This window comes from Notamacropus eugenii, chromosome 4, assembly GCF_028372415.1.
Source record: "Notamacropus eugenii isolate mMacEug1 chromosome 4, mMacEug1.pri_v2, whole genome shotgun sequence".
In the NCBI taxonomy this organism is placed as follows: Eukaryota; Metazoa; Chordata; class Mammalia; order Diprotodontia; family Macropodidae; genus Notamacropus; species Notamacropus eugenii.
The window spans coordinates 357830591-357974769 of record NC_092875.1 but is presented as its reverse complement, the minus strand read 5'-3'; the positions used below and the strand labels follow the sequence as shown (position 1 = coordinate 357974769).

The following is a 144179-nucleotide window of genomic DNA, read 5'->3' as shown; positions in this document are numbered from 1 at the left end:
ACAACAAATCATAGAAACTATCAATAACTTCACTGAAGAAAATGAAAATGATGAGACAACCTATCAGAACTTATGAGATGCTGCAAAAACAGTTCTTAGGGGAAGTTTTATATCTTGGAATACTTACATGAATAAAATAGAAAAAGAGGTGATCAATGAATTGGGCATGCAACTAAAAAAAACTCGAAAAAGAGCAAATTGAAAATCCCCAGTTAAATACCAAATTAGAAATACTGAAAACCAAAGGAGAGATTAATGAAATTGAAATTAAGAAAACTATTGAATTTATAAATGAAACTAAGAGCTGGTTTCATAAAAAAAAGCAATAAAATTAATAAATAAAACTAGGAGCTGGTTTCATAAAAAAAAAGCAAAAAAAAATTTGATGAAAAAAGAAGAAGAAAACCAAATTCCTAGTATCAAAAATGAAAAGGGTGAATTCACCTCCAATGAAGAGGAAATTAAAACAATAATTAGAAATTATTTTGCCCAACTGTATGCCCATATATTTGTCAATTTGTTGGATGAATACTTATGAAAATATAAATTGCCCAGATTAATAGAAAAGGAAGTAAAATACTTAACCCCCATCTCAGAAGAAGAAATTGAAGAGGCCATCAATGAACTCCCTAGGAAAAAATCTCCAAGGCTAGATTGATTCACAATGAATTCTATCAAAAATTTTAAAAAATTATTAATTATTATTATTAAATTTTTATTATTTTATTATTATTTTTATAATATAATTATATGTGTGTATATTATTATAATTATATGTAAATATATAATTATAATATAATAAAACAATAATTTTATTGTTATTAAAACATTGTTAATTCCAATGCTGTATAGACTATTTGGGAAAATTACCAAAGAAGGAGTCCTATCAAATTCTTTTTATGATAAAAAATATTGTGTTGATACCTAAACTGGGAAGAGCCAAAACAGAGAGAGAATGTAATAGATCAATTTCCTTAATGAATATAGATGCAAAAAATTTAAATAAGATTTTAGCAAAAAGATTACAGCAATTTATCGTGAGAATAATACATTTTGATCAGGTAGGATTTATATCAGGAATGCAGGGCTGGTTTAATATCAAGAAAGCTGTAAGCATTATTGATCATATCAACCGCAAAACCAACAGAAACCATGTGATTATTTCAATAGATGCCAAAAAGCTTTTGACAAAATACAACACCCACTTCTATTGAAAACACTGGAGAGCATAGGAATAAATGGAACTTTCCTCAAAGTAAGTAGTATCTACCTAAAACCATCATCAAGCAAAAAATATGTAATGTGGATAAGGTAGATGCATTTCCAGTAAGATCTTGGGTGAAACAAGGATGTCTATTATCACCACTGTTATTCAATATGATACTAGAAATGTTAGCTTTAACAATAAGAGAAGAAAAAAATAGGAATTGAATAGGTAAAAAAGAAACTAAGTTATCACTCTTTGCAGATGATATGATGATATAATTACAGAATTCTAGAGAATCAAGTAAAAAATTACTTGGAATAATAACCAACTTTAGCAAAGTTGCAGGATACAAAATAAACCAACATAACTCATCTGCATTTCTACATATTACTAACAAAGCACAGCAGCAAGAGATAGAAAGACAAATCCAATTTAAAGTTACTGTAAACACTATGAAATATTTGGAAGTCTACCTGCCAAAACAAACCCAGGACTATATGAACAAAACACTTTTTGCACAAATAAAATCAGACCTAAATAATTGGAAAAACATCATTTGTTCATGGAGAGACTGAGCTAATATAATAAAAGTGATAATTCTACCTAAATTAATTTATTAATTTATTCAGTGCTATACCAAACAATCTACCAGGAAATTATTTTCTAGAGCTAGAAAAAATAGCATCAGAATTCATCTGGAAGAACACAAGGTCCAGAATATCAAAGGAATTAATGAAAAGAAATGCTAGGGAATGTGGCCTAGTCATACCAGATCTTAAATTGTATTATACAACAGCAATCATCAAAACCACGTGGTACTGGCCAAGAAATAGAGGGGTAGATCAGTGGAATAGGTTAGGTATGCAAGACACAGTAATCAATGACTATAGCAGTCTACTGTGACAAACCCAAGGACCACAGCTTCTAGGATAAGAACTCACTGTTGGACAAAAACCGCTGGGAAAACTGGAAAACAGTGTGGCGGAAACTTGGCATAGATCAACACCTGCCACTGTATACCAAAATAAAGTCCAAATAGGTACAAAATTTAAATATAAAGGCTGATACTATAAACAAACGAGGGGAGCAAGGAATAGTTTATTTGCCAGATTTATGTAGAATGGAGGAATTTATGACCAAACAAGAGATGGAGAACATTATGAAATACAAAATGATAACTTTGATTTCATGAAATTGAAAAGTTTTTGCACAAGCAAAGCCAGTGCAACCAAGATGAGGAGGAAAGCAGAAAACTGGGAAAGAATTTTTGCAACTAGTGTATGTGACAAAGGCCTCCCTCATTTCTTTTTTTAAATTTTTAAAATTTTTTTTATTATTTTATTTGTTTTCAGTGTTCTCATCTGTAAAATATATAGAGAATTAGTCAAATTTACAAGAATAGAAGTCATTCCCCATTTGATAAATGGTCAAAGGATATGGATAGGAAATTTTCAGAGGAAAAAATTAAAGATATTACAGTCATATTCATATAGTAATATAAAAAAATGATTTGAGAGATGCAAATCAAAACAACTGGGAGGTACCACATCACACCTATCAGATTGGCTAATACGACAAAACAGGAAAATGATAAATGTTGGAGAAGATGTAGGAGAGTTGGAACACTAATTCATTGTTGATAGAACTGTGAGCTGATCTAACCATGCTGGAGGGCAATTTGGAATTATGACCAAAGGGCTATAAAAATGTACATATCCTTTGACCCTGCAATACCACTTTTAGGGCTGTATCCCAAAGAAACCATAAAAATGGAGAAAGGTACCACATATACAAAAAATATTCTTCACAGCTCTTTTTGTGGTGGCCAATAACTGCAAACTGAAGAGGAAGCCCATCAATTGGGGAATGGCTGAACAGGTTATGGTATATGAATGTAATGGAATACTATTGTGCTATAAGAAATGAAGAACAGTCAGACTTCAAAAAAAACTTGGAAAGATTTATATGAACTGATGTTGAGTGAAATGAGCAGAGTCAGGAGAACATTATACACAGTAACAGTGTGTGAGGACTGCTTTTAATAGACTTAGTCCACAACAATGCAAGGACCTAACACACTTCTAAGGGACTCATAATGCAAAATGCCATCCACATCCAGCAAAAGAACTAGAATTAGAATGCAGAATGAAACAAACTCTTTTTCTCTTTTGTTATGTTTTGTTTTGCTTTTCTCACTATTTCTCCCATTTATTTTAATTCTTCTATGCAACATGACTAATGTGAAAATGTGTTTATTAGGATTGTATGTTTAGAGCCCATGTAAAATTGCATGCCATCTTGGGGAGGAAGGTAGAAAGGAAGGGAGAAAATTTGACACTTCTGGAAGTGATTGTTTAGAACTGAAAACAAATAAACTGATAAATTTTTGGGAAAAAGAAATAATTAAATAAAATTCTTCTGAAGCATTAGAACAAAGGGGGAATGCAGAAATAGGAAAAAAAATCCATCGATCACCACTTGAAAGAGATTCTTTGAGGAAAACTCAGAGAAATATTATAGTCAAATTCTGAAACCCCCAGATCAAGGATAAAATATTAAGAGCAACAAGAAAAAAATAAACATAACAGTGTCACAGTTAAACTCATACAAGACCTAACAGCAGAGACAGTAAAGGACCACAGGTTTCGGAACATTACAAATGGAAGAGCAAAAGAAGTGTGGTTTTGGCTGAAAATATCATACCCAGCAAAATTAAGCATAATTCTGAATGGAAAAAAGACATTTGATCAACTGTTAGACTTCCAGGACTTTGTTATAAACAAAACAAAACAAACAAACAAATAAAATACTGATCTTAATAGAGGATTTGACATACAAGATCTAAGAGAAATGTAAGGTACATACTAAGGATTCATTACTAGGGATCCAATAAGTACAAAACACTTACCTTTTATGTATATAAAATGTAAAATATAGGTTTAAGATTGTCATTCGCAATTGGGTAGTTTGTAAGAAAGATTGGAGTAGACATTAGTATGATATGACTTTAAATAGGAAAACTGTCTGGGAAGACTTCAAAAGGAGTAATTATCTTACACAAATGAGGTGTGAGAGGAGAAACCAACACAGAGCAACTACATGGTATATGTTGGGAATGAATTCAAATCATACATATCTAGAAGAGTATAAAAGTTTTCTAAATTAAGAAGAAATAAAAAACAGTAAAGAGAAAGGGGGGGAGAGGATAAGGAGTGGATCTTTAGAGGGGATGGTGAGGGGATGGTTGAAAGGGGGTTATAGAAAAGTGTTTAGATTTATGGGAATATGAGGATAGGGGTGGGGGACATGTAGGCTAAATAATAAGAAAGCAAGGCAGTGGGTAGAAGCAAACTGGAGGAGTCAGGAAGTATTGGATATAAGAGATAGGCACAAACATAAAAACAAAGATCAGGTGCAGAATTTGATGCCAAATAGCAATTGCAGTTTACATTCAGTTCTAATCTACCACAATTACTCTAATAGGGAAACATATCTTACATTAAATTAGTTTAAAGATAAACCTTAATCAAGTTAAATCACCTCTGGTTTTAAAATCACAAATTATGCCATTCAAAATGTTAATTTACACAGGCTGATTAGATGTCAACACTTCTAAACCCTGATGTTAGCAATTTGACTTATTTTTAAAGATTCCTGGTAACATTTTTCTCATTCCTATAAACCTTTTCATTAGTCTCATTTAAATCACTTAAAGTTAAATCTGTTCTTTCCTGGTCACCAACTGTCACAATAGAAATCAAGGTAAACCGAAGTAATAAAGTTCTGAGAATGTTCCTTTTATGGTCAGCATTTGCCAATAAAGGACATTGAGTTAGGAATGATAGAATTTTTAATAAGGATTAACAACATGACAACAAAAATCTGGAGCAACATAAGTATGTCTTCTGATATCCAACCAGTGAGAAGGTGGGATAAATGTCATCTCAACTCCTCCCCATTACATCATTGGAACATCAGATCTATCATCTTGTGATGGGATTAATGTATAGACAATGGAAGTTGCTAACAGAGTTGAAATTGATGAGAGTGACTTCCTGGCAAGTTTCTTCAGGATGTACTTGGAATGTGAAATCTCAAGGGTGGAGATACAAGTCTCAAGAACAGAATCAATCATTACTCAAAAGACTTGAGCTTCCCTGAATACACTTGGCTGGGGTAGAATATTTAATCTATGCTGAAATGATAAAGTTTTATAGTTTCAGGGAGAATATGAGTGATTAAAAACACTGCAAATTTTCCCGAATTCAATCCGTCCTGATCTCTTCCTCTATTCATTTTTTTAAAGTTCATTATTTATCTGCAGTATCTATCCAATATCTCCTGATAGACCAGCTTTATGGTTTGAAAAAACTAAGTGTATTTTATACTCCTTGTATTCTTATCCATTTAGATTTTCTTGGGTGAATAGCAAGATAGTCTTTTGAGTGATTATGGACTTCGTTTAATAGGCTTTTCAGTGAACTTTGGCTTGATTCACTGTTGTTTACAAATAGGAGCATCTGGAGGACCTTAGTATCCACAGGGAAATTTTTCTTCCATTTAGACCCTGTATTGGAAATCTTCTATGACAGTGACAAATACCATTGGAAACATATTTTCCTGTTTTATGTATTAATAAGATTAATGATATTAGCAATAATTTCTGTTGCTTCTTTCATGAAATCTCATAAATTTTTAAGTGTATGCCTGGGAATTCATACTTTTTTGAGAGATTTCAAAATGCTAATTTGCTGTATACCAAAAACAATTTTAAAAAAGATAATTAGTAAGTACAGTGGGATTATGTTTTCTCTGCATCTTTAAGTTTTCATATGCCTTTGAATATCTTATGTGATACAGAATATAATTTATTTAACCTACATGATTTTCCCCTTCTTATGACTTCATATAGATATTAAAAATAAAATATTGCATATAAACATAAAATGTTATGTCAACATTTTATTTTTAGAGATAAGAAAGGACTCATATGGATTACTAGTTATTGATCACCCTTCTAGTGTAAATAGCATTATTTTCCTCCTCTCTCTACGTATTTGGGTGCTTTTTTAGCCTTGGCTTCCATATTGTACTCTTTGTCAAAGGAACTCAAGTGTTTGCTGGCTTGATGAATTTTCTTGATTCTGTTGATCTCTTTGTTGTGGTGATTGATTCCATGGGTTAAATACATGGATTTCTTAGGAAATAGTGAAGTAGCATAGATATAGACCTAGGAGTTTTCAGACTCATTTTTTCAGTATATTCATTTTGAAGATGAAGAAACTGATGCTAAACTAGGTTAAATGACTTAAGTAATATGACATTATTACATTACAGAGGCAGAGTTTAAAATTAAGTTCTCTGACTACAAATCCAAAAATCCTTCTATTGTATCTCTCTCTCTGTGTATATGTTTCCCATGTTTTTCATTCAGTTTGTTGAAATTGACAAGACTGAAATTTTCTTCCTTTTTTATTATATGTACCTCTCTCATTATTTCTTCTAATGTATTACTGATTTTGATCTTTGTGCTAATAAGTCAGTGTTTATAGACAGTTGGTTTAGAAGTGATATCAAAATCAGTAACCCTATATTTCTTGACTTTAAACCTGGTCAATTTCAGTGTGTGTATGTGTACACATTATGTTATTGGATGCCTGCTATGTCCTGAGTCTTCAATCCTTCAAGACTCAAAATGTCTGTGAGAATCATGGGAAGATGCTGGAGTGAGAGATGGGACATGTTTCCTCCATATCACCTCAAATAAACAAGAAATACAGCAAAAATGCAGCAAAAGTACCGGTGACAAAAAGAGGAAAATTTAAAGAACCCTCTATAAAACAGTGCTTACAGAAAAAAAAAATTTGAGGATCATTTCACTTTCTATTATCCCTTATGCTTCTAATCTTAGCAAGATTCTGTCCTTTTCCTCTCCACTTACCATCACACAGCTGTAGGCATTGAATTTCAAAGTTGATTCCATGACCTTATGTCAGCAATCTCTGTTCCTTACGTCTATGAATAAGATCAGGTAGGGCTTCCTGGGGCTCAAGGTTGAGCAAAATGTATGACTATATAAAGTATAGCCAAGGAGGAGAAGACTATGGGACAGAAAAGAGCCCAGAAATGGATTTCTCATTACAACATAATAGGGTACAAGAGAGAAAAGGCAATGAGAAGAGAGATTGATTAAAAGAAGCAAAAGCAACTCATTTGCAAAGACTTCTGAAAGCTTACCCTCAGTGGTGTCCCAGATGATCTTTGCAAACACAACCCTTTTGAAGTTTGGGAGTTTGATTTCAGCTATTTCTTGCACCCTGCCTGGAGGCATAATGGTTCAATAGATCAAGTCAAATAAATGTCAGAAATTAGATATCTCAATTTCATAAGAGAATAAGAAAAAAAGAGATATTCTTTAAAATACTAGATTCCCTGAAAATGCAAAGTATAGAATTACAGTAACAAAATGTAGAAACAGAAGAAATGTTTATTAAACAAAATAAAGACAAGATTGGAAGAATAACTTTACAAAGCAAAAGTAATGAACTTAAAATTATGATGCAAAGAGATATTATAAAAAGCATCTGTCTTCAAGAAAGTTATCATAAATAAAAATCCTTGAGTAACAAAATCAGGAAATCATGATGGAAAACAGTCTTGATACATTGGAGGTAAACAACAAAGTACAGATGGAAAGAATCTCTAGGACACAAGAAAGCAAAAACATCAGCAACAACAGCAAACTTCTGAAGTTTGAATTAATTAAAATGTAATATAGTTAAACTTCAAGATTACAATATCTAACAACAAATTTTGAAAGCAATGAGAGGGAGGAATTTTTACATTTCACGAACAATTAAAAAGATAGCAAAGGATTATTCCTTGTTTACAAAAAATGAAAAAAGAACTAGGATATGATATTCTTAAAGGCAAAAATTTGTTTACTCCCCAAAATAAAACTTGAAAAATTGAGTTTAAATGTCAGAGAGAAAAATTAGAAATTCAGCATGGGGAAAAAGTTTGAAACATCTCTTCAAAAGAACCTTGAATTGAGAGGGTATTCAATTTGCAAATTGACTAACATATGAAGGTTAACCATGCTCAGAGAACAAGGAAAGATTAGGAAGTGATGAAATACCTGTTTTCATGTGACTAACATTAGACAAGGCTGTGAATGTGGTATAGATAAATTTTTGTTTTATTATTATTTTTTACTTCCTGATTTCTCATTAGCCTCCATTTGCTCCATTCTAATTTTTAACAAATTATTTTCTTCAGTGAGCTTCTAGACATCTTTTTCCATTTGACCCATTCTACTTTTTAAGGCAGTTTTTTCCTCATTGACTTTTTGGTCCTCTTTTGCCATGTGTTAGTCTAATTTTATTTTTTTATTTTTATTTTTTATTTATTTATTTGACATTCATTTTAACAAAATTTTGCGTTCCAAATTTTCTCCCCTTTAATCCCCTCCCCCCCCAAACACCAAGCATTCTAATTGCCCCTATGACCAATCTGCTCTCTCTTCTATCATCCCTCTCTGCCCTTGTCTCCATCTTCTCTTTTGTCCTGTAGGGCCAGATAACTTTCTGTACCCCTTTACCTGTATTTCTTATTTCCTAGTGGCAAGAACATTACTCGACAGTTGTTCCTAACACTTTGAGTTCCAACTTCTTTACCTCCCTCCCTCCCCAGCCCTTCCCTTTGGAGGGCAAGCAGTTCAATATAGGCCAAATCTGTGTAGTTTTGCAAATGACTTCCATAATAGTTGTGTTGTATAAGACTAACTATAATTCCCTCCATCCTATCCTGTCCCCCATTACTTCTATTCTCTTTTGATCCTGTCCCTCCCCATGAGTGTCAAGCTCAAATTGCTCCCTCCTCCCCATGCCCTCCCTTCCATCACCCTCCCCACCCTGCTTATCCCCTTATCCCCCACTTTCTTGTATTGTAAGTTAGGTTTTCATACCAAAATGAGTGTGCATTTTATTCTTTCCTTTAGTGGAATGTGATGGGAGTAAACTTCATGTTTTTGTCTCACCTCTCCTCTTTATCCCTCCACTAATAAGTCTTTTGCTTGCCTCTTTTATGAGATATAATTTGCCCCATTCCATTTCTCCCTTTCTCCTCCCAATATATTTCTCTCTCACTGCTTGATTTCATTTTTTTAAGATATGATCCCATCCTCTTCAATTCACTCTGTGCACTCTGTCTCTATGTATGTGTGCATGTGTGCATGTGTGTGTGTGTATAATCCCACCCAGTACCCAGATACTGAAAAGTTTCAAGAGTTACAAATATTGTCTTTCCATGTAGGAATGTAAACAGTTCAACTTTAGTAAGTCCCTTATGACTTCTCTTTGCTGTTCACCTTTTCATGGTTCTCTTCATTCTTGTGTTTGAAAGTCAAATTTTCTTTTCAGCTCTGGTCTTTTCATCAAAAATGCTTGAAAGTCCTCTATTTCATTGAAAGACCAATTTTTCCCCTGAAGTATTATACTCAGTTTTGCTGGGTAGGTGATTCTTGGTTTTAGTCCTAGTTCCTTTGACTTCTGGAATATCTTATTCCACACCCTTCGATCCCTTAATGTAGAAGCTGCTAGATCTTGTGTTCTCCTGATTGTATTTCCACAATACTTGAATTGTTTCTTTCTAACTGCTTGCAATATTTTCTCCTTGACCTGGGAACTCTGGAATTTGGCCACAATGTTCTTAGGAGTTTCTCTTTTTGGATGCCTTTCAGGAGGTGATCTGTGGATTCCTTGAATACTTATTTTGCCCTCTGGTTCTAGAATCTCAGGGCAGTTTTCCTTGATAATTTCATGAAAGATGATGTCTAGGCTCTTTTTCTCATCATGGCTTTCAGGTAGTCCCATAATTTTTAAATTGTCTCTCCTGGATTTATTTTCCAGGTCAGTTGTTTTTCCAATGAGATATTTCACATTATCTTCCATTTTTTCATTCTTTTGGTTTTGTTTTGTGATTTCTTGCTTTCTCATAAAGTTATTGGTCTCCATCTGTTCCATTCTAATTTTGAAAGAACTATTTTCTTCAGTGAGCTTTTGAATCTCCTTTTCCATTTGGCTAATTCTGCTTTTGAAAGCATTCTTGTCCTCATTGGCTTTTTGAACCTCTTTTGCCAACTGAGTTAGCATATTTTTCAAAGGGCTATTTTCTTCAGCATTTTTTTGGGTCTCCTTTAGCAAGGTGCTGACCTGCTGTTCATGCTTTGACTGCATGTCTCTCATTTCTCTTCCCAGCCTTTCCTCCACTTCTCTAACTTGATTTTCAAAATTCTTTTTGAGCTCTTCCATGGCCTGATCCCATTGGGTGGGCTGGGACACAGAAGCCTTGATTTCTGTGTCTTTGCCTGATGGTAAGCATTGTTCTTCCTCATCAGAAAGGAAGGGAGGAAATGCCTGTTCACCAAGAAAGTAACATTCTATAGTCTTATTTCTTTTCCCTTTCCTGGGCATTTTCCCAGCCAATGACTTGACCTCTGAATATTCTCTTCACACCCACTTCACCTCCTGATCCTCCCAGCCAGCGCTTGGGGTCTGAGATTCAAATGCTGCTTCCCAGACTCAGGGCTTTTGGTGGGGGCAGGGCTGCTATTCATTGTGAGATTAAGTTCAGGTGCTCAGATGGGGGCAGGGCCGCCTCTTGGGCTCAGTTCCCTCCGGGGCTTTATGCAGAGACCTTCAAAAATGGATTCAGGCTCCTGCCTGCTTGGGGAGCCCTGGTCTGCCGCTGCCTCCCAAGGGGACCTGAGTTATGGGGCTCCCCACTCCCCTCTCGACCTGCCAAAGAGACCCTCTCACCGACCCCCGTCACCTATGGGTAGAGGGACCTGCACAGCCGTTGGAGATCCTGTCCCTGAAGCCCGCTCGGATCTGCTCCTCTTGATGCCGCGGGTGTGGCAGGGCTGTACTCGGCTCCCAGTCCCGGCACCCAGTCCGCGGCGCAAAGGACCTTTTGCAAGAAGTTTACAGGTCCCTCTGGAACCAAAATCTCCTTCACTCCACTGTTCTGTGGCCTCTACTGCTCCAGAATTCACCATAAGTTCCTTTTTACAGATGTTCTGTGGGTTGTGGGTTCGGAGCTATGTGTATGTGCGTCTTTCTACTCCGCCATCTTGGCTCTGCCTGCCTAGTCTAATTTTAAAGGTGTTATTTTCTTCAGTACTTTTTCATGATTTTCTTGCATGACTCATTTCTCTTCCCAATTTTTCCTCTACATCTCTTACTTGATTTTCAAAATCCTTTTTGAGCTCTTCCACAGCCTGAGACCAATTCATATTTTTTTTTGAGACTTTGGATGCAGAAGCTTTGACTTTGTTGTCTTATTCTAGTTGTATGTTTTGACCTTCCTTGTCACCAATGATATTAAGAAAATACCTTTTCACTGAAAAAGTAAGAATCTATAGTCTGGTGGGGTTTTTTTTTCTGTTTACTCATTTTCCCAGCCAATTACTAGACTTTTGAGCTCTTTGTTAAGTAGAGGGCTCCAGAAGTGGCTGCCACACTCCTATAGTTGTGGTTGGACTGGGGCTGGACCACACACCCCTCTTACCCAGGTGAGGGACCTTTCCTACTGACTTTTAAAGCTCTCTTTGGCATTTGTGGGTTGGGAAATTTGGAAACTACCATAACTGTCAGTGATTCAGTGCCCTATGGCCTGCTCCAGCCCCATCTGTGCCTGCTCCACTCCTAGCCCAGTGTGATAGTCCCTTCCTGTCGACCTTCCAGATTGTCTTGAAATTTGCTTCAGTCTCTCATGTTGTGGCTTCTACTGCTCTAGAATTTGTTTAGAGCCATTTTTCACAGGTATTTTAAGGCTTTTGGGGGAGAGCTCAAGCAGGTCCCTGATTCTATTCCCCCATCTTGGCTCTACCTCCTTTTTTACTTCCTTAAATAAGCTTGTACCTCTTCTGACACATTGAATAAACAAAGAATCAGTGGACATTTTTTCCTAGAATTGCTTACTCTGCATCTCTCCATAGACATCTGCCCAGGTTACTCTTACTTTTTCATACTCATTATTTCTTATGAAAGAATATTAGTCAATCACATTCAAGCTGCATGAAACAGTAATTTAAGGTTAATAGTGGGAGGGTCGGAAGAGTTAAAGATCTTCCCTGCTCATTAATAGGCCTCAATACCTTTTGTTCATTGCTACTGAGGCACTGGGTGAGAGGTTCGTGCCCTCTGACTCTGAAAAGTGTGTAAATACTTTGAGGTGAGGTTTTACATTGGGGCTTAGTTTTTACAAGAAGGTTTGTGTGCCAGATAAGAATCTGGAAAGCTGCTAAGGAGCCCCCCTGATTTCTCTCTCTGGTAACTATGCATGTATTGCTTATGGCCAGACAATTGGAAGCCCTGTCTGTTGACCTTTATTTCTCTGTTTGTATTTTCTCTGAAGTTCCTGGTGCTGACTTTTTCCCCTGAACTAAGTGAATAATATATATGCAGATTGTTGATCCCTCAAAAGTTGCTTTTCTTTTTGAAAAGCAGGTCTAAGTACTTGAGCTGCAGGCCCTTCTGTGTGTGTTGTGGTCTTTGCTGTTACACTGCATGATTTATTTAGCCGTTTCTACTCATCACAATATCCTGATATTTTTGGTATGGAAACTTGTGCAATTAGTCAGATTGGATTGCTTTTAATTACTCATCCTATGGTTTGTCTCATTTTCATACTTCTTAAAACATTGTGCTAATTTTGTTCTTTGGTCTAACAAGTTGGTGGTCTGACTTTTCAAGGATCACTGATTTAATAATGATTCCTCCCTCAATGATAAATCATTCCCTGTTTATTATTTTACATTCATTGTATCTTACATTGTTTTCTCACATATTCCTTCCCATTCATACATTTTCCCTCCTTTGCTTTGAAATTAACATGTATCAGAGTATATGATGTTTTATGTAGATGGGCTTCTGAAATTCTTTGTAGAATATTTATTTTATGCATTGAAGTTGAGAACCCATCCTGACCCTTTCAGCTTTTAACAAAAACAACACAGGCCACAATTTGAAATTTATAACACATAAAATTAGATGCAACAATAACCTAAATATTTCTAGCTTGATCAGCAAACATATTTATAGTGGTTTTTTTTTTTAAATTTGCTTGCAATAGTTTACCACAAAATTCCCCTTGGAGCCATTGTTAGAAACTCAGCAGAGCTAAAAAGTACTATGCTTGGATAGGGTCCCCACAGTAGAGCATTTCTTACATTTTTCCAATTCCCCACTTACAGTTCTTGGAATTTTGCTTCTCTCTTCTTTTTTGTTTGGTCTTTAGAGGGCTACACTTCAGGTGCAGCTGTTGTTGTCAAAGACATGATGTACTGTAGTCTCAAAATGCCTTAAAGATCAGGTTCTATAAAATAAATGGATATTCTCCTTTATCAGTTTCTGTAATTCCATATGTAGGATTTATTTAAAACCAGAGAAAATAACATTTTTTTTTAAAGCACAATTCCAGGATCCTATTCTCATTTACTCCCAGGAAGTCTGCATTCCTTCTTTAAGAAAGCACGGTCATTTAGGGGTATATATTATATGGGGCGTGGGATGGAGCACAGAGAGGGGGAAACTAAGAGTAATGGAATAGTCAAGAGGTCTGTGTTCTAGTCTTAGATTTGGCGCTAACTTAATATCTCCATTAAGCTGACATCACTGGGTTTCAGCCTGATAGAGTTCCAGAATGTCAGAGCTGAAATCAAGAACCTTAGCAATTATCTGGTCTAACAGCCTCAATTTATAGATGAGAGATCTGAGGTCCAGAAATGCAAAGTGTTTTGTCATATAGAAGTAGGCAAGAGAATCAGGATTCAAATCCAGGTCTTCTGATGAAAAGTCTTACTTTTTGTTCATCACATTTGCTTTCCTTTTTCTCCTCCATAACATGGAGAAGGGGGAAAGGGTTGTTAGATGTTCTCTGAGGTCCATTCCAGTCATAATATTTTTATGAATAACTATTTCGTGGGAATATATTATACATTTTTTATGTTCTGCTAACAGCATCCAGCTTTTCATCCAGTTCCATTTACTAGTCTCAGTAATGGAAGCATAGTGCCCAGGCCTTTGAGAAGTAAATTCATTATTCCAAAATAGACATCCTTTTGTTCAATTTAATTAGCAGCTAATTCCAATGAGGAAATATTTTGAAAGGAAAGCAAAACTGTGGTCTTTGCATAACTTGATAAAGTTTAAAAGAAGAGAACTGCAGAAAACGCTCAGAAATGCTGCCAGGTGGCTCAAGGAAGCCAATCTCCATGCTCCTACACTTGTCATAATCCTCACAGAAACGTTGGGATTTGGAGTTAATTGGAAAATGGCCTCCTGAGCTTAAAATCACATCCAGTAAAGAACACATGCTTTGGTCACCAAAAGTACAATTATAACCTGTGTGTGGAGAGAGAGAGAGAGAGAGAGAGAGAGAGAGAGAGAGAGAGAGAGAGAGAGAGACAGAGAGACAGAGAGAGACAGAGACAGAGAGAGAGAGAGAGAGAGAGAGGGACAGAGAGAGACAGAGAGAGGGACAGAGAGAGAGAGACGGACAGAGAGAGAGAGGGACAGAGAGAGAGAGAGAGAGAGGGACAGAGAGGGACAGAGAGAGAGAGAGACAGAGAGAGAGAGAGAGGGACAGAGAGAGAGAGAGGGACAGAGAGAGAGAGAGGGACAGAGAGAGAGAGAGACGGACAGAGAGAGAGAGAGGGACAGAGAGAGAGAGACAGAGAGAGAGAGAGAGAGAGAGAGAGAGAGAGAGAGAGAAAGTTCAGTGAAGAAGAAGGTAAAATGTCAGAGGAGTAAAGAGAGGAAGGGGGGAGGAAGAGAAGGAGAGAGAAGGGGAGAGAGAGATGAAGAGAGGAAGGAAGGAGAGATCACAAGATGGAGTAGTGAGAACTGTGGCCATTAGTTGCATATATGAAACTTTGAAAAGCTCCAAGATTTCCTACTCACTCTTAAATATTGAACATCACGAATGCTTATGAATTACTTTAAACTGAAAATTTTGAAAAAAGTTAAATCACTATTTTTATATAACATTTAGTTTCTACATTTCCTTGGTAGAAGGGAAGCTGAAAGTAATCTTACTATAGACAGTACAGAATCATCAATTTGGCATCCAGCTGTGTTAATTGCTCCTATGAGATGTTGTCATACTTTGTTCCTTTAGTCAACACTTGAGGAGACTTGGAGCCTGATGAGGCTGAGCCCTGGGGATTATAATGATCCTTGAAGCTCAGCAGTCCTTCTATATATAATATATTACCCTGGGCTCCTCTGCCTGAAAGCCAGGTGTATTACATTTCACTCCTCCCCCAGGGTTGTTTGGCACCCTTAAGGAGATTTGGGAGGGTATAGGTTCTCTGCAAATGGGAGGATATTTTTCCCCAAGAGCAGGATACCCCAGTTCCCCATATGCTGACAGTCTGATTAATTTTTAAAATTTATTTCATTTTCAATTTAAAAAACAAAATAAGCATTTCTATAGCACTAACAGTCTAATTAACTCTGAAGAAATATTTAAATCAAAAAGTATAATTATAAAAACATAAAATTACTCCCCCAACACCTGGGAGGTTTAATCCTCTTCTCCAAACCACTTCAGTTTTTGGGAAGGAGAAGCTTAGTTTCATAGCTTCACTCCGTCCCTATAGAGCACGTTACTACATCCAAGTCCAAAATCGTCCCTGAGGTTGCTCCCTGAGCCCTGTGGCTTTTCAGGGCTTCCATGCAGCTTGCTAGCTATACTCTCTTTCATGCAAACCTAAGGAGGACAAACAGCATAGATCAGAAATAAACATTCCTAAGTTCATTTCTCAGAATAGAGAGTCAAAGCGAGGGAAGGAAGGAAAAGAAAGTCTGTCTTCTCATGTTATTCCTGCTATGGATGAACTGATATCTTTATCCTCTGAATACAGAAGATAATAATGGCCAAAAAGAGCACAGTAGAAAGAATGTGAATTGTCAATTTTAAATATGCAAACAGTCTGTCAAAAGAGGTTACCCCCATCCATATGATACAGAGCAAGAGGCTTCCGTAGGTAATCTAGACATGCTCCAAATGCCCCCTCAAAAATGCCTCCACGTTCGGTGAACTGGGTGTAATCAAATAAGCCTGAGTTAACCTCCAAAAGTCCAGGAGTTGAATTTTTAATATATTTTTGTAAGTAAGGTGGATTTTAGTGTGTGTAATTTGTGTGGATTTTTGCTATATTTTGAGAGTTTAGTTTCCCAGGATCCATGGCCATAACAGTCTCTATTTCCCAGGCTCATGACTCCACCACACTTATGCAGCATTACGTACTGATAAATGACATAAACATTTGTGCTTAAAATTGTAAATATCTACTATAACTGAATAGTGAGATATAACAATGAGATAATGTCAATTTTTGAGGCTATTGCTGGCAATATGCCTTCTTGGTCTGTTTATAGTCCTATAGTCCTATAAAGCAAGGGACTGGCCAGTGAGCAGGGAACCCATTTGGGATTTAGGTAACATACCTACCTCAACAGGCACCCACAGAGGCTTGAGGGGATTTAGGGGAATGCACAAGGTGGAATGCTATGTCTGTCTTGATTGACCTATTGAGCTATAGAGGTAGTTGCTTCTCCTTCTTGTTGCCCCCTGCAAGAAGCATGATTAGAGAAGGCTGTAGGAACTGATGCTCCCATTATCAACACACCATTTTGAGAAGAATAGATTATAATACAATAAGACAATTAACCCCTCTGAAGCCATCTTTCTGTTCTTCCTGTCTGACCAAATCAAGAATGAACCTGTTAGAGTCTCAAGCCCAAAAAATCTAGTGTCTCCCATGTGTTATTGTCTAACAATTGTGTACAGTGTCTAGTACTCTGTGAGCACTTAATGTATTTTTTAATAGTAAAAAGGTAGAATATGGATGCTTGTTTGGTTTGTCCCTAAAGTAAGGGATTGAGAGCAATTGTTAGAAATTGCTGAGGTAGCTACAGGTTTGAAAGAGAACAATTCCTAACAATTATTGCCATCCAAAAGGAAAGTATACTGATTATGTTTTGGGTGTCTGGTATAAGAGAGAGTCCAGATCAGATGCAGTGTGCATCTAATGTCCTTGGAGGGACCTGACCCCTTTGAGAATGAATCTATGGAGCATAAGATCCCATAGAAGGACAGAAACGCAGATGTTATCTAGTCCATCCTACCTGACCAGAAATCCCATCAAAAATTTGGGAAAATCAGGGAAAATCTCTGTGAAAATTATCTCTAAAACTGATCCACTTTTTCAATGATTACCTGAAAAAATTAGAAATCAAATTGCATAAACACAAAACACTTTGTCAACTTCAAATTGTTACATAAGAGCAAGCTATTAGCATTATTATTAATATTAGTACTATACTTGGGAGCTCTGGGCATCATTAGTCTACTTCCCTCCCTCATCCCATTTATACCAAAGTAGAATTCCATGACTTTTTCAAACCCACAGTCTCCTGTGTTGGCAAAGAAGGGCAGGAGAACTAACCTAAATCAAATTATATCTCTGAGCAATTACAAGCATAGCTTGAAGACACTGTAAGTTTGGTTCCAATAAAGGAAATATTGTAATAAAGCAAATCACATGAATTTTTTTTGGTTCTAAGTTCATATATAAAAGTTATGCACTATATTATGTATCTATATTAAAAAGCACTTTATTGTTTAAAGATGTTATCACATGAGCTTTCACTGAGTTGTAATCTTTTTGCTGATGAAGGATTCTGCCTGGATGTTGATGGTTGCTGACCACTCACAGTGCTGGTTGCTGAAGGCTGGGGTGGCTGAGGCAATTTCTTAAAAAAAAAAAAAAAGACAACTATGAAGTTCGCCCCATCAATTGACTCATCCTTTCACGCGAATACTTACAGGTCTCTGTATGGATATTAATTGGACTAATTTCAATATTATTGTGTCTCTGGGAACATGGAAGCCAGAGGAGAGGGAAAGAGATGGGGAACAGCCAGTCAGAGGAGCAATCAGAACCCACAACATTTTTCTATGAAGTTCACTGTCTTACATGGGTACAGTTCATGACGATCCAAAACAATTACAATAGTTATATCAAAGATCGCTGATCACATATCACCATAAGAAATGTAATAACAATGAAAAGGCTTGAAGTATTGTGAGAATTGCCAAAATGTGACACAAAGACATGATGTAGGCACACGCTCTTAGAAAAATAACGCTAATGCTCTTGCCCAACAGAGTCACCACAAACCTTCAATTTGTAAAAAATTCAATGTCTGAAAAATTCAATAAAGTTTAATACAATAGAATGAGGTATGCTTGTACGTACAATGGAAGTTAACTGGTCTCCTTTGCATCATCCCAGCGTTACTTAGGAATGTTGCTATATTTAGTGACAATTGGAAATAATGATAGAGATTATGAGTAGAGATTTGTCTGTAACGCTGTGTTTCTTCTATTTTGAAAACCCTGAAGTACTATTTTATAATACCATATGCTCATTGACTTTGAATGTCTCAAAGTATGGATGTATTAACTGAACTGGAAGCTGAATTTACTCCCTTTCAAAGTGAGAGAAACACAGTTGGCTGTGTCAGCTTTGGCCTGTCATCTCTCCTCTTTCCATTGGTTGTTCTCTGCCCTTGAATGGCCCTATGCGTAATCAATCCTCAGTCTGAGGCTAACTAAGGATGTTGGGTCAGAGAACTTGAAGGATGAATTATATCCTGAGCATGTTCCCTAATGGACAGGACAATTCCAAAACAACTCATTACCAACAAGTCCATTAAGTGAGATATTAAAGAAGTATTTCAAATTATTAACTGCATTTAATATCAGTATAAAACTTATTAACTTGGAAAATCCATCCCTATGAGAGTCATCATAAAATCAGTCCACCATTATGAGTCATTTTAAAGCCAAGAAAAATCTGGCCATAAATTATGCTATATAATTTTTTAAGTGAGTGTTGCATACTCATTAAGAAATCAATGAATTCAGTTGAAAATAACAGTCTAGTCTCTTCTGTTCAGTAAAGTTTTCATTTCTATTCAGTGAAATACTTCTACTGTCCCTGGAAATAAGTATATTCTATAGTCTTTCCCTTGAGTCCTTCATGTTTAGTCTCTGGTCAAAGAATGAAATAATAGTCTTTCTTAGTCAGATTGATTTATGATACTGAAGTACTGATATCCCTTCAGGCTAAGAATGTTAAAAAACACATGGGATTTGCCTACATCACAGGAGTTTGAATGCATTCCTCTAGTTAGAGACTGGGCCTAGGAAGAAAAGAAAAGAGAATTTCTTCCAGTCTCAAATAATAATTTTTTTCTGAATGATTTTTTGGGGGCAATTCTTCAAAGCCAGGATATAGTGTTTTTGAATTTTCCCGTAAAATATCATAGATTATTATATCAGAGATTAAAACTGGGAGTTATTGGAGAGATTATCTAGTCCAACTCTTTTATTCTAGAGATGAAAAAACTAAGGTCAAGAGAGGTTAAGAGAACATGTGGATGGTAAAGAGATAATATTCAAACCCAGGTCCTATAATTATAAAGTAAGCATCTTTTCCACTATATCGGGAGCTTTGGCTCAGCAATACCAGTACTTGACATGTATTCCTAGAAGATCAAAGACTGACGGAAAGGTCCCATACATAATGAATGCTTAATAGATAATTCAATAGGTATTAATCAGCAAAGACAGAGGGAAAAATTTTGTATTATATATCCATGTAAAATACATGGGACATTTTCTGCTATTTATTTAGGCTGTTTCTATATTCATGGGACAAACACAACACTTTTTGTAGTAGCAAAGAACCAGAAAGAAGGTGGGTGTCATTATTTGAGAGACTGGCTGAAAAAATTGTGGTACACAAATGGAATGGAATATTTTTGTAGCATAAGAAATCATAAATATGAAGAATTCAGAGAAACTTAGGAAGAGTTGTATGAATTGGTCAAGAGGAAAGCAAATAGAACCAGGAAAACAATTTATACAACATCCACAATAATGTAAAAGAAAAAACATTGAAAGGCTTTAGTACACTGATCAGTACAGTGATCAATCAAGACTTTAGAGGATAGAGATTTTAGTATGCCTTGCTCTTTCCAATAAAGACATGATGAATTATAGTCCAGAATTGAGCACAATAGACACAACCATTTTATTAGCTCATTTAATTGACAGTACTTATTTGTGACAAGGATGGGAGGGAGGGGAAAGTGACAATGATGTAAAAAAAGAAGTTAAAAAAAAAAAACATGAATGAAATTATCCAAAGAAACTAGTGCAGGTGAAAGAATGCTAGATTTGGAGTCAGTAAATGCATTTTCATATTCTTACTTTACGACTCTTTTCCTAAATGATCACATAATTTTGAAAAATCCTTAATATTAAAATAATTCTCCTGCAATTTCAAACGCGATCAAAGAAATTAAACAAGGGAAACAAGAGCATTTCCCTGTATCTTCTAATTTTTTATCAGCAACCTAGCTCTTCTTTCTCTCAACCCAGGGCTCTCTCTACTGCCTCACTTTACATCTAGATACAGATTCTTTCTCTCAAGAGATCAGTGGGATACTAACTTACCTGGCAGGACCCTCAAGGCAAGAACAGCTTGGGGGATGAGGAAACAGAATGTGGTATAAAGAAAAGAGGAATAAATATAGAATTAGGTTAGTGGTTCTCAACCTTGTTGAGTACAAGGAGAGTTAAAAGAAATTACAGGTCCCCTGTTCCCTCTCACTCCGCCACAATAATAGTTTTACTGTTACTATCTGTTGACAGGGAAAATACAAGCTAATAAAAAGATGACCTAAATTCTGTAAAGTTTTTAAATGCATATATATATATTTAAATGACAATAGTTCTTACCACAAGTATATTTAAAGAGTGTACTAGGAGTACCCAGGCATATCGAAAACAGTATGGGTTATTTTGCATCTCATTCTTTAAGTTTGAATTTTGAAAGTAAAATGTAGCTATTAAATAGAAATGTTTTGCTGAGTTTTGTTTTCTTTAGTTTCATGAATGCAAATAATGCCCTTTAAGATTCTTAAATAAATATTCTCAAAGTTATAAAAAAAAGAAAATTCTATAGAGACATATACTTCAACTATACTGCATATGTCCAAGGTCCCTATTGAGTATTTGAAATCTTTGTTATTATTGTTGTCCAGAGCAGTGATTGCATTGGTGTAGGAAGCTTCTAGTAAGGAAATTCCCTCTGTCAATGCAGATTTGCAAATATTTCTAACTTAGAGTCTTTAAAGAACTGTCTGGGAGCACTGAAAGTGTCTTGTTCTGGGTTACAGAACTAGAAGCAATCGGAGGCAGGACTAGAATCCAGGTCTTCCCAGTCCATACCAAGACACATTCTCTACTATCTACTGTAGCACACTGCCTGTCACATTTGAAACACAGTTTATATAGATATGATGTGGATACAAACTGTGCCCTTAAGGTCAGTAAGGGCCACTTTCCCAGGTTCTTGGAGTGGCTTCGATGCTCATTCTATAGCCCATCTTGTAACTTAAGAGTATCCTAATGCCCTTTCCCCCTTATCTTGAAATACCATGCAACTTGTACAAAAAGAATTGCTTTTGTCCCCCTTTTACTGTGTTCCCTATCCTGTCATTCATCTTCCTCATCATGTGTCATGACTTTTCATTATCTTGTAAGCAACCACCTTCCTCACCTTGTTTTTACTTATCCTGTCCCTGGATCTCAAAACACCATTAGAAACCCTCAAAGTTACATCATCATCCTATAGTCTGTTCAACTTTCTGTCTATATAAATGTGGTTCTTTTCCTATATCAGTGCCTTTGTTTAGCTTCTTGCTAAATCTCAAGCCTGTTGCTTTTGCTTCAATAAAGCTCCCACTGACTAAAGAGAAGGTCTAAGTGAATTCTTTCAAATCTGAACCAACTCTCCCAACTCTGACCTCGACATATATATAAATATGTGTGTTTGTATATACATACATATGTACATATACATACATGTATCTACATACACTTGTATGTATGTATATAGAGAGAAAGATTAGAACGAGAGAGAGTCAGAGACAGAGAGAGAATGTGTGATACAAGCCTGGGGTACATCTTCATTCTTTTTGTTAAGTTGTGTCCAACTCTTCATGAACTGATTGGAGGTTTTCTTGGCAAAGACACTAGAATAGTTGTAGTTTCTTCTCCAGCTCATTTTATAGATGAGCAAACTCAGGCAAACAGGGTTTCTTCTTCTAGTAAGGCTTAATTCAAACTCAAGTCTCCTTGATTCCAGGCATGGAATGTTATCCACTGTACCACTAAAACACCTACCTGCACTATGCATTTTTATACAGTTGCTTTTAAGGATGAAGAGAATTGATGCTTCTTGCCAGAGTGCAAGTGGAATTAACAAAAGCCAGAGAGAGAAAAGACCTTTCATTCCTGCTTCCAGCTTCAAGAGAGAACACAAGAGCTTACAGGCTCTCTTTAGGAAAGAGAGGAAAGACTTTGGGAAGCAGCAGAGACATATCAAGGTAACGCCTCTGAATCATGAACTTGCTCTTCAGCTTGTCTCCCTTGAGACTTTAGAGCATCTTTCCTTTGGATGAGATCAGGAACTTTCTATCTCTCACCTAGATGAGCTGAGTTACTTTGCTCCCACTGGGAGAGCTCATTCACGCTGTATTTTCTGTTTTATTCTAATTATATAATCTCTCTACTTTCTGTTTGCTCTCTGTGTGCAAGATTAGCTCTTTGTGCTGAGTCAGTCTGGGTTACTCCATTTTAAAATCTTGTTTAAAACTTTGAGTATGTGGCAGCTAGCATAAAATGGTCAGGTTGTGAATGCTTCCTAATCCTATCTCCTCATGATTATAATCAAAATACCACTACTATTATATGGAAATTGCTTACTCCAGCCCATAAACAATGGTGTACCTCTTGAATGGAGGCTGACCCATCCCATACTTACTTCTTGGTATGCTGAATAAATTCCTTTTAACTTTCTCTTCCTGAGTATGCCTAATTAATCAGGGCAAAGACTGAACAAAGATTTTTTTTTCCTTAACTATTCAAGAGGTGCCCTTCACCCAGTGACTATCACTGGGCAAGCTTGCTCCGTTGCACAGTTGGCACTCAGATCTTTGTTAAATCCACATTCAGTGTGGATTTGATGGAGTATAGGCTCTGGAAACCCCTTTGTAATTTCCTTGAATTTCCCCACTTGGTCTGGCATTTGCTTGAGGCCATAAGCTTTTCATTATTGCTATGTCCAAATCTTTGTTACCTTTGGATTTCCTTTGGCTACTTCCCACCCTTGGTTCTATCAAAATCCCATTCTCTTAGTTCCTGGCATCTGACCTCTAATCACCCCATTCCCATCAAAATCTTCCCTAGATTCCACCTCTAGTCAACTCAGGCTACTGGGCACTCCCATCAAGACCTGCCCTAGATGCCTTCCCCTCCAAATATCCCAGATTATGTGGCCACCCTTAGATCTCTACCTCAGTTTTTCTGTATGTAAGATTCATCTTGTTTCCATGAATGGACTCAGAGTCATTCTGATCTACTTGTAGACAAGTGTCACAAATGCTCAGATTCTATCTAACCTGCTTACATTAGCAGTGCTAAGGCTCACATTCATTCTGGCCCACTGGCATTAGCCATACAAATGCTCAGATTCCTTAAGTCTACCCAATATGGAAGATCTTTAATAAACTCTGTTTTCCTTTGGCTGAAAGAAGGCTTGGGTTGAATTCATTAGGGAAGGACTCAATGTGTTGCTAGTTTGGAGTCCCAGTGCCCCACCTCAACAGATTCACCTATTAGTCAGTCAGCCATGAAGTAATCAGAGAAATTAACTCCCTAAATTCAGAAAGGATAGGGAGAAATAGGTCCCAAGCCCAATGAATTCTTTCTCATTTTTATGAAGAAAAGGAGCAGTGCACATGGGCATGGCACAGGGCAGTTGGTAATGTCTGATCTTTGCCCAATATTAGATGGTCAAAGAATGGAACAGCAAGGTGATGCATGCATCAATATGGGATCAGCACAAAGTGATACTCCTGCCTCATTAAACAAGCTGTTAAAAGTTTAGGATTAGAGAAAATTGACAATGAAGATTGAGTGATAGAGCTTAGTTCCAACTGGACTTAGTACTAGAGATTTATAATTGTGTGAGACAAATTTGGCCAAATGAATAAAAGAATTTTGATTATTGTCAGCTACACATGGTAAAAATCAGGCTTGGACTAGAACCAAAGAAAAATGGATTATGATGCTGTTGGGTAGAACTTTGAAAACTGTCCTGAGACTGGCCCTCATTATGATGTCCATACAATTCAGATTTCCCAAAAAACAAAGACCACTGCACTCCTAAGAAACTATTTTTGTTGGCAATGATCAGTGAAAAATGAAGGAAATAACAATTCTGGCAGGCCCCAGGAAGGGGGGCAATAATGCAGGCAGAAGGCATCAAGCGATGGGGCTTCTACTTCAGAAGTTCCCTAGCAAACACAAGGTCTTTTTACTTTGGAGAACTTTGGAGGGGAGCACCTAGTGTCCCATAACATCTGAGGTGAGACAGCCCAGAAAGGAAAAATAGAAGGCTTGGAAAGACTAATGAAGCCTCAAAACAGCTCTCCCAGCAGTATGAATATGGGCTCTATAATGCCTGTACTAACTGATTAAAATATGCTAGAGCTTCCCTTATTCACAGGGGAACAACTAGTCAATCAGGAGGACTTCTGAAGGCCAGGGCTGCTTGACATATCAATGATCCTTTGCAAGTAAATTCTAGCTGAACTTGGAGATGCCTGCCACTGCTGAACCCAGTTTTGACCATCTCAGAGAGAATAGCACACATCTAGGTTCCTAACTTATCTAAAGAGTGGCAAATATCTTGCTTTCTGATTTGTTGTGTTTGTAGATGTCATTTCCCTGGACTCCCCAGTCCTCCAACATCCCAATCTATTGTATAGAAATACAAAGGAGAACCCTTAACCCTCCACTTAGTCATGAATATCTCAAATGGGTATAAATACTCACCCTTTCCCACTCCCCTTTGAACAGTTGAGAATTCATCTCTCTGACCCAGCTTGCAGCTTTTCAGACAATAAATGCAATTATAATCTTTGTTATCTGTGATTAACCTCTGGATCATTCCAGGTTCCCCTTTTTAGACCTGGGGTTTCTTCCATTTTAGCAGTTAGTAAGGGATTTTTATTTGAACAGCAGAGCCTTACTCTCACTCATTTTCTAATTAGATATTCAGTAGAAAATAAGGAAGAAAACTGAGATTCTCTCTCTCTGCCTTCATATCACTGGCAAAGTTGAAGACTGCAGAGATAAAGACAGACAAGAAAAAGGAGGAAATCTTTTTTCTGGTTTGTAGAAATTTATGACATTATAAAAAAAACTTCTTAGTGAAAGGCCTGTTAATCTTGGACAGACCATATTCTATCATGCTATAATACTTACCAAATAGAAACCTTAGAAATAGATTTGTAGCATTACAGAGGCAAAGAATAGTATATAGAACTTCTGTCCTTGAAGGATCATTGGTTGGGGTGTATCCCAATCCTTAGAGCCTCATGTGCTCCTCAGGTGGAGGTTGGGAATGTGAGACTGCCACATGGAGCTCCTCCCCCACCTTTGCCCTGCTTCCTATAATCCCAGTCTCCTGAACTTTCAAACAATCTGTACCCTATTAGGGATAATGGGGATTGATAATTTGCAATGACCAAAGGAGGGAGATGGTCAGAAACTAGAAGCATTTCTTGATGCTTACCCCCTGAAGATTTCTGAGTCTTAGAACTATAAAGAGTAAAAAGGCTCCTCAGGGAAAGGTGAGAAATGCACTTTATCCAGCCTAAAGTAGCTACTGGACATTTTGTCAATGCCTAACCCTCCTTGTTTGAGGTCAGTTATTTGTGCTGAGTCAGTCTGGGTGGCTCCATTTTAAAATCTTGTTTAAAACTTTGCATATGTGCAAGATGACAGAGTAGAAGGATGGATCTGTAGAAGCTCTCCCCCCACAGCCCATAAAATACCTGTAAAAAATGGCTCTAAACAAATTCTATAGCAGCAGAAGCCACAAAATGAAAGACTGAAAAGAGATTTCCAGCCCAAGGCAACCTGGAAGACTGACAGGAAAGGTCTATTGTACAGGGCTCAGAGGGGAGCACAACCCAGCCTTGGCAGCTTGGTGCTCCATGGATAGGACCAGAGCAGGCTTCAAGGCATGGAATCATGGGCAGCAGCTGCGATTCTCATATTTCTCACTCCACAAATGCTAAAGACAAAGGTCAATGAGGAAGCTCTTTCACCTGGATGAGAAAGGAGCATGGTCCTGCACTTGCCCCAGCCCCAGGTGGCCCCAGGCAGTGGCAGCATCCATTTTTGGAGCCCTTGGCCTAAAGACCTTAGGGGAATTGAGCAGATGATCTGAATCTCAGCCCTGAGTAGCAGTCCTGCAGTAAGAAAGAGCACTGGCTGACAGAGCTGGAGGCAGTTGTGGGGAGAAGGAATCCCACTACTCACAGATCATGGGCAGAAAAGTTTTTGGTTGCTCCCAGACCAGAGTGCAGGCCAGGAGAGGAGTAAACTCCTCTCCCTTGATTGTGCCACTTTGGAGGAACTGAAAACTTGCAGGTACCTAGAATATACCCTCCTCTTGACAAAGGTCTCAAAAGTCAAGCAACTGCCTGGGAAAATATCCCAAAATGGGAAAAACAATAAGACTATAGAAGGTGACTTTCTTGGTGAACAGGTATTGTCTTCCATTCTGTTGGATGGGGAAGAACAATGTATATCATCAGAGAAACACATACATGTCAAAGCTTCTGCATCCAAAACCTCCAAAATAAACATCCAATGGCCTCAGGCCATGGAAGAGCTCAGAAAAGGTTTTGAAAATTAAGTAAGAAAGGTGGAATAAAAATTGGGAAGACAAATGAGAGTGATGCAAGAAAATCACGAAAAGTGTGTCAATACCTTGTTAAAGGAGACCCAAAAAATGCTGAAGAAAATAATCCCTTTAAAAATAAACTAACTCAAATGGCAAAGGAGGTCCAAAAAGCCAATGAGGAGAAGAGTGCTTTAAAAAGCAGAATTAGCCAAATGGAAAAAGAGGTTCAAAACTCACTGAAGAAAATAGTTCTTTAAAAATTAGAATGGAGCAGATGGAAGCTAATGACTTTATGAGAAATCAAGAAATTATAAAACAAAACTGAAAGAATGAAAAAATAGAAGGCATTGTGAAATATCTCATTGGAAAAACAACTGACCTGGAAAACAGATCCAGGAGAGACAATTTAAAAATATGGGTCTACCAGAAAGCCATGATCAAAAAAAGAGTCTAGACATCATTTTTCATGAAATTATCAAAGAAAACTGCCCTGATATTCTAGAACCAGAGGGTAAAATAAATATTGAAAGAATCCACCAATCACCTCTTGAAAGACAAACAAAAATAGAATCTCTTAGGAATATTGTAGCCAAATTCCAGAGTTATTAGGTCAAGGAGAAAATATTGTAAGCAGCTAGAAAGAAACAATTTGAATATTGTGGAAATACAATCAGGATAACACAAGATCTAGCAACTTCTACATGAAGGGATCAAAATGTTTGGAATATGATATTCCAGAAGTCAAAGGAACTGGGATTAAAACCAAGAATCACCCACCCAGCAAAACTGAGTATAATACTTCAGGGGAAAAAAATGGCCATTCAATGAAACAGAGGGTTTTCAAGCATTCTTCATGAAAAGACCACAGCTGAATAGAAAATTTGCCTTTCAAACACAAAATCAAGAGAAGCATGAAAAGCTAAACAGGAAAGAGAAATCATAAGGGACTTATTAAAGTTGAACTGTTTATATTCCTACATGGAAAGATAATATTTGTAAGTATTGAGACATTGCTCAGTATTTGGAGGGATTATACACATATATTTATATAGACAGAGGGCACAGGGTGAATTGAATAGAAAGGGATGACATCTAAAAAATAAAATTAAGGGATGAGAGAGGAATATACTGGGAGGAGAAAGGGAGAAATGAAATGGGACAAATTATCTCTCATAAAAAAAGCAGCAAAAAGCTTTTTCAAGGGAGAGGAAAAGGGGGGAGGTGAGAGGCAAAAAGTGAAGTTTATTCTCATCCCATTTGGCTTAAGGAGGGAACAACATTTACACTAGGTTTGGTATGAAAATCTATCTTACACTACAGGAATGTAGAGGAGAAGGGGATAAGTGGGGTGAGGTGATGATTGAAGTGAGGAGTGTTGAAATCATGCCATGAAAGGATTAGCTGAAGGAGCTAGGTGTGTGCTCAGTTTGGAGAAGAGAAAATTCAGGGGAAACTTCATAAGACTAGGGAATGAACTTGTGGTTTTATGGGTAAGGAATTCTCAGGTAAGGAAACTCCCTCTACATTATAGTTTGGTATCTTTTCTGCAATTTGAGGTCTTGAAGATTACCTAGAACTATGGAAGCTCTAGGTGATTTGCTCAGGTACATAAAGTTGGTATATGTTAGACAAGTAGAAGTATGCATAGAATAATTTTGCGCATCTGTATTTATGTCTAAAAGTAGCTACCTCTGGGGTGGGGTGGGGGAAAGAAGGAGAAAAAAGGTGGGAGCAGTTCCATGATAACTTTATTTTATATTTAAAAAGAGTAGCAAGTTGTACATAATAGATTTGCAGTTTCATATAAAATCATCTTTTTCATGATACTATGTTATGGAAATGCTTGTTTTATTCCATAAATTAAAAATCATTTTTTAAATGGGGATTTGAATTCAGGTTTCCTACTCTCCTCATTGGCTTCAAAGACTGGCTTATTCCTTAATTTTATAGGGCTATACCAGGACTAATGGGGAGAAGTTGAAATAACTTCTATATATAATGGACACTACTAAATATTTGGTGAATTGAAGAAGCAGATTTGGGTTTGATATGAGGAAATACGACAATTATGACTGTCCCCAAATGGGGAGGAATAGTTTGGGAAGTGATGGTGTACTGAGTGTGGGACCACTTGTTTATTTCAAGGTAGAAAAAGTTCCATTGAAAGTATGAATCCAGATGTCCTTGAGGTCATTTCCAACTCTGAGATTCAGTGATTCTATAAAGAACAAAGACCTGATGTTTAGTGCTAATTTGAGCTCTTCTGCCCCTTTGCAATACTTTGTGACTAAATTCTGTCCCCCTTGTTCCTTGCTCATGCCCTAATGATGCACAGTTTCTCATATATTTGGATTCTAGTTTCAATCGTGTTAGCTTTGCTAAGTTAGATTACAGCCTCTTAGCCTTATCTATGAAATAGGCATTTTCCCAGAGGATTGTCCTCAAAGGATCAATTGAGATAATACATTTAAAGCTCTTGTAACTGTAAAATGCTTTATAAATGTAAACATCGGACATCACTATTCCTTGTTAGCTGAAGCCCAGACCAATTGCTGCCAAAATTTCTGTAAATACAGTTCCGCCTAAAGTGGTTTTTCCTTGACAGGACTACCTGGAGTTGCTTGGTGGACTCATCAAGTTACAATGCATAATGTCTACCTTGCCATATAGAAGTGGTTCACATATTTCTATTTAAATGATCATCACTATAGCAACAGTTTTTAATTATTTGATAAGACTGATTGTTTATGCTAGACCATTATATTAAAAACTAATTTAATCATGTTAAATTAAGTTTAAAAAAAGCTATTTGAGCTTTAAAATAGCATATAACAAAATAAAGACATGAGTTTGAAGATCATTTTGTGCCCTTGTGCAGTAACCGCAGTAAAAAATTACATTAAAAACTGTTCAGTTGTGTTCAAAATGTGCTAACATTTTTCATTAGGAAAGATGTTTTTCCCTCCCACCCTTAAAAACAGTCTTTAAAAAATAAGTTCCGTCGTCAGGAACCCAGGTGTAAAAACTACCTGAATGTATGCTTTGTAAAGATGTGCTTTTTAATGCCAATGACCCATTCATTAGAAAGGAGGGGGAAGCCTAGGGCAAGGCAGAGAGGAGAACAATTACAATCTCCCAGGTAATGGTATTCTCAGTAAAAATCATCACATGGCTTAGATGAAAAAACTTTTGAGGAGATGAGCTTCAGCAGCATGCTCTTTTCTTTGTAGTTTCTGTTATGAACAGGGAGAGGAAATATTGAGATTGAAGAGAGTGTTGAAAAATACCAATTGGGGAGCAAAAAGCCATCTAGGGATTCCTAAGGTCTCTTTTAGCCCTAAAAGTATTGCCCTATGACATTAAATGGATTCACAGTCAAAGAGAAAGTTATTTCATCTACAGCATCTATTCTTCCTTCTTCCCTCTCTCCCTCCTTTCCTTCCTTCCTTTCTTCCTTCTTTGCTTCCTTCCTCCCTTCCTCCCTCCCTCCCTCCCTTTTTACCTTCCTTCCTTCCTTCCTTCCTTCCTTCTTTCCTTCCTTCCTTCCTTCCTTCCTTCCTTCCTTCCTTCCTTCCTTCCTTCCTTCCTTCCTTCCTTCCTTCCTTCCTTCCTCCCTTCTTTCCTTCCTTCCTTCCTTCGCAGACACACACACATATAAACATAAAGTATACTAGCTACATAAGCATGCCAGCTGTTTCCTTGACCTGCATTTATCTCTAACTCCTCACTTTTGAAGAATTATAGAATTTTTAAACCAAAAGGCACCACAGAGTTCATTGAATCTATTCTACACACAATTGAAACCCAGAAAGGTTAAATCATTGGCCTAAGGTCACATAGTTAGTTAGTAGTAGAGCCAGGGCTTTATGCTCTCTGACCATTAAGATCCTGTTTATGTTTTCTTTGTAATGCAGACCTAAGGAGACAGTGCTAGCAAGTTGGATCAAAGAGGCTTATTTTTGTATTTGGGTCTGAGTGTATATTTTCAGGTGACTTGGCTATTGTCATCCCAAGCAAGCTCAGACGTTCTACCCAGATTCTCTTGTCAGTATGGATCATAATGCATAGATGCAGAGCTAGAAAAGACTTCAGAGGCCATCAAGTAAAACCGTCTCGTTTTACAGATGACTAAAATGAGACATAGAGAGCTAATAAAGATGCAAGGCAGAATTTTAGCCTACCTCTTCCTGTAGCCAAGTCCAGTGCTCTGTCTCCTATGTCATGCAAATAGACTTATGTGCCTGGAATTGTGTGAAACTAGAGAAGCCCATTGATCAGAAAAAAGGAAGAGATTAGCAGATATGCACTGTCTTCCTTCTCACACCTACTCTCTAAAGTCAAGGTAAATCTTTTGCCTGAATTAAGTAGTGATGTCAACGTATCTGTCTTCTTGGTGCTGGGAAAGATTCAGCAGGTCCTGCTTCTGTTGATGTCAGACTGGATTTTCTAGAGAGAATAAAATAAAGAAACAGTAAACAAACAAAAAGTATAGACTGGGCCAGGTGTATTTTTGTCAGTAAAGTAGAAAGCTGGGGGTCCTCAGGGCACACAAATACATCGCAACAAGGAATAGTGGGGAATGTTTTCATTTTCTCAGAGTATTTTTCTTTGACTTGCAAAGGACTGCTTCAAAGTATTTGATATCCTGTGTATTGTCAGCTGTAGAAAGGATAAAGATCCATAGCCCCCTCTTTTAAGACATGTTCTTCTTATCTTTTTCAGTTAAGCATGGCAGTATGGCTTTGGTCTAAAGTCTTTGTTTCTCTATCATTCCCGTGGGGGAGGAAAGCTGCTGCTCTCCCATATGTCAGTGTTCAATAGATATCCCATTGAATCAGGGACTCCAGTGCTCAGCTTATACTCCATGGAAGCCATCAATAAGAAGAAAGTCCACATGTACTCCCCAAATTTTATAGCAGCACTTTTTATGCTAAGAATTGGGGAGGGGAAATGGAGATAGGGAATTTCTAAATAAATTGTGGTACATGAATGTAATGTATTATTACTGTGCCGTAAGATATATTGTGTGTGATGAATACAGAGAAGCATGGGGAGACCTATATGAACTGATGCAGGGTGAAGTAAGTTTTGCCAAGAAAACATATACAGTAACTACAACAATATAAATGGAAAGAACACACAAAAAAGGAACTGTAACAAAATTATAAACATGTTACAGGACTAGAATGGAAAGATATGAGAGGTCACTTTTAACCTATCCCTTTGTGGCAGTGGGAGGTCCGCAGGTGTTAAGCATTACACATATTTTTGTACTTTTTGAATGTGTTGATCAATTGTGCTTATTTTACCCCCTCTCTAAAAAAAGTACTATTTGTTTTATGAGATGGCTTTCTGGGATGGGAGGAGAAGGGGTAACTATGGAATATTTGGCATAACTAAGATGATGTAAGAAACAAAAAAATAATAAAAATCCTATTAAAATAGATACTTCCATCTCATGAATTCTAGCTCTATCTAGAGATATTTCATCCTAGAGACATCATGGTATAATGGAAAAGAGTGCTGGCTTCTGAGTCAGAGGACATGGGCTCAAATGGAGATTTATTCCCTACATAACCTTGGGCAAGTTCCTTAACTTCTCTGGAACGTAATTTCCTTGTCTGTAAAATGATGGGATTGAACTAAATGACCTCTGAAATATTTTCCAGCTCTAAATTTTTGATCCTATGAACTTACCATGGGGTAAAGATATCTGTAATTAAATACATGCATAAAGTGAAGTAGTTGAAGGTGCTTGACTCAGTCTCATCTTAGCAGACCTTGGATCTTCTACTTTTCTTGGAAAATTTATCCTTTGAAGCTTCACTGAGAAGTGTATATTATGGGATGCTAGTGACTATCAGTTACATTTCTGTATTGTGGCTTGTTGGAGTGAGTGATGGTCTTGGAATCAAGTGGTCTGCAGTTCAATTCCTGCTTCAGACTTTTATTAGCAGAATGGCCATGGGAAAATTACTTAACATCTCAAACCCTAGTTTTCTTCCTCTGTAAAATTAGGAATGTAATAATACACTTATTTCATCAAATCGCTTTCAAGAATGTACTTTACAAATTTGGATTTGGGAGACTCAAAGAAACATGGGAAGATTTATATGAACTGATGCAACAAACCAATAAACAAGCATTTATTAAGTTCCTGACACAAGGTAATGTATTAGACATGGAGATACAAAGTCCAATAAAAAAGAGCTCCTGTTCTCAATCAAATTATAGTTTCAAGGGTGAGAGAATGTGTGCGTTTATAGGTATGTGAAACACCTACAAAACAATTCATCTTCTTTTGGTAGAAAGGGAGGGAACTTAAATGGATGTTATCAGATGTAGTCACTGAGTTGGTTGGTTATATTTAAATTTTGTTACAAGCTATGATTCAATAGGGGTGGAAACATGTGTGTGTGTATGTGTGCGCACGTGTGTAAAGGAATGACTGGTGTGAAGAACAAAAGAAATTAATAAAACTTTCTTTTTAAATAAAGTGCTCTAAAATCCTACAGTCGTGAAAACTTACAATAACATGTTTTGTGACATAATTAACTTTGTTTTACATGAATGTAATTGGATCCCACTTTATGAATATTCTTTGATCCTAGTATGAGCTGTGGGGACCACCCAGAAATTCTGACAAGGGGAAATATGGACATGATTCACCTAGGAACAGAGGAAGCTATATACAGTTATACAGATATCGTTGTTCCCTGTTTCTTCTGCCCTTAAAGAAAATTTTGGCTAGATATTCATTAGCAGAAATGTCACCTATGGGCACTTAGTTCTTATTACTACAGCCTAATATATGAGTGGCAAAGGTGAAGGTTCAATAGAACCTAGAAACTTTCAGAAATAGATATAGAGATAAGATGAAGGTATGGTGAGGCCAAGACAGAAAAGGATGTACCGGAACTAGTTCCACCTGGATCTAGAGAGCTGATTACTAAATTTTCAGTGTGAGCATTTGCACTTGGAATGTTAACAAACAGTACAAATCAGGGCTCGAATTTTTGTTTTGTTGATTGCCTAGAATGAAAAAAGTGATGAAAATAATGTTAATAATGCAGATTAAACCTAAATGTATGTCATATGTTTTCATAGAACAAGTTGCTAAACATTTACCAGCACAACCCTGAAAGCAGACCACTGAACGGAGGCAGAGAGCTGTAGAGCAGGACTTTGGAGTCTCAGCAGCTGGTGAGATCATTTTCTGGGATCAGGTCTACTCTGGGGATTTTCTGCTCTTTTTTTCTTATTTACAAAGTCACTTCTCAACAGAGGGTATTCGTTCCCTTGATTTTTTTCCAAGGATCCTATAGGATCTTTTCCAAGATTCCTATAGGCTGGGAGGAAATTTAGATGAATAATTGGATGAAATACTCTGAGAAGTAAGGGCTTGACACTTGACCTGTCATTTTACTTATCTATACTTCAGTCAACCATGTGGCCACATGCCTGTGGTATATCAATGGAGAGGTTTGAGATTTCCATACTTTTAATATGTTAGGGCAAAATAATATCTTTTGTTATTATTCCTGGATTAGTGTAGAATTTGGATCAGTGTCTACCAGGAACAAGGAAATTTAAGGCTAGAAAGAAGGAGAAATAGGGTAAGAATTTGAATGTTGAGTGCCTTCAGATAAGCAATAATGATACTGCAGCCTTTGAGAAAGCAAGTGAAGTAGGACGAGATCCACACAATGAAAGCAAGTGCTGAGTGTCAATCTCTTGCTAGTTAATAAATTACGTGCTGTGGCTTCAGTTTTTCTGCTGACTTGCAGAAAACTGGACACAAGAAACCTAGGGGTTACTCTTGGTACTTCAAGCACCTTTTGTATCACCTGGGATGATCCCCAAGTTCACAGGAGCTTACTCCATTATTACATAAATACAAAGCTGTGGGAACCTGAGCACAGTAAATGTGAACATCCTACCACTCCACTCCTCTAAAAAGGATTATACTTAAGTAAGATGGCTTATGGGAGTGATTTGATAAAAGAATTGATAAAGAGTTGATCAAAAGAATTGATAAAAGAGTGCAGAAGAGTTTCTTAGTCCTTTGCTTTTCCTCCTTTGGCCTTCTCACAATAATTGTTGCCCTTCATGCTCGAGGAGGATCAAAATGACATCACTATGTCAGGGTCAATGTACATTACTTCTGACTGGGGCAGATCAGACCAATATGAACTTAGAAGGCTCTACCACAGATCAGGCATAAATAGTTTGTATGCATATGTGGAGTGGAGATGTCTCTAAATTTGTGCATCTCACGTTTCTTTTGAGTTAGTGCAATTCCGCTTTGCTCATATAACATAATACATTCCTTGACATGGGTCCATTGTGCTGGATGGTCCTGTGTCATTTTCTCTTATGGTATCATAATTGATTCCAGAATTCTTCAGAAAATCCTTGAAAGTGTCCTTATATCCTTTCTTCTGAACATCTGTCTGGTGTGAGTTCTCTGTAAATAGTCTTTTAGGCAGGTGTATGTTTGGCATTTGAACAACATAGCCAACCTATCAAAGCTGTGTGTTCTGAATGCTTGGCAGATCAGCTTGAGAAAGGCTCTAAGTATCTAGTACTTTGTCTTCCCTGATAATCTTCAGAATTTTCCTAAGACAATTCAAATGGCAGTAATTCAGTTTCCTGGCATGGCACTGATAAACTGTCCAGTTTTCACAGGCATACAACAATGAGGTTAGCATAACAGCTCTGTAGACCTTCAGTTTGGTAGTCAGTCTATTACCTCTTTTCTCCCATGCTTTTCTTTGCAGCCTCCCAAACACTGAGCTAGCTCTGGCAATGTGTGCATCAGTCTTATCTATGTTTATATCTATGGAAAGCATTCTGCCAAAGTAAATGAACTTATTCACAGTATTCAAAATTTTTCCATTCGCTGTAACTGATGGTTCCAAGTATCGATGGTCTGGTTCTGGCTAGTGGAGAACCTTTATTTTCTTGGTGTTAATTGTCAGGCCAAATTAGCACAAGTCGTGGAGAATCTATATATACTCTTTTGAATCTCAGGCCAAGAGGCTGCACTGAGTATACAATCATCTGTGAACAAAAGTCAAGCATGAACTTTCCTTCTACTTTAGTCTTGACTTGTTGCCATCAGTGAAGTAGCTGACTTTGACGCCATTTTTGTCCTCGTTGAAGGCATCTGACATAACTGAAAACATCATGCTAAAAAACACGGGAACAAGCCCACAACCATGTTTCACTCCATCAGAGACTGGAAAAGGGCCAGAGCATCATTCATTATCTGGAAGCTGGGCAAGCATACTATCATGAAACTGGCATACAATACTGATAAACTTCTCCAGACAACAAATTTTGTCATGATTTTCTACTAGTCCTTACAACTGACGATATCAAAGACCTTGGTAAACTAAGGTTGTGTACAGACCTCTGTTCTACCCCTGACATTTCTCCAGGAGTTGTCAGATAGCAAACACCATATGAACTGTTCCTCTGGCATTTCTGATGTCACACTGGCTCTTGGGTAGATCATTATCTTCCAGGTGAAGGACTAAACTATTAAGGAGGACTCTGGAAAGAATCTTGCCAACAACAACTAAGAGAGAGACCCCTCTGTGATTGTCACTGGACAACTTATTTCCTTTTCCTTTTCAGAGATGGACGATGAAGGCATTCTTGAACTCCTGGGGGATAACCTCCTCATCCCATAAAACCTGGAAGATTTCTGTCAGCTTTTTTATGAGCAATAAACCCCTGCCTTGTAAATCTCAGTTGGAATAGAATCAGCACCAGGCATTTTGCCACATGATAAGAGCCTAACAACATTCAAAACCTCTTCTTCAGTTGAAAGTTCAGCTACAAACGGATTGATTTCTATGTGAGGTATGTAGTCAGTGGCTTCACCATTGGTTGATGACAGTCTGTTGAGAATACTATGGAAGTGTTTAGCCCATCACTCCAGGATAATGTCCTTATAACTAATCAGTGGGCTTCCATCAGTGCTAAGTAGATGAGATGCACAATGGGTCTTTGCCCCATAAATAGCCTTGAAGGCATCATAAAAGCACTTTGGATTGCTACTATCAGCATAAAACTCAATATTATGTGCCCTCTTACTGAGCAAAGAATCCTGAATTTCTTTAAGTTTTACTTGCACTTTATTTTTAATAGAGTTAAATGCTACTTTTTTAGACACAAATGAAATATCCTCCTGGTAAACACTGTGTAATTCCTGATTGTTTTTTAACAGTTTTTGAATTTCCTCATCATTTTTATCATACAAATCTTGATGTTTATAAGTGTTCTGGCTCAGATGAGTAAATGTGATGCTATGCACCAAATCTCTGAAAGCTGCCCATTCCTTTTCTTTTTCACCATTGTCAATTATGTGTTGACACAGCTTTCCCTCCAAGTTAGCAACAAACTGTTCAAGCATGGAGAGGCTCTCTAATCTGTTAACATTAAGTCTTCTGGTAGTTATCTTGCCTTGGGACCTGCACCACACATGGCCTTTTTCACTCTCATATCCTTTTCACATCTTTATATACTCTCATATCCATATTTCATATCATATTCTTACAATGCCATAGCTTTTTAAATGCCAATGTTTTGCTCCAAAAATACGTCCACAAAGTTTTATTGCATTTAAGAACACAGAAGACAGTGATTGGTAATGAGGAGATCATGAGATGCTCAAGTCTTTAGCAGTAAGTGATCACTGCTATTGCTGTTTCTAACTCCTTTTCTCCCAAAGACCCCTCTGCCATGTCTGATAGTCTGTGCCTACTCTGGCAATAGTCACTAAGAATTATTACAAATTTGTCATCTTTCAAAACATTGATAATGATTGGCTCCAGGTCTTTATATTTTTTTCTTTGATCTCCTCAGGGTTCATCATTGTGGGGGCATACACATGATGATAGTGCTTTCCTGTAAGTAGCAGTCACATTGCTGTGAGCCTGTCATTCACTCCTTTTGGAAGGCATGTAAGCTTGTTGACTACATTTGTTTTGATTGTGAAACCTACATCATCTTCACAGGATTCCCCATCACTGAAGCCACTCTGACTTCAGTAAGCTGGCCTTCATTTGCCAGCCTTGCTTCACTCAGTGCTACTCCTTGGATGAATACTTTTGCAACAATAGCAGTTGATTTTTCAGTTCTATTGGATTTCTTGTTGTCCATAAATGAGGGCACATTCCATGTATCAACGTTGAGTGGAATCATTTTTACAACAGGTTTTGTATATTTGTGTGTACGTGTGTGTGTGTGTATGTGTGCTCATGTGTTTCAAACAAAGGGTAGGCTCCCTGCCTGCCATGGTAAACAGGTCAGCATAAGGTTAGGTGAAACAGATAATTTTTAGAGTGTCTTCTCTAGCCCCTTCCTCACTCCAGTACATGAGTTGTGTGGTCCTTGAAAAGGTTGCTTCGACACCAAAGGGCTACTGAATACCACCGCTGCTTCAATCCCATGAGAAGATGACCCTATTCCCTAGGCTACCTATGGGCAGAGTTGTGACTACAGCTCCCAGTATATCTATACCTGCTGCTTTGTTACTTGCCCATTTCCACAAGGACTTTAAAATAGGTAAAAAAGGTATAATGTAAAATGATATAATAGTAAAATGTATAAAGGTGTTTTTGTTTTTTTTGTTTTTTTTTTTTGCTTTAAGTGAGGCAGAGTTTCATGAAGTTGTCAAGACAACTGGCAATGGTTGGGATACAGTGGATGACCTCAGTGTCTTTTATGTCTAACCAAGCTCTATTACTCCATAGTACTTGCTTCCATTGCCTTCACAGCCCATTGGAACAAACTATTCACAGATGCCTATTTGGGTGGAGAAGTCTTCACATTTTGGGGGTAGACACCCCCTAACTCACCAATGGGTTTGAGGTGTCTTGGTTATCTTCACCCTGCTTTATCCCATCTGATGAAATACTTTGCTCAATGTGGCTGCTGTGTGTGCAGCAGCTTCTTGGAGTCTCCGGTGACCATTGGGTGGCAGGTGGATACCAAAGGTAGAAAGTAGATCTGAAAAAAGGCTCAGCAACCTTCACACCAAATTAGTCTTCCCTAAACACCTGTGTACCCCAGTTTTCCCATAATGGTCAATTGATAAAACATTTCCCTCTTGTTTATGAATCCTCATTATTTTATAACCATTGATAATCTTAAAGTAGAATTTAAAAAGCAGAAGATAAGTGTTCACTGAAGGAGGCAGAGCTCAGCAATAGGAGTTTAAAAAGTTCCCCCACCCCACTCAATCTAATGACTATTCACTGGCTTTCTCCCAGATCAAATGAGATAATAATTATAGAATGGTTAGCACAATGACTGGCACATACTATATAAATGTAGAACTATATAAAAGCTAGATATTATTACTTTTATTATTGATTAAATTTCCTCACACCAGGCCAGGCTTGACAGCTTTGAGGAGGAAATGGGAAGGTATACAAAGGGAAATGAAGTCTCAGCAAGATAGTCTTCAGACTCCGGATGAATGATTCCCCAATGGTCTGGACCACTTGGATGCACACATTAGTATATCTCAGACATTCAGGATCCCGACAAATAGTTTCACTGAGGCATCTCAGCTACTCCATGATCAGAATGCCTCAAGAGATCAATCTGATTCATTTCTAGTTGCTAAGTTCACAGGGAGGAAGATACCAATTGTCTGGGCAACTAGGAGGACAGAGGTTTCTAGAAATTGAGGAAAGGATCTGTTGTAGAAAAAGAGCAGGACAAAAGACAACATAGTAAGAGAAAATAGGACTGTAATCTAGACAACCTGTTGGACAGAAAAAGATCAGTTAGTAAAAGCTATTTTTTTCTTTCTGGACTATAACATAAAACAATGTTTTGATAGCATTAAAAATATATATTCCCATAAATAATGAACATTTCTTCACATTTATTCAAAGTATGAACCAGAATATAGAAGTAGTAAAGGTAGATATGTAATTATGCTTTTCTATAGGGATGAAAGTTTATTTTATTTCCAAATAAAGTATAATGAACACTGAACTATCCATTATCTCTCCAAGTGGAACAGAATTATTTTTTTTTGCTCTATTATTTTTCACATTTTAGAGGTGAAAGGGGATGAGAGTGAAGCAAAAGACAAGTGGATTTATCATGAAGTTTTACAGCAGAATCATTTAAAGGTAAATTATAAAACTCAGAGACATAAATAAAAATTTTGCTTCTGAGTCAAAGGGGTTTTGAAGTGAAACTCATCTAATGTGTAGTAGCCAGGGGAATGAAGCACACTATGGAATACTGAGAGGCTTTAATGCTATTGAAGAATTAGCCTACAATGAGGAAATTGAAGGCTGAAACAGGCAGTGGGCAAAAGATGTTGCCAACTGAAGGAGAAAGAACTGGGGAAGTTGGGGTTGACATCTTCCATGTTGTATTGCCTGAGGCCAAAGTACCAGTTGCCAGTTGCCTCACCTTAGTGAAACAGCCATAGTTTCAGCTCTACTAAAACCTTTATATTGTTGTAATTCAATGTCATTCTATGCTTCAGGATTTTATTCAACTTTATGTTTTTCTTTAATTCTCTAGTAAAATTTCTTAACCCCCATCTTATTTTAGTTGAATTTCAAGGAAAGTGGGCTTCTCTTGTCTCCTGGAGCAATAGACAAGGTTTGCTTGGTACTTAGAGAAAACTGATGGAAGTGAAGAATCTCTCTCTACATCAGAAGAGAGAAAGGAGAATCTTCCTTCATATTATAAGTTTTATGATTCACTTGTTTGGATGCTTAGTGATGACAGCTGTTTCTGAGAGCTTCAAAGGGGCTTTCTTCTTCACATTTATCACCATCAATATTGATTTAATTCTATATTCTCAAAAAATACAAGAAACATTATTTCTGAAGAAGCTGTACATTCAATTACTCGCCTTACTTTAGGTAGTAAAATGTTTCCCCATTCTAAAAATTAAAAAACCATTCTCTTTTATTTCCTATGTAATGGAGATAGAAATGAATTCTCCATTAAAGTAGAGAAGTGCAGACTACATGCCAGCTTTTGTAAATAAATGCTGCGGTGGTGATTATCTATTGTGACCCTCCAATGTTCTTTGTAATTAAAAGAAAAATATCTGGGTTTAGGTCATCAAGAGGAAATGACTGGTAGAAAACATGTGAACATAGAGGGTCAAAGAAAATGTTAGCTCTCTGATCAAGAAGGAATTTAATTATATGACAGTGAACTGAAAAAAACTAATGGGGTTGTTAAGGGAAAATGCAAGCTTCTTTCCTCATTGAAGATAATAAAGTAATTAGTCAAAATGGGAACCAAACCATTAGGCAACAGGGGAAAAATTTCTATCACATGGATTGGGGAATTAAATGCTCAGTCCCTACTAATAATAACAGTATCTTGCGTCTAACTCCATATACATCACCCTGATAATGTACCCCAAGGTGTTCAGCTAGATCTGATTTTTATTTCGCTGTTTCTGGTAAATTATGATATACTAAAGCTAAATAGGCCTTAGCAGAACCCATAGGAATGCTTATTCTAGCACAGTGTTAAAAATTTACCCCCTGATGTCTCCTCTGAAATAGCCTACACCTCATGTTATTGACTAGAAAATGGATTTTTGACAACTCAAGTGAAGAAATCTAATCCACATAACCTCAGAGAAGTAAAGGAGTTAGGGAGAAATTTGAGAGTAACTGAGGGGAAGAAATATATCCTTTACAAAGAGCAGACTACTAACAAGTGTAATGACATTCTGTTGCTGTTTTGTAGGCTGTAGAACAAAAGTTGACTTGTAAGTAACCTTGGTAAAGAGGAAGAAAGACATGGTGCTAATTTTTGAATGTCTCCATGAGCGTCAATTTGTTCATAGAAAGGAGGTGTAGCAACAAATAAATAAGTTAAAAACGATCTCTTCATGTTATTTCTCAGTATTTGACCACATGGCTGGTCCTATCCACAGTTAACAACAGTATTTATTTAGAGCTTATTGAATGCCAGTTATTGTGCTAAGTGCTATTATCTCATTTGATCCTTATAACAGTCCTGTAAGGTAGGCTATTAATTACTCCCATTTCACAGTTGAGGAAACTGAGGCAGACAGAGGTTAAATGACTTGCTCAGCTAATAAGTGCTTGAGGCTGAATTTTTACTCTGGTCTTTTTAACTTTATCCTCTACATCACCTAGCTGAGTTAGATGTTGAAGGGTTTAAAAAGATGGAAGACAGGTCTTGGATCACATACTGTGGTAAAGAAAATAATACATAATACATATATGACTAGACTAGACATATATTACTAGAAAGTAAAATGTAAGCACACAAGAGGCACAAAGAATTGTTGGTTTTTAGAGGAGACTCACTTTTTGCTGGAGAATGTGTGGAGATTAAGGAAGACCTTAAATGCCTTAACATGAAGTAATTGATCAGATTATTGGGTCAAACACCTAATAGGTACCAATTCAGTACTGTCTAATCCAATCCAATATAATGTAATAAGTGTTTATCAAATGTCTACTCCGTGCAAGAGATCTTTATGCTCCAGCTTCTTCCATGGCAGAGCTTAATAGTCAGCAACATCTGCACTTCCTGACAGAGCTGGTAATTCTACTCATTCAATTACCTAAGGACTTTCCTTGCTACTTCCCAGAGACTTCTCCCTGCCTTGTCATGGGTATAGCTCACCTATAGTCTAGCATATTGACTCTCCATGTCTCTATATCTTATATCTATCTCTATCTCTGTTTGTCTGTGTCTACTTATCTGTACATAGACCTCTTAAAATCTAAACATACAGATATATATTTTACATTAACCTATAAGGAGATAGGTATGTAGAGAGACATATATGTGCACATGTTTGAGTTTGCCTATTTATCAACACAGAAGTTGTAGATTAGATTTATGTTTGTAGTTTGTTTTCATAAGTAACCCTGATGAGCACAGACTGATTCAAAAATAGACCTTGGAAGAATATGTAAAACCATATAAAAAGGTATTCTCCCCACATCACTACCACCCAGTAAATATAATCATCTTAACGAAAAACTATAGGGAGAAGCCTTGAGCATGCGAAATGACTGCAATTCATTTACATAACGTTAAATAGCAAACGCATGCTAGAAGGAAGAAGCTCTCTATTAAATAATGGTAGTAAGAGATCCACAAGCAAATGATCATGAGAGAACAACAACGGTTTACATTTTATTTGCTTGTCATCTGAAATGAAAGAAAAGGTTGGAGGGAAAGTCTTAAATTAGGCTTGTTTTTCTGAGCGATAGAGGTTGAAAATTAGAGCGTGCATAAAATCTAAAGAGATGAAGTATAAAAGGTTAGAGACTCTCTAAATTAATCAGGGCCTAGATCTGGACAGCATATGGCACAGTCAGAATTGCTGAGGGTAGCGGGGATAGAAATTAGAAGAGCTATTAGAGATAGCCAGAAGTTCATTCTTTTCATACAAAATCACCAAGGACTGAAAAATGGTGGCTTAACATATTACCACTTTTCTCCAAAGGCCATGGGATGAGCTGTAAAGCTTCAATCGCATGAGATATGAGGAAAATTGAGTGTATTTGTTTTTGTTTTGCTTAAATGTATGTTCTTTAAGAACCCCATGTTAAAAGACAGATGATAAACAAAAGGAAAAATCTTAAGTGTTCAGATTACAACATAAATGGGGGTAAGGTTTGCGACAAGGACTTCTTTGTAGAACGTTAATTCCAAGATGTAGTGGATTTCTGCTAAACATGACGGGTTAATTTGAGTTCTTTCAGCATAACTAAAAGAGTTGGAAAATAAGATGGTTGGTCCCATATTCTTATGTGATACCTTTACATGAATAGAGTGCTAAATGTGGAGTTAAAAATTTCTAAATAAAATCTAATCTCTGACACTAGCTGCATGACCCTGGGCAAGTTGCTTTATTTCTGTCTGCCTCAGTTTTCTTATGTGTAAAATGGGGATGATAATGGCAATTATCTTCCAGAGTTGTTGTAAGGATAACACTAGATAATTGGAAAGTGCTTTGCAAACCTTACAGCCCTATGTAAAGTCTAGTTAATATTATTTATTATTATCATAATCAGGATGAAAGGAAAGAAATAGTATAAAAATGGCTAATTGGTCTCTGACTAGAAGGTATTGAAAAAGATGTATCTTTTGAAAAAAATTAGTACAATGTACTTAGGGGTGTTTATATATGGAAGATAAGTCATTTGTTTATTTTTATTATATCACTTAATGACTAAAGGATAGAAGGCCAAGCCAATCTGGAGTGCCCAGTCTCTTCCCATTTATGGTAGGAATTGGGCTGAAGTAAGGGTTTATTCACATGCCCAATTCATCCTCCTGGAGATAAGCGAGGATGAAAACTGTCCCATCAGTTCTGTAGATAATGTGTCACCATGCTGGTAATTAACAGCCTGGGTTTTACGCTATATAAAAGAGGTAAAGCCTAGACCTGTAAAGTAAGGTACCATTGCACACAGATCAGTAGCGTAGGAATTATAATAAATTGACAATCCACAGAGTTTTGGAGCAATTCCTCTATTCTCAAGTCACTTAACATCTATGTGTATCTCAATTTCTTTATCTTCAAAGAGAATGCTAATTACTCTCCTGCTTGTCTCACATAATTGCTGAGTACCAATGGAGAGAACGCATTTGGAAAGCTTTGTAGACTTTGAAACCCAAACTAGTGTAAGATAGTATTACTCATTCCTACTTGATCATACTTTGATCATACTTCCTATGTCTTCCTTCTACTCATCCAAAGTCATTTAGTACCCGCTGAAGTCATTCCTCTGTCATAAAGTCTTCCTCCTTACACTAAAGTTTTGTATTAGATAGGTCTCCTCACTTAGATTGCTGATTTCTTAAGCAAAGGTGAGATGACAGCTTTGGCACCTACATCAAGCTCGGTAAATATTTGTTTCCATAAATTAAATTTCCTCTTTGGCCTCAGTTTCCTTAGCAATGCAATGGAACAATTGCACTGAAAAAATGTTAAAGTCCCACTGATCTCTAAAATTTCATGCCCTTTGGTCCCATGGAATATTCTAAGTAACTAGAACTATATCACAACAGGTACTGTATTTATAGATTTATAGATTATTTTCTTTATTCATTTCTTCAAAAGATCAGCAATAAAGACAATATAGAATAGTTGTTAGAGAGATGGATTTGGAAAATAAAGTTTGGAGTTTGAGTCTGTCCATTTATTAGCTACCTGACCCTGGATTAGTCCCTGAACTTCTCCCATTTCCTCATATACAAAACAAGGATAGCAGTAGCTCCTACTTCGTGGAGTTGTTGAGGAACAAATAAAATTTTCATATGTGTGTATATGTGTATGCAAATTTTAACACACAATGATTGTATTATGATTATTAATAATAATTATTGTTATTATTTCCTCTATATGGGTCGTTCTTCCACTTCCACAAATGGCAAACTCTCTGTGCAGCTTTGATGAGCTGTAGTGGCCAAAAACAAAATCTTCCCTTACCAATCAGCCTGCTGGTGCCAAGTCTCCCTGAACTTAGGGAGCCTGTCCCTCAAAAGAGAACCACATATGTCTCCATGACCAGCCTGGGCTTTGACTTTTTTCAACATGTTTTTTCAACATTTCAAAGCCCAGGTGGGACCCACTGATATAGTTTTTGAGGTCCCATGGTCAGCTCCATGACATGATGAAGCATCAGAATAAAATCATTTTAATAATAATAACTATTATTAGTCTATCCTAAAAGCCAATACTAGAATATAAAAGCTGACACTACATGACTCATAGGAAGACAGGCAAGCAGGCATTTGGGGAATAAGATTTCTGTCCCCTCAGATGTAAGTATGGGTAGAGAGGAACAAATGAGATAGCTTAAGTAGACTAAAAGTTTATTCTTGAAGAAAGTTTTTCTCTAGATATATAATAGGGCACTTGGGTGAGAATTGAGTTGTCCCTGTTAATGTTCTTTAGTTTTCTTCACACATTCCAGTTCAAGTTCACATGTCTGTGAGGCATTTTAAAATTTACTTAACCAATAAATAATTTAGAATTAAAAAAAAAAATGTGGAATCAAATTTCCCCAAAGGAAAGACATGAAGTGAACATGAAAATGATCAGTGAGTTTTAGATGTCAGTCATAACTAAAAAGAAAAGAAAAAACCCTTGAGATGACTCTCCATTAGCATCTAAAGGATATTAGGCAGCCTTGAAGATTTGTAAGGAAAACCTATTCCAGTCAAACCACTTCTTTCCCCCATCCATAATCACCAAAGCAGTGAAAGGAGGACAAGGAAAAGATATGACACATTTGTATTCCACTAAAATAAAGAACGTTTCATAACTTGAAGCATTCATTCAAATTGGTGTGGATGGCAAGCTTGTTACATGGATCAAAAGCCAATGGAAGGATCATAAAAAAAGTGCAACGATGCTTGACAACAGGGTCAGAACATGTGGAGTGACTGCCACTGTGCCCGGTGAAATATTTGGTTCTGTTTAGCTCCTTACAGATTAATCAGGGGTGAAAAGTAACACACTGAACAAAGAATATACCACAAATGGGAAGATTGTGACTTGAAGAGGAAGGAAATATAGGTTATACCAATGAAGGAACCTGCTTCAACTTTCCCAATTATGTGAGCTTGGAAGGTCCAAGGTATACTACAATGAATTAGGAAAGCCATTTGACTGGCAACCAGACACCTGGATTCCAAACTGAGCTTTGCAATTCTGACTTGGTCTTTTTGAAAGTTACTTAAATTCTCTTGGTTTCAGTTTCCTCGTTTGTAAAATGAAGGGTATCTGACTAGATAATTTCAAAAAAACCATTAAACACAAATATTCTATGGAATCATGAATCCGTGGGTAATTCAATGAAGCCACCTAAAAGAATGAGACTTCCAGGCAATAAGAGGAGAGTGCCAACCTTTGCAGTGAATTTAGTAGCTTAGTTGATTGAGTTCAAAAAATATTACTATGATAGGAACTGGGGTGGGGGATGGCATTAATGAAATAGTCCTTGCCCTTAAGATGCTTATGTTTTAATTGGGAGCGGGGATAGCATACATTAAGTACATATCAATATCAATATAAATCAATACAACGTAATTTGGGGAAAGCATTGCCAACTGCAGGGTAGGGGTGGAGGATCAGGAAGGAGCTTGTGTAGAAGGTTGGCTTCCTCTCGGCTGAGTGTTGGAAAAGGAACAAATTAACAAAGAAGGAAAGGCTAGAGGTGGGGAGGGAGAATATTTCAGCCCTGGGGAATAGCCTTTGGAAAGACATGGAGGCAGGAGATAGGCTATATGGAGAACAGCAAATAGTCCAGTTTGTTTGGAACATAGAATGCAGTGAAAGAGAATTTTGTGAAATAAGTCTGGAAAGATAGGCTGAATCCAGATTGTGAAAGGCTTAAATGTCAAAGAGACTAATAACAGTTTAGCTATTGAGCTGCAAAATTATTACAGTCAAGCTATTAGCCATCTGGAGACCTACCCTAGCAGATCCTTTAAATTGTGTAGGTCATGATTTCCAGGTTGGCCTTAGATAAACCGGCATAATAGAGGGAGTTTCCTTCTTTACCTCCTAGGACTTCTCCCACCCTCCCTCAGATTCATCTCCAGTTCTAAACCACTCCTTATCTGGGTGTCTGGTTCTATGCCTATCAAGGCGTTAAGCTGTTAAACTCCCAAGGCTGAGCTCTCTCCTTAGTTACTATCACGCCTTGTTTACTGTTTACAAGGTACTCAAAGACAGAGAACCTTTCAAACTTTGGAAATCATAGAATCTTGGAGATAATGGCACTTAAGAAGTCATTAAAGCTATGATAAGAGGTGTTTCTTAATTCACCCTTAAATACCAGAATTTAGATTCCTCCCCAACCTCCTCAGGCTGACTGAAGACAATTGTGAATAATCCCAGAATTCCTCTAGATATTACAGGACATTGTATCCTCTTAAAGGAACCCTGAAGAAGTGAATGTATTGCCTCATTAAAAGAAAGAAACTATTTCAGCCTTACTAACTTAAAAAACAAAACTGCAATTCCCTCATCTGTGTATCGGACTTTAGACTGGTATAAAGAAACATCAATTAATCAATGAACTTTTATTGAGCACCTATTATGTGCCAGGCACTGTGATAAGCACTGTACATAAAGTGTTCTTTACCCTGCCAGAACGCTGGGGAAGGGAGAGGATCTTCAAGCTCCCTTCCAGACCCTAATTCCAGACTTTACTTATATTGTGGGATGGACTTTCTGCACCCTTTTTAGATGGAAAAATTCCCCATATTAGGTTTAGCAATAAGCAAAACTGTGATAGATATAGAATGGTCATGACCCTTACCCTGCCTCACATTTGTGTACCTCTAGTTTCTCTCCCAGTGCTTCTTCCTCCAAACCTTCTTTCCAAAAATGGATCTAATGAACTAACTCCACAAAGATATGATTTTAATTTGCCTGACCTGCCTGGAATATTTACGTTTAACATGAAAATCACTAATGGGAGGATAATACTATATACGAAGAAATAAATTTTTATTTGTGGGGGTTTTAAACATTGCGAATACTAAGAAGGGAGAGATACCTTAGGATATCTAAGGGGAATAGGATATTAGAACCCTTCAAATCACTTTCTGGAAATCATAATCAGCTCTATATTCCTAAGGCCAATTCTTCCTAAAGCTTATCTCTTATACCTTTCAAAAGTTCACATTACTAGAACCTGTAGTGACATTAGCTAGGATTCCACTTTTCTGCTAAGAATGAAATAAGAAGGTGGATGGTGAAAGGCCAATGTATTATGCACAGGGGGTAATGGTGTAGAACGTTTCAATAATAAACATCTAGACACTTAAATTTTAATACAATCTGAAGGGAGTCTCTCAAACTTCTATAGATTCATTATTATTTCCAAGAAAGGTCTAAAGCAGGGAATAGGAGAAAAAAAACAATGGAAATAGCTGCTGGTATCCCATTCAGTGACTTTGATGTCAATCTGTCAATGTAGATTTAGTCAAATTAGGAAAGCCAAGGTAGGGAAAAGTGACATTCTCTTTATCTCCCATTTGTGTTGGAAAGAGAAAAGCGTGAGGGGCATGTGTATTTGGGGGTTAGGCCTCTAGTCGCTTAGTGCCAAGAAAAAGGAGAGGATGGCGCTTTTTCAGTTCACTATCCACCCCTTGCATTATATATTCCCTACCTGGGAGGGAGTTGTGGTTGCTGAGACTGTCAATTATAGTCTTCAGAGATGACTTATGCTTCTGAGGAAAACAATTGTGCCTGGAGGGCAGAGCACCACCAGACAAAATGTGGCACAAGATGAGAGCCAGTAGAGAGAACATGAATTAAGCAAGCAAACTTTATTGAAGAGAGATACTCACAAAATGAAGAGACAGTCGGGGAAAACAGATGAAAGGCTGTCTGTTGAAATCCCAGATGGACTTAGGGACCAACACGGGGGAAGCATGTGGGGTTTTACAGGGTTCTTATTTGGATCAAACAGGACCAGATATTGGGGGCAGGGAGTGGAGAACTACAGCCTGTAGGGTGTAGGTCTTGTATTAGCACTGGTGCTGACTCATGCTGGTGCTGGGGGAACCATCTGGGGAACTGATATTCAAACTTTCATCCAGCTGGAAAAGGTAACAGCAAAAAGCTGTTCCTGCAGATCTCCTTCTGCCAGGATGCCTCAGGGATTTTGGAGCTTCTCTTGGTCTTATCTATTTATCGGTTTGAGGAGACTTTAATTCCTTACTCAGTCATCATTAACATAAAAAGGGAAAATCTTGGATGTAAGCCATAGAAGCACAGGTAATTTCTTTTAGCAAAGGAAGTAAAAGGAAAAGCCAGTCCTGAATCAGAATCGATGTCCCAGCACCAGGAGATGCTTAGTCGTCCTGTCTCCTATCTTTAGGTTTGAGTTCAGCTAAAATTCTGACCCAGAACATTTCCATGCTAAATTGCAAAGAATCAGAACCTGTTCTTTGTGACCATCAACGGTCTCAGTTCTGGAGTTGCTCCTCTCCTGAGCAGAATCCCAGCTTTTGACCCCACAACTGAAGTTTCAGGACCTGCTCTTTTCAAGCATTGCATCTCCTATGATTATGTGCTTCTTCTGTGAAATAAAACTGCTGTTCTGCTGGTGAGATGTAGTGAAATTCCCATTTTAGTCTGCTTCTCTCTGCTATTAGTGCTCCTAATAGTGAATTGTCTCTCTTTAGTCTCATATGACCATTGATCTAGAGGTAGAAGAATCCTTAAAGGTAATAGATTCCAACCTCCATATTTTGCAGATGGGAAACTGAGGTTCAGAGGGATGTGACTTGTTCAAGATCACACAGCTATTAAGTCCCTCTGGTAGGTCTTCTTGCCTCCAGGGAAAAAACTTTATGCTGCTATGGAGTATGCTACGTTTTGTCTATGTTCAGTCTATGTTCAGGACATAGAGAGTTCCTTGAGATCAGGGACTGTCTTTTACCTTTCTTCAGATTCCCAGTACTTAGCAAAATGCCTGACATGTAGTAGGTGCTTAATACATGCTTATTGCTGGACTAAGCAATCTTCTATTTATAAACATCTGTTTTCTGAAAGATTTCTGAAAGTACACATGAATAGCTCTTGCAGTCTTTGGCTTTTTCCTACTAACACTTTGTTTGGTATCCATAGAAGCTGAAGAGAAGAGTTTTGGATGCCCTCCCTACCCTACTTCCAGCTGGCAGAATTCCTATTCCATTCTATCTCCATGAAATTCCAGTGCCATACTGAGCTCACCTCAATACCAGAAGATGCCAGTGGTGAATTTCTTTACCCCCTTCTCATTCTCCATTGGACAAAAGCAAGAGAAGAAGAGAAGGAGAAACCCTGATTGAGTGAGAATAAAGTTATTGGTTACTACTGTTCTGTTTGTAGTTTGTAATGCATTTTTCAAGAGAAATGATGCTTTAAAAGGTGGGAACATTGACTTTGACTTAAAAAGGTCTTTGTAGAATGAATTGGAAACCCAACCACCGTTTACAACATCATTTCTATGGAAAAATGAAGTCCTACTTCCAAGCAGTTTACAAAAGTACTTTTGAATTACAATCCATCTATAATTTGAGGACTCTCTGAATTTCATTCCTACTAAGTTACAGGTCTCCTGGACCATGGGTTTTTTTTCTGACAACTGTAGAAATACTTATATCTAGACCCTCCCACAAAATACAATAGAGCATTTTACCTTTCATTTTATTTCAGAACCAGTTAAGAAAATTTAATTCTCATTATATTCTTTGCCAATTAGTTCATAGTGTTAATAACCAGCACAGTTGGATTTTATTGTTTTTCTTCTAACATCCCCAGGGCCTCATTTTCTAATTTACTTCCAGGTAGTGATTTAGTTGTGCAGGAAAGTAGAGGCTGTTTATAATAGAGTTTGCCCTCTCTACTCCTTTCCCTTGATCTGCCAGGTTGATCACTTTGTCATAGAAGGAAATTAGTTGTGATTGACAGATTTATTCTTTCCAAAGCCCTGTTGGTCTTCTGCTGACTATTCTGCTTTCTGTAGGTGCTTAAAAATTGATTTTTGGATGATAGATTTCACTGCTTTCCTAGGTATAGAATTTAAATGGATGGAGCCTATACTTTACTTCATTGCCTCTCCACTCTCTTTTCAATGAAGGGCATGAAGTTTGTCCCCACCAAGACTTTGTATAATTCACAGCTCCTTCATGGTGCTTCAAATGTAGTTGATAGTGACTTTCTAGTTATTTCAAGTACCACAATTTTCAAGAGACTCTTATATGGACCACAAACTTAAAAGAGTCTTACATGGTCTATTGAAGTTTGACAACAGAAGTGAGATGTTTCCTTGTGATACGTGTCTGAGCAAGAGCGATAACTTTGTACGTGATTATGGTGACACCTAATCAGGTTATACTCATGTTCACTTATGAATGTGTATTCCTGGCAGGCAATGTCTGTAAGGAGAAGCCATCTGGGTCAACTGTGACTGCCTCCATTTGGCTCTATTCAACATATCAAGCCAGGAATACACAGAATCTATGAATTACAGCTTAGTTTCATACTTAAATGAAGTAAAACTTCCATGAAAACAATATGTAACCATTTAACAGAGCATTTTTTTGTTTACCTTTCTGAAGTTGAAGCCTTTCTATTCAGGAGACTCACTGGGGACCCTCCCAGTTAACCAGCTCTTCACCCTAGATGCTATTTCCAACTTCGTACTCTGTATCAACCCCCACTCCCCATATCTAATTATCGGCCAACTCCTACCATTTCCATGTTCGTAAATTCTCTCATAAACTCACATTTTTCTTCCCTAATGGTGACACCACCCTAGTGCAGGTCCTTATTACTGCACATTTGGACAACTGCAATAGCCTCTGGACTATTCTCCCTGCTCAGGTCTCTCACCACTCTATTTCATCCTTCCCTCAGCTGTCAAACTGATCTTTCCAAATTATAGGTCTGCCTATGTCACCCCCATCACCACTCTTTTTCATTTCCAGTGGTTCCCTTCTTGCCTCTAGAATCAAATAATTAAACCTGTGTTGGGCATTCAAAGTCCTTCATAACCTTCCTCCCCTACAACTTTCCAGTCTTCTTATATTTTGCACTCCTCTCTTAACCTCCCACAAACTCTGCAGTCCAATGACACCGACCTTGCTGCTCCATGAGCAAGACATTCTATCAGCTGACTCCTGGCATTTTTGTTGGTTGTCTACCATGCCTGAAATGTCATCCCTTCTCATCTTTGCCTTCTGACTTCCCAGGCTTCCTTCAGGTCCTAGCTAACATTTCTCCTTCTGGAAGGAGCTTTTTCTGATCCCCTTTAATTCTAGTGCCTTCTTTCCATTGATTATCATAGATTATCTCCAATTTATCTTGTTTTGCATAGTTGTTTACAAATTGTTTCCGTCATTCAACCATGTACTCCTTGAGAACAGGAACTGCTTTTTACCTTTCTTTCTATAACCAGTGCTCAGCACAGTGCCTGATATATTGTGGGTGCTTAATAACGTTTATTGATTGACTAACTGATTGAAGGTAAAGGACCTGTTACCCCTCCTCATGCAAGCATCAATGAATGATACTTACTTGCTACCAAGCAAAATTATTAGGGCAAAGTCTTTTAGTAATTCACAGCCTCCTTAGCTCCCCATGATCTATCTCTGGGTAGAGATAACTCAGGAGGTTACTTACTAGTATTCTGTTTTATCTAGTCTTGGTCTTGATATGAGTTGCCTTGAAAAATACTGATAATTCTTAAAATCATTATTTAAAAACAGAAATAAAAGGATGATCCCTTTTCTTATAATCATATTAAAAGGTAATTTGCCTGTCACCACAATGCCCAGTGAAACTTGTTCATATTACTTTATCAAAGAATATCAAGGGGAAAAATAATGATTTCTGATTATGTAAGTACTTATTTTAAATAGCAGCTCTTCTGGGCCAATTTCTGTGGTTATACTCATAATGATTGTTTAAGGAACACCCTCTGAAGATAGACAGGTAGTCCCCTCACAGAAATGACTGTCACCATTTTTTTCTTTTCTTTCTCCCTCCCATTAAAATCCTTCTTGGTACTATTGTAGGAATCACTGTGAAAAATAGCACTTTTAGAGTATCTTTAGAGTTCTAAGATAAAGACAGTGAGGAAATCATGAACAACAAGTTAGTCTTCAGCAAGATGACATTCAGACTGAATCCTGAAGAAAATTAAGAATTCAAAGGGTCAAAGGTCAGAAGGGAGTCCATTCCAAGCATGAGGGTTAATCAGTAAGAAAACATGGACATGGGAAATGAGGCATCATATTTGAGAAATAACAGGAAATTCACTTTGCTTGGTGTCCATAGTGTACATGAAAGATGGCAACATATAACATTAGAAAGGTAGATTGGAGCCAGTTTGTGACACAATTCAAATTCCAGAGGGAATAGTTTATTTCTGATCCTAGGGACAATAGGGAGCTCTTGGAATTCATTGAATAGGGGAGTGACCTGTGTTTCAGGTAAATTACTTTGACAACTGTGTTGAAGATATAGGAAAGATGGGAGAGACTTGAGGAAGGGAAACTAATTAGGAAGCTATTTCAATAGTTCAGGGGAGAGTAGATGAGGACCTGAATTAAGTTCATTGCTTTCTGCTTTAACACTGTAACTCAAATAACTCAGTAGGTCATCATGACTTTCCCCAGGGGTATTATCTCATCTGGCCTGCCTCCCAAACTTCGGTCCACCTACATTCAAACCATGTCTTCTTTAGAACTTTACTCTTCTTACACTGTGTTTCAAGCTGACTATACCACCTGTCACTGGTCCACAGCCAACTACCCTCCCCCTCATCCCAGACTTGGCTCATAGAACACCCTACATTGACATCAGTTTAACCTAAGATATGCACTGCCTCCTATTTTGCTCATAGGAGGAAAAACAAAACAAAACATTCAATGTGGTTACAATAATTGCTTTTAATACTGCCAATTTAATGGCAGTAGTTCACAACTGTCAAATTTGTTAAATTACTGCCCTTATCAGTAGGTAGTCTCTCAAGAGAGTGGCTAGAATTAAAAATTATTCTACTAATCAATGTTTCTTCCTTAACTTGGACTTAGTGGATTGAACAGGCCTAAGCATAGGGAATTAGAGTCAGAGAAATGAAGTGAAGATTTCAGAACTAACCTGTATTGCGTACAAACTCAAAACATACAACGTACTGAACAAGGGATATATCTAACGTGTGTATAAGACAGTGATGATGTGATGATGTTCTTAGATATCAATCTTTGCATAGGAGTGGGGGGAGGACCTCATTTCATTAACTCTTGATTTAGACCTTTTATGAACATGGGAGAAATGGGGGTGACCATGGGGCAAGGAGACACATTATTTAATTTTAATCTTTAGAATACTGTCAAGAGCATTCATGGTATTAAGAAGACCTGGAGTCAAATTCTACCTTTCACATATCCTTGTCAAGGCTATGATTATATCTATCTGCTCCCTTAAATATTATAGTCTGGAGGATGTAGTTTTTCAAGCTCAAGCTAAGTTTCTGATCAACTGTCACTAATGGGGAAGGAAGGACCCAAGATCTATATCCAAGGCTGAATTCCCTCTTCACCCTAAACCAACTCCACAATAAATACATGTAGCAAGTGGTAAAGAATCCCATTTACCTAAGTTGATAGTAAAATAGAAATCACAGAAAGCATATATAGCCCAATATATATTAGACAATATAGCACGAAAGCGCTCTCCCATTGGGAATGAGATAACTCAAACAAGAGAAAGTACCAGATCTTACACAAGCAGAAATTCCTTGAAATTTCTAGGGTAGTCAGCTGGGGATAAGGACATAATAGAGACTACTAGTTCTTCTCATGTTGGTTTCTGCTCAGAGTCTTATTCTACAGTAGGAGAATAAGAATAGGATTGACATTATCCATTTCTCTCTCTGGAAGTGGAAGCTATACAGAAAGGTCTGAAATGACTGAAGAGGTTGAAAAGATTCAAAGCTCTCTTCTCTCTGGCTCTCACCAGCTCTGCCTTGCCTTTCACACAGGCAATGAGGAGAGAGTCCAATGCTAATGGGTTTTGGGATTTGGGTTATGTAAGCATGAAAAGGTAGAAGATGATGAAATTCCAGAAATACAATGAAGTGTTCTTGTTTACATAGGCAGCTGGGGGTTGTAGTGGCTAATGCACAGGGACTGAATGAAGTCAGGAAGATCTGAGTTGAAATCTGGTCTCAGTTACTTACTGTTTGTGTGATCCCAGGTAAATCACTTAACCTCTGTCTGCCTCGATTTCCTCAATTTTCTAATAATAGCACTTACCTCTCAGTATTGTCCTGAGGATCAAATAAGACAACATTTGCAAAGCACTTAGCACATTCGGTAGCATACAGTAGGAACTTAAATTCATTTCCTTTCCAAAGGGCAGCTTCAGGCTCCCATAATCAAAATAGAAATGAAGTTTTAGATCAAGCAAGAAACCAGCTATCCAAGCAGGTGTGAGGTCAAATGAGGAAGTGTACTTCCAATCTGATTGCATTCATCCAATAATAAAAACCATTGTTCTTTGGAGCCCTCATCTTTGCAATGCAGACCCTTCTCAATTCACTTCAACAAATATGAATTTGTGAAACGTCTTTTATATACTCATATTGTGTATACACACACACACACACACACACACACACACACACACACACACACACTTCTTTTGCATAAACTAGCCTGAAAACCACTGAAAAGTTTTCCCCAACAACTGTATTTACTGGGTATGGGAAAGAATATACACATAACTCATAGCTATTATCTGTCATCACCCAACTACATCTGAAAGACCATTCAAGAAGGCATCAGGATATCTAATCTCTTCTCAGTATACAGAAAAGAAATTGTGAACATTCTAGAGGCTTACCAGTAAATGAAAGGGTTGTGATAAATGATTTCTATGGTTCCTTTCAAGCTCTTAATTTTATGATGAGTTAATTCTCACCATGAAATAGGGAAGGGGAGAAAATGCACCAATGAGCAAAGTTCAAGTTTTTCTGACTCCAAAAGAAGGAAAAAAATGCCTTTTCCCCCCTAGTTTATGTTTCTGGTAGTTTGCAGGTTATAGATTAGAGAGGCAATCAGAACTAATCATATCAGAAAAGTCCTATAGAATGGAGTATTGTCTGGAATTATTGTTCAGACAGAACAAAGAATTCAGCATGATCCTAGAAGATAATCTTTAAAAGCAAACAAACAAAAATCCAAACACAGACTAAAAAGACAAAATACACACAGACAAGAAGATCCAACTTTTAAAGTCAAACTATTTAACATGAAAGTAGTCTTAGCCTGATTTTGTAAATCCAGAACTGAATGTCACACTAGGCCAAGCATACTGAGAGGAAAAAAAAAATATCCATGAAAGGTGTGGATTTTTCAACCTTGCAGTTTGCAAGTGACTTCCTCTTGATTTCTCTGTCCCCATACAATGGCAAGGGTGTTGGGGTGTTGGATCTGTGTTTGTGAATGCCCAGGTCAACTTGAAGCATGATTAAGTAGAAGGAAGGCTAGGCTTGGAGTCAGAAGACCTGAGTTCAAGTCATGGCTCTGTGGTTCAATTTCCTCATTAGTAAAATTGGGATTAGAGTAGATGACCTCTAAGATTCATGTCAAATATAAATTAGTGATCCTAGAAGGAGAACACTGTTTCCTAAGCATTCAAACATATTATTAAATTGTCTAGGTCTATTTTTTTTTTTTTTTGCCTTTCTTGGAGAATGACTGTAGACTCTTCAAGGAAGCCAAGGAGAATACCTGTCTTACAGTTAAGTACACATTCTGCTCCAGGAAAGTTTGAGGAAATGGAGGGCAGGGGAAGGACAGGAGGATCCCCACTCTTCTTCATTAAAGTATATGTACAACTAATCCCTGAGGGAAGAATAAAGAAAAGCATGAAAATACATGTAATTCATGTTAGAGAAGCTGACCGAAAGCAAAACAATATTTAACTTCTGTGATTCGTTCACACAACTCATTGAAAAGTATTCCTTGGTAATTCCATATTGACTCTTACCAAATATAATATCCTTCTCAGTACTTTAATAAATACAGTAAAAGGCATGCTTTTATCTTGGGGGTGGGGGGAGAACATTAAAATGGCTTAATGATCTCATTACTCTTTTTTTTTATACCTTAAGAGGCATTTTGGCACAGTCAGAAGTGCACAAGGACTAGAGTCAGGAGAACTGGGTTCCAATCCTGGCTCTGCAGCTAACTATTTCTATTACTCTGAATCAGTCACCAATTCTTCCCCTCAAGGCTTTCATGCTCAGAAGCAAGATGCCATGTAAGCAAAAATCTTCATTCAAGTTAGCAAATGATTACATCCAAAGGAAAGCAGTGCTACATTGGAAATATATATATATATATATCTCACATATACACATATGTATTTACATATATTTTTCTCCCTGAAGAACTGGGTTCATATCCTGTCTCTGTCACTTTCTATGTGAGCCCATTTTTCCCTTGCATTGCTTCCTTCCATACATTTCATGCTTCAGTCAAACTCTCTACTCATAGAGATCATAACGCCAGAGTTGGAAGAGCCCCGAGAAGCCATCTAGCCCAACCGTCTCATTTTACAGCTGAGGAAATTAAGGTGTGAAAAATGACCTCTCTGAGGTCACCAAGCTACTTTGTTGCAGAAAAGATTTGAACTCAGATCTCCCAATGCTAGATCCAGGGCTCTTCTCATTGCACCATGCAGTCTCTGTGTTTTCTCACTTTGATCCCTTGCCTCAAGCCATTCCCAGCACCTGGAAGGACTTTTCTCTCCTTCTGTGATCAATGAATTTGGATTCCTTTTTTAAAATCTCACTCAGATGTGACCTTCTACTTAATATCTTCCTTAACTACTCTTAGCCATTATTTTCTCTTCAAAGGTAGACAAGCCCATGATGCCCCAGATCATCTCTCCATATTCCTTGCCCTCCTCCAACCTTCACACCTGTTTCATATGCTGTCTCCTCCCACTAGAATGTAAACTGCTTGAGGGCAGGGACTCTAGTGCTTTATTTTTGTAGTTAGATTTTATTTCACTTTAATTAGCAGAAACAAATTTTCTCTTCCTTCTGCTACCTACAATATTGGAAAAAGGAAAAAAAGAACAAAACCCCTGTAACAGATATGGAGATTTGGGTCAAATTATTATTTTAGGACACATTAAAATATTATTGGGAAATATTTAACAAAATAAATAAAATGCAATGAATATACATAATATGTGGTTTTTGAAGTCAATATGGCCAGTAAGGCTCCTTTGGTACAGTTCAATGGCCCCTGTTTCTATTTGAATTTGACAGAGTACTAATAGTCAGAGAACCTGAGGTTAAATTCTGCCTCTATATTTAATACCTGTGTAACCTTGGGGAAGTTATTTAATTTCATTGGGCACCGGTTTCCCATGTATGATAGGGAGGTGGCTTACTGTTTGGATGAGAAGGATTTTTGGTGCCCTTCTGGCCCTTGGTCTATGATCCAGGGTCTGGACTACCTCTAAGACCCCTTCCGTATCTAAATTCTGTGCTTTTTTTTCTAAAGGTACTTAGAAGATATAGGATTTAACAATGAAAGAGATGTCAGTGTTTATTTAACTTAATCTCACATTATAGATGAAAAAAATAGGGAGAGATAAGTGACTTTTGCAGTTCCTTTCTACCAGATGGTGGAGTAGAAATCAAATCTGAAGTTTCTCCCCAGTTCATCTTCTTTTCTAATGCAATATATCAACTCCTATAAAAAATCAGAAGTGAAGGGATGGTAGAGGGAAATCAGAGGAAAGTAGTCCCCCATTTAAGAACTGATCATGTTATGCAAGTGTAGATTGCATGCCATCTTGGGGAGGCAGGGGAAAAGGAGGGGGAGAAAATTTAAGACTTGTGGAAGTAATTTTTGAAAACAGAAAACAAATAAATTAATTAAAAAAAAAAAAAAGAACTAGTCATGTTCCAAAAGTGTATGTGTAACACAATTATTTGGGAGCGGAAGGCATGTTCCATAAAAATAATATTTAAAATGATGATCAAGTTCCCAAACCAGCTCAGAAAAGTCTATTTAACTGATAATGTAGCCAGATTCTAATAATACAATGAATTACTAATGCTAGGATCAAGTGGTGTAGGAGGAAAGGAAGATTTGCTTCTTCCTACTTTCCTGGGGTACAGGGCCAATCCTAAGCAAAATTTAGATGTAGATGTTTTTGTCTTGGCACGTGCCCATCTACCTTTTTATGCTACTCTCCCACCTCCTGGTATTGCTTTCATCAAGTCTACAGTTACTCCATATTCTCACAGTGATTCAACTTCCTTCTCCCCCTCCCCAACAAATCAAGAGTCTAAGCCTCTCTTGCTGCTGCATGAACAGCATTGTTGGGGTATGTGTGGGGCAGAAGTGGACTTGGAATTTTGAGAATGTTTGTAGTTTAGAAGTAGAAGGAGAGAAGAAATTGTGATAGAAAATTATTTCAATTTACTTTCCTCCACTCACCTATTAGAGAAAGTTGTATTGTAAGAACAGAGTTGGAGTGAAGTGGGGGGGGTGTTGATTTGTCCTGAGGCTAATTTTGAAATTTCTTAAAGAAGTAGATCAGATCTCATTTGGCACAATGGGAGACAATTCTATTCCTGTATTATCCACTATAACTTTCAGAGGGTGCTTCTTAAACAATAATGGTGTGGAAATGACCCCACCCAGAAGTGCTTCAGGAAGTTACTTTTTAGACTAGGTACTTATATATAAGTTCACAAATCATCTTTTTTAGTCATTGAAAAAATAGTCACTGGGTGTTACATTGCCGTGGATAATCATAATACCACATGATTATGAGAACAGAGCTCATTTTGTTCTTTATTCTCTTTTCAAACAATGCATTTAAATAACATTAATATTTACCAAAGAAATGTGTATTAAGGCCAAGTTTACTCAGAACTTGATTAGATAGCTTTTTGTTCACATGTTCAACGAAATTATTTTCTATTAAATTCTGCCGTTGTCAGATTGCAAGGGATCAGTGAACACAGATAATTTAGGTGTGAAATAGGAATTATTTTTTGCCTGAATTATCTAGTTTGACAGTAGTTCTTGTTCACCACTGTTGGAGAACTGACAAATTTCTACCACTCTTAGAATTGAATGGATGCAGCTATTAGGAAGATTGGTTAGAATCATTTAAAATTGTTTTAATGTTCCTCATTTTTAATAACAAGTTATTGTTATTAAACAACAGAGCTGGTTCTGCCGTAGTCCTAGGGACTCATCCTTAATAAGAATTATCTCTAAAAATGATCTAGCTCATTGCTTTGAAAACCTTCAGCAGAGACAATCTCTTCTCAGTGAGTTCATATTACTAAGCAAAATGAAAACCCCATGAATCAAGCCTGTCTCTTTGTCATTAAAAAATTTTTTTCTGTAGCCCTCTCCCACAACCATAACATACTTATTCCCTATGTTCTCAAGGTAAGTAAAAATTAGGAAACTAGAAACTACAGCCGATAAAGGATATTACTCATTCCATGGGAGTATATTCTTGAGAGATGGCATAATAAAATAGAACTGGAGTCAAAACTCTGGGTTCCAGCACTTACCAACTATCTGACCTTGAGCAAGACCCTTCTCCACTTCAAGCCACAGTTTCCTCATCTATAAAATAGGGATAATGCTCACTATACATACCTGGCAGGGCTGTTGTGAGAAAAGTGACTTGTAAATCTTAAAGTGCACTATAAATGTGAATTATTATTTCCTTTCCTTTTTATCCCCTGTTTTTATGAACCCAATTACTCTCGGGGGAAGAAGGAAGTCAATGCCATATAGGATTTTGTTAATCTAAACCTGTCAGACACCAGCAACTACATTCATTTGTGGATACAAAGAACAGAAAAAGAGAACTGTATGTGAAAACACAAATGTCCATCAAATAAAGGTTATTTTTTTAAATTTAAATTTATTTATTTAAGTTTTCAACATTCATTTCCACAAAATCTTGGGTTGCAAATTTTCTCCCCATTTCTCCACTCCCCCCACCCCACAACGCCGAGCATTCTAATTACCCCTATCACCAATCTATTATCCCTTCTAACATTCCTCCCTTCCATTATCCCCATCTTCTCTTTTGTCCTGAAGGGCAAGATAAATTTCTATACCCCATTACCTGTATTTTTTATTTCCTAGTTGCAAGAACAATACTCAACAGTTGTTCCTAGAACTTTGAGTTCCCCACCCACCCACCCATTCCCTTTGGGAAGGCAAGCAATTCAATATAGGCCATATCTGTGTAGTTTTGCAAATGACTTCCATAATAGTCGTGTTGTGGAACACTAACTATATTTCCCTCCATTCTATCCTGCCCCCCACTTCTTCTATTCTCTTTTTTGATCCTATCCCTCCCCAAGAGTGCTGCCTTCTCCCACTGCCCTCCCTTCCATTATCCCCCCCACCCTGCCTATCTCCTTCTCCCCCAATATCTTGTATTGTAAGATAGGTTTTCATACCAAAATGAGTGTGCATTTTATTCCTTCCTTTAGTCGAATGTGATGAACGTAAGCTTCATGTTTTTTCTCTCGTCTCCCCCCTTTTTCCCTCCACTAAAAAGTCTTTTACTTGCCTCTTTTATGAGAGATAATTTGCCCCATTCCATTTCTTCCTTTCTCCTGCCTATATATTTCTCTCTCACTGCTTCATTTCATTATTTTAAGATATGATCCCATCCTATTCAATTTACCCTGTGCTGTGTGTGTGTGTGTGTGTGTATATGTGTGTGTGTGTGTGTGTGTGTGTGTCTGTGTGTATAATCCCACCAACTACCCAGTTACTGAAAAAATTTCAAGAGTTACAAATATTGTCTTTCCCTGCAGGAATGTAAATAGTTCAACTTTAGTAAGTCCCGTATGACTTCTCTTTGCTGTTTACCTTTTCATGCTTCTCTTCATTCTTGTGTTTGAGAGTCAAATTTTCTTTTCAGCTCTGATCTTTTCATCAAGAATGCCTGAAAGTCCTCTATTTCATTGAAAGATCACTTTTTCCCCTGAAGTATTATACTCAGTTTTGCTGGGTAGGTTATTCTTGATTTTGGTCCTAGTTCCTTTGACTTCTGGAATATCCTATTCCACGTCCTTCGATCCCTTAATGTAGAAGCTGCCAGATCCTGTGTTATCCTGACTGTATTTCTACAATACTTGAATTGTTTATTTCTAGCTGCTTGCAATATTTTCTCCTTGACCAGGGAACTCTGGAATTTGGCCACAATGTTCCTAGGAGTTTCTCTTTTTGGATCTCTTTTAGGCGATGATCTGTGGATTCCTTGAATATTTATTTTGCCCTCTGGTTCTAGAATCTCAGGGCAGTTTTCCTTGATAATTTCATGAAAGATGATGTCTAGGCTCTTTTTTTGATCATGGCTCTCAGGTAGTCCCATAATTTTTAAATTGTCTCTCCTGGATCTATTTTCCAGGTCAGTTGTTTTTCCAATGAGATATTTCACATTATCTTCCATTTTTTCATTCTTTTGGTTTTGTTTTGTGATTTCTTGCTTTCTCATAAAGTCATTAGCCTCCATCTGTTCCAATTTTGAAAGAACTATTTTCTTTAGTGAGCTTTTGAATCTCCTCTTCCATTTGGCTAATTCTGCTTTTGAAAGCATTCTTCTCCTCATTGGCTTTTTGAACCTCTTTTGTCAATTGAGTTAGCCTATTTTTCAAGGTGTTATTTTCTTCAGCATTTTTTTGGGTCTCCTTTAGCAAGGTGTTGACCTGCTTTTCATGCTTTTCTTGCATCTCTCTCATTTCTCTTCCCAGTTTTTCCTCCACCTCTCTTACTTGATTTTCAAAATCCTTTTTGAGCTCTTCCATGGCCTGAGCCCATTGAATATTTATTTTGGATGTTTGGGATATAGAAGCCTTGACTTTTATGTCTTTCCCAGATGGTAAGCATTGTTCTTCCTCATCTGAAAGGATGGGAGAAACTATCTGTTCACCAAGAAAGTAACCTTCTATCGTCTTATTTGGACATTTTTCCCAACCAGTTACTTGACTTCTGGGTCCTTTGTCAAGAGTAGAGTATACTCTAGGAATCTATAAGATCTCAGTCCCTCCAAAGTGGCCCAATCAAGCATGTACTGGTCTGGATGCAGAGAGGGATTTTTGTGCCCAGAATCTTAGCAGTTACCTCTCCACAGCCACCTGGCCTCTAGTTCCTCCAAGTCACCACTGGGGGCTGATTTTCAGATAAGCTGGATGGGAAGGGCCGCCATTCAGCGTGAAACAAAGACCATCTCCCCTAGGGCCTCCACACAGGGCCAAGGTAAGCCTCAGCTCTTTGATGCCCCCATTGGTTTTTATGCTCTAATAATGGTCCAGCTGCTAAGCCTGCTGATGTGGTCTCTTGCCTATGTGGCCTCTGTGGCAGCTGCCTAAGGTCAGAGCTATGAAAGGCCCTTGTCCCTTCCTGGCCAGCGGAAAAAGCCCCATCACTGACCTTTGGCGCCTGTGGGTTGAGGGATCTGCAATCTGGCTGCTGCTGGGACTGAGGATTCCATGACTGGAGACACTGCCCCCAAGGGTTGTTCGCGAGCCAAACCATGTGGTCAAGGCTGGGCTGGGCTCCGCACTCTGCTCTGAGTCCAGTGCAAGAAACATTTCCCGTGGGCCTTTCAGGTCACCTTGGGCTGGAAATCTCCTCCACTCTGTTGTTCTCCACTTCTGCTGATCCAGAATTTGTTAAGAGTCCCTCTCTGCAGGTATTTTATGGGCTGTGGGGGGAGACCCTGCGTAGGTATGTCTTTCTACTCCACCATCTTGGCTCTGCTAAAAGTCTTGTTTTTAAATGTACAATAAATTGAACACATTGGTTCCAAATCTGTCCTGTTTTTCTATTTCTCTCTGAAGTTCCTTCTGTACATTTTTAGTGCTTCATTGATTTCCTTACTCTTCTTTCTCTTTCATTTCTCCTTTCTTTTCCTTTCTTTCTTCTTTCTTTTTTCTTTTTTCTTCCTTCCTTCCTCTTTTTTCTTTCCTTCTTTCTTTTTTTATCATTTCTATCTTTCCTCCTTCTTCCCTCCCTCTATCCCTCTGTTTTCTTTCTTCCATCTTTCCATCCTTCTCTCTCTCTCTTACTTTCTTTTTTCCTTCTTCCCTCCCTCCTTCCTTCCCCTTCTCTATTCCTTCCTTTTTTTCTTTCCTTCCTTCTACTTTATCTCTTCTTTCTTTTTTGAAGGGAGTATATTTTCAAATTGCTTTCACAATGGCTATGCCAATTGATAGTTTTATTAACAATGGGTTGATGTGCCCATTTCTCCCCAGCCCTTCCAACAATTGTGTGATCTCAGTCTAATGGGTATGAAGTGGTACCATAGAGCTGACCTAATTATTCATCTGTAACACCTTTTCCAGTGCTAATTGATAGCTTTCATGTGTTTTTTTTTTTTGAGACAGACTATTCTATACACTGATATCACATCCCAATATTTAAATGGCTAAAAGTATAGGAGTGCTTGTATACAGAAATTCATATATATATATACATATATATATATCTCAATAGAGATAATATATATATCAATAGAGATAATATACATATCACAATTACTTTTATATTTTGAAAATGAGACTTTATCTGAGAAATTTGTTGAAAATTTTCTTTAACATTTCTCTTCTAATTTTAATTGCATTGATTTTGTTTTTGTAATTTTTTTTTTACAATTTTACATAACAAAATTATCTCTTTAATTTATTATGACATTCTCAATCCTTTGGTCAAAATATTTCTAATGTTATATTGAATTAAGGGGATAAAGTTTTATATGATCTTAAAGGACAAAAAGGATCAAATAGACTAGAGAGTCTAAAAACCAAATCATAACATTTCTCTTTTCATTTCACTTCCAAAAGAATTCCTTTAAAAATTGAAGCTCCGTCCAGAATTTCAGTATTTCAGATGAGCAGCAAATTGTTGAGCATTTGTCACAAAGTGTGTAGCTGGATGACCTAAATTGAAAAAAAAAAGTATGACAAAGCAGTCATTTTTAAAAAAATGTTACTTCCTGATTAGTGATCAAAAAAATAAAACAGCAGTAAATGAGTGTCTTTAGAAGTAACACATGTTTGAATCGCGAAAACAAATCAGAAACATAATATTTTAAAATAAAGTTATCAACTATAAATACCAGGGAACTCTTTTCGCAGTCTCTGGAAGAAAAAGAAACAAAACATACACACAGGAAATGTAGTAATAATGTGTTAAGTCTGGCAAGAGCAGGAGGTTCATTTGTATGTATTAGCAAATCATTTCTTATATTATCAATGTCCTTTGTTTTTTAACTCCTTCATTTTTCATTTTAATTATTTATTATGGAAGAATAAGATTTTTTTTGAGTGTGTATGCCTCAATCTGTTTAGATATTCCAAAATTAATGTTGATCTACCTTGTTTGTAGTTTTATGTTATCACAAAAAGTGCCATTATGATATTTGGCAAAAAAAATGGGATCCAAAATATGAGACTTTTTGTTATTGATCTCTTTGGGGTACATGCTTACTCATGGGATTTTGGGGTCCAAGATGTGGGCATTTTAATCAGTTCATAGCATAATTCCATGTTGCCTTCCAGAATAGATGTAAAAATTAATAAGTTCACCATAAAACAGATAGTGGAAGAATTTTTATTCCCTTTTTAATAACGAGGCAACTAAGACTTAGAGACTTTAAATGACATAGCTCTCTTCATATATAGCTAGTAAATGTCAGGGTCAAGAAAGGAAATTCATTCCTGTCAGTCAGAGTATAACACCTCTTCCACCACATTATGTTCCCAAGTAATAGAGTACTGTGTATTTGTGTATATGTATGTGTGTGTGTGTGTGTGTGTGTGTGTGTGTGTGTGTGTGTAAATTACAAACTATCCATGTAGGAAGGAGGCAATGAATGATGAGTTCTGATTGAAATCTGATAAAATCGAAGGAGCTGCAAAATTCTTGACTTTATGGTAACTTGATCTTTTTAATAGTTTTATTTATGTATTTTTAGATTCCAACATTCATTTCCACAAAATTTTGAGTTCCAATTTTTCTACACATCTCTCCCTCCCCCGACCCCATAACACCTTGCTTTCTAATTACCCCTTCCCTCAATGTGCCCTCCCTTCTATCACACCCCACCCTTCCCTTATCCTCATCTTCTCTCTTTTCTTGTAGGGCAAGATAAATTTCTATACCCCATTACCTGTATTTCTTATTTCCCAGTTATATGCAATAACAATTCTCAACATTTGTTTCTAATACTTTGAATTCCAACTTCTCTCCCTCCTTCCCTCCCTCCCCACCCATTGCCACTGAGGAGGCAAGCAATTCAATACAGGCTATATATGTGTCATTTTAAAAAGACTTCCATAATACTTATGTTGTGTAAAACTAACTATATTGTCCTCCATCCTACCTGTACCCCCTTTCTTTCTATTCTCTCATTTGACCTTGTCTCTTCTGAAAAGTTTTTACTTCTAGTCACTCCTTTCTCCCATTTTCCCTCTCTTCTATCATCCCCCTCACCTCACTTGTCCTCTTCTTCCTTACTTCCCTGTACTGTACCAAATTCATACCAAATTTGGTGAGCATGTTATTCCCTCCTTAAGCCATATGTGACGAGAGTAAGCTTCACTCTTCCCCTCCCACCTCCTCCCTTTTCTCCTCCACTGAAAAAGGTTCTTCTTATCTCTTTTATGAGGGATAGTCTGCCCCATTAAATTTCTCCCTTTCTCCTCCCAATATTTTTCTCTCTCATTCCTTAATGTTATTTTATTATGGATATCATCTCTTCTGATTCAATTCAACCTGTACTCTCTGCTATATGCGTGTGTGTGTGTGTGTGTGTATGTGTGTGTATAATCCCTCCAACTACCCAAATACTGAGAAAAGCCTCAAGAGTTGCAAATATTATCTTTCCATGTAGGAGTGTAAACAGTTCAGCTTTAGAAAGTCCTTTATGATTTCTCCTTCCTGTTTACCTTTTCATGATTCTCTTGATTCTTGTGGTTTTTTGAAAGTCAAATTTTCTGTTCAGTTCTGGTCTTTCTATCATGAATGCTTGAAGTCCCTAAATCACTGAATGGCCATTTTTTCCTTTGAAGTATTATACTCAGTTATGCTGGGTAGGTGATTCTAGGTTTTAATCCCAGTTCATTTGACTTCTGGAATATCCTATTCAAAGTCCTTTGATCCCTTAATGTGGAAGCTGCCAGATCCTGTGTTATCCTGATTGTGTTTCCACAATACTCAAATTGTTTCCTTCTAGCAGCTTGCAATATTTTCTCCTTGACTTGGGAACTCTGAAATTTGACCACAATATTCCTAGGAGTTTCTCTTTTTGGGTCTCTTTCAGGAGGTGATTGATGGATTCTTTCAATATTTATTTTGCCCCCTGGTTCTAGAATATCATGGCAATTTTCCTTGAAAATTTCATGAAAGTTGATGTCTAAGCTCTTTTTTTGATCAAGGCTTTCAGATAGTCCCATAATTTTTAAATTGTCTCTCCTGGATCAATTTTCCAGGTTGGTTGTTTTCCAATGAGATATTTTACATTCTCTTCTATTTTTTCATTTCTTTGGTTTTGTTTTGTTACTTCTTGGTTTATTGTACAGTCATAAGCTTCCCTGAAGTTCACTCTCATTTTTAAAGGACTATTTTGTTCACTAAACTTTTGAACCTCCTTTTCCATTTGGCTAATTCTGCTTTTTAAAGTCTCCTTCTCTTCATTGACTTTTTGGACCTCTTTTTCCTATTGAATTAGCTTATTTTTAAAGGTGTTATTTTCTTCAGCATTTTTTTGGTTCTCCTTTGGCAAGGTGTTGACTTGCTTTTCAAGCTCTTCTGTGGCCTGAGCCCATTTCTTATTCATTTTGGAGGTACTGGAGGCAGAAGCCTTGCCTTCCTCTGACAATATGCATTGTTTTTCCTCATCCTAAAGAATGGAAGGAGATAACTGTTCACCAAGAAAGTAACCTTCTATGGTCTCATTTTTCCCCCCTTTTTTGGTCATTTTCCCAACCAGTTACTTGACTTCTGAATCCTTTGCCAAGAGGAAGGTCCTAGTGCTCCTTTCCCCCCCAGGACTATGCTCAGCATTTAAGTAGATTTAAAAGGATGTTGGCATCAGGCCCACTCCTGACACAAGGGTATAGCATTCAAAAAATAGAATCTAAATAAGGACAAAGGTGAGTAGACCTGCACATTAGTAAAATATACTTATGAAGAAATATGGGAACCTGATGGAGGAAACATGGTAAACATTTGGATTCAGATTGTTTTTTTTTATAGGATCATATCTATTTACAGACCACTTTGGTATTTTCCTGATTGGTTTGAACCTGTGATTTCATCCATGTAGGTAGATCACACTTAGCTTTTGCATTCATGATATTACATGTTCTTGCTTTCAACTTCTGCATAAATCTTTTTAAAACCTAATTTGGTTTATGAGTTCCCTATACTTCGATGTAATTGTTTATGTCTATGTTTACATGGTCTGTACCTGTGTATGTGCATGCATATATATATGTACATATATATGTATACATATATATGCCTGTGTAGTATATGTATATTATGTGTATGTATACTGTCTTCAGATAGCTACAGACTTCCTCACTGCAATTGTTTCACTTTATGTCATTAGAGATCATATGAAAAGATGTGAGCTGGATGATATTAGAATTATATGGAGTTAGGACTACCAGGTTTATTAGACCAAAGGAGTGGTCTTAATCTGGAAGAAGATCTCCAATGAAGAGACCCAGGCTTCTATCCTTGGCTCTGTTCCATTAAATATTTTTTTCTATAATTTGGTTCAAAGAATAGATGACATGCTTAACCAATTTTTAGAAGATCCAAAGGTATGAAATAGGGAAAAATTGAACAAAAGTATTTAGATCTCTTAAATCTAGAATTGTGTCCTGGTACTAAGATGAAATGTAATAGTTGTAAATGTAAATTTTTACATTTGTGGTGAAAATATTAAATGCGTAGGTATATTATGGAGAAGTTTTAGCTAGAGATTATTTGTTAAATCCCAAACAATATTAGTAGCTCAGTAGCTCAATATGAGTCAAGAATATAATATGGAAATCACAAGAGCTAATGATATCTTTGTCTGAATCAGGAAGAATTCAAAATATGAAGTTTTTAGTAGCACCATACTTTGCCCTCGTTGGACTGTACCTAGAGTGTTACATAAAAGGAAAGAGGATTTTTTTGCTTACAGAAGAAAAAAAAAAAACCAGATAGGATACCATCAATATCTCTAATTAATTTTTAAAAGAATGTAGTGTGTACAAGAGGGCTTAAGATGGATACTCATCCTGTGTGACCTACCCCTCTAATCTTCCTTCTACTGGCTTTTTCATTATTCATTCTTATTCTGACTTCTAATTGAGGGCTATGAGCTGCTTTTCCCTATGCATTAGTAAAATTGTAACATTTTTCATGTATTAAGGAAATAGTCCTAAACTTCTACCTCAGTTTATGAAATATTCCTTAATAAATTAACTGAAGAAGCTCATTTCCCCTAATATCCTAGGTTTAGAAAAAATCAGTATTACAGACTATAAGATTTATTAACAATGTACACAATAATAGAAACATGAATAATTATTTACAATGTATAACCTATGAGAAAGATCATAGCTAGAATCACCTCCGGTCATCAGTACTTCTGCTGCCTCCTCCTCAGTTCTGGAATCACACTATTCAGTTCTCTCAGGATGCCAGCTAAATGCCCTTTTCAAGAGATCCTGTCATAAGGTTTTTTCTTCATAAGACCAGAATTAAAAGTTATCTAAGGAAAAACATTCTGTCACTCTTTTATCTTCTCACAGTGTCTCTCTAGTCTATACACTTCACAGAATTTCAAGATTCTATGCCTATTTAAAAATATAATAACATTATCCTATTCTACAATCTCACTTAGAAGAGAATATTGATGTTGGTCTTACATGTGAAAGTAAAAATAGATACGTTTTTCTTAGTCCTAGAATAAAAATCTGTGAGGAAGAATAAAAGCTAACAGGTAGAAGTTACAGAGTCAAATTTTAGTACAATGTATAACATAACTTCCAAACAATTGGAACTTTCTAAAAATCTAATGGCCTACTTCAGGCTTAATGGCTACAACTGAAGTCTGTAAAATATTATGTTGAGAATGTTGTAGGAAGAGGTACTAGTGAAGAACAGATTGGACTAGATGAATTCTGAAACTCTTTTGAACTCTGAGATTTCATGGTGCTCTGTAATCACCTTCAGAGAAACTTTTCTAGACTTCCTTTAACATCTCAAAAGAAGTCTGTGCTTCCAGTAAGTTTCTTTTCTTTCTTTCTTTTTTTGTTAATGTGATCCTTTGATCAATGCTAGTCCTTTTTATGAGCAAAGGAAGACTTGAGGAAGGTGCCGTAAATATTGACTAGTACAGATAGTATTTTTTCACTGAAAAAAACTAAGAACAGTAAACACATTTCTACCCAGTGCAGGTATTGATTAAGTCTCCTTTATAACAGAAACTTCAATTTTATTTTATGCCTGGATGACTTGAACAGACCAGAACGTTTTCTTTTCTTATTTTGAAATTTACACACCTTGGAAATATTCCTGGTTGGAAGTCAGAATTTGCCAGCATTAAACATTGATTCAACCACATAGGGAACATGACTTTCCTGTACTTTGAAAGGCATGTAAATGGAATGCTGTAGACCTGCATTAGGCTCAGGTATTTGGAGACTTGCCTGACTCTTCTTCCATGCTATAATCAAGCTGGTATAGTGTGAGGTATCACAGGATGGGACAAGCTATTGAAAATTTATCTTAGTGCCCATCTCAATGAGAGAATAATTCCATGCTTACACATAGGTACTACTACTATGTGAAGCTCAGTAGCGGTCAGGTGAGGTATACTTTGTTGGGCTATTTAGCAGAAGAAAAGTGCAAAGTCTTTATGTTATTATGAACCTTTAAAGACTTCTACAAGCTCTTTTATGATCTTGCAGTTTATGGAGAGTTCTAAAGGGAAGAGAGGTCAAAAATAGGAGCCCCAGTGATAAACAGGGATAGAAAGCATTGAGAATTTTGATGACAATGAAGTCTTTGGCAGGAGTCTTGTATATAGAGAGGGCGAATAAACATGAAGAAATTGTTTGTCTCCAAGTAGTGTTCAGGGTGGGTTCTTTCCACCATTGAGTGACCAGCACTATTACCTCATTTATACAGCAATATACCAAAGTTACAGAATTATCTTGCATCTCTGTCCTCATGTAGTTTAATATTTCATCTTTTCTTTTAAATAGGCATGTTTTGGCTTACATATCGGTTTTGTTGGAACTCTGCACATGTGCAGCATTATAACAGACAGAATTAAACTTTCTCCATCCTGGACTAATGCCCAAGGTCTTACCTGGTTATATCAAATGGACTCAGACTGATCTAATGGAACAAAGTTACTGGTCAACTTCGGTTTTTAACCCAAAAGACACATTTGTCACAAATCCTTATATTCTTTGGTAAGAAACAAATAAAGAGTTAAAAGAATTGTCTGTTTCAACAATTTCATATCTCAAAAGGTGGAAGTAATGGATACACAGTCTAAGGGAAAGAAATACCATTCTGATTTAGCTCTGACCTGAAAAGAAAAACTGCTTGGTGGAGTATGTGATAGGATTAGCAACCATATAATCCAGGAAAGTCAAAGGAATGAATGTTGGATATACAAAGACTTGCAAGTAACCTGTGACTCAGCATGCCATAGTCTCTGTGTTCACATGAATGATGTTTGATTCAGGTGGGGACACTAAAATTTTAAAGAAGCAATACATCTTTTGACCATCCTCTATTCCCCAGATTTTATTATAGGAAATTCTTAACTATAATTCATGTATGACTCATTCTAGGTTTCCACAAACGTAGGCAACAAGGTTCTCAATTTTTTTTTGCATAAGCACTCAAAATAATAAATGTATATTGGACAGAGGATAGCATTTATTTTATCCCATAGAAAATGTAGGTGGTATAAATTATTCACAAAGTTCAATAGACAGATATAAAAATTATACAAAATACTTAGAGTAGCTAATAACTTATTCTTGGAAGTGAATTGATGTTGGGGTTGTCAGTGAGGCAATATCCACACATTCTGCTGAAATTCCTCGCTAACTAGGTTTCCTTTAAGTCTTAAAAGCAATCTTTGTTGACAATTTCTTAATTCTTTCTCTTCTGTACTCATAGTACTACTCTATGATTTGGATATTACTTAGAAAAGAAACACTTTTCAGACTTGGAAGCAGCTTCAGAATAATCCCCTTCTAATAATTCACAGTAATAGTGCAAGGAACAATCTAGGACAGTATTTCAATCTCTTTTTCCTCATATCATGGTTGAAACTTTTTTAATGACTCACCAGCCACTGGGGTGAGAGTGAGAGATGTGGAGAATCCTTGTCTCTTTTCTTACTTCCAACCATTCAAGAAATACTGTCTCTAAAAGTCCAAAGTCAAAAACTTTCAAATGTCATGCTGCTCATAAAGCAAACTCCAAAGACAGTGCTGCCAAATGAATCTCCCCTCATTGTTTAGAACTCTAAACCAAATAATGATGATGATAATAACAATAAAACCACCTTTGCCCATCCACACAAGAGTATGAGGTTCAAGGAAATTATTCATAGACTGCCCTCTGGGACAAGATAGAAAGTAACCACATATATTTTTATAAGCCTTTCAAGATCATCTATCTACTGCCAGCTCTTGGGGATTGTGGTAAAACAAGCAGGTCATATGTACTTCTGGTTCAAGTGAACCATGATTTTTAAAAGGGTACTGTGTACATTCAGATTTCCCCTCAGTTCTATTCTCTTTCCAGAACCCAGTTTCTCTCAATCTTCTTGAATAACAGAAGACAGATGACCAAAATATGTTTCCCATCAGAAAAAGGCTAAATAGATTTATCATCATATTTTTATAAGATAAACACAAGTTCAAGCATCAGAGTCAATCATTTAATCTTAAGGTCTTGTATAGTTATGGAAACCCATCTCCTAGGAGAAGTTAATTGGAAACTCGTCACCAAATAGTCAGTCTTGCTGTCAGCCCTAGTCACTGAGAGTCCATCAGCAGTTTTTTTTTTGTTCTCTTAATAAGGTGACAAAAGGCATGTCACACAATTACAGAGCTACCTCAGTAGCTATTTAGTCCAAGTCATACCTAAGAGAACTGCTCACTCTTCTCCTGATTTATTCAGTAATGGAGTGGAAAAGTAGATTCCACCTCCACTCCAAATATTCAGAAGTTTCAGATACTGGCACTGTCAATCAAGATTAAGTGTGAATGATTCATTCATCAGTTTGAAAGAATTAGAGAGTTTTGACTATTATATGAAAACATATGAGGATACCAAGGAATTTTGTGTGATTTGTTGAAAGAATCAGATGTACTTACAGACTTATGCATAAAAATAACAATTAGACCAGCAGGGAGATTAGTCAGGAAGTGTAATTTGAGGGATTCTACTTCAAAAATCACTCATGAAGACAAAGGAAAGGGTCTGTCTCTTTCTGTCTCTGTTTCTCTGTTTCTCTCTCTCTCTCTCTCTCTCTCTCTCTCCTTGTTTCTCTGTTTCTGTCTATCTCTCTGTCTCTGTCTGTTTGTCTCCACCATTAACTATATTTTTGGGGAAAAAAGTAGACCATTAGGAGACAACATATACAACCAGCAGCAGAAAGATACACACTAAGGACAAACATGTACTCGTAGATTGAGGCTGTCCCAGGTTCCACTATACTCAAACCTACCCATAACTTAGCAGAAACAGCAGCATAACATTGTCTCAGGTGAATCTACTTGGGTCCCCTGCCCCTCTGGACTACTGTCTTGTCATGATGGAGGGGTTTGTGTAGCTCAATGAAACCAGGCACTATGCCATGCAGGGTTACCTAAGATGGACAGGTCATAGTGGAGAGTTCTGACAAAAGGTGATCCACTGAAGAAGGAAATGGCAAGCCACTTCAGGATCTTTGCCAAGAAAATCCCATGGATGGTACTAAAATGATAAAAGAGAGGACTTTGGTAAATGAGCCCCTCAAATGAGGGGCTCATTATACTACTGGGGAAGAGTAAAGGACAGTAGCTCCAATACTGATGAAGCAGCTGAGCCAAAGCTGAAAGAAATCTCAAGAGCAAAGCATCTAGTGATGAAAGAAAAGTATGATGCTATATAGACCAATATTGCATAGGAACCTGGAATATAAAGTCTATGAACCAAGGTAAACTTCATGTGATTAAACAGGAAATGGAAAGATTAAATATAAATATCTTAGGTGTCAGTGAATTTAAGTGGATTCTAATGGATGGATTTAATTCATATGGTCACCACACACATATATACACAAACAAACACACACACACATACACACACAGAGACGTTAATATGGACAAGAATCCTTTAGAGGAAATGTATTAGCCTTCATACTCAATAAAAGGGTCATAAAAGTAGCACTGGAATATAATCTCAAAAAAAAGATAGAATGATATCTATTTGAATTCAATATCACATTAATACAAATCTGTGCTCCAACCATTGACGTCAAAGAGGCCAAAGTTGATCAGTTCTATGAAGACCTATAACATCTTCTAGAAATAATACCCCCACTCAAGTGTCATATTCATCATAGGGAATTGGAATGTGAAAGCAGGAAAAAATGATAATTCAAATAACAGCCAAGTCTGGCCTTGTGGTACAAATAAAGCAGGACAGAAACTAATGGAGTTTTGTCAAGATAACTTGCTGATAATAACAACATCTTTTTCAACAAACCAAAAGGCAGTCTACACATGGACATCACCAGATGGTCAATAAACACAACAGATTGATTATATACTTTGCAGCCAAAGGTGGAGAAGCTTAATACAGTCAATTAAACTAAGACCTCTAGTAGACTGTGACTCAGATCATGAGCTTCTTATTACAAAATTTCAGACTTAAATTTAAGAAAGTAGAGAAAAAGTTCAGATTGTATAGGTATGAACTAAATAACATCCCTTATGAATATGAAATGGAGATGATGAATAGAATTAAGGGATTAGATGTGGTAGATAAGAGTGCGTGAAGAACTAAAGAGCTATAAACAGAGCTTTGGTATATTGTAACAAGAGGCAGCAACAAAATCATTGCAAAGGAAAAGAAAAAGAAAAAAAAGTGACCGATGAGGCTTTACAAATAGCTGAAGAAAGAATGAATGTCAAATGTAAAGAGAAAAGGAAAGATATCCCCAAGCGAATGCAGAATTCTTGAGAATAGCAGGGATAGATGAGGTTTTCTTAAATGAGTGATGCAAACAAATACAAAAAAAAACAATAGAATGGGAAATACAGGCAATCTCTTCAATAACTAGAGAAATCAAGGGAACATTTCATGCAAAAAATGGCATAATAAAAGACAAAAGTGGTAGGGATTTAACCGAAGCAGAAGAGATTTAGAAGAGGTGGCAAGAATAGACAAAAGAATTATGAAAGAAAAACCTTAACATCACCAGTAACCACGATGCTATAATCAATGATTTAGAAGTAAGCATCCCAGAGAATGAATTCAAGTGGGCCTTAGAAAGCACTGCTAACAATAAGGCTAGTGATGGTGATAGAATTTCAGCTGATCTATTTAAAATCCTGAAAAGATGATGTTGTTAAAGTGTTGCACTCAATATACCAGCAAATTTGCAAGACACAACAGTGGCTACTGGATTGGAAAAAATCAGGTTATATTCCAATTTTAAAGAAGTGTAATGCCAAGAAATGTTCAATTCAGCTCATTTCATATGATAGCAAGATTATGCTTTAAGATTCTTCAAGGTACATTTTTAGAAATATGTGAACTTTGAATTACCAGAAGAACAGGTTGATTTTTCTGAAGAGGCAGAGGAACTAGAGACCAAATTGTCAACATTTCCTGGATTTGGGAGAAAGCAAGGGAATTCCATAAAAAATATTTATTTCTTCTTCATTGATCACACTAAAGTCTTTGTGTGGATCACAACAAAATGTGGCAAGTCCTCAAAGAAATGGAAGTACCAGATCATCTAACTTATCTCCTGGGTAATCTGTATGTGGGCCAAGAAGGAACAGTTAGAACTGAGCATGAAATAGCTGATTGCTTTAAGATTAGAACAGGAGAACAATAAAGCTATATGTATATATATATATATATATATATATATATATATATATATATATATATATATATATATATATATATATATATATATATATATATATATATATATATATATATATATATATATATACCTTATACATAATACAAAATGCCAGACTAGATGAATAAAAAAGCTGGCATTAAAGTTCTCAGAAGAAATATAAACAATCACAGATATGCAGAAGATATCACCCTGATGGCAGAAAGTGAAGAATTAAGAATCATCTTCATAAGGGTGAAAGAAGAGAATGTAAAAGCTAACTTGAAAATTACCATTATAAAAACTAATATCTTAGCAACTGGTCTCATAACTTCCTGGCAAATAGAGGAAGAAGAAATGGAATCAGTGTCAGATTTTATATTCTTGGGTTCAAACATCACTTTTGATGCTCATAGAAGTCATGAAGATAAAAGATACTTGCTCCTTGGAAAGAATACTATGGCAAATCTGGACAGCATGCTAAAAAGCAGAAACATCACCTTGCCTACAAAGGTCCATATAGTCAAGGCTATAGTTTTTAAGAGTAGCAATGTAAGTCTGTGAGACTTGGACTATGAGCAAAACTGAGTGCCACACAATCAATGCTTTCAAACTGTGGTTCTGGAGAAGACTTTTGAGTGTGGTCTGGACTACAAGGAAATTAAATCAATAAGTACTTAAAGAAATTAAATCAGACTATTGACTGAAAGGTCAAATACTGAAGATGAAGCTTAAATACTTTGGCCACATAATGAAAAGACAGTGTTCACTGGAAAAGGCTAATGTTGGGAGGAAAATGAAAACAAAAGGAAAAGAGGATGGCAGAGGTTGAATAGATGGTGTCATAAAAACATTGAATATGAATTTGAACAGACTTCAAGAGATAGTATAGGATAGAAGGGTCTGATGTGCTATGTATGGTTTATGGGATCATGAAAAGTCAGACATGACTGAATGACTGATTAACAACAACAAAGTTCAACTGGGTACCAGCTGTCCAAGTTAAACTGTGGGAGAAAGTCCTAGGCAAAATTCTCCTCATGCATTCTTGGAGCTTGTCTTAAAAAGCTCAACAAAGGTCTAACCTCTGAGCCAAAAATTCAGGTTACATAACCCCAGGTAAGGCCTAACACTAGTGAAGCCCCAGAGTCCTTTGAAGATGGCACTTAATCTGCACCACTGTAATCAGAACCATGAAGGCACTTCCCCTACTGTTCAACTGTAGAACTTGACCCAAGCATAGTATCACCCTCATCTTCCACAACCACCATGAGAAAGTCAAGGAACTCTCTGAGCTTGTATGTCTGATGGACCCCAGGATAAACCCCAAAGAGGATAACAACTCCACAACAAGTTCAGGTAAAGCATCAGAGAACTGAAGTTTCCATAGGAACTGCAGGAGCATCTGATGGAAAAGAAACACAAGATTCAGAACGGACATGATAAGGAAGAAAGAATGGAAAGAAAAGTTTACACCTTAAAACAGAATCAGACAACTTCATACAAGACTTAAATTCCCTGAAAATTATATTGAATATAGAAAGAAAAGTGACTTAATAAGGCAAAAAGAAATCTCAAAACAAACCCAAAAATTGGAAAAAAAAAACTTACTTAAATCTGGGAAATATACAGAAAACAACTGATCTTGAAAACAGGCCAAGAGAGACAATCTGAAAATTATTAGAATATCTGAAAGCAATGATCAAAAAATAAAGTTTGAATACAATATTTCAGGAAACTATACATGAAAATTGCTCAGAACTGTTAGAACTGGAGAGGCAAAGTGAAAATACTAATAATTCATTGTTCACCTCCAGAAAAATAACTTCAAAACAATTCCCAGGAACAACACAGCCAAGATCCAGAGCTTCCAAGTAAAAGACGAAATACTCCATCCAGCCAAAAAGAAAGAAAAAAAAAACGGACAACTACTAATGAGTTACAATGAGGATTATACAAGACAGCATCTTCCAAAATAAAGGAGAGGAGAGCTTGGAATACTGTATTTCGAAAAACAAGAAATAATTGTTTACAACCAAGGAAAACCTATCTGGCAAAACTAAATTTAATGGAGAAAAGATCTTTAATGGAATAAAGGGTTTCTAAGTATTTACTGAAGAAAAGTCCAGAACTGAGTAGACATTTGGAAATGGAAATGCAAACCAAAAAAATATGGAGTTATTTGTTTAATTGAAAGGAAAAATATGGGAGCAAATGACTTGCTTATAAATTACTGTTAATACGAGGTTAAACAAATAAACAAACGTCTCTTCAGAAAGGTGAAAATGACAGAATACTTTTGTGTGGTTTTGTTCTGTTCCATTTTTTAAATCTTATTAGACGACTTATGAAAGGAGGACAAAAATGAGAGGGAAATAACTATTATATGGGAGGTTCATAAAATGAGTGTATAGCTAAGGAAAGAGAGGTGAAGGGAGTGTCCAACCCACGAACTTCACAAGTGTATAAGATAAAAGAAAGACAGGTACACACACTTCAGAAGAGAAATAGAGCAAGTTAAAAAAAAGTATGGACAAGGACATATGGATGAGAGATAGAGAGAGTTCTAAGGTGGAGGTCAGGATATAGGTAGGAAATAAGCTTAGTAAAGAAAACTGAGACATTGAAGGGAGGCATGTGAAATAACCATTAAAAGAAAAGGGGAAAAAGTGAAAACCTGGAATCAGAAAGAGGGTAAGGAGAAATAAAGAGCTGTAACAAAGAAGAAAAAGGATGTTTCAGTTATAAGATCACAAGTGTCAGGCAAACTCCCTCTCTTCTACCACCTTTTGGTTAATTGTAAAGAGTTAGGTGGGAGCAAAGAAAGGACAAAGTAAAAGAGGACAAGATAGAAGAATGCACAATTAATAAACATAACAATCAATATGAATGGCATGAATTTACCCAATAACAGGAGAAGATTGAAAAATGGATTAGAAAGTTGAATCTGACAGCATAATGTGTTGCATAGGAGATATATACTTGTAACACTGAGATTCACTTATATTTAAATGAGGGAATTGAGTAAAATGTTAAATCTAAGCTCAGAGTATCAGATGGGAGTAGCAGTCATGATTTCAGTTAAGGTTACTATAAATATACGTAAGAATTAAAAAATGATAAACAGAGAAATTGCATTATATTTAAAGATACCATAGATAACAAATCAATATCAATACGTTGTATATGCACCTAATAATATAACATCTAAATAGTCCAAAGAAAAAAACAATAGAATTGGAGAGAGAAACATGTAGCAAAACTATAATAGTGGATGACCTTGATATGTCTATTTCAAACATATACAAATTTAAACAAATGATAAATAAGAAAAAGTTAGACTAGATAGGACTTTAGAAAAAAAATGGAATGACAGTTCTCTGGCAATTCCCAAATGGGAATGGAAAAGAATTCATATTAGTAAAAGCGCTATATTACATTGTTCTAGAAATGCTAGTCATGGCAATAAAATAAGAAAAATAAGCATTCCCAAAATGAAGCAAAATTTTCTTTATGACATGATGTATTATTAGAAAAATCTAGATATTTAAATAAAATTTGATTCATAACTTTGGCAAATTTGAAGAATGTAAAAGATTTACAATAAAAAATCATCATCCCTATATATAATTAGTAAAACCTAGTTGGAAGAGCTAGCAAGAGAAATTCTATTCAAGTTAATTACAGAAGGTATAAAATATTTGAGAGCATGTCCACTAAGATTCACCTAGTCACTAAGTGACTCTATCCATGAAGTACTTTTTTTTCTTTTTTGCAGAAATAAACACAGATATGAATAACTAGAAAAACATTTATTGTTCCTCTTCAGGTCAAGTCAATTTATTTTTTAAATGATGATACTACTTAAATTAATTTACATATTCAGTATTATACCAATCAAGCTTGAATAATAATAATATGAGAATAATGAAATTCTTATGGAATTAAAATTTGAGAATCTTAATAGTGACAGTGAAAAAAGTGGGAGGGAAGGGAGTCTGTGAATATTAGTGCCTCAACTGTGCTACAAAGCATTAAAATAATTTATCAATGGGACAGACACAGAGACAGAGACAGAACAAAAGAGAGAAAGATAGAAAAAAGCAGAAAGACATAGAGTCATAAAGGTTGATCAATGAAACATTAGGTACAGGGCAAATGGAAGCAAACACATTTTCATAGTGTTTGTTAAACTCAAAGACTCTAGTTACTGGGGTAAATACTACTTGACAAATAATTCTGGGAAAAATGGATTGTCTGGCAGATGAGGGATTCAAGGTTTAAAACAAAACCTTAATCCATAAATCAAGATAATCTTCAAACTGGTATAGGCTATAACATAAGGTTATAAAATATAAAAATTAAAGGAACAAGAAAGAAATTACTTCACACTATTTCTCATGTGAAAAAAAAGGTAACTGTTTACATAAAATTGAAACTATTTTGCCAAGAGAAATCTAATGTAGCAAAAATTAGATAGGGAAAAGGTAACTTGGGTAGGATGGCAATCATTGCAACAAGGTTCTTTGACTAGAGCTTCACATGCAAGATATATAAGGAATTGATTCAAAATTTTAAGACTAAGAACTATTTCTCTATAGATAAACTGCCAGAGGACACAAATGAGTCATTTTCAGAGAAAAATTCAAATTATTAACAATCCTGAAAAAATGCTCTAACTCCTTATTAGAGATATATAAATCAATATATGTGTGAGGACACTTTGAGTCAAATGTTAAAAGAGCTGTCAGAAAACAGGTACACCAGTGCCATTTTGATGGAGTGTATTAATTTAGCCATGCTGAACCAATGGAACTCAGAAGTATAATTTGTCCAACTGTTCATATACTCTGATCTAGCTATACCATCATTACAGACTGCTCTCGAAGGAGAGAGAGAGAGAGAGAGAGAGAGAGAGAGAGAGAGAGAGAGAGAGAGAGAGAGAGAGGAGGGAGGGAGGGAGGGAGGGAGGGAGGGAGGGAGGGAGGGAGGGAGGGAGGGAGAGAATATGAAATACACCACTGATTTCCTAATAGAAGTGATAAACTTAAAAGAAAGGGACATGCATTTTGCTTGTGTGGGACATGGCTAATGTGGGAATTTGTTTTGCTCAGTTATTCATCTGTGTATTTAGGGTTTCATTAGTTGAGCATTTTTGAAATTGCTAAATATATGGGTAGTAGGAGCGACAGATTAATAAAAATCCTTATCATTTGAAAAATAAAAATAATGAGCTGCTTGCAAAAGCAACTTTACCTCTTACTATAATGTTTGAAAGATGCCTCCTATTCTTTTCTAATTTGTTGTGACATAAGTTTTATATTGAAGTCATTTAACTATTTGTATATTTACTGTAATATATGGTGTAAATTGTAAATCTAATCCTAATTTCTACCAAAATACTTCCCAATTTGTCCATCGATTCATGGATTTATCAAACACTGGGTTATAGTTTTCTTTCGCTGTGTTTACTGCTTATCTAGTCTCTTTCATTGATCGTCTTTTTTTTTTTTTTTAACATTACCATATCTTTTGAAGACTTCACTGTTGCTGTTCAGTCATTTTTCAGTTGTGTCTGACTCTTCAATGACCCCATTTGGGGTTTTCTCACTGGAGTGTTTTGCCATTTCCTTCTCTAGCTCACTTTATAGGTGCAGAAACTGAAGAAAGCAGGGTTAAGTGACTTTTCCAAGGTCATACAGCTAGGAAGTATTTGTGGCTAGATTTGAACTGGGGAAGATGAGTCTTCTTTACTCTATTCAAGTCTGGTAATTACATGACATCTGAATTTGCAATTTTTTCCATTACTTTCTCATGACATTCAAAACTTTTTTTCACCTTTCAAGTGAGGTTTATTATTGTGTTTTCTGATTCTATAAAGTATCCTCAAGGTAATTTTATTTGCATGATGAGAAATGTATAAATTTATTTAGGTAGAAGGCTGTATTATTGTATTACTGTGCCCCAATTATATAGAAAAAAACTCACTAATCATGTTGCCTTTACTTCTATAAAAAGTGTTTTAAGTTGCATTTATATAAATACGACATATATATCTGATATGTTTACTCATATACTTTATATATTATGTGGTTATTTTGAATGCAATTATTCTTATTAATTTTTCTGTTTGTTAATATTTTATAGAAATGCTAATGATGTCTCTGGCTTTATTTTGTATCCAGCTATTTTCCTAAAGTTATTAATTATCTCCTTTAGTTTCTTTGCTGATTTTATTAAGTTTTCTATGTGTACTATCACATTTTCTGCAAATAAGAGAAATTTTATCTTTTCCTTGCTGTTGTTTATGCTATTAATTTCCTTGTATTTGCCACTATGTATACTTTGTGTACATTTTGTGTTTCCCCTTCACCTCCATAGAGAATAAATTCCTCAAGGGCAAGAGATATTTTTACTTTTTTTCTTTTTATTCTAGGAATCTACCAAAGAGACAAACACACAGGAGATGTGTTGTAAGTATTTTGAGTAATTGGATTTATTTGAACTGAATCCAGCATATTAACATACATCTGCTGCTGTGTCTTTGATTTTTTCTCTCAATTTGATCAGTACCATATCTATGCAATTATCAGAGTCCATGACAAACATTAAATAGCATAAGACCTACCACAAATCCTTGGGGCATTCCCATAGAGACCATCTTTTAAGTTTAAAGTCCCCAAATGCTTCTATATCAACCCATTTTGTACATAAATATAATGTTTTCTGTAATATAGTAAACTACAAGACCCACTGAAAGATGCATCAAATATTTCTTTGCTTAATTTCTACACCCTACTCCCTTGAAATGACAGATATGTACAAAATATGTAGTGATTAGCATTACAGCAAGAAAAGAACATGGGAAACAGGTCTACACAATCCTTTGAGACAGTAGCAAAGAATTACATTTTATGAAAGACTCATTTCCCTTGCTACTGTTAGCCCACCTTGCACCTCCCAGAACAGATCTGACAGGCCTCCAATTTACAAGTAATCTATGGTGGGTCCATCTTTGCTCTCTCCTCATTGATGCTATTTGACTTCCATTCTGTATGGAATTTGCCTAGCCATTCTCTGGAAAGCTTGGATAGACGTAGAAGGTGGGGAGATCTGGCAGTGTAGTAATGACTAGTTGAGAAAGGGTTTTTGTACCCTGGGAAGTGGGATGAGGAATAACTCTGATCCTTTTCTCTTGAAGGATCCACATTGTAAAGATCTAGCTGAGTGGTTTCTTATCATTTCTTTGCTAATCTTAAATTTTAACTCATATGAAATAATTTTGGTTTGTTTTTCTTGTTACTCTTCTTGTTAGAGAAGGAAGACACAAGTGAACCTTGAGTATTTCTGTCTTTTTTTTGCATTATATCCCCACTGAACTTCTGTTCTCTCTCTTCTCTGTTTTTCCACTTTCCCCCAAGATAACACAAAAATAGAGAAATACACAAAATTCTCCTTTTTTTCTTAGCTTATTTCTTCTGTTACTATTCATAAAGGGTTAGTGCTATCATTTTGTGTTGTCTGCCCTACAATGAACTTCATATTCACTTTAGGAGAACCAGGTAGCTAAGAGAAAATGAACTACACTAATTGAGGAAATTCATTCATTTTTAAGTTCAATAACCATTCATTGAATGTCTATTATTTGTCTGCCACTGTCCTAAGTCCTGATGACACAGAGATGCAAGAGAAGTCCTTTAATCAAGGAGCTTCCATTACATTGAAAGAATACAACTCGTGCAAAAGTAAGTAAATACAAAGCAATTGCAAAGCAATTTTGTGTGCTCAGGAAAAGCCAATTAGAAGACGTACGGTTTAAGGAGACTCTTGAAGGAAACAGATTTTAAGAGGAAGGGAGGAAATGGGAGTATATTATAACTTTGTAGGATTATCAGTTTAAAGGAACTGAGAGGGAGAGCAAATATCTTAAATGAGAAACATGAAGAAGACATTTTTCCCCTAGATCATACAGTACTGTATGAGGAGTAGAATGAATTCTTATTCATTATAGGTAGGAAGACATCATCTTGTGAAGAAGGGGTTTTTTTGTTTCCTTTATTTTGATGTGTTATTTTCAACTTTTTAATTTAGCATTCTTTTTTTTAAATTTTCAGTTCCAGATTCTCTCTCTTCACTCCTCCTGCATGCATTAAGAAGGCAAGAGCTGTTACCCATTATGCATGCTAAGTCATGCAAAGCACATTTGTACATTAGTCATGTTGCAAAAAAGCAAGAAAAATGAAGTGAAAATCAATATGCTTCAATCTGCATTCAGAGTTCATCAGTTTTCTCTCTCAGGAGGTGGGTAGCATTTTTAATCATGAGTTTTTTGGAATTGTTTTAGTTCGTTGTATTGATTGGAGAAGCTAAGTCTTTGTCAATATTCTTTTATTGCGTACAATGTTCTCCTGGTTCTGCTCACTTCACATTCCATCAATTTATAAGGTCTACTCAGGATTTTTTTGAAACCCTGCCATTTATGATTTCATATAATACAATTGTATTTTATCAAAATTGTATACTACAACTTGTTCAATCACTCTTGAACTAATGGTCATCTCCTCAATTTCTAATTCTTTGCTACCACATAAAGAACTGCTTTAAATACTTTTGCACATGTATATCCTTATCCTTTGTTCTTTGTAAAAAAATTTGGAAGCCAAATAGAGGAATATTCCTGATAAATTTCATACTAAAACTAAGAGACACTTCCTGAATTTATTGAAGGAGTGACATGATCAGAACTGCATTTTGGAGGTCTGGCAGCTCTCTGGAGGATGAAGTGGAAAGGACAGATTTTTGGTATAAGAAGTCCAAATAAATTTCTCGTATATAGAAGTAATGGGGGTCTGAATTAGGATGGTGGTTCTATGAGTTGAAGGAAGCATCTAATAAAGGACATTTATGAGAATCACACAGAATCGGAAGGTGTATTAACCTGTACCAGAAAAGAGAGTAATCATAGATGAAATAAGATATTCCTTTGTCACTAACACAGTACCCTAAATGTCAGTTCCCATAAGTACTGGTGTTTTCATTTTAGAGTGCCACATTGCAGATATTAATGGAGAGTAAGGAAGAGAGCTATTACTTTTATTGGAAACAAAATCGTTTAAGGTTGTTGTTTAGTCATTTCAATTATGTATGGCTGTGACCCCATTTGGGGTTTTCTTGGCAAATATACTGGAGTGACTAGTCATTTCCTCCTCCAGCTCATTTTATAGATGAAGAGACTGAGGTAAACAAGTTATGTGACTTTCCCAGTGATACTCAGTTAGTAAATGTCTCAGATCAGATTTGAATTCAGGGAGATGAGTCTTTCTGACTCCAGGACAGCCACTCTGTCTTCATCCTAATCTCTTATGTTTGTATTTGTTTCAGTAAGGAAAACTCGGGGTGTTATGAATCAAAACTGCCTTATATTCTGTTACTAGGGCAGGTATTAATAGAGAATGTTAATCTTGTACAAAGCTGAAAAAGTCATGAAGCCTAATGTTCCATAGTACATCAGGCTTTTGGGGAGAGAGGAGAGGAAATGAGTTATCTCAGTATCTTCTCACTATGCTCATATTAAAGTATAGACAGGGATGTAGGAAGATCATCATTCTGGAATAAGCTTCCTCTGAACCTATTGCTTCCCTTTGTGTATAGAAAAGGTACCCAGAATAATAGTGGCATCCTGCCAACACTGAACCTGAGTAGGTGGATGGGTAAGAGTAAATGTCTGCCTACAAAACTCATAGATTGGAGTTCAGGTACCATAGATAGAAAATCATGTTCTGCAGTCCTGTGATAAATATGCTTTCTTCTATGCACAAACTTTTTGGAGGGCTTCTATTTGTAGACAGATTACTCATAGCTTGGGGTCTAGCCAAAATACTATTTTAGAGAAAAATTACTTATTTTTTAGAGTGGACTTTTCATTATTTATTAATTTTACTTATTTATTGGTTTGTTCACATTTTAAGATCCTAAAATGAGACTTGATGCATATATTTTACATTACAGATTGTTACTAACATTAGATGATGCTGTAGAATTATTGATATATAGCATCTTTAGTACAAGTGAAATGGAAGGAAAGTAGTGGCATTATTATTATTGATGTAATGGAATGAAATGTAAGTATTTTTATATGTCCTTGGGTGAATGAAAGATGAATCATCATAAGAAGAATCAATCTCTAGCTAAACTGAAAAGAAAGGATTGTATGAAAACATTTACTCTGAGATAATCTTCCACAGGATGGAAAATTATAGATGATGTCCCTCATTAGAACAGACATATATTCCCCACGCCTACAACCTGATTTACTGCTATGTTCTTCCAGCATTATAGGCAAGAATAAGGAAGAGCTCAGTTTGAATCAGAACAGTTTAGCAGCCCTTTTATTTTAATAACCTCTTTTTATTTTATTTTTTAAAAATTATTATTTATTTATTTTAAGTCTTCAACATTCATTTCCACAAAATTTGGAGTTCCAAATTTTCTCCCCATCTCTCCCCTTGCCCAACCCCAAAATGCCTTGCATTCTGATTACCCCTTCCACCAATGTGCCCTCCCTTCTAACACCCCTCCCTTCAATTATTCCCATCTTCTCTCTTGTCCTGTAGAGCAAGATAAATTTGAATACCCCATTACCTGTAATTATTATTTCTCAGTTGTACACAAAAACTTTGAGTTCCAACTTCTCTTCTTTCCTTTCTCCCCACCCATCCTCACTAAGAAGGCAAGGAATTCAATATAGGCAATATATGTGTAGATTTGCAAATGACTTCCAAGGTAGTCATGTTGTGTAAGACTAATTAAATTTCCCTCCATCCTATCCTTCCCCCCATTTCTTCTATTCTCTCTTTTGACTTTGTCCCTCCCCAAGAGTGCTTACTTCTAATTGCTCTCTCCTCCCATTTGCTGTCCCTTCCGTCATCGCTCCCCCCACATATCCCTTTCTCCCCTACTTTCCTGTAATGTAAGATAGATTTTTCATACCAAATTGAGTGTGCATGTTATTCCTTCCTTGAGTCAAATGTGATGAGAGTAAGCTTCATTTTTTTCCTCTCACATCCCTCCTTTTCCCCTCCATTAGAAAACCTTTTTCATGCCTCTTCTATGAGAAATAATTTGCCCCATTCCATTTCACCCTTTCTCCTTCCAATTATTCCTCTGCCACCCCTTAATTTTATTTTTTAGATATGATTCCTTCCTATTCAACTCACCCTGTGCTCTCTCTCTGTTTCTCTCTCTCTCTCTGTTTCTCTCTCTCTCTCTGTCTCTCTCTCTGTCTCTCTCTCTCTATATACACACATACATACCCATATATTTGTGTATGTATAATTCCTCCAACCACTGAGAAAAGTTTCAAGAGTTACAAATATTTTCTTCCATGTAGAAATGTAAACAGTTCAATTTTAATAAGTTCCTTGTGCTTTTTCTTTCCTGGTTATGTTTTGATGCTTCTCTTGATTCTTGTGTTTGAAAGTCAAATTTTCTTTTCAGCTCTGGTCTTTTCATCAAGAATGCTTGTAAGTCCCCTATTTCATTGAATGACCATTTTCCCTCTGAAGTATTATATTCACTTTTCCTGAATAGGTGATTCTTGGTTTTAATCCTAGTTCCTTTGACTTCTGGAATATCATATTCCAAGTGTTTTGATCCCTTAATGTAGAAGCTGCTAGATCTGTGTTATCCTGATTGTATTTCCACAATATTCAAATTGCTTCTTTCTAGCTGTTTACAATATTTTCTCTTTGACCTAAGAACTCTGGAATTTGACTATAATATTTCTAAGAGATTCTATTTTTGTTTGTCTTTCAAGAGGTGATTGGTGGATTCTTTCAATATTTATTTTGCCCCCTGGTTCTAGAATAACAGGGCAGTTTTCCTTGATAATTTCATGAAACATGCTGTCTACACTCTTTTTTTGACCATGGCTTTCAGGTAGTCCCATAATTTTTAAATTGTCTCTCCTGGATCTATTTTCCAGGTCAGCTGTTTTTCCAATGAGATATTTCATATTATCTTCCATTTTTTCATTCTTTTGGTTTTGTTTTTGCAATTTCTTTGTTTCTCATAAAGTCATTAGCTTCCATCTGTTCCATTCTCATTTTTAAAGAACTATTATCTTCAGTGAGCTTTTGAACCTTGTTTTCCATTTGACTAATTCTCCTTTTAAAAGCATTCTTCTCATTGGCTTTTTGGACCTCTTTTGCCAATTGAGTTAGTCTATTTTTAAAGGTATTATTTTCTTCAGCATTTTTTTGATTCTCCTTCAGCAAGCTGTTGACTTACTTTTCATGATTTTCTTTCATTGCTCTCATTTCTCTTCCCAATTTTCTTTTACTTGATTTTCAAAATCTTTTTTGAGTTCTTCGATGGCCTGGGGCCTTTCTATATTTATTTTGGAGGTTTTCGATGCAGAAGTCTTGCCTTTCATGTCTTTCCCTGATGGTAAACTTTGTTCTTCCTCATCAGAGAGGATGGGAGAATACTTGTTCACCAAGAAAGTAACCTTCTAGAGTGTTACTTTTTCCCCTTTTTTGGGCATTTTCCCAACCAGTTACTTGACTTTTGGGTCCTTTGTCAAGAGTAGGGTTTACTCTGGGGACCTGTAAATTCTTACTTCCTCCAAGGTGGCACAATCAAGGGAGAGGAGTTTACTCCTCAGGGGTCTCCAGCTCTGCCATGCCCCAGGACCTTGCTCAGGGCTGAGATTTAGATCAGCTGCTCAATTCCCCCAGGGGCTTTAGGCAGGAGTGGAGCCACCACTCATGGCTGAGATTCAGATCAGCTGTTCAATCAGGGACTTTAAGGTGAGGCTCCAACAATGGTGGCTGTCTGCTGCCTGCCTGGGCCACCCCAGCCACTGCCTACTCTGCTGCTGCAGTTGCCTGGGGCCAAAGCTAGGGGAGGACCCTGCTCTCTTGTCACAGAGGTGAAAAAGCTTTCTCACTGACCTTTGAAGTGTCTTTGATGCCTGTGGGGTGAGGGAATCTGTGAACCTCCACAGCTCCTGGGGATTCGGCCCCCGAGGCTTGTTCCAGTCCTGTTTCTCCCAGAGCCACCTAGCCAAGGCTGGGCTGCGCTCTCCTCTGTGTCCAGTGTGACAAACCTTTCCTGTCGGCCTCATAGGTTACCCTGGGCTGGAAATCTCCTCCACTCCATTGTTCTGTGGCTTCTGCTACTCTAGAAGTTGTTGAGAGTCATTCTTTACAGGCATTTTATGGGCTGTGGGGGAAGAGCTAGTGTATGTGAGTCTTTCTACTTTGCCATCTTGCCCCCACACCCCCCACATTTAGCAGTTCTTAGGCAAAGAAAAGTAGTAACAGGAAGTGTTCTGTTAGCTAGTTTTAGAAAATTTGTATTTATTTTTCCATTTATAAAGTAGGCCTTAGAGGTGGATTTTTCTCCACTCTGTGCCCTGGAAATACTTTCTCCTTATACATTTATTTTTGGATTTATGAGTCTGTGGCACCCATCATTTTTTGGGTTACTCAGGTGATATTTAATTCATTCTGAGATTTATGCTTCCCTATAGGTATTTTTTCTACTTGTACCCCAGCAGCCTTAACCAGGAGTGAGTACTCTCCTCCTCACTATACTTTTCAACTCCCTTTTTTATGCTATGAGTTTTTTGAGGGGAAGGGCTGTCTTACTTATTTGTATCAATGCTTAGCACAGTGCCTGGAACATAATAAATGTTTAATGAATTCCTTAACTATTTATTAAGCACCTACTATGTGCAAAGTTCTACATTAGACATTGAAGTTACAGAGAAAACTGAAAGATAGTACTACTCATAGACTTATTTTTTACTGAAATTCTAATTAATTGTGACCTTCCCATTCCTCCTCTCTCTCCCCATCACAAACAAAATAAAAACACCTTTATGTGATTTCCTTGATTTAGGTTTAGTGACAGCTTGTTCAGAGGGGCACTGATTGTCAAAGCAGTATTAATGTATATCCTTAGTAGTTTAAGTTATTTAAATGAATCTGTCAGTCTAAAATCTACCCTCAAAATATAGAATTCATTTTCAGCACAACTATGTTTCTACCAAGCAAGACAGTTAAGAGCCCTGGAAAATCTGATACATCCTGACAAATAGCAAAAAGGTGCCATAAAACGAAAATGGGGAGAAAGTGGAATAAATTACAAAGGAATTGAAATATGAACATTTCTGCAAAAGGAACATAATGATGCAGGGTAATTCATTTATATGACACCTCTATTTCCTTCAAGAGAAAAGAACAATGACAGATTAAAAAGAGTAAGATGGAATTACTGTTCAAGCATAATCATGAAGCATTTAATTATGTAACAGATATAAAACCTAACCCTTATGAAATGGGACTTCAGTTTCCAGATTAATACAGTAGTTTTATTGAGGGAAACAGCAGTTGATTGTTTCTTGTATATTCTTATACAAATATCAAAGGATCATGGAATTTAGAGTTGAAATGGATTGTGGAGATCATCTAGTCCAACTCTGGATGAAGCTGAAAGCCACAAAGTAACTTGTCCAAAGCCCCCCATATGGATTTCCCATAAGGAATAGGATGGGCATTTGTGTTTAGCTCCTTTGTTTTTAAATCCCATGCACTTTATGCCATGTCACACCTTTCCATCATTTTTCTGCACACAATTTCTTTTTTTTTTTCTCTAGGGGATTTTATGATAAATTTACATAAATATTTCAGAAATCTTTAGCTAAGAAAAATCTCCATTTAATCTACAAATTATCATTTCTCCATACTTTTTAGATCTGTGCTATCTCTACATACTCTCCAACATTTTTAGATGAGGACATTATTGTTTGTCAGGAAATAGATCATTAAAAGCTACTTTTAATAAATACACTCAGAATTTTCCAACAGACACCACTATTGTTAAACACTCATTATAATCAAATGAGTTTACTTCTTACTTGCTGAGATCAAGACTGTGTGATTTTAGCTCCTTCAATTTCTTTCCTCCACGTGAAAGCTTTCTGAGCTTTAGACCATCCTGTTCAGCTTTTTTTTTCCTTTTTCAAAGGATGTGCTTAGAGATGGATGTCATTGTTCCTCTTCAAAAATGAATGAAAGACAGCAATATTGAAGTTCTTCTTCTTGACAAAGTTAATCTTTCTGTTTATGTCCTTGTTCTTAATCTCTGGGAACTCATTCCACAAATCACACTGCCTTTCACGTCTTAGATCTTTTCATCTTCACTGTCTCAGTTTGCAATTATTAAACACCTACTATGTTTCAAAAACTGTTATAGAGGATAGAAGTAAAAAGAGAAAATGAAATGATTTTTACCCTTAAGGAGCTTATATTCTATGACTGATCCAATGTATAAAACAATCAGGTAAGTAGAAATTTATTTGGGGGTTTGGAGAATATAAACAACTAGGGTAATCAACAAAATAGCCAATCAATAAACATTTATTTATCATCTATTATGTGCCAGAGACTGTACTAAGTGCTAGATAAGCCTCTGCCCTGCAAAAATGAAAGACAATCCCTGCTTAGGAAAAAAATAAAATAGATTAAAATTACAGGAGGCCACTACACTAAGCTTTGAAGGAAAAATGAAGGACAGTCTTTGCAGTCATTCTCTTTAGTCCAGACACATAATCAAGCCCCTAATATCCTCTAAACACAAACAAACATAAGCCCCCAAACTTTTCTTGCTACTCTTATTTCTCTTTTTTTCTCTTTCATTTTCAAACTTGCACAGAAATTAATCTTCACCTGCTGCTTTCAGTTACCTGGTGATGACTTGCTTCCTAACTACTGTAATCCTTTCTTCTTCTTCTTCTTCTTCTTCTTCTTCTTCTTCTTCTTCTTCTTCTTCTTCTTCTTCCACTACTTCATGGGAATTGATTTTCCTAATTATTCCTGAACAGCTAATTCCTAAATTCAATGGACTTTTTTGCTATCCTTATCATTTTTTACTTCTCCTTCTTTTGGGAGGCCTCCCAGGGCTAGAAATCAGGCTAATGATAGCATATCTTTGTGGGTAACATGGGAGAGATGTTTCTTAGATGCTGGTATAGCTAAGTGAATTTAGAAGTGGTTGATTAATACCCATATTCATACCAGCATACCCAAGGAGTGTTACTAAGAGATTTATGGATATTGGGTCCACTAGGTGGTCCAATGGATAGAACACCAGTCCTGGAGTCAGGAAAACAAGTTAAATCTGGCCTAAGATATGTACTAGCTGAGTGGCTCTGGGCAAATCACTTAAGTTCTTGCCTGAGTTTCCTCATCTGAAAATGTTGCTTATATCCCATCATTATTGTAAAGATAAAATGATGCAACATTTTCAGAGAACTTTGTAAACTTTAAATGCTATGCAGCTCTTAATGCTATTAAATAAGGAAGGTGTCTGGTAGAATTCTCTTACATTCTCTTACTAGCCTAGTCCAGGTGTAGGGAACCTGCAGCCTCAAGGGCACATTTGGCTCTCTAGGTCTTCAAGTGAGGCCCTTTTATTGAATGTAAACTTCACAGGACACACCCCCTTAATTTGTTCTGTAAAACTTGGACTCAATCAAAAGGCTGTACCCAAGGATCTAGAAGGCCACATGCAGCCTCGAGGCTGCAGGTTCCTCACCTCTGGCTAGTGTTGTGCACTAGTCTCCTTGCTCTTTTTTTTTTTTTTTTAGCAACTTATTTGCACTTCTTTTCTACTGTGTTTTATAATTACTTTCATATTTATTTTCTCTCACCTATTAGGTTAAAAGCACATTAAGAACAAGTACTATCTTAATTTTATCTTCATCTTTGTGTGTACAATGCCTTGCATATACTAAAAATTTACTTAATTTACATTTATTGAATTGCTGACTTTAAACTGCAGGGAAAACATAGGAGGGAGATGACAAATCCCTTCCCTAAAGAGCTTTTAATCTTGTTGGACATTACCTGCATACATACACAAGTACACACATACAATCTATGCTGTATATGTAGTGGCAAAGCTACATTTCTTTAAAGATCTTGGATTTAGACTTAACATTACTTGGAAATTTCAGGGATGCCCATCCATTGGGGAATGGTTGAACAAATTGTGTTATATGATTGTGATGGAACACTATTGTGGCATAAGAAATGATAAACTCAATGATCTTAGGAGAACATGGATAGACACATGAAATAATGAAGAGAAAAATGAATGGAACCAAGAAAATAGTAACAGCAGCATTATTTTAAGAATGACTTTGTTTGAATAAGTTAATTTGACTGCTATAAATACCCAAATTAACCATAAAGGGCTGATGGCAAAAGATGCTATCTGTATCCAGAGAAAGAACTGATAAATGGAAGTATGTACAGAATAATTTTATATACACGCATGTGTATATATATATATATATATGTATGTGTATATATATGTGTGTGTATATATTTACACACACAAACACACACACCTATTTGTATCTAATGGTAGCCATCTCTAAGGCAGAGGGGTGGAGAGGAAGAAAGAAAAAAAGAAATTTACATGATAATTTTGTTGTATATTTGAAAGGAATAGCAAGTTGTGCACAGCAGAATTGCAGTTCCATGTGCAGTCATCTTTTTTACTGTACTATGTTATGAAAATACTTATTTTATTCTATACATTAAAAATAAAATAAAAAATAGAATTTACATTAATTTAAACTAGATTTTTATTTTATATTATATATTTTAATATATTATTTATGTTTATTATATTATATATGTAATATATAATATATGTCATTCATATTATAATTATGTTGGAGGAACTTTTTTGTCAGAGGGGTTAAGTTTAAATTCTGACTCTGCTATTTTGCTACTGACTCTGCTTACCCTAGGAAAGTCTCCTAACATCTCTTGGTCTGAATGTTCTCATTTTTTTTTTAAAGAAGAAATTGTACCAGCCCATATGATCATAGATGAGAACTAGAAAGGACCCCTCATTTGAAAGATAAAGATAAGCTTCACTCAATGGATTGTGCCAAGAGTTGAAAAGGAGGAAGAGAACTCATTAGACTATATTTAAGAAACTACAGTTTCTGGTGATCTCGAAATGTTTTCTAAAACTAAAAACCCATGTTAAAAATTTAATTTAGTTTTTACAAGCATTTATTATCTGTCCTCAGCATAACTTTCCATCTCCACTAGAATAACAGATAAATAGATGGACAGAAAGATACAAGGATAGATAGATAGAGAGATAGATAGAGCAAACCCAGGTTCCAAATGAAGACAGTCCAGAAAACACATTCCCACATTGAGCATGTCAAAAAAAAATATGGGTGTGTATCATGACATACCACAATCTGTCAAGTATGAAAACATGTCTTATCAATAACCACTTGGATGCAAATGACTTAAGAGACAACATCTTCTCAATGTATAATTAGGAAAGGAGATAGACTGGTCACACAGAAAGAGCAAGTCTAAGGATCTGGACTATGTACAGTCTGTACCAGTACTCAAAGACCATTAAAAAAATAATACAGGATGGTACCTAGCATATTCTGTTGGTCCTCTATTGGTAGATTTATGGGAAAAAATGTACATAGAGAAAAACAAAACAGTGTCTGGCACACAGTAAGTGCTTAATAAATACTTTTGACTGAAAGACTGACTAAGTTGGAAGGTGTAGATAGTTTACAACGCTCATTATTGGAGGGAGTACCTGTTTGACAAAAAATGTGTGTCCATTAAAGTAATGAAGTTTAAACATCCCCTTATTTCTCAGTCTCAAAATAAAAAAATGAGCATTATCAGAATGTTGTCAGGACCGAGTGGACTGCTGTAGAATACAGTAATTATAGTATTTAATGGCATTGTAAGGAACCTAGGTAGTACAGTAGATAAAGTACCAGATCTGGAGTTAGGAAAAATCCTCTTCCTAAGTTCTAATCTGGTCTTATTCACTTACTACCTGTGTGACTCTGAGCAAGTCACACAATCCTGTTTGCCTCAGTTTCCTCATCTGTAAAATGAGCTGGAGAAGGAAGTGTCAGGTCGGTCCAGTATCTTTGCAAAGAAAGCTCCAAAAATGGAATTATGAAGAATCAGACACAACTGAAAAATGACTAAACAACAACAACAAACAATATCTTAAAAGTCTACAATTTCCACCTCAGATAATCCCTCCACATGTGTAAAAGATAGCCAGGTTTCTCTGCTTGGAGAAAATGGACAATTCATATGACTTTTCTGTGAGTGTGGAAAACACAAAAAAAGGTGGAACTAAACTAAAATCAGAAAAAAAGAACACAAGGACATAAATCTAGAGCTGAATGAGAGGTCTAGTCCAACCTTTGTATTCTAAAGAGGAGAAAACTATGAACCAGTGAAGCTTTGTAACATACCCAAGACCATGTGGGACTTGATCCCAGTGTCTGACACCAAATCATCCTGATAGTAAGTAATATTTATATAGTTCGTACTATGGAATAGTTAGTGTGCTAAGCACTTCTACAGTTATTATCTCATTTGATCCTCACAACAATCCTGAGAGGTAAGTGCTATTATTATCCCCATTTTATAGAAGAGGAAACTGAGGCAAGCAGAAGTTAAGTGACTTCTCTAATATCACAAAACTATTAAGTATCTGAGGTTGAATTTAAACTCAAGTTTCCTGACTCCAGGTCTAGTACTCTATCCCATTGTACCACCTAGCTGCCCATGTGTTCTTATTGCTTATTACTGTAGTTTTGTCACCTCACCCCAGCTTTACTCTGCAAGTATAGCTACTCACCCAAGTAGAAACTTTGTTGATAGCAATTCTAATATCTCTTTGTTTCGTGGGTATGGGGAACTTTGTTTTGCGAACTGCTCTTCCTCAGCCAACTCCCATTCCTGTTACCATTGATAACATAGGAAATTTATTTATTTATATATCTTTAAAAAGTATCTTTACTACTACACTGGGAAAAGTTCAGGTTCTACTGGATATCCACCAAGAGTAGGCCTCCATTTGTTTTACGCCTCTGATCTAGCATTTGCAAGGCTAGTTAAAATCTCTGTTCCCCAGTATTCTGGGTAAACTTCCAGTATCCCCAAAAAACAATGTTTTGACCTTGTCTCTGTCTTATTTTAAATTATTTTAGTCAGGATTTTGATAGTTTGAGCAATTACCCTGTTAAAACTAATTTAATTTTTCAAGAATTCATTTGTAACTCATACCTTCTGGCATTCTCCTGAACTTTTAATGAGAGAAAATGTTTTTTCTTTCATAAGGCCAATTTGCTACACGGATTTAAAAAGAAATTCATTTTATAATTACACCTAAATCATTATTACATAGGGAACTTCTAAATATCAAGGACACTAATGTCAGTGTGGTATTTGCCTTTTCTACTTTTTTTCTTCTTTTTCTCTTATTTTTTAAAGGAAAAGTTTTGGTATAAAAGATAAATCAGCTTAATAAATCAGCATAAGTCTCCTAAATTTTAAATCAGTTTTACGTGGCTTCTGAAACAAATTATTGGTATAATCAATGAAAAAGTTTCATTTTCCTTTTCAGAAATAGACTATAAGTGAGAGATTTTCAATTAAGTTTGTAAACTGGAAAATGCCTTCCTCCTAAGTGTGCACACTCACCGTTTGGGTGGGCATTTTGATTGCTAAAGGTTTCATTTCAGAGCATTTGTCTTAGTGAAAAGAGTTAACAATGATTACTGAGTGTAGGTTGGAGTTTTACTTCAAGAAATTGCAGAAGTCACGAATTTGTACTTACCCACAATTTGTCTAATGATCCTTTCTGGTTTGACTCAGAACAACATGAGTGAGATTTGTTCTTATAATATAAATGCTCCATCACAATTTAAAAGGCAGAGTTATTGAATGCTGGCAACATGAAAAGAGAAAGAAAAGAAAAGAAATCTGACAATATTTAGGTTCGCTGCTTTTTATCTGCATACAACGTGCTATTAGTTGAGCCAAAAATTAAGTAAAATTCATCTTTATCTCTTTAACCCACAGAACGGATATATTCTGTGATTTTTTTTAATCTCTGCAATTAATACCCCTTATTTCAATACAAGAATGACCTAGTAAATAGAATCTTAAAGTCCAGAGGATATGCCTTTGATAAATATTATCTGTACAACCCTGATCAAGTGTCTTAATCCCTCTGTACTCCAAATAATTTTCTAAGACTCTAAGTTGTAGATGAGTTGCCAATTTTCATCTGGCAAGATAGTGTTCACATTAGGAATCGATTTCTTTCACCAGTGAAATCACTGTTCTGGATGAAGAATAGGCAAGCATGTATAATATATGTATGTATATTATACCTATATGTTTATATAGAACTAAATTGCTTCTATACTACTCATTCTTTTGCTACATAGACAGAATTTAATTAGGATTCCTATGGAAGGAGCAACACCTGTTTTAAGTAGACTGGATGGTCCTTTTAGGGGTCAGGGAAACCCCTTTGACTTCCTTGCTATCTACGGTATAAAAGACCTACCTTAGTCAGAAATAGTGGCAGATAATTCCTAAACCCATAGGGCCTTCCTAATCTGATTGCCTATCTGCTCTGCTAATTCTGGAGGACAAACTTAGTAATACTTTATTTTAAATTTGTTTCATTCTAAATATTTTTTTAAAATTTCCTATTATGTACAATTGATTTTAGTATATTTTATGATTCCACAGTACCTTATTACATTTTATACCTTGATCTTATATTAGAAAAATATAGATTGTATTAGAAACACCTTATATAGAAAGATATAAAGAAACAATATAAGGTTGATAAAATCAATAGATTAAGTGCCATGAAGGAAAGTGAATTTGTTGAATTGAGTACAGGTAAAAATTAAATATGTTGATAGAATTTTGTTGGAGGCAAATTAGATAAAGCATTTCAAGAAAGAGGAATGACGTCATCCACAAAAGCCCAGAGATGGAAACATTCAAGCTATATCTGAGGGATGGGAAAAAGAATGATAGAACCAGGAGCAGTGCATTAGACATACTCTGAAAAAGAAATGAAAGATAAGGTTTGAACAGTATCTTGGGACCAGTTCATTTGGGGCCTTGAATGCTTGCTGAAGTAGTCTGTAAACATTGGATTTCTTCTGCATGTAATATTTAACAACTGAAGATTTTTGAATAAGAATAATATCATCATCAAAGTTGTGAAACATGAGAGAATTATGGAATGTTAAGAAAATATCTGACTCAGACTATTCTCAAACACTTATTAAACTGAGGCCAGCTCTGCATAGTAGAAGAACATATTTTATTCCTTCAGGTGACTTGAGTATACTGTAGCAGAATTGGCTGTACTCAGATATTTGCCAAGCATTAAGATAGCTATTGACAAGTCATATGAAGAAACCTCTAGCAATATAGTTTGTTTGCTTGTCGTCGTAGTCAATAAATCCTGTAAGGTGTGCAGTTGCTGGGTGGAAGGAAGGTTGCCTTCTCTCCCCAACCTTTTGTCTTGCTCTCAAGGTGCTTTGTGTGGGCTGAGATTAGAGACCAGAAGTCTTATGATGCAGGAGAGGGTGTGAGGAATTTCTACAGGACACTTCTACCTAGTCCATTTCAGACTTGTTCCTAGAATAATTTTCTGGGATTCAAGTATGTAACTATGGATATGAAGATAGTTAAAATAAGTTTTATCTACAAATCAAGAGTTTGAGCAACAACAGAAGAGACCATTGCAAAAGACAGATTGTAATTTTAAGTAGTACAAACTTGGTCTGAATCACAAAAATTTGAAATAGTCTCTAAGGCCATTAGCTAACTGAGCTGATAGCTACTTCCTCACATAGAAGAAATGGCCTCACAACAGATGAAGATTAACAGAGAACAGCTCAGCAGAGTCTTTAATGAAGTCATGAAGATGAAGGCGTAAGACACTAACTAGCAGAGAACAATTCAAAGAAAATGCCACCAGAGAGTAAGTAGCACATCAGGGAGGAAGGCTCAGCAGAGGCTCCCAGGGTAAGAGGGAGCAGCTGTCCACATGATGACATGGATGGCAAGTCAAAGGATACTGGCAGTTCTGTGAGGGAGAAGTATTGTAGGCAGAGAAGCAATCAAGCAGGCATTTGGCCAGGTCTAGGAGTTCCCTGGGCAGACGAGTTCTCTATCCATTTGTCTCTTTTGTGCATGTTCCTGTGTTTATCCTCTCTCTTACTTACCATATAATACCCTATGCAAAAGTATACTTCTGCGTGTGGAGAGGATGCAGTCTTTCTTGTCATTTATTTTCTTCGTCTCTTTGTCTTTTTTCTTCAAATAATGAGTCCACTCTTTAGCCAGTAAGGGAAACACATTGGCAAAAACTTGTAGGCTCTGATTTTGATTAGATACCAAAGTATACTTTGAATAGAGTAGCTTTCAATGATACCAGGGTTGCACTGAAATACTGGTAGTCTAGGATATTATGTGGGTAATATGGAGATGGTCTAATATACAAAGCTAGAAAAGGAACAAAACAGAAAAAGAGTACCACTAGCTTGACTCTATCTGTTCTTGGGATCTTGTGATATTTTTTTCTCATGTCACAATTTTATTACCACAGTTATAGTTAATTATAAACCTGACCTTGCTAGTGGGAAAAGTCCTATATAAGACTTTTTGGTAGCCCCCCTGACCCTAAATAATAATGACATTCATAATCATTTAACCTAATTCAATTCAAAAAACATTTATTAAATCCTTACTATGTGCAGTTGAACATCATTCCTTTAGGTCTTTAATTCTTTTCTATCTTACAGAGTTACCAAAAAGAAAATTTCCCTAGGAGATGGCTTATCTTAAGATTGTACAAGCTGACATCTCAATTAGACCATATCATCATAGAATTTTATATTGAAAAGGACCTTAACTATTTTAGCCTTTAATTCTCTGTCAGGAATTAATTTATGGTTAGTGAAGACTGGGAATGGGGAACAGGTAGGTTCTGAAAAGGTTGTGTGATTGCAGAGAGAGGCATGTCCCAGGAAATAGAAAAGGGTAGGCTATAGATAGAAGTGGTTTCAACTGGGTTGGGGGAGGTATAGTTCAGAGCTGGGGGAGAGGTGATAACATGAATATGATGACATGAATACCAGCATAGAAGGACTGATGGTAGGGCAAAGGATAACTCCATGAGGTGTGTGTGTATGTGTGTGTGTGTGTGTGTGTGTGTATGTGTGTGTGTGTGTGTGTATGTGTGTGTGTGTGTGTGTGAGCATGTGGAGATGAATGGCAGCAGTGTGCCAGAGGACCATCTAACCGTGCCTATAGTTGTCTGAAGGTACCATCTAGTCCCTGAGAGGTCTAATTATTCCCCTTCTATGATTCTACTATTATTGGGAACAGGATTAGAAGAAAATGGAAAATCAAACTAGGCAAAGAAAACTTTACAATGTATGCAATTCAAAATAGTGGCAAAGTGGTTAAAGTTCTGAACTTGGAGTCAATATCATCTGAGTTCAAATCCAACCTCTGACATTACTCCTATGAACATTGGCAAGTCACTTGACCTCTCTCAGCCTCAGTTTCTTCATCTGTAAAATGGGGATAATAATAGCACCTACTTCACAGGGTTGTTTTGAGGAATGAATAAGATGATATCTGTAAAGTGCTTTACATGTTCTAGAATGCTATTTTAATAAACTGTATTATTAAAGTACATGATTTTACATAGAGGACTATATATACTCACATGAATAAAATATCATGGTACCTAGAGCTAGAAGAATACTTAAAGGTCATTAAGTGCTACTCCCTTATTTTATACTTTAGAGCACTGAGGTACAGAAAGGTTAAATGATTTGCTGAATGTCATATAGATAGTAAATGTCTGAGACAGGATTTGAACTCAAATCTTCCTGACTCAGTACTCCATGTTCTATCTCTATCCACTGAGCCACCATCTAGTCTTTTTTTCCAAAACAATGTAGAATAAAAGAAATTATAAGTAAGAAACGTAATGTAATTTATATTTTCCTAAACTATTCCTTATTATCCAGACTCCTTTGTATAATCATTACCTCAATTGATGGTTTAATCTATCCAGTAATTGTGGATAACAATCAGGCATCTGTCTTATTAAAATTTATTTTATTATCAGGATTTTATTTGCCAGGTTAAATGTATTTGATAACCCCTTCAGCACAGATGAATCATGGATCCTGACAATTAAAGAATGTATGTAATTTCATTTTCAGTGTTGGAGTAGATATCATGGATTACAAACTGAAATGTTACAGTTCAATAAAGGTTAGGCTTGAGTTATGATCATAGATTGGATTTTTCCATGAATATCTTAATTATAAACCAAAGCACACTTTAAAAAACATAGCTCAGGGATTTGACTTCAATATCTTCTTAAGGACATATTTTTGTGCTTCTGTATTTAATTCTCCCTGCTAGCTCTATATGCTAATAGAGCTCAGGGTGGCAGGAAGATTTATGAAGAGAAGAAAGCAAGCTATCAATGGTTTACCCATGTCAGTCCCAGGTCCTGTTGATCTGAGAAGTTTTGTTCAGGAAATAAGATTAGCAATGCCACAGTGTTTAAACATGAAGGGAAATTTATTGTTTAGGGCCGTGTCTGCATGACTAAAATAATGAAAAATGTAGCACAGTCCATCAAGCCATTTCAAGCCCTATTATCAACTGGAGGCTGCTAAGATTCACACAGCTCTTGGACTATCTAAAAACATTAATCTAACTGCTGGAACACAACATGAGATTTTTCTTTGTCCAGTCACTGATAACTTGATACATTACTGGTGGAATGAAACCACATTGACATTCTTGCTGTAAAGAAAACTAGAGACAAGAAACTCACAGCTAAATGAATGTGTATCTCATAGGATTGCTTTGCTCTACTTCACATCCATAATCAATGGAACTGTGCTTCTCCATGAATTCTTCCCTGACTCCTCCCTGCTCCAACAGTTTTCCCAAACTTTTCCCAAAGTTTTCCTGGTATATATTTTTCATAACTTTGTATTTAAACTCCCTAAGTGATAATTTCACTTTTGTGTTTTTATCCAATAATAATTACATTTAATTTACTATGTTCCAGGCACTATCTGTAAAAGGAAGAACCCTAACATACACGGTGGGGGTGGGGCTACTATCACAGGTTCTTCGATCTGCTTTTCTAAAAGGTAATAATTAAGGGGATAATAATCTCCTGTAATCAAGCATGTATGTCATTCACTTATTTCCGGGGAAATACATCAGCATCCTGAACTTCAGAGAAATCAAAGGTCAACAGAGACTCCCAATCGTCTGACCATTACATACATGCATAGTTTCCAGAGAGGGAAGCAGCAACATTTGGGGGTTGAGGGTAGTGGGGGTGGAGGTGGAAGGGGGGAGGCGCTATTTAGCAGCTTCCCAGAGCCTTACCTGGCACACAAATCTTCTTCCAAAACTAAGCCACAAAATATAACTTCACCCTCAGAGAATTTATACATTTTTTTTTTTTTAGAGTCAGAGGGCATCACAATCCTTGAGAATTAGTGTCTAATTAAAAACTTAACTAAAGGTGTAAGTCTTCCTACAAATCTTTCCTAATCAAACTCCCCTTAAGGAACAGGCCCCTGTTAATGAGTCGGAAAGATCTTTAATCACATTAAAATAATTAACAATACAAATACATTTACTATTTCTAGTTATAGAAACTCTTGTTTCTGTGCTTTACTCCTAGTAAAGACACTTGGTTGATAAAGGCAAGATTCAATTAGAAGCATTTGATTATACTAAAACAAAAACAGAAAAAGATCCTACTTTGCTTGCCTTCACACTATTTAGTGTTCTGTAACTGTTGTATCATTTGATCTTCATAGTAACTGTGGGTATGTACTATTATTATCTTAATTTTGCAGATGAGGAAACTGAGGCAGACAGAGGTTAAGTAATATGACCAAGTTCACACAGCTAGTAGGTATGTGAGATGAAATTTGATCTCAGGTTTTCCTGACTCCAGGCTCAGTAATCTATCCACCATACCATCTATCTAGCTGCTCCTAGCATAGTCTCTACTGTATGATAAACACTAATTAAATGCTTATTGATTGGAACAATAGGAGATATGTTTTCATTGTTTGCCCAAAAGGAATAAAAAGTAGTGTCTTGGAAGCTTTTTTTGATCATCTTTATAATATTCAGGATAAGTCTAAACACACAGAACACCAAGACAATAATTGCTAATGTGTACCAACATCTGATGGAGAGGATAAAGAGATAGGGAAGTTCTATAAAGAGGTTAAACAAAATCCTTGAATCTAAGTTAACACATCTTCATGACTAAAAATTAAAGGTGAAAATAAGCATATAAGACAATAGCAAATATGGCTTGGGATCAATAAATTAAAAAAAAATCAAAGGCTTATAGAACATTCAAATTCCTAATGACAATAAACCATTCTTCTTTCAATAAGAGATTCAGACACTTGACACTCACTAACTGTGTGACCTTGGACAAGTCACTTAACCCCAATTGCCTCATCCAGGGTCATCTCCAGTCATCCTAATGAATATCTGGTCACTGGATTCAGATGGCTCTGGAGGAGAAGTGAGGCTGGTGACCTGCACAGCCCTACCTCACTCAGAACAAAGTCAAATGCAAGTCATGTCATTATTTCTCTGATGGCATGATCTTCTTTGGCGATGAAGGATGAACACACACAGAAGCCATTGAACATAACATTTAAATAAAACATTTTCTAAAAGAAATTGATTGTCTCTTAGTAGATAGGAAATGACAACTTAGAATCAGCTTTGTGTGTAATCAGTAATTGGCAGTTTTGAAGAAAGATAAAAGTAAACACCAAATTAAGAATGGGGGGAGATAAGAATGAGATAAGAAGTTCTTGCAGTTACAAAAATTTTGAGGTATCATCTATGAAGAAAGTTATCATTCTGAAAACTGGGAAATGGATATTTTTAAAAACTGCCTCTGGCAACTAAAAGACGCTTACACTATGCAAAATATTGCCAGTGCAATCAACTATGTGAAAGGCATTGTTATAGGTGATGGGAAAATGAAAATGGCAAAATGAAAAAAAAACGGTGCTTGTCCTCATGGATCTTACATACTATTAAAGGGGAATAAAACATATACATGGACATGAATTATATTAGAAAATTTAACGAGAAAGGAGAGAACACTAGCAACTTAGGAGATCTACAGAGGAGAAGTTGCCCAAGCTGAACTTTGAGGGAAACTAAAATTCTGAGAGACGGTGAAAAGGAATGAGAGTAATTTAGGCCCAGGGTACATACACAACACACACACACACACACGCACACACGCACACATATCTATACATACTGTGCGTATGTGTGTATATATGTGTGTGCATATATGTATGTATGTACACACACACACACACACATATATATGTATATATACTGTAATGATAATGTAAAGTTAGTGGTGGGTGAAAGGAAGAGTTAAAGATCTTTCCCACCCATTATTAGGCCTCGGATACCTTTTGTTAATTTCTAATGAGGTATTGGGTCAGAGAGTCCTACACTCTGGCTCTGGAAAGTGTATAAGTACTCTGACGTGACGTTTTACTTTGGGGCCTAGTTTTTGGAAGGTTTGTGTGCCAGATGAGACTCTGGGAAGCTACTAAGGAGCCCCTCTGCTTTGAAAACCCAGATGTTGGCACTTCTTTCTCTGGTAACTATATATGCATTGTTTATGGTCAGACAGTTGGAAGCCCTGTCTGTTGACCTCTATTTCTCTGTTTATATTTTCTCTGAAGTTCAGAGTGCTGAATTTTTCCTCTGAACTAAATGAATGATAAATGTACTTGATTAAAGTGATTATTGATCCCTCAAAAATTGCTTTCCTTTTAGAAATGCATATTAGGAAATATCTAAGAACCTGTACAGCAGTCCCTCCTGTGTATGTCGGGGTCCTTGCTGTTACAGACAGAGTTTGGGAAAGAGCAAATAGGTCATTTTGGCAACAGCAAAGACAATCTACATCTCAAGAGATAGAAACATCTCAGACAACTAACCAGGTTAAAGAACTAGATCATTTGTGTAAAATGGAAAAAGAGGGTAGAAGTCAAGCAGACTTGTGAAACATCCAAAAGAAGTTGAGTTGAAAGCAGTGGCAGACAGCTTGGTGTAGGATCCAGATAATTCAACAAATGAAAAATATTTGTAAAATAGAGCAGATCTTATAATAGTAGTCAAACTTGGAAAGTAAGCGGAGGGGAAGGGGAGAATTTGTCCTATTTGTGACTACCTAAACAAATTAACATATAAAGATGTAATGGAATGTGCCAAAGAATAATGTCTAAGAAATGATAAAATGAACAGTTTCAGGGTAAAGTAGGAAGACCTATTCAGGATGAAATGAGTAGAAATAGAACAATTTAGATAATGACAATTTTGCAAAACTGTAGAACTCTAATCAATGTTATGCTAAACCATGATTCCAGAGGACTGAAGATGAAACACACCACCTATCTCCTACCAGAGAGGTGATTATCTTAAAATACACAATGAAACAAACATGTTTTTGCATATAATCAATATAGGAATTTGTTTGTTGGACTGTACATATTTTTGTTATGAGGGTTTTCTTTTTCTCTTTTTTTTGTTGTTATTGTTCAATAAGGGAGTGAAAGAGAGAGAGACTAAATTCTTGTAAAATAAATATACAAATATAAAAATTAATGAAATTGATCAATTAGTAAATTTAAAAAAATTTAGTTTAAAATAAGAATTAAAAAAAAAACCCATAGTCTCTGAAGAGTATTCGTTGGGATCTGATGATTCAACTACACATTTATAAGGAAAGATTTTTAGAGGAATGGTAAGCCTATTCCCTTATCAAAATTTCAATAGAGAAAAAGGAATGGGTCACTAGTGCATGGTAGCTACCACTACTGGGTGATAATCAGCTATACCTGGTATCCATTGACCCTAGGGAATCTGACATTTCTAATATCACTTTGTGCTGCCACTCATGTCTGAGGATTCCAGGAACTAACACTGTGATGTTTTACTCAGGCTATCTTTTCTGGTACATTTTCTCTGCAGCTGTGGGCTCATAGAAAGTATTAATGTTATCAATTCAGACTTGAGGACATCCTAGAGAATGAGAGAAGCAAAGTACTATTTCACCTTTACCTAAAATTCCTCTAAAGATTTTTATCTATGATTACTTTCTGACCTGGTCTTTGATGATCATAAGTCACAGGAAAATGAAGGGGAGAAACCTGTGACTTGTCACACCAGGCGTGTGTAATTATGATCTTCAGGGCACAGAAAAGAGTTTTCTGAGATCTTGAAGCTACAGCAATCAGAATATGCCACTGGGTAACTGAATATGCTTCTGAGCACATTTGTAAATGGGCCAAGCAAATACCTGCCTCTAGAAGTGAGAGACAGTAGCACTGCATGCCATGAATCTTGTGGACTATTTTGCTGAGTCACAAAAGAACATCCTATCAAAGATGTTGAAAGACTTTGATCTCATGATACAAGTTAAGTTGTCTTTCACCTATGATCTGTCAAGGCAACACCACACTATGTGAAAAAGAGATTACTCTTCCATGATCTAGGGAGGTTCTTTCAAGAAGTCAGGGAGAATTATGACAACTCTCTTAGATATGAGGTTGTCAAAAACCAACTAAGTTGCTGCCAGCACCAGGAGAAATGGGACTAAATTAAATTTTACCAGCTGCCTAACCCCCTGCCCTAGCACCTAGAAACTTGACCAAACCACTTCATCATTGATTGTTTATTCTAGTTGTTAATGGTTGCCAAATTTCTATACTCATTCTGCTATATGTGCATGTTTTCAGATTTTCAGGTTTTGGTTTGGTATAGTGGTTAAAGCACTGGGCCTGGAATCAAGAAGACCTGAGTTCAAATACCGCATCAGATATTTATTAGATATAAGACTGGGCAAGTTGCATCACATCTCTCTAACTTGGTTTCCTTAACTGTAGAATGGGAATAATAGTAGCGTCTACCTCCTTAGGTTATTGTGAGAAACAAGTGAGATAATATTTGTAAGACACTTGGTATAGTACCTGTCTCATAGCAGGCACTATGAAAATGCTCGCTCCCTACCCCTAACTTCCAAATCCTTCAAGTCCACCAGGAACCTGTAGAGAGTTATAGGGAACCACTGAACCTCAGAACATACTGATGTGGTTAACTGCTTTTGCCTTGGAATGTGTTTCTACCTAAGAAAAGTGTCATACAAGCCTATCTGTTTCCTATAACTGGTAAGATGAATTTGCCTGGAACCAATATATCCTTTGTTTGCTTTACAAATGAAGCACATTATGCGTTTGTGAACTGTGGTTAATTGGGCTCATGGCAGTATCTTCTTCCACATCCTCATTCCCAATCTAGATACTCAATTTAGATAGCTTTTTACTCATTGTAATAGGTGCTTGGGATTGGTTGACTGGCCTTGAAGGATGATCTATCTACAATATGGGACTCAGAAAATTTTATATTCTGCCCCTCTAGCTATCTGGGATATAATATGAATGGATGAATGAAAACATACTTATTAAGCACTTACTATATATTAGATATTGTGTCAATACTGGGAATGCAAATACAAAACAAGTAAACCTTTCCCTTAAGGAACCGAAATTATAATGGGAGAACAGGCTTGTTATGCCTAGAACAACTATATACTACCTCTAGTCACAGCCTGAACTAGTTAGGGAACTTGGGAGAGAAATGATTATTTTTCTTTTACATTTATAACCAATTATTGAATTAGATTTAAGATTTTTCCCCTTCCTATTTCCTCATTCAGAAATCATTCCTATAGCCTTTGAAGTTGATGATAAGATGAACTATTGGGTGAGATGAAAGGTCTATTGGCCCATAGTTTTAGTCAAATGGGTCTGAGTGGAAATGGATTCACCTTTCATCTAGATTGCCCTAGGGGGTGGGGTGATCTGGGCAGAGATAAGTCTCTTTGTGCAATGTTGAGTGATCAGTCACACCCCCTACACCGTCATTAGAATAAACCTACCACTCGTTATAATATTCATGCTCTCATTAAAAATTAACCAATCAGAATTGATTGCCACCTGTTAAGGATGCCCACTCTTTCAATGTCCTATAAGCATTGAGAGACCTCTGTGAGGAGTCTTTGGCTCATGAGAGTTGTGTAAATGATCATTCTTTTGTTAATTACTCACTAGCCACAATTAATAAAAATATTAATTACCCAGAAGTTGTCTCTTGAGCTTTTAATACAACACACATGCTACTCCATCATCCATATAGACCATGTATCTTCAGACTGCTCAGCACCTCAAAGAGCATCAACCATTCAACCATTTATTAAAGAAGTATATGCCAGATAAATTTATTAAAGAAGTATATGCTAGATAATATGATAAGCACCAAGGATACAAAAGGAGTCAAAAGACAGTCCCTGCCCTCAAGGATCTTATAATGGGGGAGATAAAATTCCAAACAAATTTATACAAAGCAGGCTATGTAGAGACAGGTAGATGGTGTAGTAAATAGAGCACTGGGCTTGGAATCAGGAAGACATCTTCATGAGTTCAAGTCTGGCCTCAGACACTTACTAGCTTGTGACTCTGTCCAAGTCACTTACCCCTGTTTGCCTCCATTTCCTCATCTGCAAAATAAGCTGGAGAAGGGAATGGCAAAACACTCCAGTATCTTTGCCAAAAAAACACCATATGGGGTTGCAAAAGGCCACACATGACAGAAAAATGACTGCACAACAGCAAGGCTATATACAGGATAAATAAGAGATAATTAACAGAGGAAAGGCATCAGAGTAACTTGGTGTTTTGTAGGTTCAATCTAAGTCTCCCTTGCCATCTCTGATGCAGAAACCCAATCAAATACTGCTGTACATAATTTTATGACTAAAAACTTTGAAGCCATCAAATTTCAGACTGATAAGAGCCAGTTCAAACAAAAGAACAAGACATGAGGCAACTATGCTCAAGAAGAAGGACTTGTTCTCCAAGATGGCATGAGGCTGACATATAAGGGAGGAGCATACTCTCATGAGCTCCTGTTTTTCTGCTCTATAGTACTACGATAATTTAAACTGAAATAAAAAGAGAATTTAGTATAAGACTAATTCATAACAGAATCTATCAAAGGGCATTTAGTTACTGAAGTATCAAATTCTTTTGTACTCCCTTGGGATGAATGCTGAGAAGAGCATTAAAATGAAACTTCAGCTTATTTAAGCACTTAGATCAAATTTCCTCCTTCTCCTGGTCTAGTACATCCTCATTTCCCCACTTTCCAGAGACCCTCTTTTAATTTTTGATTCTTTTAGTCTTCATACTCACTCATGATTTTAGTAGTAATCTTTCTGCTTAGCCACTGGTCCATTCATACTTTTTCTGGTCTTTGCACTGGAATCCTGTTCATCTACACAAATCTAAGTCCTAATTTTTTGTGGGAACATTTACCTGGTTTGAGAAAGATTTCAAAACCCAGTTTGGAATATAGGATCTGGACAGTTTACTAGCCTTGAAATTTACTTTAAAAATAGCCAACAATATGTCTTAGGTCAAGTTCCAATTATATTGTCCTAGGACTATAATCATTCATATTTTTCTTATGTTACAATGAAAATGTTAAACCCGTCCAACAGCAATCCAATGCAAAAAAGCATTGATTAATCACCTACTAGATGCAAGATACTGGGAATTTGGAGACACACACAAACAGGCCATGTAAGTCTCTGCCTGCATAACAGAAACGTAAAAATGACTCATTGCTATACTCCTTGGCCCTTGCTATAGTGATGCAGATATGTGTCTTATTACTCATTTTCAAACATCTCAGAGACTAGCATTCAAGATTTGTATTAAACTGCACAGATCCCAATGCTACATATTCATTTAAGTGCACTGCATTTAGAATTTATAGTCAGTTGTAAATGTCAGCCCTGTGATATCAGAATATTCCAGATTCCTATTAAATCATTAATACCATAATACCAAGTGATACCTCTTCTATTTTTCCCAGCTATGAGCAATGTCTGTCACTGTATTCCCCCAATATAGCACTGCTCTTCAATTACTAGAATGAGTTAACTCATCTGTCACCAATTGACTTATAATGTATTTTGAGATACATTATCCCTGTCTAACCTAAACTTTGATTTTGTTGTACTATACCCAGACTTCTAATGTTTGCTAAATTGTAAATGACAGAATTCGTGGGTCTGAAGTCTTTGATTGCTTCTAGCAAATACCTGCTACAGGGATGATGGCTTTAACGATGCTATAAATTTTTCTGTAATAGTATTCTCTTCCAGCACTCAGAATAAATTTGGTTGTTCTAAGATAAATGTCGATTGGAATATCTTTAAATTGGGCAATTTTCATTCTCATTTTCTACATGGAGTTCACAGTTTGAAATTCATTAAAAGAACATTCTTTTATTCTTTTCCAATAAATAAAAAATGTCACCAATTTCTGCAATATAGGTTATGTATTCATAATGGCAAAAATATTTTGGCAGAAAATAAACTGGAGAATTTGGTTGTTGGTGGCAATGTCATAATAGCAGAATTGGTTTAGCCAGAGACAAAATATTATCAACATGTTTCCTTTCAGTGTACCAGAGCTTTTCTTTTGAGGATAAAGTTGATTATGGGAGGAGAGAGAGAGAGAGACAGAGAGAGAGAGAGAGAGAGAGAGAGAGAGAGAGAGAGAGAGAGAGAGAGAGAGAGAGAGAGAGAGAGAGACAGAGAGACAGAGAGAGAGAGAGAGAGAGAGAGAGAGAGAGAGAGAGAGAGAGAGAGAGAGAGAGAGACTCAAGCAGAGAAAGAGAGAGAGGGAGAGACAGAGAGAAAGAATGTGCATGTTGGAAGAAACATTAAAGATGACCTCTCCCAAACCCCCTCATTTTACAGACAAGGAAATTGAGGAGCAGAGAACCATTTAACTATATTATATATATACACATACACACACATATATACACACACACACACACACAAATATGTATGTATACACACATATATGTATGTAGCATTTGTATATATAATATGTATATATATGTATGTACATAATCTACAAACATGCATATATGTATATGTATCTGTGTATCATACACATACAGGGAATATGCAGACATGTATGCATTTCTTTGCTACTGTGAAGAACAGAGTTGTCTTTTTTTAAAAAACCTCCTTCTTCCCCGAGTCAGCAGACAGGGGAGTCACTTCAGAACTATCTTGATACCAACAGAGAATTATCCCATGTAGACAATAATGCACATGAATGATAAGACTTAATGCATTATTCCTTTTGAATATACTTGTTAAAATAATGTATGTAAAATTCTTTATGAACCCACTGCCTTGTATAAAGCAACGTTGTAGTTGTTTCCTTTAGGAAAAAAGAATGAATCTTAAAATAATACAGAGTTTCAAATATTAGCCAAATATGATAATGTTTAAGGTTGATAAATTGGCCAGTTTGTACAGTCAATGTTACACCCACATTCCAATATCTTTGACTTAGAATCTATTTTTCATGAGATGGCTGTTGTTGCTCATTTAGTCAGTATTCCATGTCCCATCTTGCCTGAAATAGCATTGACAAGTTACCCTTTCAGGTACAGATTGGAGACCACATGGCTTAAAGGAGCAATGTGGCATAGAACATTGAATTTGTCGGCAGAGGACATGGCTTCATATCTTGGCCCTGTCACTCAACTATCTGGATATCTTTTGTATAAGTCACTGAAACTCTCTTGGATTGAGTTCACTCATCTGTAAAATGCTAGAATTCATTAAGTAATGTGTAAGGTCCCTTCCAAATCTAAATTTATTATCCCATCCTTCAAACACATTACTAGGGAAATACCCTCAGAAAGTCAGAAACAAAGGTTCAGTATAGACCCAAATTTTCATACAACACTCTTTAAGAGTAGAAAAGAATAAAATTTGGGTGCCTATCAATTGGGCAATGGTTTTAAAATGCTGATATATAAATATTTTGAAATACTATAATGCCACAAAAATGGTGACTGAGGAATTCAAAGAAACAGTGATATTTGTGTGAATTAATGAAGGACAAAATAAGTAGAATCAAGAATACACACAATGAAAAGACCAAAACAATATAAATGAAAACATCACTACGAAAAAGATGGATTGAGTAAGAGAAAAACCAATGATATTTCTTGAAAATAAATACTAAGGCACCTTCCCTTTTTATGGCAGTTAGAGTAGGAATATCTAGGGAAAACTGGTGTATCCTTTGTTACATTAATTGCTGATTGAATGGTAGGATTTTTTTTTTTTTGAGGTTGCTTTTCTTAGTTACAGAAATAAATTCAATCAAGTAGAGAAGGAGACAAGGGAGCTCTCTTCAGATATACGTGCAATACAATAGCAATTGCTATTACTACAAATGTTATATTTTAAGTTTTAGCAGGATTTCTGCAAAATCTAGTGGCATTAAGGTAAAGTGGATTAGTAAGAGTATAAAATAAAATTGGAACTAAGTAAATCCAGGGATGCCTATAGATATAAAGATACATGAAAGCATAGACCTTTTGTCTCTTCTTATCCTCACCCTAAGTGCTGTGCATGCACAAAGATAGGACTTGAATTAATTACTACATCAAAGACATTAGTATTGTGCAGGCACATAGATAGGACTTGAATTAATTAGTGTATCAAAGAAATTAGGGCACAGAGGGATACTTCAGTTGGCCAAAGGGCACTTAGGCATAGATATAAAAGTAAAAGGCAAAAAGAACACTGGAAGGGCTAGAGCCAAGATAGCGAAGAAAAGTGAACATTTTTGCTGAACTATCCTAACACGCTCTTCTGAATAACTTTAAAATGTCAGATTGAATTTTGAGTGAGTCATTTTCCAGTCCATGGCAATTTAGGAGGACTAAAGAGAACTCTATGGACACTGAGGAAGGAGCTGGCCAGGAGTGAGGTGAGCAAAAGGAGTACTGGTAGGCACTGGCAACAGGGGCAGTGGCAGTAGGAGCACCTAGCATATAGAGATGGTAACAGGACTAAACACACCTGGTCAGCAATAGATTTCAGAAGAGAACTGTGCTAGCAATGGGTATAAGATCGAGTACTATCTGGAAACTACCTCACTCATAACCCAGTTTTGGGTTACAGTTAAAGGGTAGAGGGGAGTGGCTTCAGTCTTAGGGAGCTGGTCCCAACCTGTGTATGTATGATAGATCAGACCAGGGGTGATTGAATAGAATTCTTCCTAGATTATACCACTTTGGAAGTACTAACAACTTAAAGGCCACCAGACATATCTGAGAGGGTAGCAAAAAGATGTAAAATCAGAAAATCAAGTCAAACATGCCCCTACCCCTCAGAGGTGAGCAGAGACCAATTCTAGCATAAAATCCAAAGTCAATCCAAATTCAAATATACCAAAAAAAGAAAAAAGAGCAAACAGCTACCACAACAAAAAAGAACCAGACCATAAAAAATCTACTATCATGACAGAAAATCTAAAAAAGCAAACAAAAACCCCAACAACAAGAGAAAAAAATTAAAAAGATAAGACTTGAAAATATCTACAAGCAAAGCCTCAAGAAGAAAACACATTACACAGAAGTCTAAAAAGAATTCTTAGAAGAGCTAAGCAAACAGACAAGAAATAGAAAAATGATTTAAAAATCAAATAAGAATAATAGAGGAAAATTAGTCAAAGAAATCAGTGCAATGCAAGAAAATTATAAAAAGAGTATTACAAGTTTGACAAAAGAAGCATAAAAATGTCAAAGATAATAACTCCTTAAAATCAGTATTTGTTAAATGATAAAAGATGTATAAAACCTCAGTGAAGAAAATAACTATTAAAAATTAACATTGGTCAAATGGAAGCTAATGACTATGAGACATCAAGAAGCAATAAAACAAAATGAAAATACTGGAAAAAAATAGAAGAAAAGGTGAAAAATAAGGAAAGTACCTGACCTGGAAAATAGACTGAGGAGAAAAAATTTAAGAATTATTGAACTCACTAAAAGTCATGATGAAAAAAAAGTCTAGACATCATACTTCAGGAAATTATACAGAAAAACTGCACAGGTATTTTAGATCAATAGGGCAAAGTAGAAATTGAAAGAATCTATCAATCACCTCCTGAAAGAAATTCCAAAATTATTCCAGGAATACTATAACCCAGTTTCAGAGCTCTGAGGTTAAAAAGAAGATATTGCAAATAGAAAAAATTCACATACCATGAAGCAATACAAAAATCTACTATCTACCAGCGTGGAGGGTTTGGAAGATGACATTTCAGAAAGTAAAGGAGCTAGGATTCTCAACTAAGATAAGCAAGAATAATGTACTTAGTAAGACTGAGTATAATCCTATTGAGGAAAAATGAAATGTAATTAAATAGATGACTTACATACATTCCTGAAGACCAGAGCTGAATAGAAAATTAAAATTGTTATTTAAACACAAGAGTCAAGTCCTCCTAAACTGCCATGGACTGAGTGAGAAATTATAATGGAGTTATTAAGATACTGTTTAAATTCCTGTGTGGGAAGATGATACACGTAACCCCTAAGAACTTTAATATCATTAGGGCAGTTAGAAGGAGTCTACTTAGACAGAAGGCATGAGTTTAAGTCTGTTATGCTGTAATGATCTCAAGGGAAAAATTGAAGGACAAGAAAGAGAGATACACTGGGAGTAAGGAGAAGAAAGAGAAAGAATGGGGAAAACAGTCTTTAATAAAAAAAGAGGCATACAAGGAAGAGTTTTTACAATGTAGGGCCTTTGAAGCATAGATGAAAAATCAATTGGAAACTTAATAATCTAATCCTAAAGAATGAGTGGATCAGGGAACAAATCATAGAAACAATAATCTCTTTTAAATTTTATTATTATTATTAATTTATTTATTTTTAGTTTTCTATAATCACTTCCATAAGTCTTAGATTTTCTCCCCCTTCCTCCCTGCTCCCTCCTCAAGATGGCATGCAATCTTATGTGAGTTCTACACATATATTCTCATTAAACACATTTTAACCTTAGTCATGTTGCATAGAAGAATTAAAATGAATGAGAGAAACCATAAGAAAAATCCAAACAAAACAAAACAAAACACAGGAGAAAATATTCTGCTTAATTCTGTGTTCCTATTCCATAGTTCTTTCTCTGGATGTGGATGCCATTTTACCTTAAGTGTCCTTTGGGAATGTTTAAGTCCTTGCATTGCTGTGCAGGGCTAAGTCTACCAGAAAAATTCCTCACACCCTGTCATTGCTACCATGTACAATGATCTCCTGGTTCTACTTCTTTTATTCAGGATCAGTTCATCTAAGTATTTCCAGGCCTCTCTGAAGTCTTCCTACAGCATAATTTCTTACAACATTATTCTTACAGCATAATAGTGTTCCACTGCATTCATATACTGCAACTTGTTCAGTCATTCCCCAATTGATGGCATCCCCTCGATTTCCCGTTCTTGGTCACTACAAAGAGAGCTGCTGTAAATATATGTACACGTGAGACACTTTACCATTTTTGTGATTTCTTTGGGATATAATCCTAGAAGCAATATTGAAACAATAATTTCCTTAAATTGATCACAATGAAGAGAGAAAATGGCAAAATTTGTGAGTGCAATCAAAGCAATATGGAGAGGAAAACTTATATTTCTTAATATTGCAACAAAATAGAGAAAAAGAAGGTCAATTAAGGGGGTATGTAACTAAAAAACAGAAAAAAAAGAATTAAAAATTTCTAAATAAACAACAAAATACAAATCCTTAAAATCAAAGGAGCAATTAATAAAATTAAAGTTAAAATAATTGAACTAGGATAAATAAAACTTGGAACTGGTTTTATACACACACACATATGTGTGTGTGTAAAATAGATAAACAATTATTTTATTTTTTATTAATAAATTTGTTTTCAGTTTTCTACAATCACTTCCATATAGCTTAGATTTTTTCCCCCACCTTCCACCCTCCCTTGTCCCTCCCTCCCTGAGATGGTATGTAATCTTAGATTGATTCTACACATACAATCGTATTAAACATATTTTCACCTTAGTCATGTTGCATAGAAGAATTAAAATGAATTTGAGAAACCATGAAAACCAAAAAACAAAACAAAACAAAACATAACACAAGAGAAAATGATCTGCTTCATTCTGCGATTCAATTCCATAGTTCTTTTTTAAAATATATAATTTATTTATTTTTTAGTTCTTAACATTAACTTCCACAAGAATTTGAATTCAAAATTTTCTCCTCATCTCTCCCCACCCCCCAACCCCAAGAAAGAATGCACCCCATCACCCCTTTCTTCTAGTCTGCCCTCACTTCTTTTGCCCACTGCTCTTCCACCCCCCTTCCCCTCTATTTTCCAAAATAGATTTCTATACTCCATTACCTGTTTAGCTTAATTTCCAGTTGCATGCTAAAACAATTTTTAACATTCATTCTTAAAGCTTTGAGTTCCATATTCTCTCCCTCCCTCCCCATGTACTCTCATTGAGGAAAAAAAGAATTCAATATAGGTCATACATGTGTAACAATGCAAAACACTTCCATAATAGTTGTGTGTGTGTATTCATCCTTCGTTGCCAAAGAAGACCATGCCATCAGAGAAATGACGACATGACTTGCACTTGACTTTGTTTTCATTGAGGGAGGCTGTGCAGGTCACCAGCCTCACTTCTCCTCCAGAGCCATCTGGATCCAATGACCAGATATTCTTCAGGATGACTGGAGATGACCCTGGATGAGGCAAGTGGGGTTAAGTGACTTGCCCAAGGTCACACAGCTGGTGAGTGTCAAGTGTCTGAGGTGAGATTTTAACTCAGGTCTTCCTGACTCCTGCACTGGTACTCTACCCACTGCAACACCTAGCTGCCCCTTCCATAATAGTTGTATTGAAAAAGACTAACCACATTTCCTTCTGTATTTATTCCATTCTCTCCGTTGACCTGTCCTCCCACAAAAGTGTTTGCTTCTGATTACCCCTTACCCCAATTTGCTGTCCCTTTCATTATCTTCCCTCTCTAATCTCCTACCCCCTTGCCTTCCTGCAGGGTAAAATAGATTTCTGTATCCAAATAAGTGTGTATTATTCCCTCCTTAAGCCAAATCCCATGAGAGTAAGGCTCAATTATTACCTTTCATCTGCTGCCTCTTCCCCTTTATTTTTTTAGGTGTTCTCCATTCATATTCAGCTCTCCCTGTGCCCTCTGTCTATGTATGTATGTATATATGTGTATATATATATATGTGTGTGTATATATACACACACATATATGTATATATGGGTGTATATATACACACACATATATATGTATATATACACATATGTACTCATGTACATATACATACCTACTCATATATAATATACACATACATAATACTCAGACACACCTACATATATACATATATATCTATATACATATACATATATATACACACAGAAACATATATATACATACATATATATGTATATATACACATATTTCCTGTAACCACCTAAAACTGAAAAAGGTCTCATGAGTTTCAAATAAAATCATTCCATGTGGGAATAAACAGCTCAAATTTCATGAGTTCCTGAAGGTTTCTCTTTACTGTGTCTCTGTTCATGTTTCTCTTAATTCTTGTATTTGAAAGTCAAATTTTTATTCAGTTCTGATCTTTTCAACAAGAATGCTTGAAAGTTTTCTATTTCATTGAAAGACCATTTTTTTCCCCTGAAGTATTATACTCAGTTTTGTTGGGTAGGTGGTTCTTGGTTTTAGTCCTAGTTTTTTTGACTTCTGGAATATCCTATTCCATGCCCTTCAATCCTTTAATGTAGAAGCTGCTAGATCTCGTGTTTTCCTGACTGTATTTTCACAATACTTGAATTGATTCTTTCTAGCTGCTTGCAATATTTTCTCCTTGACCAGGGAACTCTGGAATTTGGCCACAATGTTCCTAGGAGTTTCTCTTTTTGGATCTCTTTCAGGTGGTGATCTGTGGATTCCTTGAATAATTATTTTGCCCTCTGGTTCTAGAATCTCAGGGCAGTTTTCCTTGATTATTTCATGAAAGATGATGTTTAAGCTCTTTTTTTGATCATGGCTTTCAAGTAGTCTTATAATTTTTAAATTGTCTCTCCTGGATCTATTTTCCAGGTCAGTTGTTTTTCCAATAAGATATTTCACACTATCTTCCATTTTTTCATTCTTTTGGTTTTGTTTTGTGATTTCTTGGTTTCTCATAAAGTCATTAGCTTCCATCTGCTCCATTCTGATTTTGAAAGAACTATTTTCTTCAGTGAACTTTTGAACCTCCTTTTCCATTTGGCTAATTCTGCTTTTTAAAGCATTCTTCTCCTCCTTGGCTTTTTGAACCTCTTTTGCCAATTGAGTTACCCTATTTTTCAAGGTGTTATTTTCTTCAGCATTTTTTTGGGTCTCCTTTAGCAAGGTGTTGACCTGCTTTTCATGCTTTTCTTTCATCTCTCTCATTTCTCTTCCCAATTTTTCCTCCACCTCTCTAATTTGATTTTCAAAATCCTTTTTGAGCTCTTCCATGGCCTGAACCCATTGAATATTTATTTTGCATGTTTGGGATACAGAAGCCTTGACTTTTATGTCTTTCCCTGATGATAAGCATTGTTCTTCCTCATCAGAAAGGATGGGAGGAGATATCTGTTCACGAAGGTAGTAATCTTCTTATTTTTTTCCCCTTTTCTGGGCATTTTCCCAGCCAGTGACTTGACTTCTGAGTTTCTTCTCCACACCCACCTTTCCTCCAGATCAGCCCAGCCAGTACTTGGGGTCTGAGATTCAAATGCTGCTTCCCAGCCTCAGGGCTTTCTGTGGGGGTGGGGCTGCTATTCAGTGTGAGATTAAGTTCAGGTGCTCAGGTGGGGCCAGGCCCGCCACACAGGGCTTAGCTCCCTCAGGGGGTTTATGCAGAGACCTTCAACAATGGATCTGAGGTCCTACCTGCTTTGGGAGCCCCTGTCTGCTGCTGCCTCCACTGCTGCCTCCTGAGGGGGCCTGAGTTATGGAGATACCCTAGTCCCCTCCTGGTGAGCTGAAAATAGCCTCTCACTGATCTTTGGCATCTGTGGGTGGAGGGACCTGCACAGCTGCTGGAGATTCTGTCCCTGAAGCCTGCTTGGATCTGCTCTGCTCGGTGCTGTGTGGCCAAGGCAGGGCTGGGCTCTGCTCTGGTCCCATGTGCTCAACAGACCTTTGGTGTAGGTTTTTCAGGTCTCTCTGGAACAGAAATCTCCTCCATTCCATTGTTCTGTGGCTTCTGCTGCTCCAGAATTTGTTGGGAGTTTTTCTTTACAGGTGTTTTATGGGCTGTGGGTTCGGAGCTAGCATATGTGTGTCTTTCTACTCCGCCATCTTGGCTCCTCCCCCAGTATCACATCTTGAACTATATTACAAGGTAGTAATCATCAAAATAATTTGGTAGTAGATAATAATGCTGATCAAGAATAGATCAGGTATAAATTATCCATAGTATACCGAAGCAAATGAGCATAGAAGTTTAATGCTAATAAGTCTAAAAATTCTAGTTATTGGGACAAGAACTTACTTTTTGACAAAAACTGGTGGAAAAATTGGAAAAGAATTGGCAGAAATTAGTCATAGACCAACATCTCACACCATTCACCAAGATAAGGTCAAAATAAATATATCATTTAGACATAAACTATGATAAAAACAAATTAGAGGAGCATAGAGGAAATTATCTGATGGATATGGGGAAAGTTCATGACCAAACACAGTATAAAGAAGTCCATAGAAAGGAAAATGGATTATTTTGATTACATTTAATTAAGAAAAAGATTTACACAAAAATATTAACACAGCCAAAATTACAAGTAAAGCTGGAAACTTAGAAAATATTTTACAGAAGATTTCTCTGGTAAAGATTCCATTTATTAAATATATAGAGAAACGAGCCAATTTTGTGAAAGACATTAGGAGCCATTCCTTAATTGATAAATAAGATGCGAACAATAAAATTTTAGAAGAATAAATCAAAGCTATAAATGGTCATATAAAATGCTTGAAATCACTAACAATTAGAGACATTCAAATTGAAACAACTCTGAAGTACCACCTTCTACCCATCATATTGGCTAAGATGACAGAAAAGGAAAATAACAAGTGCTAGGGAGGATGTGGGAAAATAGACACATTAATGAACTTTTGGAGTTGTGACCTATTCCAACCATTCTGGAGAACAATTTGGAATTATCTCCAAGGGCTATAAAATTTTGTTTACCCTTGAACCCAGTAATACTGCTACTAGGTCCACACCCCAAAGAAACAAAAGGAAAAGAACTCAGAAGTACAAAAACTTTTACACCAGCTCTTTTTGTGGTGATAATTGGAAACTAATGGGAGATCCATTAATTGGGGAAGTGCTGAACAAGTTGTGGTATAGGATGGTGATTTTTTTCTCTCTTATTTCCCCATTATTCCACCAGAGTAGAAAAGTAATTTTTTAATATTGGGTCTGCTTGTTTGTCATAAACACCCATCATGCGTTGACTTCAGTGATATAAACAGGAGCAGGGAATTTACTTTCTTGCTTGCTTTGGTGTGATTATTTAAAATGAGGAAGTGTGCAGACCAAAATATTTTTTCAGTGATTTATTTTAAGAAGATACAAGCATGTTGACTTGGAGTCTCCCTCCATTGAAAAGCTAGAACCATTCAACAGAATTTATTAATACTCAAAATTACCAGTTTATACAATTAGATCCCAATTAGTGTGAATGATGGATTCCCATAAAGTGGTCATATTCTTTGAATGTACACTGCATATTTACAGCTCAATCAAACTCACACTGCATAATTCCATTGGCCTGGAACAAATTACCATATTTGACATGTAATTATAACTTTAAATAGTACCAATTCAAATAATGCAATCTCTCCATGGGATTCATTATTCATACCAGTTGGGACCTAGCTGTCTTGTCATTTATAAATGATGGTGGAGAAAATAGTCCCATTTCTGTGCTGTGAATTCTCATGGAAAAGTTTGATTTTCTCATCCTTGAACACAAGCTATAGGTATTGTTGGAGTTTATAATCTAAAATGTTTGAAGTGGGGAGTAGTTCAGCAATTAGCGTCCACATTCTGAGACAGTACATATGTCTGAGTTAAGAAATAACCCTGTGCACATGAAACTTGAAGGAGCAGAGAGGCAATTTATTATTATTTTTTTTTTTAGTATCATAAGTACTGCATTTACAATTGAGTACCTGGTTTCAAATCCTATCTTTGTCTTTTATTAGCAACAAGATCCTGGAGCAATCATTTCATTCCTCTCAGCCTCAGTGTCCTCATCTGTGAAATGAGGAGTTTGGGTTAAATGAACTATCCAATCTCTTCTGAGTCTAACATGTAACGTATATTATGAACAAGAAAAAGTTAAGTACGGGGTTTATGTCCACAGCTACATATGATTCTCTCCTCAGAGCTTAGGGAATTTCCAGTCTTCACTACAAAAATGATATCATAATTTAACGCTTTATAGGGCACACTGGCAAGTGTACCTAGAATGCCTCATTAAAATGGGCCAAATTCCAGAGATCAACTTATGTAAAGTTGTTTTTTTCTCATTAAATTTTCTACAATTTACCAGGGACATAATTTCTTTGAAAATACAAATTATTAGCTGAAAATTGCTAATACAAATACTCAAGTAAAATGCAAAAGCTAAGCTAATAACATGATTGTTTTGTGTCCTCCTAAAGAATTTAATTTAGTTGGTCGCAATTCTTTATGATTGTTTTTAAAATCAGTTTGTTGTTCTGTGGTGCGATGTTAGGGGATGACTTACATGTGGAAGTGGAAATACATGGAGCTTATTGTGTTCCTAGTTCTACTTGCTTATTAGAAAAATGTGGAAGGAAATCAGATATTTTTTAGCCCTTCACATGAACATCTTCTTCATGTAAATATCATTGCTTTAAGTATATTATAATAGGTTTTATATAGTGCCTTAAGTTATGCAAAGCTCTTTACGCATGCTATGACATTTCATCCTCACAACAGTCCTGTGAGAGAGGTGTTATTAACTCCATTTTACAGATAAGAAAACTAAAAATGAGATAGAATAAATGAGGCAAACACTCTATTTGCTGTGCCTAGCCATTACCTAAACACTGCGCTATCCATTGCAGAGTACAAATAAAATGGTAAGTACACCTGAGAGAGAGATACAATACACCTCCAGTCTTTTGTTTAGGAATTTGTGATTTGTGAAAAGGACTTTTGAAACTAAAAGGATAGTACATTTTAAAATGATTTTTATTTGAGGTACAACAAAAGTACAACAAATGGTAGCATGTTATGATAAAAAAAAAAACTTATTTGGTATTAGAAAATCTGAGATTCAATCCTCTCTCTCCCTTTATGCGGCACAGGGCAAGTAAGATGACCTCTCCTGCTTTCAATTTCCTTTTCTGTAAATTGAGGGTTGGACTAGATAAACTCCAAGGTCTTTATACCTCTAAATCTATGATTCTATGATAATAGAATGAATTTAATTTTAGACAAGTTATTTTTCCTCGAAGTTTTAGAAAAGGTAATGATAAATATTGTCTTAGATAAGAATAAATAATGAGAGGTGACTATATTGATTTATTCTCCTGCAGAAGGTTTAAGGTGAGACTAGAAAGAGAGAAACCCTGATTAAGTTAATATGAACAAGATTGAAGAAGAGATGGAAAGCAGGTAAGACAGAAAAGAGAGAATTTGTAAAGTCAATAAATCTATTGGATATCAGGAATCATACAGAGAAAACAAAAGGAAAATGCAGGAGTATAAAACTCATAAAAAGGAGAAAACATAAGACAAACATATAAGAAAAACCACAGGGAAATGGTACATGTATGTGACAAATAATAAATGCTTCTATAGTTCTGAAGACAAAAGCTGTAAGGTTCAGGAAAAGTCTTCAAGGAAAGGTAGAATTTAAGATAGTTCTTGAGGAGCAATAAGCATTCACAAAACACTTACTATATATCAGGCACTCTGTACTTATGTGTGTGTGTACATGCACATATGCACATATACAACATATACAATACATTATAATATATATAATACAATGTAACATATATCATCATAGTGTCTGACATATAGACAAAAAAGAGAGGGAACCTCAAGGGAAATGATGAGATTAAAGGAAGGCAGCTGTGCCAAGAGACATTGTCCAAAAGACAGTGGGTAGTCCAGTTTGACTGAACCATTAAATTCAAAGTGAGAGATGAAATTTGAAAGAGAGTTTGAAGTAAGATTAATATTAGGTTAAAAATCTGAATATTAACCTGTAAATAATGGTTTGCCCTTTAAGGTTTTTAAGTAGGAGAGACATAGCAAAAATAGTGTTTTAGGGTTACCTGGACATATAGAACATGCTGAATAGATAGGAAATTGAAGGGAAGAAGAAAGACTTGGAGGCTCTTGCCATTACTGATATAAGAGGGAGTAATGCTAAGCCAAGGATGAGGGCAGTCCAAATGGAACATAATTCTTCTCTTTCTCATGGGGCATGTTAAGATCCTGATGACTCTTTCGTGATTTTTTTTCTTGGCTCCTCCTTGCCATTGCCTTGCTAGGACAAGTATTTTTCCATTACTGTCAAGATGATCTCCTCAGTGTTTCATATATTAACAATTTTATGTTGCCTTCCTCATTACGGTGTAAGCTCTTTGAAGGTGGAGATTGTTTTTACTTTCCTAGCACAGTACCTGGTCCAAAGTTGGCAGTTAATTAATACTAATTGATTAACTGAAAAGAAGTGATAAATATGACAATGGTTGTATTAAGGAAGAGAAGGGACTACATGCAAGGGTGTTGTGAGACTCAAATGAGATAATAAATGTCAAGCACTTTTCAAAATTAAAGACATACATAAATTCCAATTCATTTTATTATTAGCTTACTGTCACCAGGCATCTCCTCTGATGATGTGGACCAAAAGAGATAATACTTGTAAAGCATTTAGCACAGTTCCTGGAACAGAGTAGGAGTTTAATAAATGTTTATTTTCTTCCTATCCCCTGGACCTTTTAAATATATTCTCAATACTCAATAGCCATGTAACGCCAGACCTAAATTTCTTGAATCTCAGTTTCTTCATTTGTAAAATCTAGGTTTTCACAATTCTTATAGTACCTATCTTGTGAGAATCAAATGAGATAAAATGGGCAGGTAGATATATATATAAGCAACAGATGCCTGTTTGTTATAAATAGTTGCCCTAGTGGAGAGAGGACTGGATCTGAAATTGAGAATATTTGAATTAAAAATCCAGCTTTAGATAATTGCTAGCTATGTGACCTGAAAAAGTCACTTAACCTCCATGTGCTTCAGTTTGTTTATCTGTAAAATGGGGTAGTGAAAATGCCTTTGTCCCATGTTTGTTGTTCTAAAGATCAAATGAGATAATTGTGAAGTTCTTTGCAAACCTTAAAGCATTGTGTGAACACTAGCTATTATAATTATTGTTAGCTCATGTTTCCTTTAATTAGAAAGGGATTATATTTTAGTTTTATTTATTACTAATCTCCTGGAAACTTTTTTTTTAACTCGAAAAGGCAAATTTTGGTTGAGAAAATGAGGAGAGACGATTAATATGCCTGCTATCACCTGTACATATCTGAGGGAGAGACAGGAGAAGACTAATGGAGGTAACATAACAGTAAAAAAAGATAAGAATTAGACAATCTAATTCTGAGAGCCAGTCTCACCACTTATTTCCTCTGGACCTTAGGAAAAGTCCCTTCTTTTTACAGACTTCCTTTGAAAAAGAATGGTTTGAACCAGATGATGTCTAAAGCTCCTTCTAGCTCTAAGTGTATGAATCTAAGATAAGAGCTGACATTTCCATTGGTACTGCAGAATTTACAAAACACATGGCGTATGCTGTCTAATCTGATCCCCATAATAACTCTGTGAGTCAGACATAGGTATACCTAGAACATAGAACAGGTATACCGAGGTAAAATCAGCCATGCTCTTGATACACATGTGCATTACTACATGTCAGAGTGAAGCCAGTGGAGACTCAAAGCAGCAAAGGATCTTGTCTCATAGAATTCATGTGTTTTTAGAGGCTGGAACGCAACCAGGCCTCCATGGACTCCCAAGTTCAACCTACTTTCCACTGTATCACTAACAAAATAAAAGGAGATCTAAGGGTCTCAACGATACACTCCAGTGGCTCCTACTTGGTAGTCTTGTGTATATCTTTCCTTTTATGTTCTCTGGAGGAAAATGACATCGATTTTATAGTGATACTAAGTCTGACAGTCTTGAGGTTACGGAGGAATGACTTATGGTTTACTAAATCAAATTCTGTAGACAGGCCCATAAAAATGAGTCCTGTACCAGGCCTCTCTGTGCAAATTTAGAGATCCCAGAGAGATGACTTTAGCAAAACCTATACTAGAAGAATGAGCTGCTTAAGATTTGACCAGAATGAATCCAAAGGATTCTGAAGTCAAGGTTTAAAGTGCCATTTCAAGGAGCTTTAAGAAAGCATCTCTGAAAGAGGCTTATACCGATACTGCTGCCAACTGGTTTCATTTCTACCTGCTTTAGGAGCATGGGGACTCAGGCATACTCTCAAATTGAGGAAAGATAAATCCAGACTATCCACTGCTGGCTTAAACATTAATGGATCTGAAAGGAGAGCAAAACATTAGATGCACAGTTGTGACTTTAATTCAAAGTTAATTCAGTATTTAGAGAGGTATACTGGGATAGTGGGCAGAGAGTTGATCTTGGAGCCAAGAAGACTAGTGTTCAAATTCTAACTCTGACCCACCTTAGCTCTGTGAACTTGGCTAAGTCTCTTAATCTTTTGGAACTCTAAGCAATGTTTGAATATTTTAAGTTGCAGAGAAAGTGATGACTTTCATTGGTAATAGGAGTCTCCTTGTCTTGGCAGTCAGTTCTACAATGAAATCATAAAACTGAGCAACTATTCCCTATCCCTGAACATTTACCAACTTCTTTGAGATGAATCAGTCTATGTGGAAGCATATATCTATATAATGAAGAAGGTTGGACCAAATGACCTCCACTATCCTTTCCAATTCCAAATCTATGATCCCGAGAGGAAGTTTAATTCTAGCAGACCCACTAGAGAGCAGGCATTACCAATCATTTGCATAGCCCCAAAATGCTTTATAATCTCTTTTTCTTAGTTTTTTTCCCAAAGCTACAGAGACTAGGGGGTGTTATGAGAAAATGGAAGTACAAGGAGGTTAAATAACCAACTTGCCTTTAAATAAAAGGCAAATTATTGCTTGGGCAATAATTCCCAGTCTTAATCCATGGAACCCCTTTCTTTTCTTGGACTCTAGCACCAGATTAATTAGAAACAATCAGCCTAATTCTCATTCGCAACAGTGGAGGGTCATAAACCTGTCTAGGGAGGTCCTTTGTAGATTTGCATTCAAGTTGAATGAATTTGATTAAACTTCAACAAGGAGGATCAGTTGGAAATTTTTTTACCTTGTCTGGCTTCAAAAAAACTTATGATTTGTCCCCTGTGTTGCCAGAGATGGATTCACTGCTTCTTGCCTGGGAAGAACTATCAGCAGGATTTGCAGTAGCTTCCTCTCCCTGATATTTAACCACTTTTCTGTCTTCCTCTTTTCTTAGCTCAGAAGACAATTAATAGCAACAAATCAGGGCTGGACACATATTAAAGTGAATCAGTTCTTGACCATTCATTCTCTTGGACAGGGATGACATGAATAATTGATATATCAAAAGGCTCCATTTTAGACAAAACCTCTAATACTATAGGCTTAAATTTTTTCATGAGGGATGACACCAAGGAGATAAAAGTCTGACTTTGAGATTTCTTTTTTTCATGAATTTTTTGTCTTTTTGGTCCACTGGGTTCAAAGTGACAATAATCACTATTCTAAAGGCTGGAGGAACCAACACCTACTGGCTTCATACACAGAATAATGGAATTCTGGTCCAATTTTTAAAAAATGCAGAAGTGTCCGAATCTTTGGAGGAGAGGGATCGTTAGAATCCTGCTGACAAGTTGTCTTGGGAAGGAAACAGTTTAATAATAAGTGGCATTGCTGTAGTGCCTTAAGGTTGCAAAGCAATTTCTAAAATAAATCTAAAGGGATGAGTGAACCTACCAGGTGCAAACAAAACCCAAAGATCTTGATTGACTGAGGCTTTGTTACCTCTTTGCTAATCTGCCTTCAATGTCCATGTGCACATATTTATAACACAATGGAAGCCAACACAAAATAGAAATAGATACCCCCATCTATTTGTGTCATACCACAAATATCTGAAAACTGTAAATGTTGATAAGTAATTTAACATTCCTTTCACCATCTAACTTTCCTATTTTAGTCAGTTGACATTTTCTCTCTTTTTGTTTTATTTTTACATATTATATGAACAGCCTATGAGTGAATAGCAGGCATTTATATAGCACATAGAGCTTTACTAAATGCTTTACAAAGATCTTATTTGATCCTCACTGCAACCTTGGGAGATAGATTCTATTATTATTACTCTTTTTGAGATAAAGGCAGGAAGAGGTTAAAGGACTCTCCCAGGGTCACCCTAACTGCTAGTAAGTATCTGAGGCCAAGTCTGAATTCAGTTCTTCCTGACTCCAGATCCAGTGCTACAGCAATAGCAGCATTAATGACAAGTAACATTTACACAGTGCTTACTATGGGCCAGACACCGTACTAAGCACTTTTATAGATGTCTCACTTGATCATCACAAAAACCCTGGAAAGTAAGAATAATAATTATTCTAGTCCATATATGTGAAAACTGGGGCAAACAGAGGTTAAGTGACTTCCCAAGTGTCATACAGCTGGCAAATGTCTGCAGCCGGATTTGAACTCAGGTCTTTATGACTTCAGACTCAGCATTCTATCCATTGTGCCACCTAATTGATTCTTGATAAACAGAAGAGAGAGGAGCATAGATCATTTAAGTGAGTCACCTTTGGCTCAAATACCTCTGACTCATATGTGAGAAGGAGTAATTGAAAAAAGATACGCTGAGATGTCCACTTCCACTACAGTCCTCTGGCTCTTTATTGTTAAAAAACAAAAGGGATAGACATACAGACTAGTCCATAGATTTAACTCAGGGAGCTCACAGGGAGCTCTTTGGTGAGGAAATTCCCTCTAGCAATGCAAGTCATCATATCCTCTGCAATTCTTTTACTTAAAAGTTGCCTAAATGGGCAGAGCCAAGATGGCAGAGTATAGGAAGTAGCCAAGCTATTCCAACAATTCCCTCTAAACAACAAAAATAATACCACAAATTGGATTCTGGAGCGACAGAGCCAACAAAAGGCCAGGGTGAGACATTTCTTAGGAGGTTTGAAAGAGAGATCTATAACACTGGGAAGGGGGTTGGCTTGGAGCATGCAGAAGGCCTTGCAAGTGGCAAGAGCAAAATCAACAGCAGTTTTAGGAGCTCACAAACCAGAGATGGTTAGGGGACTGGGCAAATGATCAGGAGGAGAGTATATGGGACTGTGGTGCTAGAAGTGGGTGTAGGACTGAGTGCTGTTTGACAACTCCATTGCCTACACCCTCTTCTAAGACACAGTTTTTAGGTGAAGAGGAGTTACAAGAAGGATTAGGGGCCTCAAACAGCAGTAATTTGTAGTCACAAGGGGACTGGGCTCTAAGGAAGAGTAGCCCTTTTGGCTGGAAGGTAGGCGTAACCACACCTCTCCCAGGATCGCACCATCTTTGAAATACTAAAAATTTCCAAACCTCCAGAACTATCTCTAAAAACAGCACAAAAAGCCTGAAATTTTGGTCAATTCTCCCCCACTCATCCATCAGGTGCAACTCGAGCATAAGAATCAAAGTCAATAAATAGGCTGGAAAAATGAACAAACAAGGAAAAACAAAACAAAACAAAACAAAAGAACATAACCATAAAAAATGACTGTAGTGGCAGGGAAGATCAAGCCAAAAACTCCGAAGAAGATAATGGTATAAAAACAGCTACAAATAAAGCCTTAATTTCTTTTAAAATGTGAATTGGACACCAACCCAAATCCTGAAATTCCTGAAAGATTTAAAGTAAAAGATGAGAGGTAGAGGAAAAATTGTGAAAACTATCACTTTTTGCAAATGATATGACGGTATGCTTAGAGAACACTGAATCAACTAAAAAACTACATGAAACAATGAACACCTTTAGCAAAGTTGTAGGATGTAAAATAAACCCATATAAATCATGAGCATTTCCATATGTTACCAACAAACCCTAGCAGGAAGTGATAGAATAAGAAATTACATTTAAGTAACAACAGAAATTATGAAATACTTTGGCTACTACCTGCCCAAACAAACTCAAGCACTATATGCAGAAAATTACAAACACACACATACGCACACACACATGCATATACATACACATACATATATACACATATACATACACATATATGCACACATACATACACACATATACATACATATATACATATACACATACACACACAAATTGCACATATAAAGGCATCTAAACAATTGGAGTAATATTCATTGCTTATGCACAGAGTGAGCCAGTATAATAAAACTGATGATTGTCTCAAAGTCAATTTTTTCAGTGACATAATCAAATTACTAAAGAAGTATTTTATAGAGGTGAAAAGAAATACTAACCAAATTTATCTGTAAGAACAAATACTCAAGAATATCAGAGGAAGCGCTTGCTTCAGCAGCACATATACTAAAATGGGAATGATACAGAGAAGATTAGCATGGCCTCTGTGTAAGGATGATGCACAAATTCGTGAAGCCTTTTATATTTAAAAAAAAGAATATTAAAGGAATCAATGAAAAAAGCATGAAGGAAGGAAGCCTAGCAGCACCAGATTTCAATCAATATAAAGCCATCTTCATCACAACATTCTAGTACCGGCTAAGAAATCAAGAGGTAGATCTATGGAATAGACTATGTTCACAATACAGCATAGTAAATGACCATAGTAATCTGTTATTGGATAAACCCAAAGACTAAACTTTTGAAGCAAGAACTAAGCATTTGACAAAAATTGTTGGGGAAATTAGAGGGATTTTGGTGGAAACTAGGAATAAACCAAAATCCCACACCATATTTCAAGATAAAGTCAAAATGGGTACATGATTTAGGCATCAAAAACAAATTGGAGGAGCGGGAACAATTTTACCTCCTAGATCTATGGTTAAGGTAAGAGTTTATGATAAAATAAGAGAGAGGATCACAAGCAATAAAGTAGATAACTTTGATTACATGAAATTAAAGAAAAAAGTTTTTGCACAAACAAAACCATTGCAGTCAAAATTAGAGGAAAAACAAGAAACTGAGGGGAAATTACAGCAGATTTGTCTAACAAAGGCCTCATATTTCAAATATATGGGAAACAGCCAAATTTACAAAATAACAGCAATTCTCCAATTGCTAAATGATCAAATAATATGAATAGGCAGTTTCCAAGAAAATAAATCAAACTGTCAATAGTCACATGAATAAATACTCTAAATCACTATTGATTAGAGAAATGCAAATTAAAACAGCTCAGAGGTATCAGCTCACATCTATCAGAAATGAAAAATGCTAGAGGGGATGTGGAAAAATAGGTACACTGTTTATAGAGTTGTGAACTGGTCCAACTATTCTGTAGAACACTTTGGAACTATATGCCCAAATATGTATGCATATAAAACTATGCAGACCTACCAGTTCTTTACTGCAGAGAGATCAAAGGAAAGGGAAAAGAATCTATGCATACAAAAATATTTTAGCAGCTCTTTTTGTGGGATCAAAGAATTAGAAATTGAGAAAATGTCTATCAATTAAGGAATAACTGAATAATTTGTGGTATATGACTGTAATGGAATACTAATATGCTATAAGAAATGATGAGCATGATGGTTTCAGAGTAACACCTGAGTAGTCTTATATGAACTGAAGCAAAATGAAGTGAGCAGAACCAGAACATTGTACGCAATAACAGCAGTAGTGTTACAATGATCATATGTCAATGACTTTGCAAGTCTGAGCAATACAATGACCTGCAGTAATTCTCAAGTACCAGTGTTAAAAATCTATCCACCTCCTGAGAGACAGCTGATGAATTCTGAATGTAGTTTGAAGCATACTTTTTTAAAAAAAACTTTGTTTTTTGCTTTTGCTTCTGTTTTCTTCTTGTTTGGGGAACAGGGAAATATGTTTTCCATGATGTCACATGTGTAATTGATGTCATATTGCTTGCCTTCTCAAAGGGCTGAGGAAGGGTACTAAGGCAGAAGAAAATTAAAATAATAATAATGTTAAAAACAATTGAATGAATAAAATAGAAACGTTGGCTAGTATACTGAGAGGGTAGAACTTGAGGTCAATTTTTCATGGTTGCAAAAACCCATTATGCAACACCACTGCACTCTAATATTCATTCTGTCTAAACTTATAAAAGTTTATATTGCCTCCTTTGGTGCAATTTAGGCTTTTACATGGTAAGAATCACCATCATCATCATCATTATTACTTTGCATTCCTTGACCTAGGACTGGCACAGTAAGTGGTTAATAAATGTTTGTGGAATGCTAGTATTCACACTGATTTTCTGCTTTCAAAATACACCACCATAAGCAAAGAATGAGAGGAAAGGCAAGCAACGGGATATAGTCATTGAGAGAGGAGAAAATGTCAGACTGAAATGAAAAATTGTTCGATCAGCTCTCTCGAGAGTTAGAGAGTCTGTTGGAGTTGGCTAGAGCAGGCTCCTCTCTACTCCTTTTCCCCTCACTCTTGTTATTAAGACACACCTTTTTTTCCTCTTAGTGGGTGTTTCCCCCTTTTCATTGTCTCTTGAATACATTCCTTAGGGCTTGACTCTAGGTAGCAAATAGATTGGCTGATTACAATTCATCTATCTTCATCACTGAAGCTAGATCGATACATATTTACAAATTATAGTTCATCTGTAACTATGCCAGAAACTATGAGGGACACATATGTTCTTTAAAATAATGAAATACGTAACCTACCTGAGCTTCAGTTTTCTTCCAGAAAAGTCAGTAAATTCCAGTAAATTGAGGGAGTTGTACTTTGAGGTCCATTCTGGGTCTAGTTCTAGCTCTTGTGATGCTAGGCATCAATAAATGTTAGGGCAGAAAAGTTCTTATAATTCATTGTGTTCGACTTCATTTTGTTCAAGAGGAAACAAAAACACACAGAGATGGCATGATGTTCTCAAGGTCACACAATAAGTTAGTAGCAGAGCCCAGATTTAAATCTATGTCTTCTAATGTCATATTCAGTACTCCACTCAATGTTATACCATACATCAATTGAGCAATATTTATTGGGCACCTATTATGTTAAAATAAACTCTGTAAAGTCTATTGTAATCCAGACTATCTTCCCCAACAAATATGACATAGAGATTATTTCTCCACAGGTCTTATCTAGAGAAGTCCATAACTATATTAAAAACATCTTCCAGTGAATGAACTCTTCTGATAATTAACTTGAACTTCCTTGACCCTTGTCTACATCCTTTATTTTCTAATCTGTGTTGAAACTGTGGAGGAGGGCTACATAACTTTTAATTATGTCATGAATCCATTTAGCCGTCTGGTGGAACTTCTCAGAATAATATTTTTTTATACTTTTATTTATTTATTTTTAGATTTCAACATTCATTTCTACAAAATTTTGAGTTCTAATTTTTCTCCCCATTTCATCCCCCCCCACCTCATAACACCTTGCCTTCTGACTACCCCTTTCCTCAATGTGCCCTCCCTTCTATCACCCCCCTCTCTTCCCTTATCCCATCATCTCTCTTTTCTTGAAGGGCAAGATAGATTTCTATACCCCATTACCTGTATTTCTTATTTCCCAGCTATGAGCAATAACAGCTTTCAATGTTCGTTGATAATACTTTGAATTCCAACTTCTCTCCCTTCCTCCCTCCCCACCCATTCCCACTGAGAAGCCAAGTAATTCAATATAGGCTATATATGCGTAGTTTTGCAAAAGACTTCCATAATAGTCAGGTTACATAAGACTAACTATATTTCCCTTCATCATATCCTGCCCCATTTATTCTATTCTCTCATTTGCCCTTGTCCCTTCCCAAAAGTGTTTACTTCTAATTACTCCCTTCTCCCATTTGCCCTCCCTTCTATCACCCTCCTCACCCCACTTGTCCCCTTCTTCCCTACTTTCCTGTAGTGTAAGATAGATTTTCATACCAAATTTAGTGAGCATGTTATTCCCTCCTTAAGCCAGGTATGGTAACAGTAGGCTTCACTTTTCCCCTCTCACCTCTACCCTTTTCTCCTCCATTGAAAAAGATTTTTCTTATCTCTTTTATAAGTGATAGTTTGCCCCATCCCATTTCTCCTCCCAATATATTCCTCTCTCACCCCTTAATTTTATTTGTTATAGATATCATTCCTTCTGATTCAACTCAACCTGTACTCTCTATGTTTGTGTGTATGCATGTGTGTGTGTGTGTATAATCCCTCCTCCTACCCAAATACTGAGAAAAGTCTCAAGAGTTACACATGTTATTTCAATATTTATTTTGCCCTCTGCTTCTAGAATATCAGGACAGTTTTCCTTGATAATTCCATGAAAGATAATATCTAGGCTCTTTTTTTTTATTCATAACTTTCAGGTAGTCCCATAATTTTAAAATTGTCTCTGCTGGATGTATTTTCTAGGTCAGTTGTTTTTCCAATGAGATATTTCACATTCTCTTCTATTTTTTCTTTCCTTTGATTGTTTTGCAACTTCTTGGTTTATCATACAGTCATTGGCTTTCCTAAACTCCACTCTCATTTTAAAGAACTATTTTCCTCAGTGAGCTTTTGAACATCCTTTTCCATTAGGCTAATTCTATTTTCTGAAGCCTTCTCCTCATTGGCTTTTTGGACCTCTTTTTCCAATTAAGTTAGCCTATTTTTAAAGGTGTTATTTTTCTCAGCATTTTTTTGGGTCTCCTTTAGTGAGCTGCTGACTTGCTTTTCAAGCTCTTCCACGGCCTGGGCCCACTCTATATTCATTTTGGAGGTACTGGATGCAGAAGCCTTGACTTTCTCTGACAGTATGCTTTGTTCTTCCTCTTCCAAAAGGATGGAAGGAAATACCTCTTCACCAAGAAAGTAACCTTCTATGGTCTTATTATTTTTCCCTTTTTTGGGGCATTTTTCCAACCAGTTACTTGACTTCTAAATCCTTTGTCAAGAGGAGGGTCCTAGTGCTCCTGCTCACTCCAGGACCATGCTCAGGGCTGAGATTTAGATCAGTTGCTCAGTTCCCCCAGAGCCTTTAGGTGGGGGCAGGGCCTCTACTCAGGGCTGAAGTTCAGATCAGCTGCTCAATTCCTCCAGAGGCTTTATGCTCAGTACTCCAACAATGGAACAGTGGATGCTGGCTGCTGCCTGCCTGCCCTGGCCAGAAGCCCCCACTGCCCAGCCTCTGCTGTTGCCTTGGGCCAGGGCCAGATATGGACTCTGCTTCCTTCTCGCTTAGGTCAAAAAAGCCCTCTCACTGACCTTTAGTGCCTGTGGGTTGAGGGATCTGGGAAGCGCTACTGCTTCTGGGGATTTCATCCCTGAAGCCTGCTCTGGTCCTGCTCCTCCCAGCTAGGCTGGGCTGGGCTCCACATCTGGTGTGACAGACCTTTCTTTTCAGCCTTCCAGATCACCCTAGGCTGGAAATCTCTGCTCCATCTTTCTGTGACTTCTGCTGCTCTAGAATTTGTTGAGAGTCTTTCTTTACAGGTATTTTATGGACTGTGGTGGAAGAGCTAAAGTTTGTATGTCTTTCTACTCTACCATCTTGGCTCTGCCTCCCATAATATTTTAGAAGCATAAAATAAAATACACAGGATTACAAAAAGAACCCCAATTATCATGAAATAGTTTAGTATGGGTGTGTGTGTGTGTGTGTGCATGAATTATATAAATGTATAATATGTTCATGGAACTCACCTTAAGAATTCTAGGTAAAGAGAAACAAAGAAATATAAGGCTCAATAAGTACTTACATGGAAGGATTTCCCAATGTATTGGGTACGTGGGGATAGGCGTACCTGAAAAGGTAACTAAAAGAACAAGAAAATGTATGTTTTGTAAGTGATGCTGATATTGTGCATCAAGGAAAATCAGAGGAGGGAATGGTTTTCATAGTCTAAGGAGGTCAGAGAAGACTTCAACCAAGAGGATATCTGAAAGAATATATACTTTGTTAATGAATTATTGAACAAATAGGGAGAAAGGGAGGGGAGAAAGGTGTCAGGCAATGTAAACAAAGGCACAGAAATGAGAATCCATTGGTGTCTGTGAGAGACAATAAAGAGTTTAGATGAGAATGATCCTTGCTCACCTCTCTTTTTAAAAGGACAGGACCTGTTCTATAATTTCTGAAAAATTGAACTAATGCAAACTAAAATTCATATATTAACCAAACAGTTCATATTTACAGAACATTCTGAAGGTGTATGTTAATGTAAGTACATCTCATATAAGAATATCCTGATTTTTAAAATGTATAAATTAGACTATGCTTAGTCCTTTTGCAAAATGATTTTCCTTGAAATGTTGGTTCCCCTTTGTGCACTTAAAATATAAGTTTTTTAATAATAATACAGTTTCCACACAAGTTTTCAGGACAATGCCTAGAATACAGTGTAAGAGATACCTGTATATTCTTTATTTAGGTTTTCATAGACTTATAGAATGTGAAAGTGAGAAGGACCCTTGTAGCTCCTGTAGTCTAACCCTCTTGTTTCATGGATGCTGCTTCAAGGAAAGTCAAGATCTGCTACTTGAATGATGACTAGGTATGGATCTCACAGTTTCTGATTTTAGAATCTCTTTCTTGTTATAAGTAACTCTAGAATCTATAGTAATATGATTTTATTATAATACAAAGGAAGTGACTTTATTTAAAATTATTTCAACATGAATTATGAATTATTTCAAAATGAAGACATAATAAAATATTATTTAATGGAAAAGAAAAGCTTTTCAAAAAGCTATCAAGACTAAGGAAAAGCCTGAGATTCAGTATGGTAGCTAGCATATTTAAAATTATTTTCAAGGCTATCTTAATTTGTATATCACTTAGCAAAATTTTTAATAAAATAAAAAATTAAAAACCTGTGAGAGTAGGAGAATGCTTGAAGTTTTTGAAATTCATAAATGAACATTTTGTGTAAATAGAAAATCACACTTTTTTCTGGCTCATTATCTCTCTTTGCAAACTACGTGTGGCTTCCATGATCTTTAATTTGGAGTTTTCTGCAGGAAAGAAACTATTTGATCTGCTGAAGAGAAAAAGATCCCAGGGGAAAGACACAGTATCTAAGGGACTTGAAAGAATGACATCTGATAAAAAAAAAAATACTCCAGGGTCAGCAGAAGGGATTCAGATCAAATGGATATACCACTTAAAGGATTTTAGATGCATTCACAATCTTTCAGAATTTCCCCTCTGTTCCCCCTTCCCAGCATCATTATATTTAAATCTAAACACTGCTCTCATTCTCCTAACAGCAACACAAGATGAGTGCTGAATGTACCTGTGTACAAAATGTAGTTATTTATATTTCATAAAGAATGGTATGTGAGAGGGTAGAGCCAAGCTGGTAAAGTATATTCAAGCTCTCCTGATATTTACCTCTAAACAACTTTAAAATAACTTCTCAAATTGAATTCTGAAGCAGCAGAAACAACAAAGGTCAGGATGAGACATTTTTCTAGCCTGACAATTTAGGAGATAGGAAGAAGAGAACAGTGACACTAGGGTGAGAGCTGATTCACGGTATATATGGCAGCAAAACAAGCTGTGGGTGGGGCAGAGCCAAGATGGCAAAGTAGGGGTAACAATGCAGCCAAATCCTCTTAAAATCCCCCTTCAACAACTTTAAAGCAATGCCTCAAATCAAATTCTGGAGGGTTAGAGACAACAAAAACTTAGGTGAGAAATTTTTCCAGCCTCATTAAAACTAGGGGATGAACAAAAGAGGTCTGTAATACTGAGGTGGAATCCAACTGGAGTACATGTTGGCGTAGCACCAGTGGTAAGCCTTGAAGGTAGTTATGAAAGCAGAAGCAGCAGATCTCAGTTCAGAGACGGCAAAAGGGTCAAGATGAGCAGAAAGAGAGTTCAGAATATGTTGAGCTAGCATTGGGTGCTGGACCCTTCTGTGTCACCCACTGCAGTTACAGGACAGTAAAGAGGGCTAATACTTGCAGTTTCAAAGGACCTGGTTACCATTACAGGGGTCTGAGGAGCACTAGCATTTATGGCTGCAGGGGGAAAGAGGACCTTCCTAGGTAAAGACCAGAACACAAACTAGGAGAGCAGTGACCACATCTCTCCCTGTACCACACTGTTTTGGAAGCACTAAAAACTTACACTTCCCCTGAACTACAGCAATATCAAAAAGTCTGAAGCTTAAGTAAGATGTTGCTTCCCTTTCCTCCCTTCCTTCCCTTTCCCTGGGAACAGATACCAACTTTTACACAAAATTCAAGGTCAAGGAATAGCATGAAAAAAAGAAAAAACAACAAAGAAGAATCTGATCATACAAAGCTAATATTGTGACAGGGAAGATGAAGACACAAACTAAGAAAACAATGTGAAAACAGCTATAAAACAAGTCTTGAAGAGGAAAAAGATTGTGAATTAGACATAAACTCAATAAGAATTCCTAGTAGAGCAAAAGAAAGAGCTAAGAGTAGCTGAGGAAAAATTGGGAAAAGAAGTAAGAATAATGAAAGAAAATGATAAAAGAGAATTAATATATCGGTAAAAGAGGCAGAAAAAATACTGAAGAAACTAACAGCTTAAAAAAATAGAATTGGTCAAACAGCAAAAGAGTCACAAAAACTCATTAAAGAAAAGAACTCCTTAAAAAGCAGAATAGAACAAATGTAGAAAGAGATACAAAAGCTCACTGAAGAAAACAATGTCTAAGAAACTAGAATTGGGCATGTGGAAGCTAATAACTCCTTGAGACATGAAGAAATAATACAACAAAGTCAAGAGAGGAAAATGCACAGCTGTTAACCAGAACATTTCTTTTTTTTATTTTTTAAAATTTATTTATTTAACTTTTAACATTCATTTTCACAAAATTTTGGGTTCCAAATTTCCTCCCCATTTGTCCCCTCCCTCCACCCCTAAACACCGAGCATTCTGATTGCCCCTATCACCAATCTGTCCTCTCTTCTATCATCCCTCCCTTCCCTTGTCCCCATCTTCTCTTTTGTCCTATAGGGCCAGATAACTTTCTATACCCCATTACCTGTATTTCTTATTTCCTAGTAGCAAGAACAGTACCCAACAGTTGTTCCTAAAACTTTGAGTTCCAACTTCTCTTCAACCCTCCCTCTCCACCCGTTCCCTTTGGGAAGGCAAGCAATTCAATACAGGCCATATCTGTGTAGTTTTGCAAATGACTTCCATAATAGTCGTGCTGTATAAGACTAACTATATTTCCCTCCATCCTATCCTGCCCCCATTGCTTCTATTCTCTCTTTGGATCCTGTCCCTCCCCAAGAGTGTTGACTTCAAATTGCTCCCTCCTCCCACTGCCCTCCCTTCCATCATCCCCCCTACCCTGCTAATCCCCTTCTCCCCTACTTTCCTGTATTGTAAGATAGGTTTTCATACCAAAATGTGTGCATTTTATTCCTTCCTTAAGTGGAATGTGATGAGAGTAAACTTCATGTTTTTCTCTCACCTCCCCTCTTTTTCCCTCCACTAAAAAGTCTTTTGCCTGCCTCTTTTATGAGACATAATTTTCCCCATCCCATTTATCCCTTTTTCCTCCCAATATATTTCTCTCTCACCCCTTAATTTCATTTTTTTAAGATATGATCCCATCCTATTCCATTCACTCTGTGCTCTCTGTCTCTGTGTGTGCTTGTGCATGTGTGTATGTGTGTGTGTGTGCGTGTGTGTGTGTGTATGTAATCCTACCCACTACCCAGATATTGAAAAGTTTCAAGAGTTACAAATATTGTCTTTTTATGTAGGAAAGTAAACAGTTCAACTTTAGTAAAGACCCCTATGACTTCTCTTTGCTGTTTACCTTTTCATGCTTCTCTTCATTCTTGTGTTTGAGAGTCAAATTTTCTTTTCAGCTCTGATCTTTTCATCAAGAATGCTTGAAAGTCCTCTATTTCATTGAAAGACCAATTTTTCCCCTGAAGTATTATACTCAGTTTTGCTGGGTAGGTGATTCTTGGTTTTAGTCCTAGTTCCTTTGACTTCTGGAATATCCTATTCCACACCCTTCGATCCCTTAATGTAGAAGCTGCTAGATCTTGTGTTCTCCTGATTGTATTTCCACAATACTTGAATTGTTTCTTTCTAACTGCTTGCAATATTTTCTCCTTGACCTGGGAACTCTGGAATTTGGCCACAATGTTCTTAGGAGTTTCTCTTTTTGGATGCCTTTCAGGAGGTGATCTGTGGATTCCTTGAATACTTATTTTGCCCTCTGGTTCTAGAATCTCAGGGCAGTTTTCCTTGATAATTTCATGAAAGATGATGTCTAGGCTCTTTTTTTGAGCATGGCTTTCAGGTAGTCCCATAATTTTTAAATTGTCTCTCCTGGATCTATTTTCTAGGTCAGTTGTTTTTCCAACGAGATATTTCACATTATCTTCCATTTTTTCATTCTTTTGATTTTGTTTTGTGATCTCTTGGTTTCTCCTAAAGTCATTAGCCTCCATCTGTTCCATTTTAATTCTGAAAGAACTGCTTTCTTCAGTGAGCTTTTGAACCTCCTTTTCCATTTGGCTAATTCTGCTTTTGAAAGCATTCTTCTCCTCATTGGCTTTTTGAGCCTCTTTTGCCAATTGAGTTAGCCTATTTTTCAAGGTGTTATTTTCTTCAGCATTTTTTTGGGTCTCCTTTAGCAAGGTTTTGACCTGCTTTTCATGCTTTTCTTGCATCTCTCTCATTTCTCTTCCCAGTTTTTCCTCCACCTCTCTAACTTGATTTTCAAAATTCTTTTTGAGCTCTTCCATGGCCTGAGCCCATTGAATATTTATTTTGGATGTTTGGGATACAGAAGCATTGATTTCTATGTCTTTACTTGATGGTAAGCATTGTTCTTCCTCATCAGAAAGGATGGGAGGAGATATCCGTTCACCAAGAAAGTAATCTTCTATGGTCTTATTTTTTTTTTCCCTTTTCTGGGCATTTTCCCAGCCACTGACTTGACTTCTGAGTATCCTCTCCACACCCATTTCGCCTCCAGATCTTCCCAGCCAGTGCTTGGGATCTGAGATTCAAATGCTACTTCCCAGCCTTAGGGCTTCAGCCGGGGCAGGGCTGCTATTCAGTGTGAGATTAAGTTCAGGTGAGGGCAGGGCCGACACAGGTGGCTCAGTTCCCTTAGGGGTTTTATGTGGAGACCTTCAATAATGGATCCAGGCTCCTGCCTGCTTTGGGAGCCCTTGTCTGCTGCTGCCTCCACTGCTGCCTCCTGAGGGGGCCTGAATTATGGGGGACACCCCACTCCCCTCTCGACCAGCCAAAGAGACTCTCTCACTGACCTTTGGCACCTGTGAGTGGAGGGACCTGCGCTGCTGCTGTGGATTCTGTCCCTGAAGCCTGCTCGGATCTGTTCTCCCTGGTGCCATGCGGCCAAGGCAGGGCTGGGCTGTGCTCTAGGTCTGGGGCACGATGGACCTTTTGTGTTGGTTTTTCAGGTTTCTCTGGAACAGAAATCTCCTCTGCTCTGTTGTTCTGTGGCTTCTGCTGCTCCAGAATTTGTTGGGAGTTCTTCTTTACAGGTATTTTATGGGCTGTGGTTTCAGAGCTCGCATATGTGTATCTCTCTACTCTGCCATCTGGTCTCCTCCCCCAACCATAACATTTCTTTTGTGCAGTTATTGTTTCTGTAGTTTATTCTTTTACTGATCCATTGTTTAGAATATCATTATCAAATTTACATCTAGTTCTGCATGCTTTCTTTGTGTATCCTATATTGATGACTATTTTTATAATATTGTATATGAAGGATATATTTAGTAGATGTCATGAATGTCTGTAGCATTTTTCTAGTTGGATGTATAATAGCATGAATGACTTCTTAAAAACATAGATGAATGAAAGGTATTTAAAATACAATAATATTTACATTAAAACTAACTGATCTTACCTAGCATGAAAACTATTTTTTCATGTTTTTCTTCCCTCATGCACTACGTTTTCATTTTGTAAATATGTGCCTTAATAATTCTCATATCAAATGACTGATCTGTCCTCTTGTAGTAGAAAATAAAAGACTACCTTTTTTAAAAGGTATAATTATGTTTATCACTTGATGGCCTATATTTTTGTTTGTGAGATCATTAATCGTCTCAGCTTCCTTATCCCTTTCTTTCCAGAAAATGGAAGCCACTTACTGCCTTATATGTAATTTGAGAAAATTCATATTTTTATTCTTACAATTAGAGATTACATTCGTTGACCTGCTGTGGCAACAACCTGTAGTCATCTGAGGAATATCAGTCTCAAATTAAGAAAGGAAACAAACAGCAAATAAGGCTTCTGGCACCCTGGAGATTGTGGATAGATGCTGAGGATTTAATGTTGATTGATGTCTGAAAGGATTTGTTTAGTATTCACAGTGGGGGACAATGAAAGAAAGGATCTTGTCATCCTGCTAGGCTTGAAACATCATTAAATGTTGTCATAAGGTAACTCTCATCAGTTTAAAAGACCAACACTCAGAGAATTGCTTAGAAGGCAAGAATTCTCCAAAGCTGTTATAAACTCTTGTATGTTATCGTTAGAAGAGATAGGAAAAAATTAGTTCACCCCCTCACTTTCAAAATTTGGAAACTGAGGTCCAGAAAGAGGCAAATAACTTCTTCAAACATTCAAAATGTGAAATCTGGTAGGGTTCTTAGAGATCATCTGGCCCAGCCCTGTCATTTGACAGAGAAGTAAACTAAATCTTAGAAAAATAAATTATTTGTCCACCTATAGCTCACTCAATTAATTAGTAGCAGATATGATCCTAAGGTGAACTGTTTGACTTCTAGACCAGTATTGCATCATTGCAAGTGGATTTTTCAGTACAAGGGATGCATATGGTGTGAGATAGGTGGGGGATGCTGGTGGCATGAGAAAGTCAAAAATTAAAAAAAGTGAATGAAGTAGAATGTAGGTTTTTGAGTCTTGCCAGGTGAATGTATGCTTCTTCATGGTTGAACCAGTTCACTGACACCTGCACAATCTTCCTCTTCACTCATGGAAGTTAATGTATCTAGTGCCAAAAAAGGACGGTGGAATTCATCTAATCCATTCCCTTCATTTTATCACTGAACAAAATGAGACTCCTTTTCCTTCTGGTCTCCCCTTGTAGTTTCTCTCTTTTTTTTTTTTTTTGTTTCTTTTTATTTCCATTAGCAGTACCAAGTATTATGTACAAATGAATTGATAGCAAATTCCTGTGACTTGGGAGATTAGGCCAGATTCTTGCTAGTTGTTGTTATTTTTATTTTATATTTTTAAAATTCTAATTTATTTATTTATTTTTAGTTTTCAACATTGATTTCCACAAGATTTTGAGCTCCAAATTTTCTCCCTTTCTCTCCCTTCCACCCACCCCAAGACAGTATGCTCTGTGATAACTCCTTCCCCCAGTCTGCCATCCCCTCTATTACACCCATCCGTTCTCTTATCCCCATCCCCTCTCTTTTCTTGGAAGACGAGATAGATTTCTCTACCCCATTGTCTGTATATCTTATTTCCCAGTTGCATGTAAAAATGATTTTTAACATTCATTTTTAAAATTTTGAGTTCTCTCCCTTCCTCCCTCCCCTCCCATCCCCACGGAGAAGACAAGCAATTTTATATATGTTATAAATGTGTTGTTATGCAAAAGACTTCCATAAAAGTCATGTTGTGGAAGACTAAATATATTTCCCTCCATCCTATCCTGCTTCCCATTTATTCTATTATCTCTTTTGACCCTATCCCTCCTCAAAAGTATTTACTGCTAATTGTGCCCTCCTCCCATTTGTGCTCCCTTTTATCTTCTCTCCATCCCCCCCCCCCCACCGCTTATCCCCTTCTCCCCTACTTTCCTGTAGTGTAAGATAGATTTTCATAGCAAATTGGGTATGCATGTTATTCCCTCCTTCAGTCAAATGTGATGAGAGTAAGGTTCACTTTTTCCCTCTCACTTCCCCTCTCTTCCCCTCCATTGAAAAAGCTTTGTCTTGCCTCTTTTATGTGAGAGATAATTTGCATATTCTATTTTTCCCTTTCTCCTCCCAATATATT

General features: G+C 36.5%; 1 non-coding gene across 1 annotated transcript; it reads left to right on the top strand.

The window, feature by feature from the left end:
• Positions 1-130571: 130571 nt before the first annotated feature.
• Positions 130572-130678, top strand: LOC140502955 (U6 spliceosomal RNA). Its single transcript, XR_011966672.1, has one exon. It is a non-coding gene; the product is annotated as a U6 spliceosomal RNA (small nuclear RNA).
• The last annotated feature ends 13501 nt before the right edge of the window (positions 130679-144179 follow it).